The sequence below is a fragment of the Pogoniulus pusillus genome, chromosome 1, assembly GCF_015220805.1.
Source record: "Pogoniulus pusillus isolate bPogPus1 chromosome 1, bPogPus1.pri, whole genome shotgun sequence".
NCBI lineage: Eukaryota > Metazoa > Chordata > Aves > Piciformes > Lybiidae > Pogoniulus > Pogoniulus pusillus.
In genome coordinates, this window is record NC_087264.1 from 53,278,913 (window position 1) to 53,394,448 (window position 115,536).

Consider the following 115,536-nt stretch of genomic DNA (forward strand, 5'->3'; position numbering starts at 1 on the left):
TGTTAGGGCCTGGAAGGGGCCCAAGGAGATCATCGAGTCCAACCCTCCTGCCAGAGCAGGACAATGCTATCTAACACAAAGCACAGAGGAACACATCCAGACAGGCCTTGAAAGGCTCCAGAGAAGGAGACCCCACAATCTCTCTGGGATACAAGTGCTCTATGACTCTTACAGTAAAGAAGGTCCCCCTTGTGTTGAGGCAGAACCTCTTTTGCTGCAATTTACACTTCTAGAAGTTACTTCTTAACAGTTTGGATCTTTTTTGGTAACCTGATTATGAGTTTGAAAGGTGATTCACTTCTGGTGAGATTTGATTGTTGGCATCAGGCTCGCTTTCATCAAGTCTGATGTGACAAAGTTTAGGCACTTCTGCAAAGTCTCTTTTAAGAACATTATAAATACACTTGTAAAATAATATCCTCAAGCCTTTGTTCTTTTGGGGGTGGAAAGGGGAATGAAGTTCACACTGTGCAGAGTTTAAAACACTTTCTTCTGCTATTCTGCTATGATTCAAATGCAGCTTCTCCATACAGGTCAAACACCAACCATGGGCATCTAAAGAACGTGTGCTTCACTTTGGACTTCGGGCTAAACCTCTCCAGATTGGCAGGGTGATGTGCAGGACACTAGGCTGCTTCTACTGTCTCTTGGAATCAACTCACTAAGGGAGCAAAGCCAAGATTCATTGTTAGGTGTTTTTTGTTAAACCAAGAAGAAAAACTCCAGTCATAACTCGGTGAAAATTAAACCTGCAACTGGGATAGGTTTTTTTTAGCCAATACAACTTAATTGTTGCTGAGCTTGAAAGATTCATGAACACTGGATCTCAAGAGACTAAACTTAACTGGACCATTTCCCTTAGGTATAGTTATGGAGAAAAGACAGAGGGACTTCTGACAAGGGCTGGGACTGCCAGGACAAGGGACAGTGGCTTTAAGCTGGGAGAGGGGAGATCGAGGCTGGAGATCAGGAAGAAATTCTTTAGACTGAGGGTAGGGAGACACTGGAACAGGCTGACCAGGGAGGCTGTGGATGCCCCCTCCCTGGAGATGTTCTTCACAGAGAGAGTGATTGGCATTGGAATGGGCTGCCCAGGGAGGTGGTGGAGTCACCGTCCCTGGAGGTGTTGAAGCAAAGCCTGGATGAGGCACTTAGTGCCATGGTCTGGTTGACTGGCTAGGGCTGGGTGCTAGGTTGGACTGGATGAGCTTGGAGCTGTCTTCCAACCTGCTAGATTCTATGATGCTATGAAATCTTCATCATCAAGGCTTATCAGTTTTACTTGTGTTTAATTTACTTCTTACAAGCTAAGGGACAGCTGGAGCTACACTGCTGTGGTCTTGCTAAGGACTAGAGATCGATCTGGGCATTCATTTATTGATTACCTGCTTTACTGCCAAATAATCTTCCCTGATGGCTTTTTTTTCATCTACTTTAGAGTCAGGAAGCAGCCTGGAAATTCCACACACTGTCCATTTCCTTAATGGGAAGCACTGATGCGCTAATTGTCCAGGAGGTGGTCAGAAAACCTGGCAGTGCCAAAATCACCTTGCTGTTAAACATGCTCTCTGTGATTACTTTTCTGAAATCATTATCTGAAGACATTGACACTTTGGGTGATGAATAAAACTCACATCCCAGAAACAGAACCCTTTGGGGAACTCAAAAAACCCTGCAGACACAGGTAACAGATCCCTTCAGGACACACCAGCTCAGGAGGTCAGGAATAAAACTATGACCTGAGGGGGTGAAGGGATGAGGAGCTTGCAAACAAGAACACTCTCTGGCTTTGTAGCTAGACAGCTGTAGCCAAACAGCTGCCTGACAACATCTGTAAATGTGTGAGAGAGGAAGGTTGACATTTTTTCCAAAGTGCTTTTATTTTGCAACTGAGTGTGCTCCAGTGACCCCCTGCCACTGGGCGCTCTGATCACAGAACCACAGAGTGGTTTGCCTTGGAAGGCACCTCCAAAGGCCACCCAGGCCAACTCCTGGCACTCAGCAGGGACATCTGAGTTTTCAAGTGGAAAGGGAACTGTTTCCCCTCCAGCCACAGTGACAAAGCATGCACAGAGCACAGCTGCAGAAAAGACAACTTCAACAAGCCTTGAGGTGAAGGCTCCCCAGGTTGGGTTACAGTCAGCCAGTTTTCTGCCCCGCAGTACTGAAAACATGACAAGCCACAGCCCAGCCTTTAGACCAGTTAGGCCTTCACACCTCTGAGTATTTTGGAGGTCACTGTTCATCATGGAATGGATTGGGCTGGAAGGGCCCTCCAGAGGTCATCCACTCCAACCCCCCTGCACCCAGCAGGGACATCCTCCACTGCAGCAGCTTGCTCACAGCCTTGGCCAGCCTCACTCTGAACACCTCCAGGCATGGGGCCTCAACCACCTCCCTGGGCAGCCTGTTGCAGTGTCCCAGCACCCTCCTGGTGCAGAACTTGTTCCTCACATTCAATCTCAATCTGCTCTGCCCTCATTTCAAACCATTGCCCTTGTCCTGTCCCTGCAGGCCTTTGCAAACAGCCCCTTCAGGTCCTGGCAGGCTGCTCTTGGGTGTGTCTGGAGCCTTCACTTCTCCAGGCTGAACAGTCCCATCTAGAATGATTTTTTTCCAGAGCTCTACCTGCAGATGGAAGCCAGCACATTTAGATTGCAGCTACAGGCATTACTGCATTTTCCTCTTTTGCTTCAAACCAGTGTGAACTCCCTTAAAATGTCAACCTCTAGGTTGTAAGAATGACTGTGAAATTAAACAAGTTTTATACTAAGTTGGTTAGAAACCAGAAATGAACAATGTGAGCTTCACTTTCCAATGTTATGAGCACTGGCACCTCCTGGAGAGGTCAGATTGTCCTGGGGATGCAGAACCTTTGCAATGTACTTGAGAGTAGAATAATAGAATCATAGAATCATAGAATCAAGGTTGGAAGAGACCTCCAACATCATCCAGTCCAACCTAGCACCCAGCCCTAGCCAATCAAACAGACCATGGCACTAAGTGCCTCAGCCAGTCTTCTCTTGAACACCTCCAGGGATGGGGACTCCACCACCTCCCTGGGCAGCCCATTCCAATGCCAATCACTCTCTCTGCCAGCAACTTCCTCTTAACATCCACCCTAGACCTCCTCTGGCACAACTTGAGACCCTGTCCCCTTCTTCTGTTGCTGCTTGCCTGGGAGAAGAGCCCAACCCCATCTGGCTACAGCCTCCCTTCAGGTATTTGTAGACAGCAATGAGGTCACCCCTGAGCCTCAGTAGTCCTTGTCCCCAGAATAAGAACCAACAGATCACAGAATCACAGAATCAGTCACAGTTGGAAGGGACCACAAGGATCATCCAGTTCCAACTCCACTACCATAGGCAGAGACACCCTACCCTAGATCAGGCTGCCCAAAGCCTCATCCAGCTTGGCCTTAAACACCTCCAGGGATGGGGCCTCAACCACCTCCCTGGGCAACCCATTCCAGGGTCTCACCACACCCATGGTGAAGAACTTCCTCCATGGTGAAGAACTCCTGCTCTTCCAGTATGAGTTGAAGACATTCTGTCATGCACAATAACCAAAAGCAGCACTCTTTAGGTTAGTAATTGGCAGGGATTCATTTCAGTTAACAGCTGGAGAACTGTTTTCACAAGAACCCCTTTATGTCATTGCTTGTCTTTCACCTGGGCATCTCTAAAGAAGAGGTAATCAGGAAGGGGGTAAATCCCACCCTCCTGTTAGGCCTGCATCACAAAGATTAAACCTGCCCCTTGGCAGCACAGTGATATGGAGGACAAACTTAAGGGTCCCTTCCAACCTAAAGACAGATAACTCAGATGTATGCCCCTGTACTCAGCACTGGTGAGGCCACACCTAGGTTCAGTGTTGGGGCCTTCACTCTGGGAAGGACATTGAGAGGCTGGAGCATGTCCAGAGAAGAGCAAGAAAGCTGGGGAAGGGTCTGGAGAACAAAACCACGGAGGAACAGCTGAGGGGCCTGGGATTGTTTAGTCTGGAGAAGAGGAGGCTGACAGGAGACCTCGTTGCTCTCTACAGCTCCCTGAGAGGAGGCTGGAGCCAGGCAAGAGTTGGTCTCTTCTCCCAAGGAACAAGTAATAGGACAAGAAGAAATGGCCTCAAGCTGCAGCAGGGGAGGTTTATGCTGCACAACAGAAGAAAATTCTTAATGGAAAGGGTTCTTGAGCACAGGCACAGGCTGCCCAGGGAGGTGGTTGAATCTCCATCCCCGGAGGTGTTTCACAGAGGCAGAGATGTGGTGCTGAGGGCCATGGGCTAGCACTGCCAGGGCAGAATCAGATAACAGTTGGACTTGATGGTTCTAAATGCCTTTTCCAACCCAAATGATCCATGATCAAAGGATTCTCACATTTACTCTTCTACTGTCATCAGACACTCAAACTTTGTTTGCTGAAAAGGAACTTGTGAGCAGGACAGACTACAGCTGTGCATGGAAGTAAAGACTGCATCTCTTACACCTAATGTGGCACCCACACCTGACATTGCTCACACAGAGCATCCTCAACCTCTTTAGTACTTCCATGACATTCGTCTCTACTTCAGCTCCCTTGAAGCCATCTGCAACCTGCCCACGAAGAGGGCACCTAGGTGACCTGTGTGTGCACTGAGGTGACATGCAGTCCTGTTAAACACCGCCTGACATCAGGAGCTGGGGATGGTCATAAATCAGAGGACTCCATTTCAGGACAGGGCAGAAGGTGAAGCTGCATTTGGAAATTAAAGCCCAGCAGAAAAATCTCACAGCTTTTAGAGCAGTGAAGGCAATGCCAGCAGCTCTGGCTGGCAGCAGCTGTGCTGATACAAATGAGCCCTCTCTGACACGCTTGGCTCTGAAGGAAATTCTGCTTTTGTAGCCCTCAGCCACGGTGCACAAAGCTACAATAAGTGGCTTCCTCCTGACGGGTCCTGCCAAGACCACAGGCCAAGCACAGCTCCTCCTTACTCCAGCATAATTTACTATGAAGCAAATAGAAGCGAGAAAATAATCTCTGTAAGAGTACATTCTTTGTTCTGATCATCAGCTGGTACCCTGCCTGGCCTGGGAACCACTCAGGGTTTAGCAACCTGAAGTGACTGATCTATGCTCACAGTACCTTGGTGGTGGCAGACAGCCTGTGATTTCCCCAGGTGTCAGAGCACAGGTTGACAAGAGTGACCTGCTTGAGGCCACACAAAGACTGCGGAGGAGCTGGGGTCACATCTTGCTTCCAGGGACAGTAGAAATTCCCCTGGTGACACACAGGTCCCACGGGGGTGAAGTGAACAGGAGCATAGATTGCTGACCCGAGGTCAGCTGGCTGCTGCTGCTGCCAAACCCAGCCTGAAGGCTGTGAGTGCTCACACATGCACCAGCAGCAGCAGAGCCACCAACTGACTTCACCAGAATGTAAGACAAGGCTGTGCTGACCAAACCTGGCATTCATCCAGGACCTGAAGGGGGCCTAATAAGAAAGCTGGGAAGGGGTTGTTAACAGGGACTTATAGTGATAGGAGGGGGAATGGGCTGGAGCTTGAGGAGGGCAGATTGAGACTGGAGATTAGGAAGAAATTCTTCCTTCCTAAAGTGGTGAGACACTGGAGGCTGTGGATGTCCTCTCCCTGGAGGTGCTGAAGGCCAGGCTGGATGAGGCCTTCAGCAACATGGGATAGTGACAGGTGTCCCTGCCCATAGCAGGAAGGTTGGAACTGAGTGATCTTTAGGGTCCCTTCCAACCTAAACCATTCTATGAATCTCCTTTTCCTTTTATTTTGCTGTATTTTTTCCCCTTGATTCGCCTCAACCCTTTCCCCCTCCTGCTTCTCTGGCCCTAAACCCTACATAGCAAGTCTTGCACATCCCCAGGATGCCATCTCTGCTGCATCCCTTCACCTGTCCTATAGCATAGGCAATAGCAACCTTTAGTTTGCAAGGCAGCTTGATGGGCTTCACACCAGGTGAAAAGGGCTAATTAGTCTTCTTTGGTGTGGCTAGAATCAGTCAGTAGTTGTACTTAATGATCTGGAAGGTCTTCGCCTACCTAAATGGCTGTATGAGTCTATAAATGTGGTGTGCTTCACTCTCCCTGATGGGGTTACTGAGGCTTCTTTGCTGGCATCTCTGTGCTTACAGGGGTTGCACTGTCAGTCACATAACCCAGCACCCACAGCGTAATGAGGAGTCACCCTGCACCCTTTAACCTGTGCTGCCTGAGAAACTGAGGTGAAGAAAATGCTTTTACAGCCTGTTGGTGAACGAGAAGCTCTGGCCTTTCGAGAGCCACCTTGCTTTGCCTCTCAGCCCGTTGCTGAGTGCAGCCTGCCACAGCTGGTGAGATGGGTGGTGCTAGGTCGGCACACTGGAAATGCAGGCAGGAAGGGCAGTGGCTGGGGATCTGAGTCCTGGCAGGCAGAGGAAATCCCCAAAGCTACATCCCTCAGAAACCACTCCTCAAGCCCCCCAGCTGGAAACTGATTCCCAGGCTGGCTTCCACGTGGGAATTAGCTGTCAGGGGTTAAAACACCCTAAAGAACTAAGAGGAGCTCACTAGATATTCAGAGAGAAGTCTTACTTCAAGTAAAAAGTTCAGCTCATCCTTCCAAATGGTGTGAAATGCTTACGGAGCAATCTTCTCCAGCTCCTCTGTCTGTATGAAATGTGAGTGGTTAGAACTCTGCTGGGAACACTGGTTTTGTGTAGGTTAGCTGAGCATGCTTTTAGAAAGTCATTCAGCAGCCTTTCTTACTCTTATAAACTGGCTTTAATCCTTAGCTAGAACAGCTCCTGCACCAAGCCTTCCTCTCCACCTATTTAATATATGCTGTGAGCTTTTTAGGGAGTTAAACTTTCTGTTCTAGAGCCATGCAGATCTACTCGACTGTGCCGTTTTGAGGCTAAGTGGAACACTTTGATGAGAAAAGGTAGATGATAGACTGTGAAAACAATGGTGATGCCTGCTTCACTCGTAGGTTTGCTGAGACGTATAAAAACAAAGACACATAGATAAGACAGTCTGTAAGAGTCTGTGTCTGTGTCTCTCCCTGGCTTCTGCCATGTTAACTGCTTCTGCTTGGATCTGTGTCACCCACCTAATCATTCTGCTTCTAACCTTCTTTGCCAATACTTCCAACTCACCTTGCACGTAAGGCAGGCTCTGGGATAAGAGAGGGGGCTGAAGAGAAGGTGGAAAGGTGGTTGGGAGCCCCTCCTGGGCACTCTGATTTCTGGGAGGGGTGTTTCTGTATTAACTCATATATTCCTCTATATAGCTGTAAGCAGTTGTAACGCATTGGAAACATCTGCTTGTACATTGTGCTAAGCTGTGACTGGAAAGCTTCATTCTTTAACTTTTAGCTGCCTGAGTCTAGTACAGGTGAGTTCTTCCTTTCTGGGGGGGTGTAACTCCCAAACCATCACATGGACACACACAGGGGAGTAATTTGCAGTCAAAGGGATTGACTGGCTGTGACGAAAACACCTCATGGCTTCCAGTCAGGGCAAGATGTGAGGGGCCTGTACCAAAAGGAAGGGGAAGTTTTTGGGGCGCAGAATGCCCTTGCCTTGTTGCAGAACTGCTTTGATTGGAAGATCACCCAGTCCAACCATCCTCTAACTTTACTGAGGCTGACCCATGGCCCTCAGCACCACATCTCTGCCGCTCTGCAACACCTCCAGGGTTCGACCACCTCCCCAGGCAGCCTGTGCCAGGCCTTTGAGAACCTTGCAGTGAAGAATTGTCTTCTGATGTCGACCTCAAAATTGCCTTGGTTGAGAAGGGGCAGAGCTGGCATTTACATGCCTCGTGAAGGCATAGCTTGGCCACAGGACTGCAGCTCTGACCCGGACTCTTCAGCTATTGCCAAGGGCCCAGGCCTGCTGCTGAAGGGCAAGCGGAGGGTTTGTTGTCCGACAGCATACGCTTAATGCCAGCGTGACCACCCACGCGTCTCACGGCTGGCTCTGGGTGTCCGATGGGCAGCACGCTGGAGAAAGACGAGACGGTTTCAGCGGTCAGGCCCAGTGCCGCGATGAGCTGCGGACAGCCCGCCCGACGCCACCAGCCAGGCCGGCACAGAAGGACCGGCGACAGCCCTGAGGCGAGAAGCCCTGTGCCAGGCAGAGCCTGCGGACGGCGGTGCTCGGCCGCAGCCCGAGCCGCGCTGCCCGCCTTCCCGGCAGGAGCTAGGGCCGAGTCTGCGGCTCGGGCTGCCACCAACGCCCCGTCCTCCGGAGATCCCGGCTGGAGTGCCCAGAGGGCGAGGGACAGCTTCCAGATCCACGAGCCCGCACCCCCCACCATGCTTCTCGGCTCACGCCCAGGGGCGCCTCAGGAGAGCGGCGGCAGCGGCGGCGGCCCGGGCGCGCCGGAGCGGCGGACAGGCGAGGGAGCAGGGCGGGGCGGAGCGGAGCGCACCGCCTCCAGCCCCTTCCCTCCGCCCGCCCCTCCCTCCGCCCCCGCCGCAGGCTCCGTCGGGGCTGGAGCGGCGGAGCAGCGCGGAAAGTTTGCGGAGCGGCCGGCGCCGAGGCCATGTGGCTGCTGTGGCTGTTGCTGGGCTCGGCGGGTGAGTGCGGGCGGTGGCGGCGCGGGGCTTTGCCCAGGAGCGAGGTGGGCGTGCTCCGCTCGGCGGAGGAGAGCACCGGGGCCTCCCGCTTCCCCCCGCCTCCCCACGGCGGCTTGGTGCGGGCTGGGCCGGGGGCCGTCGCCAGCCTCGCCTCCTCTCCCCTCCCCCTGGTGGGCCCTGTTCCGGGGCACCGCCTGCCCCGCCGCTTGCTGGGCGGGCCGTGCCGAGCCGTGCCGTGCCGGGCCGCTAGCGGCGGAGGCGAACTCGCTCTCTGTTCCCCTCTCCCCCTCCCTTCAGGGCGTGTTCAGGGTGGGCGCGGCGCCCGGGGTGTGTGCGGCCGGCGTGAGACGAGACCCCGGGGGGCTTGGCGGGACCGGAACTTGCGGGAAGGCGCCAGGGTGGCTGTTGGGGTCGGTCGTCCCTGGGCGTCGAAATCACCGCCGGGTCGAAGGGACCATGGCGCCGCTGGTGCAGCCCGGGCCTGGCCCACCCGCGCCCCTTTCTCCCTGCCGAGGCCTTGCCGGAGCGGAGCAGGCAGGGGTCCGAGCCCTGCATGGCTTCCCCTGAGGTGCTGAGGGGGCGTCTCCTGCTCTTGATTCACACTCCTCGGTGTGGAAAGCCCTCCCGCCGTCGGCAGAGCCGGCGAGCCGCTGCCGTTCGTGCAGCTCTGCGGCAGGTGTGAATTACTCCTGCGAGGCGGTCGTGCCGGGCGCCGCTGCAGGCAGTGTGCGGAGCCCGCTGCGGTGCCCCCCGAGCCGCTGAGGTGGTGCCACGCAGTGGGTACGGCGCCGGTTATCAAAGCACCTGCTTTTTCTCAAAGAGGACTTGTCGAAGAAGAACTGATAAGTTTCACAGCTTCCATGATGAAAGTTTGTGTCAGTGGGTAGGAAGGTGAAGAGCAGTAGGATTTGAAGTGCTGTGAAACTGCCTGAGTGCAAACTTCAGCTGCCACAGCCGTGAGTCTTGTGTAGGTTTGGATGCCTTTGCAAAACTATTTTAAGAGCTCCTTTTTTTTCTGGAACGCTTCAAGCAAAGCTCAGGTTAATTATCACTTGTGTTGACTTCTTCCTTATTCATTTCCATTTTACTGCAGTAACGTTGCCCAGGTTCTACCTGGTTATTCAGAGCAAGGTGTACGTTTCCATGTGCTGAATGTGTTTGTTTGCAGTACCACTCTCAGATGAAACACGGAGGGTTCCGTGCTGCAGGATACTCATCTTGACACAGAAAGGTTTCCCAGGCTCCCACGGCCTCTGCTTCTGCTCCACCCTGGCCTGGCAGCAGTGACCAGCAAGTGCTGTTTCTCCTGGGGACCTTAGTGCTTGGGCTGGCTGACTGCACACTGCCCTGCTTGCAGAAGGGCTGCCCTGTGGTTATTTAGCCAGAGGTTCTGTGTTTGGGGCAGATCCAAAGAGTGTTCTGTGACACTACTTTCAGATGTGTCTGCTCTTCTCAGGTATGGGGTCTTTGGGAATTTGGTTTTTTAATGTTTCCTCTTGAGTATTTTGGCACCCTGCAAACTTCCCGCAGGGAGAATTAGTTTGTCTCTCTCTGGCCTTTGCTCTGTTTTGAATTTGAGTTCTGCTAACTCCTGCAAGCACTTGTTTTCTTCTTGAGTCTTTTTTGGGTACAGATGGGAAACTCTGAAACTCTGAGGATCAGTTTCAGTGAACAGAAGATAAACACTGTGTAGCATCTCTGTCTAAACAGTTGTTCTGTCAGCCTGCAGAGGTAACTGTTGCCTTCGATTGTGTCTGAAGATTTGCAAGGCAAAGTTTGATGTTTTGTTTGCATCTTTATTCGTAACATTTAGAGTTGGATCAAATAGTGGGTTTGATCCTGAAAGGCCTTAACTGCATGGGAAAGGTTTTATCTGCGTCTGAGTTGGGCCAAACCCAGGCACAAATTCAGGCTGAGTACAGAGTGGGTTGAGAGCAGCCCTGAAGAAAGAGACTTGGGGGTGTTGGGTGCTGAGCAGCTCCCCAGGGGCCAGCAGTGCCCTCATGCAGCCCAGAAGACAACTGTGTGCTGGGCTGCAGCCAGAGGAGTGTGGGCAGCAGGGCAAGAGAGGGGATTGCACCCCTTGGCTCTGCTCTGATCAGACCTCATCTCTAGTCCTGCCTCCAGGTCTGGTGTCCCCAGAAGAAGGACACATTGCTGCTGGAGAGAGTCCAGAGGAGGCCATAAAGATGGTCCAAGGGCTGGAGCAGCTCTGCTGTGAGGACAGGCTAAGGGAGCTGGGGGTGTTCAGCCTGGAGAAGAGAATGCTCCAGGGGGACCTCAGAGCAGCCTTCCAGTACCTGAAGAGATCCTGCAGGAAGGCTGCAGAGGGACTTTCCCTGAGGGTATCTAGAGACAGGACAAAGGGGAATGGTTTGAAGCTTATACAGAGCAGGGTTAGACTGGAGATGTGGAAGTTCTTCAGTAGGAGGGTGGAGAGACTGGCACAGGCTGCCCAGGGAGGCTGTGGCTGTCTCCTGCCTGGGGGTGTTGAAGGCCAGGGTGGATGAGGCCTTGAGCAGCTGAGTCTTGTTGAGAGCTGTCCCTGCCCATGGCAAGAGGTTGGAGCAGATGAGCTCTGAGGTCCCTTCCAGCCTGAGCCATGCTGTGATCTTGTGACAGACAGTGTGAACTTAACACTAGACTGGCTTGATTTCACTCTACCATTGAAGCTGAGAGTGGATCAATAAGGAACTGTGGCTCTGAACTGTTAACCTGTGTTCCCTGCACAGGAGCTCCCTGCTTCCCTGAAGGCTTCCCTTTTGCAGTCCCCACCTCATTTCAAGTCTCATCAGGCTCTGGGGTGCGTGCACACACATGCACACTTGGTCTCTTTCATCTCTCACTGCTCTTGGCAATGTAAGCAGGTTGTGCTTGCCTCTAATCCAGTGCTGCTGCCCTGTTTGTGGTGGGCTCTGACCCAGTTCCCAGTGCTTTACTCTGGCCGTCCAGCAGTTTCTGGATGTGAGTTAGGTTCTGCAAGGATTCCAGTTAGCAGCTGAGGCTGTAGTAACGTGATGGAGTTATGCTGATGTGGAAGAAGGTTTGTCAGTTAGAAAAGGGGGCTGAATGTTTATCTGCTTCCACAGTTTGTTGTACTTGAGCAATGCAAGATGAGCTGTGCACTGCTGCAGGGCATTGAGGCAAGGATTGCTTCAGAGCTCTGCAGACACCTGAAGCACTGAAATGTCAACAGGCTCTGAAAGGAAAAGAAGCTCTCTGTCATCCTGACGACTGTGCTGTCTCTTTGAGACAAAATGGTGGGTTTTTTATTGAAAGAAACCTAAATCTAATGAATATGTTTTGAACAGGTTAGAGAGAAGGTGAGAAATGATGGCAGGACTCACAAATACTTAGCTAAACAAACTGCTTTTTAAAAGCATGATTACAGAGAGCAGAGAAGGGGGATTGCTTTTTTCCCCTGACAGCAACAAACCCTTCCCATTCCAGCTGTGAAATAGATTTTCAGATTGTCAGTCGTTGACTGTCTGGAGAGTTGAAATGTGGTGCCCAGCTGGAATTCCAGAGTCTGGTCCCTGTGATGTCACAGTTCAATGTGAGGACCTTTCAGATGTGTAAACCAAATACTGACTGTACATGACAGATCTCTTAAAATATACAAAGAGAACCACAGAATTGTTCCATGTGGAAAAGACCTTTAGGATCACCAAGACCAATTGTCATCTAACTCTGTCAAGTCTGGTGCTGACCCATGGCCCTCAGCACCACATCTCTGCCTCTTTGAAACACCTCTGGGGATGGGGATTCAACCACCTCTATGGGCAGCTTGTGCCAGGCTTAGAGAACCCTTTCAGTGAAGAAGTTTCTTGTGATGTTCAACTTAAACTTTCCCTGGGGTAACCTAAGGCCATTTCCTCCTGTCACTTGTTCCTTTGGAGAAGAGACCGACCCTTGCCTGGCTCCATCTTCCTTGGAGGGAGTTGTAGAGATTGGGAAGGTCTCCTTTCAACTTTATTTTCTCCAGACTAAACATCCCCATCTCCCTCAGCTGCTTCTCGCCAGCCCAGTTCTCCAGACCCCTTCCAAGCTTTGTTGCCCTTCTCTGGACATGCTCCAGCCCCTTGATGTCACAGAATCATAGAATTGTGAGGGCTGGAAGGGACCTCAAGGATCATTTATCTCCAGTCCCCCTGAGGGCTGGTCAGGGGCAAGGACAGGCTCTGCTCACTTGCTCCCTGTGACAGGACAAGGAGCAATGGATGTAAGCTTCAGCACAGGAGGTTCCACCTCAGCACAAGGGAGAACTACTTTACTGTAAGGATCACAGAGCACTGGAACAGGCTCCTGAGAGACGTTGTGGAGTCTCCTTCCCTGGAGAATTTCAAGGCCTGTCTGGATGCCTTCCTTTGTGACTTGAGCTAGGTTATGGTCCTGCTCTGGTAGGGAGGTTGGACTAGATGGTCTCTTTGGATCCCTTACAACCTCTGACATCCTGTGATCCTGGTACACAGGGATGTGAACAGCTGTGAGTGCCAATAGGAGAAACAGAGTCCTTAGGCATAGACTCACTGAATGGCTTGGACTGGAAGGCGCCCTTCAGGGTCATCAAGTGCAACATCCCTGCAGTCAGCAGGAACAGAAAGTCACAGTAAGAGTGAGACAGCTCCTTCCTAGTTGAACTCGTAGCTTTGCCTCTGAGGTACGTAAGGGCAGTTCAAGGTTGGTAAATGGGTGATTACTCTGAATCTTTGTCAATCTAAGCTGTAGCTGGCTTTCCTCCAGAAGAGCTGACCTTACTTTGAGTGTGTGTGGATAGAGTTGAGTTGTGAGTGCACTCTTGCAGCCCACAGTCAGCCCTGTCCTCGCAGAACACAAGCCCGGATGCCGCTGGCTTCCGTGATGCTGGTGTTGGTCACATCTCGTAATGGAGTGCTGGCTGAATTTCAGATGCCTGACTGTGAGGGCAGTGTGAGCCTGGGTGGAGCTACAGGCAGGACTGTACAAACCCCAGCTGCTGTCAGCTTCTACATGGGCTGTTCCCATTGCATCGAGCCGAGGTGCTGCGTGTTCAGCTTGCTCTTCGTGAAGTGACATGGAGTGGGAGGAAGGAGAGATTTGGAGTGCCCCACAACACCCATCTGCAGCACTGTGGCCAATCCTGGTGCCCCCAGCACAAGAAGGACCTGGAGCTGCTGGAGAGGGTCCAAGGAGGTCAAGAAGATGATCAGAGGGCTGGAGAACTTCCCTTGTGGGGACAGGCTGAGAGAGTTGGGGCTGTTCAGCCTGGAGAAAAGAAGGGTCCAAGGAGACCTTGGAGCAGCATTTCAGTACCTGATGGGGCTCCGGGAGAGCTGGGAAGGGACTTGAGACAAGGGCTGGGAGTGTCAAAACAAGGATCAATGGCTTTGAGCTGGGAGAGGGGAGACTGAGACTTGAGACAAGGGAGAAACTCTTTAGAGTGAGGCTGGGAAGACATTGGCACAGGTTGTCCAGGGAGGTTGTCCCCTCCCTCCCTGGAGGTTGGCAGGCCAGGTTGGATGAGGCTTTGAACAAGCTGAGATGGTGGGAGGTGTCCTTGCCCATGGCAGGAGGTTGGAACTGGATGGTCTTGAAGGTCTCTTCCAACCCAGTGCATTCGGTGAATCTCTGAATAGCTTCAGTGACCTTATTCCATCTTTCAGTTAATGACTGTGGTTCACTTGTATGTCCCTTGAGGCTAAGAGCACAAGAGCCCTTTGCCTTCCTCCTTCCAGTTTCCATGAAGTGTAGAAGCAATGCTTTGCACCACAGTTTCCTGTCTGCACTGCAGATGGAGGTGCTTTTGTGATGTCTGTCCTTTGGAACAACTGGGATACTGGTAGGCATTCCGTGGAGAACGCTTGATTCACAGTTTTTGGACGTGGGCTCTTCTAAGGTAATGCCTGAAATGTTTGTCGCTTAGCTCCCTTGAGAACCCACCCAAAGGCAGCAAGTCCTTGGTGACATTGGTTTGCACCTCTTCATCACTCTCCCTTTTCAGATCCAGGCTAGAAAGCTTTTACTATTCTTATGCAAAACTGCTGGTCAGTGAGAGCAAAACTGCCCCAGCTTCTCCTCCTGCAGCAGTACTGATAACTTTCAAGCTTTCAAAGTGAAAGGCTCTCTACTTACTAATGGCTTCTACATGAGTTAGAGTTCAGTGTCTAATGAGATTGGGTACCCTTAAAACTTCTAATGGGATCTTTGAACATCTGCCAATGGCTATAGAGGTTTTCTGATGAATTGTTTTAATGGAGCTTTGCCTTGCTATTTGGTTAAGGGTCCTCAGGGTAGCCTCAGGCTGCTTACTTTCCAATTTGCCTGTGTTATCTGTAGATAAATGTCCACCTTATTGGAGCCTAATGGCCAATTAGCTGAGTCAAATGAAACCTGAAAATACAAAAAGCAGTTCTGAGCACTGGCAGGGTATTCTTGCCCTAAGGGAGGCTGAATCCAGCGCTGCTGGCGACCACTGCTCCTTTCCTTGGCCAGTGAGGCACAGCTGAGCCGGATCTTTCCTGCACTCCTGCTGCTTCCTTTGACTGCTCAACAAGAGGGGCAAAACGATGCAGCCTACTTCTGCAAACACTTCCCCATTCAAGAAGCCATCAATGTAGCTTCCTTTGGGGCTGTATGAAAGAGAGCCCTGTCAGCTGTGTCACATGCAGGCCACCTGACTTAGACCTCTCCAACACTTGGTGCTTCTTTCTGCCTTGGACAGAAGCGTGTCTGCTGTGAGGGACCTCGCAGCCACTCATGGCACCTTTCCCAGGCAGGCCCTTGGTGGTGGTGGGATGAGTTGGGGTGTTAGCAAACATGACCCTTCTGAGCTGCTTCCCATGTCCTGTGAGGAAATAGTGGGCTGCATCCAAAGCAGTGTGGTCAGAGATGGAGAGTGGGGAGGGATCCTGCCCCTCTGCTCTGCTGAGACATCACCTGCAGGGCTGTGTCCAGCTCTCGAGCCCTCCACACAGGAAGGACATGGAGAAGGCCACAAAGATGATCAGAAGGCTGGAGCAGCTCTGCTAGGAGGAGAAGCTGAGGCAGTTGGGGGTGTTCAGTCTGGAGGAGAGAAGGCTCCAGGCAGACCTAAGAGCAGCCTGCCAGGGCCTGAAGGGGCTACAAGAAGGCTGCAGAGGGACTGTTTGCAAAGGCCTGCAGGGACAGGACAAGGGCAATGGTTTGAGATGAGAGCAGAGCAGATTGAGATTGGATGTGAGGAACAAGTTCTGCACCAGGAGGGTGCTGGGACACTGCAACAGGTTGTCTAGGGAGAAAGTTGAGGCCCCATGCCTGGAGGTGTTCAGGGTGAGGCTGCCCAAGGCTGTGAGGAAGCTGCTGTAGTGGAGGATGTTCCTGCTGGGTGCAAGGGGGGGTTGGACTGGATGCCCTTTGGAGGTCCCTTCCAGCCCAAACCATTCTATGACTATGAAAATAAACTTGGCATAGATTTAGTAAACATTCCAGTGCTGTTTACTTTAGTTTGGAAGGACTCTGGCCTGTTGTTATGGAAAAAGCTGTGCTATCCAAGGGCTGGAACAACTGTTTTGGTTAGTGAAAAGTTGGAGCTCAGCTGTCAGAACTAAACCCTAGCATTAGCAGCTGTCCCCAGAGCTGCTCGTTGCATGTTTTCGGGCCTACCTTGAAGTACACAAATTCACCATCTGCTTTTAAAGAAGCTTCCTGAATTGTTCAGTAGAAAGGTGGTGAGACTCTGGCACAGGCTGCCCAGGGAGGCTGTGGCTGCCTCCTGCTTGGGAGTGTTGAAGGCCAGGCTGGGTGATGCCTTGAGCAGCTGAGTCTAGTTGAGAGGTGTCCCTGCCCATGGCAAGAGGTTGAAGCAGAGGAGCTCTGAGGTGTCTTCCAAGCTGAGCCCTTCTAGGAAAGGAGAGGCAGTTAATCTGTGTACCCCTATGCCCCTTGTGTCTCTAGGCTCAGGGAGTCCCTTATCTCTATAAAGTCTGTGTGAACTGGGTCCAGGTGGTGGCTGAGCAGGCTGCCATTTGGGAAACTGGAGTTTTGTCTGTTCCAGGGCAGCCCTACCTGTGTTTGAATTGGAGTGACTCAATTTTGGTGCTGAGCTGCGCACCTGCTCAGAAGGATTTTTGGTTGTAGCTTTGCCTGTTTACTGTCGAGGAATTAATGGTTCCAGATCCATTTGCAGGCTTTCATATTCATACTTGGCATTTGTTGTGCTGCTGCTTAAAAAGCAGCTGCTATACTTGTAAGAGTCCTGATCAGTTGTAGATCTTCAGGTAGCCATCTCAATAGCGTCTGAGCAGCAGAGCAACATAACTTAGGGATGCTGCAGCACTCTCCTGGGATAGGAGAGCACTAGTCATCAGCAGCAGAGAAGGGAACCCAAAGCCAAGGAACGCAGTGAGACATCTGTGGCAGGGCTGAATACTGTTTCAGGTCTTCTCCAGTGCCCCCAGAAGGCTGCCCTCTCCCGAGGGATGCTGCCGCGGGCTGGGCTGTGGCTCTTGCTGCTCCCAGTGCCCACGGAGCAGATGGCATGCCAGTGCTGAACCAGGCTGCTCTGTGACGTGAGGGCCTGCTGGGTCCTTCCAGTTGGCTGACACAGGGCTGCCAGTTCAGAGAGCTGAATCTGTTCCTGCCTTAGCTCTAGCAGCTGCTGTCGGGACGGAAGCTCTGGGAGTGTGAGATGGATGTTAGAATCTCAGTGGTCTTTTCCAACCTCAATGCCTCTCTGATCATCAAGTCCAGTTGTCAAACTAGAATTGTGGCCACTGAACCCCAAGTGCCATGTCTGCTCAGTTCTTTAACTCCTCCAGGGGTGGGGACTCTGCCTTTCTTTGGGCAAGACACAAGAGCATAAGCACCTGTGGGTACCTGTTTATCACTTTGGGAGGGACATAATGGCTCAAGCCTTTGATTTCCCCCACCAGCAGAAGGGTGGGGCAAGCCAGGACACGTTTTAGGCCTATGAGCCTTCCAGGACAGATGGGATTGCTGCAATCAGTGAATTCTGCACAGGGACTGTGCCTCTCTGCAGTGGGAATGTGTTACATGTGAGTAGAGCAGGACACAAATCAAGGGGATATCTGATGGTGCGCAAATAGCGCTCGGATAACCTCCTGGAGATAGCAGTGACCCTTGACAGTGCCCAACAGCAGACAGATCATCTGCTCTCTGCTTTGTGCCTCACTTCAAGTGGAAGTGCTGCTTGCCCACCCCGAATTTGGCAGATGCTGGGGAGTGCTGGGTTCCCACAGTGGCTGGTGATACTCATCCACTCTCTGCTCACTGCTGCAGCTGATTGCTGACTGCTTGGGTAAGTAGGATGCGGTAAGTAGGATGCCAAGAAATGGAAGGTTTCCACTGCCAGTGGCCCCTGCACTACTTTGCCAGTATTCCATGGCTGAGTTGTCCACATGCCTTTTTTTCTTCATCCGAGGCTGCTCTGTCCTAGGGCTGCACTGAACCTGGTGGAGTTTACAGACAGGCTGGGCCAAATGGTGTCTAATGGGGCTGTACCTTTTGTTCTGCATCAGCAGCGTGTCTGAGGGACAGGCTGGGGATGGAAGGCTCAGCCCTGCATGTGATTGCCTGTGCCTTCTGTTTCTCTTGCTTGCTCAAAGAGACTTCTCCTGGGCTTAGAGATGGCTGAGATCCTAAAGAGGCCACAAGAAGGCTGCAGAGGGACTGTTTGCAAAGGCCTGCAGGGAGTGGAACATGGCCTTATGAGGAGAGACTGGGGGACCTGGAGCTTTTTAGTTTGGAGAAGAGAAGACTGAGGGAGGATTTAATAAATGTTTATCAATATCTGAGGGCTGGGGGTCAGGAGTGAGGGACAGGCTCTGCTCACTGCTCCCTGGGATAGGACAAAGAGCAGTGGATGTAAGCTGCAGTACAGGAGGTTGCAGCTCAACACAAGGGGGAACTTCTGTACTGTAAGGGTCACAGAGCACTGGCACAGACTCCCCAGAGAGGTTGTGGAGTCCCCTTCCCTGGAGACTTTCCAGGCCTGTCTGGATGTATTCCTCTGTGACCTGAGCTGGGGTATGGTCCTGCTCTGGTAGGGAGATTGGACCTGATGATCCCTTTGGGTCCCTTCCATCCTCTGATATCTTGTGATCCTGTGACAAGTTGAGGGCAATGGTTTGAGATGAGAGCAGAGCAGATTGAAATTCAATGTGAGGAACAAATTCTGCATCTGGAGGGTGCTGGAACCCTGCACCAGGTTGCCCAATTTGGTAGTTGATGCCTCATGCCTGGATGTGTTCAAGGTGAGACTGGCCAAGGCCTTGAGCAACCTGTTGTAGTGGAGGATGTCCCTGCTGAGTGCAGGGGGGTTGGACTGGATGCCCTTTGGAGGTCCCCTCCAAGTCAAACCATTCTGTGGGTCTGTGCTGTGATTCCTTCTTGCTGCTGCCCAAATAGCTTAAAGGTCTGCTGCTGCTGGCTGTGAGCTGGCTGAGAAGGCTGTTCCAGCTGTCCCTTTTGTATGGCTACCTTGAGTTGTGTGAGCTCTTGCTGATGGTTCTCCCCCAGAATGGGAATAGTCACTTGTGGAGTGGCTGGCAGTTGGAAATCTGTTTTGCTTTCCTTATGTCTGGAATGTGCTTTAAGTGGTACCATCAGGTGTGAGGACTTGGAGTGCTGCAGGGTCTCCTGCTGATGTTCCCTGGTTGCAAAAACAAGTGCCCCCAGGCTCCTTGAGTGGAGCCAGCCAGCAGGTTGAACACCAGAGAGGAAACTGTACAGTAGATGTCCTGGGAAATACGTGGTGCTTGTTTCTCTTAGCCACAGGGCAGCCTCTGCTCTGTGGGAGATGGGGACTGAAATCCAAATGAGGTGGCAGGACAGTGCCACAAGCCTGGCACAGTGGGCATGGAGAAGCCAGGAAGGACTTTAATCTATCCCCTAGGGCTTTCAGCCATGTCACTGGATGGAGATCTAAAGGGCCAGTAGAGCTGCAAGCATAGTATTTGCTAAGCACTTCTGTGGAGGTGAGGACATTGTCTTCACCCTGCAGAATGCAAACTGCTGAACACTTCTGCAGGGTTTGGCTGTGTGAAGGGTTTTGAGAGGCTGTGCCACATCCCCCCCAGTCAGCACATGGAGAACCACAGAAACATTGAGATTGGAAAAGGCCTTTATGGTTTTTGAGTCCCACCAGAACCCCACTACCATGGCCACTAAGCTATGTCCTAAAGCTCCACATCTACAGCTTCCTGAACAGCTCCGGGGTGAGGACTCCACCACCTGCCTGAGCAGCCTGTTCCAGGCCCTCAAGACTTTTGCCAAAGAAGATTTTTCCTGATGTCCAACCCAACCCTCCCCTGGCACAGTTTCAACCCATTGCATGTTGTCTTGCTGCTGGGTACTTGGGAGAAGAGGCCAACCCCAGCCTCACTCCAGCCTCCTCTCAGAGAGCTGTAGGGAGCAATGAAGTCTCCCCTCAGCCTTCTCCAGAGTAAACAACCCCAGCACCAAGTCCATTGGAGGGTGTCCTTCATCTGAGTCTGTTCCACCATGGAGACATTTCAGCAGCCATGTGATGTTTTTGGGTGCAGTGGGTTTTTGTTGTGTGTTTTTTGGTTGGGTTTGGGTTTTTTTGGAGGGGAGCTTTTTTTGGATTTGATTATTTTGAGTTTGGTTTGTTTTTTTTTCCTTCCTTTCTATTTTTTCTGTAAACATCCATAGTTCCTAAAAGGATTCAGTTCTATCCTAAACAGATCAACAAGAATTTTAGTACTATTTTAATACATTCTTGAAACTGTGTCCAGATTCTTCTTTTCTGTTAGTGAATTTATCCTAGAGTGCTTTGTGTTGGAAGGGACCTCCAAAGGGCATCCTGTCCAACGCCCCTGCACTCAGCAGGAACATCCTCCACTAGAGCAGCTTCCTCACAGCCATGGCCAGCCTCACCTTGAACAGCTCCAGGCATGGGGCCTCAGCCACCTCCCTGGGCAGCCTGTTGCAGAGTTCCAGCACCCTCCTGGTGCAGAACTTGTTCCTCACATCCAATCTCAATCTGCTCTGCTCTCATTTCAAACCAAATCACTTGTCCTGTCCCTGGAGGCCTCTGCAAACAGTCTCTCTGCAGCCTTCTTGTAGCCCCTTCAGGTCCTGGCAGGCTGCTCTTAGCTCTGCCTGAAGCCTTCTCTGCTCCAGGCTGAACACCCCCAGCTCCCTCAGCCTGTCCTCTTAGCAGAGCTGCTCCAACCCCTGATCATCTTTGTGGCCTCCTCTGGACTCTCTCCATCAGGTTCATGTCCTTTTTGTGTTGAGGGCTCCAGAGCTGAACACAGCCCTGCAGGTGATGTCTCAGCAGAGCAGAGAGGTAGGATCCCCTTTCTCCATCTCTGGTCATGCTGCTTTGGATGCAGCCCATGCTGCCACTTGCCTTCTGTGCTGCAAGCTCACACTCTCTGCTCCTGTCTGGCTTCTCCCCCACCAGCATCTCCAGGTCCTTTTCTGCAGAGCTGCTCCAGGCTGCTTTCATCAGACATCAGAAGTTTTTCTCCTTTAAGATATCTCTTCCTCTGTGTTTTTTCCCATGGTCTTCATTCTTCATCTGACCATGCAGCTTGTGTTAAGGTTCCACCTGCCTGGGGCCCCGTCTGTGCACACAGCACTGCTCTGGACTGGTACAATGAGGACGAGAAGCAGGTGAGGTGACACTGACCTGCTGTGCAAGAGCCAGGCTGTGGCTGCAGCATCATCCCTGCCATGGCTCTTCCAGCAGCCTGTTTCCTATTGACAAAATGCAAATGCCAGTTGTTGTTCTGGTCTTGAATTGCCTGCAGAAAGCAGCAGCAGTGGCAGCCATGCAGCACTCCCTGAGTCACTTCATCCTCTGTACCTAGTTCTATTATTACTGTGTAAAGCACATCAGAGGGCTGGGGTTGAATGGAAGCTATAAGCAGGCTGTAGGCAGGTGGCTGTAAAAGCTGTTATTTTTCACTTGAAGTGATTATTTTCTAGAGCTCTGGTAGTGATGCTGAAAGTTGCTGACTTCAGATGAACAGCGAGCTGTATACATCTGTCATTCTTAAGCCCCATCCTCTGCCCTTGCCTACCTCTCTTTCAGACTTGTCTCATGGTGGTTGTATGAGCAGAGCCACAGGAGAAGGGCAAGTTCACACAGTCTTTTAGAGGAGAAGCCTCTCAGATCTCAAGTAATAGCACAATGTCTTCAAACACACCCAGGGTGTGACGTTTCATGAGGTTTGTGTCCTGTGATGTCTCACCACTGAGTTGGACCTGTCTGTATCGCACCTTGGGCTGCGTCCGTAGCAGCGTGGGCAGACGTGGAGAGAGGGGATTCTGCTCCTCTGCTCTGCTGATAAGAGAGGGGGACAGGAAAGGTACTCATGGCCAACATCCACCCAGCAATGAGATTTCCAAGTGGGATCTTATCTACTTTCTTCAACAGGAAGAAGTCTGAGCACTGCTGTCACAGTGTTTTTGTGCAAGAGCACGACAGACTGTGATTGTCTTTCTTTACTCTTCTCCTAAGGAAAAAGAGCAGTGATATAGTAAGGCTCTCACTGAATTGGAAGTGAAAATACAGAAAGGTTGTATTTAAAGGTGTGCAGGAAAAGATACAGGATACCTGAATCCTTAACACCTAATACAGGTACAGGATACGTTGAGAATTACCCCAAAACCTTCCCTCCAAGCAAACCAAAGCCACCAAAACCCAAAAAACCCAATGCTCACTTTCTTCCATCCCCCATTGTCTCCCATCAGGCCCAAGCAGGCCAGATTGACTGCAGCCCATGGCTTTTAAGGCCACAGCCTACAAGGTGTGCTTGCATAGTTACTCAGATAGGGATCTCTCTGGAGAGGTAGGGAGAAAAGAGAACAACTTGACCTTGCTGGTGACTTTTAATGTGTTTGCAGGATGATGGGATAGTATAACAAAACTGCAGTATCCAGGGGTGACCAGTTCATCCCCTGGCATGGATCTTGGTCTCTGTAGGGTTTTTTTTAGGGAGTCTGGGAACCCCTCGAGCCATGGCCTGTTGGTGGGGAGGGAAGAAAAGAATACAGCTTGCCTTTAGCTCTGCAGCCCGCAGCACAGGAAGGACATGGACCTGATGGAGAAGGTCCAGAGGAGGCCGCAAGGATGATCAGGGGGCTGGAGCAGCTCTGCTAGGAGGACAGGCTGAAGGAGCTGGGGGTGTTCAGTCTGGAGAAGAGAAGGCTCCAGGCAGACCTAAGAGCAGCCTGCTGGGACCCAAAGGGGCTACAAGAAGGCTGCAGAGGGACTGTTTGCAAAGGCCTGCAGGGACAGGACAAGGGCAATGGTTTGAGATGAGAGCAGAGCAGATTGAGATTGGATGTGAGGAACAAGTTCTGCACCAGGAGGGTGCTGGGACACTGCAACAGGTTGTCCAGGGAGAAAGTTGAGGCCCCATGCCTGGAGGTGTTCAGGGTGAGGCTGCCCAAGGCTGTGAGGAAGCTGCTCTAGTGGAGGATGTCCCTGCTGGGTGCAGAGGGGTTGGACTGGATGCCCTTTGGAGGTCCCTTCCAGCCCAATGTAGTCTATGATTATTCAACGAGATAAGCTAAAGCCTGGACACTGCTGCCAGCTTCACCCCCAGCAGACATCACTTCGTCTGCCTAAGCTGCTTGTCTGTAGTTCCTTCCTCAAGCAGCAAAGCAAAGTTTGCATGAGCAGCGATTGTCTTGGCACTGCTCTCGCTTGTCCCTAGCAGCAGAAGCCGCAGAGCCAGCCGTGTCATTCTGTGGCCCAGCCCGCGTGGAGGTGGTGAGGGCTGATGAAGGCTGCTGTCCCGCAGGGATGCCTTGGCCCTGCCTGCCCGCTGGCAGGGGGTGCCAGAGACGAGGCGCAGGGCTCTGGCAGCGTGCGGCAGCGGGGCACAGACAGCAGAACAGGAGGAGCTAACAAAACCCTTCTGAGGAGATCAGGAGAGTTAAGATCTGCACCTGGAGCCTACTGCCTGTGTGGGTACAGCACATCGGAAGGGGAGAGCAAGCTGTGGTGTTGGTAACAAGGGGACAGCCTGGGCTCTGTGCCTGCATGAAAAGGCCACACCTCGGAAGGAGCCAGCAAAACACAGCTGGAACGCGAGGCTCTGCAGAGGGACCAAGTCCAAGAAGGGCCAGGATGCAGGTTAAAGGAACAAAGCAAAACAGCAACAATGTCCTGAACAATAAAGAAAAACCTGCTAACCTCTCGCTCCACAGCTCTGAGCTGATTCCCAAGTGTGAGGAGATTGCTGACAGATAACCATGATTTTAATCTGGACAGAACCAGGCATGTCTGCAGACTTCCCTACCCTGGGAAGGCAGCTCTGCTCCTGCTTTGAAGTCTTGCCCTAGGAAGAGAAAACAAGACCTCTCTCCTGAGACTGCTAAAAAAAAGCCTGGAAGAGGAACAGGAATGTTTTTCCAAACAATACACTGCAGCAACAGTTAAAATTAGGAGACGAATTAGCAGAAGACAATCAGAGTCTGGGGTGGGCAACAGTTCAGGAGGATCAGAGCAGCTGTGCTGGTGGTAGTGAAAGCACACAGGCAGTGGAGGTGGGATCCTGCTCAGCAGAAGCACTGCCTGGAAATGATAACAGTCTCCTCAAACTGGAAGGCAAACCCAAAGAAGAGGTCAGAGTGAGGCTGCAGGGCAGACAGACCCGAAGAGCCCCTGAGCTGGGTGGTGAAACATGCTGCAGAGCAGACTCTGAACACCTCTGAGTTTTCAAGTGGAAAGGGAACTGGTTCCCCTCCAGCCACAGTGACAGAGCATGCACAGAGCACAGCTGCAGAAAAGACAACTTCAACAAGCCTTGAGGTGAAGGCTCCCCAGGTTGGGTTACAGTCAGCCAGTTTTCTGCCCCGCAGTACTGAAAACATGACAAGCCACAGCCCAGCCTTTAGACCAGTTAGGCCTTCACACCTCTGAGTATTTTGGAGGTCACTGTTCATCATGGAATGGATTGGGCTGGAAGGGCCCTCCAGAGGTCATCCACTCCAACCCCCCTGCACCCAGCAGGGACATCCTCCACTGCAGCAGCTTGCTCACAGCCTTGGCCAGCCTCACTCTGAACACCTCCAGGCATGGGGCCTCAACCACCTCCCTGGGCAGCCTGTTACAGTGTCCCAGCACCCTCCTGGTTCAGAACTTGTTCCTCACATCCAATCTCAATCTGCTCTGCTCTCATTTCAAACCATTGCCCTTGTCCTGTCCCTGCAGGCCTTTGCAAACAGTCCCTCTGCAGCCTTCTTGTAGCCCCTTCAGGTCCTAGCAGGCTGCTCTTAGGTCTGCCTGGAGCCTTCTCTTCTCCAGACTGAACACTCCCAGCTCCTTCAGCCTGTCCTCCTAGCAGAGCTGCTCCAGCCCCCTAATCATCTTTGTGGCCTCTGCACCCTCTTCATCAGGTCCATGTCCTTGCTGTGCTGAGGGCTCCAGAGCTGGAGGAAAGCTGTATTTCTTTTCTTCCTTCACTGTCAATGGGCCATGCAAAATAGTGCTCAGACTTCTTCCAACTGAATAAGGTAGATAAGATTCCACTTGGGAATCTTATTGCTGAGTGGATGTTAGCCATGAGTACATTTCTTTCCCCTCTCTTATCAGCAGAATAAGCAGTGAGATGAGGCTGGTGGAGGAAGGGTTTCAGCCCTAGGAGCTGTTGTAGCCAGAGGACTGTGAACATGTCCCTGACTGTGACTGGTGTAGTTTAACTTTCCAGTCAGCTCCCAGATGAAAGATGCTTTGGTTCCTGCAGTGGGTCAAGACCAGCAGCCAGAGCTGCTGTTGCAGCCCTCAGCAGTCCTGTTTGTTAGGCAGCATTCCAGGTGTCTTTGGTGTGAGTCAGCTGCCGTGTAAGAGCTGTGCAAATCAAGTGCTTTTCATCTTCCAGAATGATGGCAGGGAGAAATTTGAACAGGAGGGCTGCAAATCCAAGATCTTCTGCAGTCACACGTGGATGAGAGTTTGATAGAAGGGTTTGATTGTGATGATAGCTTGGGACGTGAGGAACAAGCCTGAGATTGTTTCCTTTCTCATTACTCTCTTTGCCTCTGTGCCCTGTGGAGAGTGATTCCAGCTGAATTTTCAGGTGCCTGGTATGAAGTGACAGTGTGACAGTTTCAGGCTGTGCTCAGGTTGGTGGGATGCAGCAGTGCTGTCCAGGGGAGAAAAGTTGGTGCTGTATGGACCATGACTTTATCAAATCAAAGTTAGGCCTTCTTTCCTCTTTTAAAATCCAAGCTTTTAAGGCATAACTGTCAGCTACTCTGAGGCTCTTCACTCTGTGAGGGCCTTGTGCCTTTGGTTGGCACCAGTTATGGTGTAACTTGGTTTGCTGTCTCTTCAAAGTGTGGTCTGAATCTGTCCAAGAGGAGGATAATTCACCTAACTTAACATAAGGGTGCTGCAGAGAAATTCCACAGAGGCAGCAAAACCTGGAGAGATCAAATACTCTTCTGAGATGCTAAAACCAGTTCTCTTTTCTGTCCTCTGTAGATGTCTGCAGTTTGTAAGCTGACCTGTGAAGTGACTTACTGATGTCCTATGCTGTACTGGGCTGTAGTGATGTCTCACATACATGAGTCATGAAGAACCACAGAATGGTTTGGGTTGGAAGGGACCTCCAGAGGCTATGCAGTCCCAAGCCCCCTTCACTAAGCAGGGACATCCTCCACTAGAGCAGCTTCCTCACAGCTTTGTCCAGCTTCACCCTGAACACCTCCAGGCATGGGGCCTCAGCTTTCTCCCTGTTGCAGTGTCCAGCACCCTCCTGGTGCAGAACTTGTTCCTCACATCCAGTCTCAATCTGCTCTGCTCTCATTTCAAACCGTTGCCTTCGTCCTGTCCCTGCAGGCCTTTGCAAACAGTCCCTCTGCAGCCTTCTTGTAGCCCCTTTGGGTCCCAGCAGGCTGCTCTTAGGTCTGCCTCGAGCCTTCTCTTCTCCAGACTGAACACCCCCAGCTCCTTCAGGCTGTCCTCCTAGCAGAGCTGCTCCAGCCCCCTGATCATCCTTGTGGCCTCCTCTGGACCTTCTCCATCAGGTCCATGTCCTTGCTGTGTTGAGGGCTCCAGAGCAGGACACAACTCTGCTGGTGAGGTCTCAGCAGAGCAAAGTGGCAGAAGGAATTGGATTCTTTTCTAGAGTTGGGTTCTTGTCTACATACATGGGCTCTTTATTGTATTTAGAAGCATGTTGGCAGTTGCTGAGTCCAGAGGGTGTTAAATCAACAGGATTCACTTCGCTTTTAGGCCACATTAATCCAGCTTTGGGTCCTTTCTGGCTGTATTTGCTGCTGCCCCTATCAAGATGCTCAGCTGCATTTCTTGATGTCTTTTTCTTGCTTCTCATTCTGCCACCAATGCTCTGATGTTCTTCCATCAAATTGTGCCCTGAAGTGAAATTCCAAAAGTATGCATTTCTAGTTGGGGTACATCTGGAGGAGGATTAACCATCAGACACAACCTGGTCCTGGTCCAAGCAGAGCACTTCTCCTTGGGAGCAGTGCTGTGCTGCTCTGTGGTGGTCAAAGCCAAACTGGAGGCACTGGGTTGAACAGGAGGGCCAGTTCCATTTCAGGACTTGGTAGGTCTGTCTCAGAGCCTGTGAAGATGCTGAAGCTGAATCTGTCTGCACATGGGATGGTGCTGTCAGAAGCAGTGCCTTCTCCTAAGGCACGGAAATGCCCTGAGGCCTCTTCACATGCTGGTGTCTGGAGTAGAGCTGATAAATAACTAGGAGTGATTTCAGGGGAGGAATGCCACTGCCCTGTGACACAAAGCTTTGTGCTAAAGGAGACGTGTTCTGAGGACTGAGCCACAGGTTGATGTCACTGTCTGACTGCTGTTTGAAAGCCTTTGTGCTCTGTAAATAACTCTGCTTGCTGCCATGCTAAAATCTCTGCTGGCAGCTTCTCTTGGTGCACCTGAAACTGAAAGAATGCCCCAGAGTCTGCTGCTCTTAGCTTTTCACTTCTCTTTGCTAGCTATGAATAGGCAGTGGCTTGAAATGAGAGCAGAGCAAATCGAGATTGGATGTGAGGAACAAGTTCTGCACCAGGAGGGTGCTGGGACACTGCAACAGGTTTTCCAGGGAGGGAGCTGATGTCCCATGCCTAGAGGTGTTCAAGGTGAGGCTGGCCAAGGCTGTGAGCAAGCTGCTGTAGTGGAGGATGTCCCTGCTGAGTGCAGGGGGATTAGACTGGAAGACCTCTGGAGGTCCCTTTCAACCCATTCTGTGAACCTGAGCCAAACAACCATGCAGCAGCCCTGTCACTTTCTCTCCTCATCCTGCTTACTGAGACTCACAAAGGTGTTCCTGACTTGTAGCTGCACAGAAGCTAAGGTGGTGAAGAATCTGAGTGTAGAGCTGATGTGCAGACAGTAACTGGGCAGGTTTTCTCTGTAGTATCTCAAGGGGCTGAGGGGGGTGGTGCTGAGGGGACTGCCTGCTTTGTTGAGTCACATTTCTGTGGATTCTGGGGCTTGTGTGTTTGTGTTGGTGTCTTCTGCTCCTTTGGAAGAGAGCCACTGGGTCAGACAAAATGATTAGAGCAGTTACTGCTCAGTAACCTGCCACTGACAGCTGTGGGATGTGGTGTTTGTATTTCAGATTTTCATTCTGGGCTGCATTAACTTTTTATTGGAGCACACGAGGGTAAGAGCTGAGCTCTTCTGAGAGTGAGGAACATGCATCAGGGAGAATGTTTCCATCCCAGGGGCTGTTACTAACTGGTAGCTCTGCAGTCCGAGCACAGCAATGCTCTCCATGCTTCCCTTAGACCCACTGAGAGAACAAAACACTTTTGCTTTTGGAGTCCCATTCTTGCTGGAGGGGTTGAGTGAATGAGTCAGCCTGAGTTGGTCTTCTGCTAGAAGTGATCCTGGAGGGGTGAGGGCAAGCAGGAGGGGAAGGCTGTTGTTGAAGTTGACCGCTGACAGATGTGGCCATTCCAGTGAAAAGGAAGAGGTTGGGAGTCATGTGCTGGTTCCTTTAGCCATGAGTCTTCCAGGAATGGCCACTAACCAAAACTAGGGGATGACTCCACTGCCCTGTTAAGGATCCTAGAACATCACTGTCTGCGGGGCAGGAGGGGCTGAGCAGCATCTGGAGCAGCACATGCCCTTCTGGAGCCAGCTGCCTACGTCCCTAAGGGAAGGAATCAGCCTCCCTCCTCTTACTGTTGCAGTTCAGGCATGAGCTCTGCCTTCTCCAGTTAACGTCAGCTTGGCCTGCTCAGGAGGCTGCAGCAGTGTGGCAAGATGCAGGAGTTTATCTCCTCCTTCTCCCCTACCCACAGGTAATTTCTTGTTAAGTACAGCTGCTGATGGCAAGGAGTTGCAGGGATGTTCACAGAGTCCATTTGGCTGCAGAAGAACATCCAGTCCAAGCATTCTCTGGCTATGCACAGGCTGGTGCTAGCCCGTGGCCCTCAGCATGACATCTCTGCCTCTTGGAAACACCTCCAGGGATGGGGATTCAGAAAGGCTTTGAGAACCCTTTCAATCCAGGAGTTTCTTCTGATGTCCAACCTGAACTTCCTCTGGGGCAACTTGAGGCCATTTTCTCTCCTGTCACTTGTTCCTGCAGAAGAGACCAAGCCTCATATGGCTCCAACCTCTACAGCTTCCTTTCAGGGAGCTGTATCACAGAATCAACCAGGTTGGAAAAGATCTCTAGGATCATCAAGTCCACCCTATCACCTGACCCTTCTAATTAACTAAACCATGGCACTAAGTGCCTCATCCAGCCTCCTTTTAAACCCCTCCAGGGATGGGGACTCCATCGCCTCTCTGGGCAGCCCATTCCAATGCCAATCATAGAATCAAACAGGTTGAAAGAGACTTACAAGCTCATCCAGTCCAACCTATCACCCAGCCCTATCCAGTCAACCAGACCATGGCACTCTTTCTGTGAAGAACTTCTTCCTAATGTCCGGCCTAAACCTGCCCTGGCACAGCTTGAGGCTGTGTCCTCTTGTTCTGTGCCTGGGAGAAGAGCCCAACCCCACCTGGCTACAGCCTCCTTTCAGGTAGTTGTAGAGAGCAGTGAAGACTGCACAGAGCCTCCTCTTCTGCAGGCTGCACACCCCCAGCTCCCTCAGCCTCTCCTCACAGGGCTGTACTCCAGGCCTCTCCCCAGCCTTGCTGCCCTTCTCTGGACATGTTCCAGTATCTCAACATCTTTCTTAAATTGAGTGGCACAGAACTGGACACAGGACTCAAGCTGTGGCCTAACCAGTGCTGAGTACAGGGCAGAAGGACTTCTCTGTTCCTGCTGGCCACACTGTTCCTGATGCAGGCCAGGATGCCATTGGCCTTCTTGGCCACCTGGGCACACTGCTGGCTCATGTTCAGCTGCTGTCGACCAGTGCCCCAGGTCTCTCTCTGCCTGGCTGCTCTCAGCCACTCTGCCCCCAGCCTGTAGCACTGCTTGGGGCTGTTGTGGCCAAAGCACAGAACCTGGCACTTGGCCTTGTTAAAACTCCTGGCATTGGACTGTGCCCATCTCTCAGCCTCTCCAGGTCCCTCTGCAGAGCCCTCCTGCCCTCTAACAGATGGACACATGCTCCCAGCTTGGTGTCATGCATTGTAGAGAACAGTAAGGTCTCCCTCAGCCTCCTCTTCTCCACATGAAACAACCTCAGTTCCCTCAGCTCAGCTGCTCCTCCCCAGCCCTGTTCTCCAGACCCTTCACCATGCCACTCAATATTCTCTGTGGAGTGAGGGCCCCAAAACTGAACACAGGACTCAAGCTGTGGCCTCACCAGTGCTGAGTGTGGGGGCACAATCCCTGCCCTGGCCACACCATTGCTGATCCAAGCCAGGATGCTGGTGGCCTTCTTGGCCACCTGGTCACACCCTGGTTCGTCTTCATCTGGCTATTGACTAACATCCTTGGGTCTTTCTCTGCTGAGTAGTTTGCAGTTCCTCTGCCCTAAGCCTTCATGGGGTGGTTATGACTGAAGTTGGAGACCCAGCAGAGCCTGGGATCATGAAATCTCTCTTCTGTCCCAAGATCTCTTGCAGCTCTTTGGCACCACTGAGGATAATCCCTTCAGTCTTTTATTTTTGTGAATCACAGATAATTCCTTCAGACTTCTATTTTTGTGAAGCCAAAAATAAAGCTGTCCTCAGTGTGTTGTGGCAGCAATGCATCCCTCAGTTAGGAAGGATGAGATATATTTATCTCTGCTGCTTCTGCAAGGAAGGGATCTTCTTGGATGGCTCTAGTTTGGGAAAGAGTAGTGTGTCATCTCCACTTGCCCATGCTGGGGAAGGCTTCTCTCCCAGGGTGCACCCAGCTTGGTAATCTAAGTAATTACTTCCTCCTCCTCTCTGCTGTTTGCATTTGTGCTAGCTTAGAGAGTGAGGAGGGCTCCACTCTTGATGGTCCAGAGCCTGTTTCTCTTCCCCTCCGCTAACTGTGCTGAAAGCCTGCAGACTTAGGAGATGTATTTTTGGTGTGTGCTCAAGCAGCTGCTCTGGAGATGAGCAAATGTGGGGGCTTTAGTGAATTGCCCAGACCCCCAGATATAGGCTGCAGCCAGGATGGCTCTGGGATTAAAGAGAGCCAGTGCCTCGCTGGCCTGGTGCATGTGGTGGGTGCTGGGGTGATGGAAGGCATTAGCTTTAATTCAGGCTCTTGCATAGCTAGGTGCAAAATGCATAGTTAGGGTGTCTAGGAAGAAGGGAGGATAACAGGATAAGAACAGGAGATAGAGAGCAGAGCAGGGGATTTAGGAGAAGAGATTCTGTTCCTGTGATATTATTTATAGACTCACAGAATCATTCAGGCTGAGAAAGACCCCAGAGATAATCAGGATCACTAACCCTAAGCCAGATTGCTAAGCACCACAGCTAAAGGACCTTTAAACACCTCCAGGGGTGGTGACTCCACCACCTCCCTGGGCAGCCTGTTCCAGTGCTTCACCACTCCTGCAGGGGAAAGGTTTTCCTAATGTCCAGCCTAAACCTCCTCTGCTGCAGCCTGAGGCTGTTGCCTCTGGTTCTGTCACTAATGACCTGTGAGAAGAGACCAGCATCAGTCTGTGCTCTCAGGTAGCTGCAGAGGGTGATAAGGTCTGCATCAGCCTCCTCTTCCTCACACTAGCCAGTCCCAGTGCCCTCAGCTGCTCCTCATCAGGCTCCTTCTCCAGGCCCTTCACCAGCTTACTTGCTCTTCCCTGCAGCCTCTCCAGCCCCTCAGTGTCTTTCTTGTGCTGAGGTGCCCCAAGCTGAACCCAGCACTCGAGCTGTGGCCTCACCAGTGCCCAGCACAGGGAGACCATCCCTGCCCTGCTCCTGCTGGTCACACCATTGCTGATGCAGGCCAGGATGCCATTGGCTTCCTGTGCCACCTGGGCACTCTGCTGGCTCACATTAGCTGCTTGCCCCCTAGAACCTCCAGGTCACTTCTGTTGGAAAACTTTCCAGCCACTCTGCCCCAAGCCTGCAGCATTTCAGAGGCTGTTGTGGCTCAAGTGCAGGACTCAGCACTTGGCCTGGTTGAGGCACATCTCACTGACCTTGGTGCACTAAGTCACTGCAGAGGAGATCAACACTCCCACCTCACTTGGTCTTGTTGCCCCTTGTCCTATCCCCACAGGCCTTTATAAGCAAGGTGTTGAATGTATCAGATTGTATTGCTCACAGGTGGGGAAGTGAAGAAGCTGGAGTGAAACCTGAATAGTGAGCAGCTCCTGGAGTCCAGGCTGGCTTGCCTGCTGTGTCAGTGAAGAAGCTCTTTGAGCACGTGCACTGTAGTGGGGCTGTCAGTCTGCCCATACCAATGACCCTCAGAATTCCTCATGTTGCTGGAGCAATGCACTCATCAGGCAGTCTAAATGAAGACAGGGGATGATGGGGATTAAAACTGTTGAAGGGGATTTAAGTTGTCACATATCCCTGGCAGGTGTCCTTAACTTGTGACAGATGGCTTAGGTGTTGTCAGAGACAGCTTTGTTTTATTCTCTGCTGCCCAAAGCCAGCCTGAATGTGTACTGGAGAATGCTCTTCCTCTCTGCTGGCATGCACTGGAATCACAGAATTGTTTGGCTTGGAAAGGTGCTCTAACATCATCCAGTCCAACCATCAGCCCAACACCAGCACGGCCACGCGTTTCACCAGGGCTGGGGCCTGCACCTCCTCCCTGGGCAGCCTGTGCCAGTCCCTGACCACTCTCGCACTGACCTTTGCTAATCTCCACCTTGAACCTCCCCTGGTGCAACCTGAGGCTGTTTCCTCTCATTCCATCACCTGATACTAGACAGAAGAAACCAACCCCCACTGTCTCCAGCCTGCTTTCAGAGAGCTGTAGAGAGCGATGAGGTCTCCTCTCAGTCTCCTTCTCTTCAGACCAAACACCCCCAAGTTCCTCAGCTGCTCCTCACCAGCCATGTTCTCCACACCCTTTGCCAGCTTGGCTGCCCTTGTCTGGATGTACTCCAGCCCCTCAATGTCCTTGCATTGAGGGCCCCAAAACTTAACCCAGGGCTCAGTGTATGACCTTAAGATACTGAGTCCAGGGGGACAATTCCTGCCCTGTTGCTGTTCCAGGCCAGGGCTGCAGTGCTGCACAGGAAAGCAAAGCGAGCTGGGGAGCAGCATTGATGGGGATTTGAGATCTCTGCTGAACATGCAGCTGCAAACAAGGTATTGGGTGATGGCAGAGCTCTTTATTTAAGAGAGGGAAAGTAACCTATCCCCAGTGGCACAGGCCTGCCTGTTTGGTGCTGTCATGCTCTGCATCCAGGAATTCCTCTTCAGAACTAGTGCCTCGTGTTGTTTTGCAAATGAGAAGATGTCGTGAAGAGCTCAAGGGAGTTTGTTGGCACAGACTCTGGGTGGCTGCAGGATGCTGATGTCCTCTCATAACCATAAATGGTCTCTGCCTCGTGTTTCAGTGCTGTGGGTGTTAAGCCAAGTGTACTGAATTCTGCTGTGACCTTACTTACTGCATCCTCCTGTGGGCCAGGGAAGCTGCTGCATGCACTCCTTAAGCTGAAGTTTACAGGCTAAGAATAATGAGGTTCAGTAATGCAGTGTGCAGGGTCCTGTGCCTAGGTTAGGGCAATCCTGGGTCTCAAGCCAGGCTGGGGGATGAATGATATTGAGAGCAGCCCTGCAGAGAAGGACCTGGGGGTGCTGGTGGGGGAGAAGCTGAACAGGAGCCAGCAATGGGCATTGGCAGCCCAGAAGGCCAATGGCAGCTTGGGCTGCAGCCAAAGCAGTGTGGCCAGAGATGGAGAGGGGGATCCTGCCCCTCTGCTGAGACCTCACCTGCAGGGCTGTGTCCCTCTCTGGAGTCCTCAACACTTCATCCTCTCTGCAGATTGACTGGAGGTCCTGGCATCACGCTCATCAGGGTGAGGAGCACACACAGGGCCTGTCCTTCTTGATCCAGACCTCCTTGGGCAGGGTCACTGCCTGCTCTCAGTGCTTCCATGTTGTGGTGAGGAGGCAGCAATGTTACAAGGGGATCTGCTCCATGGCCTGCAGTTCTCTGGCATGCTTTCAGGGGCTTTGTGACAGAGATCCTTGGCTTGCTTTGCTCAGTGCTGCGTGGAGTGCTCAGGATGACCTCTCCTTTGTTTGATTTTCCCCAGTGAGTATTAAATATTCAGAGGCTGACATTTTTGGAAGTGTCTGCTCCAGCAGATTGACTTTCCTTGTTTAGTCCCCTTTGGAATGAAACACAAGTCCCCTTTTTTTATGCAGCCCAGATGCTCTGCTGCTTCGAGTGAGCAAAGTGTGGCAGTGGGAAGGGACCATTTCCTTCCCCTCCTCGCCTTTCTCCTGTGTTTAACTGAGCACATCCCCGTGGCTCTTCTTTGGGCTGGATTCAGCGGGGGTCAAAGAGCCTGCAGGGTAAACATGTCAGCTCCTGGGAAGCCATCTCTGCTGCTCTGAAAGGCTTGCTGGTCCTGCCAGCAGGCAGCGTTGCAGGCTGGCTGCAGAAAACCTGACATCTGTGTGGACCTTATTAGCTAAACAGGCAGGGTGAGGTAATCTGGTGCTTTCCATGGCTGTCTTGTGCATGTCCATAATGCTGCTTCTTCTCATGTGTGTGCCTGGGGCCCCCTTAGTCGTGCAGCAAGCTGCTGCTACCGAGGGGCAGCAGCATCCCATTCCTGGGTGCTGGCAGCTAAGTCAGTCACAGCCACCCCATGGAGGCTGCAGGCCTGGGGCAGAGTCGGTGGAGACTGCCCGGCAGAGAAAGACCTGGGGCTGCTGGTGAAGTGTCTGGAACAGGGCTGGGGAGGAGCAGCTGAGGGAACTGGGAGTGTTTAGTCTGGAGAAGAGGAGGCGGAGGGGAGGTCTCATTGCTCTCTACAGCTCCCTGAAGGAAGACTGGAGCCAGTGGGGGTTGATCTTCCTGATGACAAATGATAGGAGGAGAGGAGATGTCCTCAAGTTGCTCCAGGGGAGGTTCAGGTTTGACAACAGAAGAAACTTCTTCACTGGAAGGGTTCTCAAAGACTGACACAGGCTGCCCCGGGAGGCAGCTGAGTCTGGAAGTGTTTCAGAGAGGGAGATGCAGTGCTGAAGGCCGTGGGTTAGCACAGGGCTTGTCCAACCCAAGCAGCTGTGTTCTGTGTTTCTTTGGCTGCACTGAGGGTTGCTCACCTGCCATAGGGACTTGGCAAGGGGAGGAAATGCTGCTGGATTTGAAGCAGCTCCATATGTGTAATTTCTTGACAGTGTTTTATCCATCAGTGGCATTTTTGCAGATGGAGTAACTCACCTCACCGAGGTTTCTGGACATCCTGATTGTGACTCTCAGCTTGTGTCTGTACCCTGCAACTCTTCTAGGAGCTGCTGCAGGTGGAGTTTGAAGAGCAATTAATGTTGCTTTGAAATTAGGTTGTGTCAGAGTTCTGTGTTCCCTGCTGCAGCCAAGCTTCCACGGGGCTGCCAGCAGGGAACGTGATCAGCCACTGCGTTTGGTTTCCTCTTTGGTGATGAGCTGAAGGAGATGTGCTTGTCTTAGAGGAATGTTGAGGAGAGATTCATTCTATGGCAAAGGAAATCCTATAAACAAACAGCTGTCTTTATAAATAAAATTTGGGATCTGTTTGGGGTCTCAATCCAGGCTGGAGATGTGAGCTCATTAGGGCAAGGTGCAAGGTGCTGCACATAGGTCAGGGCAACTCTAGAGACCAATCCAGGCTGGGGGTGATAAGACTGAGAACAGTCCTGCAGAGGAAAAGGACTTAGGGTGCTGGTGGGGGAGTAGTTGGACATGAGCCAGCAATGAGCACTGGCAGCCCAGAAGGCCAAGGGCTGCATCCAAAGCAGCATGGCCAGAGATGGAGAGAGGGGATCCTGCCCCTTGCTCTGCAGAGACTTCACCTGCAAGGCTAAGTCCAGCTCAGCACAGGAAGGTCGTGGACCTGATGGAGAAGGTTCAGAGGAGGCCATGAAGATGATCAGGGGCTGAAGCGCTCTGCTAGGGGGACAGGCTGAGGGAGATGGGGGTGTTCAGCCTGGAAAAGAGAAGGCTTCAGGCAGACCTAAGAGCAGCCTGCTGGGACCCAAAGGGGCTACAAGAAGGCTGCAGAGGGCCTGTGTCCTGGTTTAAGCTTCCTAGGGGTCCCAAGCCTAACAGAACAGTATCTATATAGGATGCCTCCCCCTCTCCCTGCTTTGGTAGAAAAGAAGTAGAGAGTGGAAAGGTGTAAAACACCCAAAGAATAGTCTTGCTCTGATTTGGAAGTTAAAAGTAAAACGTTAACAATAAATAAAAGGTATTTAAGGTAAGGGGAGTTACAAAAAGGTATAGGGAAGGGAAACAACTGCAGAATATATACAAAACCCAATGGATGGAGGTAGACTCAGGAGGTGATTGGTCCACCACATGGCTTGCTGACAAGGTGGCAAAGCAGGAGCAACTGGAACAGGGTGGTGGAGTCAGGCAAATCAGGGCAGAGAGAGAGAAACATGAAGTTCCTCTGCTTTCATAGGGGTTCCAAACAAGATTGGGGGGGCGGCGCTAACCATTGCACGCCGGGAGGGGTTAACCCTTAGCAGACTGTTTGCAAAGGCCTGCAGGGACAGGATGAGATGAGAGCAGAGCAGATTGAGATTGGATGTGAGGAACAAGTTCTGCACCAGGAGGGTGCTGGAACACTGCCACAGGCTGCCCAGGGAGGTGGTTGATGCCCCATATGTGGAGGTGGTCTAGGTGAGGCTGGCCAAGACTGTGAGCAAGCTGCTGTAGTGGAGGATGTCCCTGCTGAGTGCAGAGGCTTTGACTGGATGGCCTTTGGAGGTCCCTTCCATCCCAACCCAGTCTGTGATTGCTGGAATGTTGCTTCTGTTCAGCAGGGTAGAAGTGGAGCCTTTAAGGGAGTTGTTCAAAGCAGCAGAGGCTTGGTGGCTGCTGAGGGGCTGGGGTGGGTTGTTTCTTGGCTTGTGATGTTTTTGTTTCTGGAGCTCTCAAATTTGCTGACATGATTTGTCTTGGTCAATTTTAGAAAAGTATTTTTTCTTCCAGAAATGTGCAGGCCATGGCCAAAGCTCTTCACCCAAGGTGGCAGCAGCAGGTGTGACAGGAGCTGAGTCGTGGCTGTTCTGCACAGGAGATGGTGCAGTGCTTGAAGTACTTCCCCTGAGGATGGCTCCTCAGAAACACAGGAATGCTGCGGGGGAAGCAGAGAGTTGTGGAGATTGTGCAGGTAGCTGTGAGGTCTGGTGGCAGTTTTTATCTGGCAACTTGCCCAAATCTACAACAGGTCTGACTTTGGTGCTGACAACAGCATTTCTCCTTCTGGCTGGGTGCAGCTGGCATGTGGAAGTGGAGCAGTTTGAATCAGAGATGAAGGTGTGAGTTGGAGAAGTTATCTCAGAGGAATAGCGATCTGAGAATGGTGCCTTTGTGCTGCTGCTGCCTAAAGGGGTGCTTAGGTACTGAGAGAGCAAAGGCCTTGGTAACTCCTCCTTGTCCTGTCAAACTCAGAATTAACTCCTTTTGACACCAGAGCTTTAGTCTAGGCCAGGACATTTGTGTCACATCTGAGAACCTGTCAGTTCTCTCTAAGAGCAGGAACAGCAGCTCCCAGAAAAGCTTCCAATGCTGCCTTGCTGACCTGAAAGCTGCTTTTTGGGGCAAGTGTAGAGAAAGGAGTCAGGACCTGCTGCTTTCTAGCAAAGCTGAGAAGATGACACTGGCTGTGCCCTGCCATGGCAGTGGATGCCCAGGGACCTCATCTCCTTCACCCTGGCCTGATGCTGCCCTTGTGCAACCCTGATGGAGCTTCTCTCCAGCTGCAGGCAGAGGTGCTGCTGGCATACTGGGAGTTGTTTGCTAACAGGAGATTGTGTAATGCTGGCAGCTTCACCCTCTAGAGCTGCTGGAGAGAGGTGACTTGGGTTTGGGGATCACTTACCAGCTACAGGTCTGAATGTGCTCAGTCACTGGCTTCAGAAAAGAGAGCACAGCCAACCAAACCCAAACACCTGCTGGTGGAACATAGCACAATGTACTGATGTGAGTTGGAAGAGACCTCCAAAGGGCACCCAGTCCAACCCTCTACACTCAACAGGGACATCCTCCACTGCAGCTGCTTACTCACAGCCTTGGCCAGCCTCATCTTAAACACCTCCAGGCATGGGGCCTCAACCACCTCCCTGGGCAACCTGTTGCAGGGTTCCAGCACCCTCCTGGTGCAGAACTTGTTCCTCACATCCAATCTCAATCTGCTCTGCTCTCATCTCAAACCATTGCCCTCACCTTGTCCCTGTAGGCCTTCACAAACAGTCCCTCAGCAGCCTTCTTGTAGCCTCCTTCAGGTCCTGGCAGGCTGCTCTTAGGTCTGCCTGGAGCCTTCTCTCCTGCAGGCTGAAGAGAAGGCTCCAGGCATACCTTCAGCTCCAGGCAGACTCCCAGGTCCTTCACCCTGTCCTCCTAGAAGAGCTGCTCCAGCCCTCCTGATCATCTTCACGACCTTCCTTTGCTCCCTTTCCATCAGGTCCATGTCCTTGCTGTGTTGAGGGCTCCATAGGTGGCCACATCCCTGCAGGTGAGGTCTCAGCAGAGGGGCAGGATCCAATCTCTCCCCTGAATGGGAAAGAAGTAAAAGAATGCCTCAGGAAAGCTGAAGTGCTGCCAGGCCCCGTGCTTGGCACACTGGCAGCCTGCTGACAAAGCAACCTGGCTCAGCGCTCCTTTGTCTCGTCTCCATCTCGCCGCTGGCCACCAGCTTGCTCAGTGGCTGCTGGTGCTGCCCTTTCCTGCGATCCCCTGTCAACTTCCCTCTCCATTTCTGTCTGTCACAGAGAGCCAGCTGCTGCCTGGGAACAACTTCACAAACGAATGCAACATTCCTGGGAACTTCATGTGCAGCAATGGGCGCTGCATCCCGGGTGCCTGGCAGTGTGATGGGCTGCCCGACTGCTTCGACGACAGCGACGAGAGAGAGTGCCGTAAGTCATCACTGCCACCTCCCGCACGGGCCGGGGGCAGCTTGGGCCACCAGGGCCGCTGCTGCCTCCTGTCATGAGTTCTGGGTAAGGAGCAGAGCTGTTGCCAGCTGCTTAATTCAGCCGTTGGTAGAAACCCTTTAACGTTCCCCTGACTGGCCAGTTTTAATGGAGCACCTGGGAACAGGTGTCCAGAGCCATGTGCAGGGCCGGAAGAGTGATTGGGGGCTGGCAGCCCTGCCCTGTGAGGAGAGGCTGAGACAGCTGGGCTTGTTCAGCCTGGGGAAGAGAAGGCTCAGGGCAGACCTTACTGGCATGGGCCAGGACATAAATGGTGGCTACCAGGAGGATGGAGACAGCCTTATTCCAAGGAGACCTTTGGCAAAGACAAGGGGTGATGGGGACAAGTTACTGCTGGGCAGGTTCCCATGGGACTGCAGAAGAAAATACTTCCCCATGAGCACAGCTGGACACTGGAATCATCTCCCTTGAGAAGCAGTGGAGTTTCCTCCACTGGACAGTTTGAAACTCAGCTTGAACAGGGTGCTGGGCCAGCTCAGTTCAGCTGCACTACCACCTAGAAAAATGATCCTTGGGGGTCCCTTCCAGTGTGGCACTCTGTGGTTCTACTGTTAAGCAATGAGTATTTTACAGTCTGTGTCAGCAAAAGGCAGCTTTAACTGAGCAGGGTATAGTTCTTAAAAGGAGTGAGGAGAGATGAAGGCACCCTCAGCAGGGTGACACCAAGCTAAGTAGTGGTGTTGTTAAGTCTGAAGGACAGTATCCGTGCAGAAGGAACTGTCTGGGCTGGAGAGGTGGGCTGAGGAGAATCTGGTTCTGTGCCTCTGGCTGTCTGCAGTCTTCCTCTCTTGGATTGCCTTCTGTTGAATGTGGATGTCCTGCAGCGTCTGATCAGTCCTGTGGCTGTCACTCCCACTTCAGTCAGAGGAGCTTACAGCTCGTGGCCTGCTTTTTGCTTTCTGTGGGCAGTGAATGAGAAGTGCTGCTCTGGGGGTGAGGAGGAAATAAGATGCCAAACAGATTACCTGCTGCTTGTCCGTTCAAGTCTTGCCTTTTCCCCTCTTTATTTTGTCCCTTTCCTATCTGCTCTTTGCAAGCCCATCTCATTTAACCATCTCCCTTTGCTTGAGGGCTTTCCCTTCCTCTCCCAAGCTTGCAGCATCCGTACCATCTGTCACTGAGCTGCTCCCTCGGTGCTCTGGCCTGTGAGCACCTCGGCACTCCACCCTGGGTGCTGCTCAGTGCACTGAAGTTTCTCCTGCTCATGCCTGCTGGCTTGGCAATGCGATGGCAGAGGAGCTCTACCCGATTTTATCTGAAGAGGAAGGTTGATGGAGGGAAGAAGCTAACCCAGTGACTTCTGCTTGCTGTAATAAGAACTGTTTCTTCTCAGAACATCCCTTGGGTTTTCCTCCAAGCCAGTAAGTGAACCTGAAGGAAAAAATGCCCATAGCAGTGCTTCTGGCTTGTATTTGCAGCTCTCTCTAGCTTGAGTAATCTGCTGTTGTCATTGACTCTCCCAGCATGGAGAAGCCTTCTGTAGTTGAGTCCTGCTGGCTCTGCTGGCTCTCACCTGCCGGATTGCGCAGCAGCCTGTGTAGCCCAGTGCCTGTCAGGCAGGCTGCTTCTGCGTGTGAGTGGCCTTTGAACTCCTAGCACTGGTCTTTAGCAGGTGGTTTGTGATGCTGTGGTGCCGGGGGACAGGATTTAGCATCAGACTTAGTAGATTTAGGGCTGGGCTTAAAGGTCTTGTCCAACCTAAAACCACTCTGTGATTCTAATGGATTACATATTTACCATGAGGACTTTCTGAGGCCTCTGAATCCAGCTCTGGTTGTACACCAGACATGCCTGAGGTCAGTGCTTGAGCTGGTCAGGGTGGGAGCTGCATGCTGTCAGCCACTCTCTTCTCTGTTGTCACATGGCCAATGTGATTCCCATACACAAGAAGGGTCGTAAGGAGGAGCCAGAAAACTACAGACCTGTGAGCCTGACCTCAGTGCCAGGCAAGGTCATGGAACAGGTCATCTTGGGTGCCATCACAAAGCACCTACAGGATAGCCAAGGGATCAGGCCCAGCCAGCATGGGTTTAGGAAGGGCAAGTCCTGCCTCACCAACCTGATCTCCTTTTATGATCAGGTTACCCGCCTGGTGAATGTGGGGCAGGCTGTGGATGGAGTCTACTTGGACTTCAGCAAAGTCTTTGACACTGTCTGCCACAAGAAGCTCCTTGCCAAGCTGGCAGCTCATGGTTTGGACAGATTCACTCTGTGCTGGATCAAGAACTGGCTGGATGGGAGAGCTCAGAGAGTGGTGGTGAATGGTGCCACATCCAGTTGGCAGCCAGTCACAAGTGGTGTTCCCCAAGGATCAGTGCTGGGCCCAGTCCTGTTCAATATCTTTATTGATGATCTGGACGAGGGCATTGAGTCCAGCATCAGTAAGTTTGCAGATGACACCAAGCTAGGAGCAGGTGTTGATCTGTTGGAAGGTAGGAGAGCCCTGCAGAGGGACCTGGACAGGCTGGATGGGTGGGCAGAGGCCAATGGGATGAGATTTAACAAGGCCAAGTGCAGGGTTCTGCACTTCGGCCACAATAACCCCAAGCAGCACTACAGGCTGGGGACTGAGTGGCTGGAGAGCAGCCAGGAGGAAAGGGACCTGGGGGTACTGATAGATAGTAAGCTGAAGCTGAGCCAGCAGTGTGCCCAGGTGGCCAAGAGAGCCAATGGCATCCTGGCCTGCATCAGGAACAGTGTGGCCAGTAGGACAAGGGAGGTTATTCTGCCCCTGTGCTCAGCACTGCTCAGGCCACACCTTGAGTGCTGTGTCCAGTTCCGGGCCCCTCAATTCAAGAAAGATGTTGAGGTGCTGGAACATGTCCAGAGAAGGGCAACGAAGCTGGTGAGGGGCCTGGAGCACAAATCCTATGAGGAGAGGCTGAGGGAGCTGGGCCTGTTTAGCCTGGAGAAGAGGAGGCTCAGGGGTGATCTTATTACTGTCTACAACTACCTGAAGGGGCATTGTAGCCAGGTGGGGGTTGGGCTCTTCTCCCAGGCAACCAGCAATAGAACAAGGGGACACAGTCTCAAGTTGTGCCAGGGTAGGTATAGGCTGGATGTTAGGAAGAAGTTCTTCACAGAGAGAGTGATTTCCCATTGGAATGGGCTGCCCAGGGAGGTGGTGGAGGCACCGTCCCTGGGGGTCTTCAAGCAAAGCCTGGATGAGGCACTTAGTGCCATGGTCTGGTTGACTGGATAGGGCTGGGTGATAGGTTGGGCTCGATGATCTTGGAGGTCTCTTCCAACCTGGTTGATTCTATGATTCTATGGGAGAGATCCAAAGTGGTACAAAATAGGAGAGTCTGAATGGAAAGAGCCCAGAAATGTGTGCTTGCATGTTCAAAGCCACCGAGGTAATGGCTTGCCTTTGGTGCTGACCTCTAATACCTACCTGCCAAGGTAGTCCTTGGGGCCAAGACCCATGTCTGCAGGACCCTTCTGTCAGGGTGCTCTCCTCGAGACTGAAGAGTACACTGGTGGTGTTCTTAGCTAAGCTCAGTGTTCACTCTGTCATCTTTGCTTGCTCTTTTCTTTGCTCTTTCTATTAGAAAGAGCATCTTTCTATTAGATTACTCCAGAAGGAGCAGTGTGAGGGCTGAAGATGGCTTTTGTCAGCTAATGAGCCACAGCCAGTAGGGAGATGGCATGTTGCTGCCTTTGTCAGGTAATGAGCAGCAGATGGAGCAGATTGAGAGCATGGCACATCATCCCTGCTAAGTGCCTGGCGTGACAGCAGCCAGAAGCAGAGATACCAAATACTCAGAGCTCTGCATTGCCCTTTCTGGTTTGTCTGAGAGCTGTTTCTTCCACGCCACGCTTGTGTGTCCAGCTATGAGCACCTGATGGCACCCAGCAAAGCAGCTGTGCCCATCTAAAGCTGAGGGCTAGGAAAAATCCCATGCAAGGATGGCCTTGGGGTGCTGTGTTTTTCTTTTAAGATCTTCTGCCTCTCACGTGTTCGTGTTCCCACCTGAGCTGCTGTTGCTCATTCAAGAAAAACAAGAAGGTAAAGCTGTTTTTTGAGTCAGTGCCAAGTGCTGTGTGATTGCAGAGTGTAGAGCTGAGCAAGGGGGCATCAGCTCCATCTGCAGTAATGTGCTGCCAACCTCCTGCTGCACCGGCTAGTACGGGCTGGCCTCTGCAGGAACAGCTGGGACTCAGGCAGTGGAAAGATCATTTCATCATCTTCTCCCTACTATCACTGGGTTCAAGAAGAAGAAGACAGCCACCCAAGTTCAAGAGAAACTCCCTTGGTGGTTCAACATAGACTCTATAATCACAGAAAGCTTTGGGTTGGAAGGGACCTCCAAAGGGCATCCTGTCCAACCCCCCTGCACTCAGCAGGGACATCCTCTACTACAGCAGCTTGCTCACAGCCTTGTCCAGCCTCACCTTGAACAGCTTCAGGCATGGGGCCTCAACCACCTCCCTGGACAGCCTGTTGTAGCCTCGCAGCAGCCTCCTGGTGCAGAACTTGTTCCTCGTCCAATCTCAATCTGCTCTGCTCTCATTGCAAACTATTGCACTTGTCCTGTCCCTGCAGGCCTTTGCCAACAGTCTCTCTGCAGCCTTCTTGTAGCTCCTTGAGGTCCTGGCAGGCTGCTCTCGGGTCTGCCTGGAGCCTTCTCTCCTCCAGGGTGAACACCCCCAGCTCCCTCAGCCTATCCTCCTAGCAGAGCTGCTCCAGCCCCTGATCATCTTTGTGGCCTCTTCTGGAGCCTCTCCATCAGGTCCATGTCCTTCCCGTGTTGAGGGCTCTAGAGCTGGATACAGCCCTGCAGGTGAGGTCCTGGCAGAGCAGAGGAGCAGGATCCCCTCTCTGCATCTCTGCCATGCTGCTTTGGATGCAATCCGGGCTTCCATTTGCCTTCTGGGTTGCCAGTGCACGTTTGCTGGCTCCTGTCCAGCTTCTCTTCCACCAGCACCCCAAGTCCTTTTCTGTGGGGCTATTTTCGATCTTATCATCGCGTTGTTCCCTGTCCCAGTTCAGAACTACCCACCCGAATGTTTCCTGCTCCCTCTGGTGTTCACTTGCAGCAGTTTTTACTCCGTGCTCTCGGGGGTGGAGGATTTGTGGGAGAGCCTGTGGGAAATCTCGTTTCTGTAAGAAGCACTTAGATGGAGTTGTGGCTGAGATTTAAAGAGGCTGTTCAGAAGCTGCTAAATGAAACCCACACTCTGCAATTAGCAGCCTGACTTTCCTCAATGACCTGAAGAATCTTTTCCTGTGCTGTAAAACCTTTCATCTGAGAAACTGAAACTCTTGCAGAACAAAGGTAGGCTGGTTAGGTTTTCATTTGCAGACTGATGCTTCAGGTGCATTCAGGCTGATTTAATTACATCCAGCTTCCTCAGAAGAGATGACTTTGGAACAACTGTGTGTATTAAAAGCTCCCAAACCCACTGAAAGTTGTTGCAGTTGATCTGCCATGGGAGAAGCTCTTGTGAGTGAGAGCTGTGCAATGCCCTACAGCCTGCATGAGGAAGGAGGATTACACTGAGGACTGCACCACCTTCAAACTAATGTCACATGCTTGAAAACCTCGGATGAGGACTTGCAGACTACCTTGTCCTGCCCTCTCTGATGTGAGGCAGATTTCAGAAGGCAGCCTTTAGATTTGCTGCTGTTCACTGCTTCGGGAAAAAAACAACTGTCCTGGAGTTTGCCCCCGTGCAGGAGCTGAGCCTGCTACACAGGAAGCTCAGGAGCTGCAAGTGCAGTAAGAGACCTTTTGGAACCATATTTCCCCCTTGGTAAGTCCCTCGGTTAAAATGGACAGGATTGACTGATAAATCACAAATGCTAGGGGCTGGAGGGGACCTCAGTCCAACCCCCCTGCTAAGGAAGGGTTACCCAGAGCAGGCTGCAGAGGAACATGTCCAGGTTTGGATAGTCTCCAGAGAAGGAGACTCTACAGAGGAACATGTCCAGGTTTGGATAGTCTCCAGAGAAGGAGACTCTACAGAGGAACATGTCCAGGTTTGGATAGTCTCCAGAGAAGGAGACTCTACAGAGGAACATGTCCAGGTTTGGATAGTCTCCAGAGAAGGAGACTCTACAGAGGAACATGTCCAGGTTTGGATAGTCTCCAGAGAAGGAGACTCTACAGCCTCTCTGGGCACCTCACTCCAGGGCTTTAGCACCCTCAAAGATCTTCCTCATGTTTAAGTGAAACTTCCTGGATTCCAGTTTGTGTCCACTGCTCTTTGTCCTGTTACTGCACAGCACTGAGAAGAGCCTGGCCCCATCCTCTTGCTCCCCACAGGCCCTTTAGCTCTTGCTGAGCACTGATCAGATCTCCTGGGAGGGGGCTGCTCTTCTCCAGGCTGAAGAGCCCCAGGGCCATCAACCTTTGAAGAATCCTCCAGGCATATCTGCAGCCTCCACTGGATTCTCTTCAGTAGTTCCCTGTCCCTCTTGAACTGGGGAGCCCAGAACTTAACTCCGTTCTGTTGCAGCCTCACCAGGGCAGAGTAGAGGGGGAGGAGATCCTCCTCTGACCTGCTGCTCACACTCTTCTCTGTGCATCCCAGAAACCATTGACCTTTCTGTTTGTGAGGGCACCTTGCTGCCTCTTGGGGAGCTTGTCTGCAAGCAATCTGACGTCTTTCTCCCCAGAACTGCTCTCCAGTACTGCCCTTTGCTGTCTACCCAACTCATTCTGGTCACAGCCTGAACTGAGGTGTTTGCCCCTACCTTTTCTTGTGTTCTGATGAAAGTGCAGCCCAGTCTCTGCCTTCCACACCCCTGAGAATAAGTAACCAGATCTGGTAGCCACTTAGAGAGGCAGAGAAAAGTCCTGCAGAGACAATGAGCTGCACAGCCTCTCCTTGCTGTTTAGTGACTGTGCAGCTATTGCAGCTGACCGTGCCCTGCTTGGGCAGATTCCATCTCATGAGCAGCTTTCCTGTCCAGGAGCAAACAGCATGGCTCTGGCTGCTGCTCTTTTACCCAAGGAGCTCCAGACTCCAGAAGCAGAGCTGCACGCCCTGAGGCATTTCTCATGCAATGTTTCAGTAAGATGTGGCTGCCCTGTTCAGAAGGGATTGTCTTGACCAGCTGAGATCTCCTAGAAAGACAGAAGTTGACCAAATCCCACTGGTTTGAAAGGAGATTGAGCAAGTTGAGTTTGAATGTGAGGAACAAGTTCTGCACTAGGTGGGTGCTGGAACTCTGCAACAGGTTGCCCAGAGAGGTGATTGAGGCCCCATGCCTAGAGGTGTTCAAGGTGAGGCTGGCCAAGGCTGTGAGCAGCCACCTCTAGTGGAAGGTGTTCCTGCTGAGTGCAGGGGGTTTGAGTGGCTGCCCTTTGGAGGTCCCTTCCAACCCATTCTCTGGTGGTGGTGTACATATGTGTTGGGCATGAGGGTGCTGAAGCCCTGCAGCAAGTGGCCAGCCCCTGGACTTCCAGAGTACTGCCTGAGCAGCTTGCAGAAGGGGAAGGTGTGGTTTTGCTCTGGAAAAAGCACTTGTGCTTTCCAGAGGAGCTTGGTGAGTGATGACTAAACAAGACTCGCTTGAAGAGCTGGGAAGGCTTTGCCAGAGGGCAGGGAGGATGATGTCGGATTGAAAATACAGCAGAATTCCCCAGTGGAGTTCTGTGGAGTCAAGGGGATGTGCCTTGGACTAAGCCATTCCTGCGTTCTCGTTTTCAGCACATTCATGCTCACCACGTGAGAAATGCATTTGTCTGGAATTTGATCTTGGAAAACAGACTCCTGCCTGGGAGTCAGGCCTGGCTCTGGTGGAAAGCCAGAAGTGTGACCAGTGAATCACTGTGGCCTTGGAAATGCACTTTGGTCTTTCTGAGTGTCACTGGGAGTTTGAGCTGGAGTGGGGTCATGCGTAAATCATGGCTGACCCAAGCAGGGAGAGCTGCAGTTGGCTTTTCTTTAGTTTTCCTGGGCAGGCTGAGGCAGCTGGGGGTGTTCAGCCTGGAGGAGAGAAGGCTCCAGGCAGACCTAAGAGCAGCCTGCCAGGGCCTGAAGGGGCTACAAGAAGGCTACAGAGGGACTGTATGCAAAGGCCTGCAGGGACAGAATGAGGGCAGTGGTTTGAGATGAGAGCAGAGCAGACTGAGACTGGATGTGAGGAACAAGTTCTGCACCAGGAGGGTGCTGGAACCCTGCAACAGGTTCCCCAGGGAGGTGGTTGAGGCCCCATGCCTGTAGTTGTTTAAGATGAGGCTGGCCAAGGCTGTGAGCAAGCTGCTGTAGTGGAGGATGTCGCTGCTGGGTGCAGAGGGGTTGGTCTGGATGCCCTTTGGAGATCACTTCCAACCCTTTCTGTGGTTCTACAAAGGCAGCTGGGAGGTGAGGTGAAGTTGTCTGGTCTCTTGTTCAGTGCTGGCCTGTGGTTACCAGCTTGTGTCCTTTTATGAGGAGTTAATCCAAACCAGAATCTTCTTCCCTGGCAACTCTTCCAGCAGGAGGAGGAGGAAATAGGAGAAGGTGTAGGGAGAAACTGGTACAAGCAGAGCCAGAAGTTGCACATCTTTATGGTGAGGTGACCATCCTGCAGCAGGCTGCCCAGAGAGACTGTGGAGTCTTCTTCTCTGGGGACACTCAACCCCCCCCAGATGTGTTCCTGTGTGATCTGCTCTAGCTGCTCCTGCTCTGGCAGGGGGGTTGGACTGGACGATTTCTTGTGGTCCCTTCCAATCCCTAACACCCTATGAGGCTGTGAAGTGCTGACAGGCCCTGCCTGTTTCCGTGATGGTCTGAAGTGTTCTGCTGCCTTTGTTTGAGCCCTGACTGTAAGGCACTGCCTCAGACCTTGTGGCTGTTGGTTTAGCGGAGATGAACCTGCACACAGATGTTGCTCTTTGAAGTTTTCTTCAGGGTGGCTGTCTTGGCTGAGGGCTTCACCTTGCTGGTAGTGTTCAGCTGCTTCAGTGTAATTTATCAGCTGCTTGTCTTCAGAGTAAGGGTTCCCTTCTTTCCCCTACATGGACTTTGGGTGCTCTTCAGAAGAAGTGGTGTCTGGGCATGTGAAGCTCTGTGGTACATCCTGTGTCACACCTCAGAGCTCTAATCGTGGTGTAAGGAATGAAAACATACTGAGGTGCTAGAATGAGTCCAGAGAAGGGCAACAAGGCTGGGGAGGTGCCTGGAACACAAATCCTGTGAGGAGAGGCTGAGGGAGCTGGGGGTGTGCAGCCTGCAGAAGAGGAGGCTGAGGGCAGAGCTCATTGCTGTCTACAACTACCTGAAGGGAGGCTGTAGCCAGGTGGGGTTGGGCTCTTCTGCCAGGCAACCAGCAACAGAACAAGGGGACACAGTCTCAAGATGTACCAGGGGAGGTCTAGGCTGGATGTTAGGAGGAAGTTGTTGTCAGAGAGAGTGATTGGCATTGGAATGGGCTGCCCAGGGAGGTGGTGGAGTCTCTGTGCCTGGAGGTGTTGAAGCCAAGCCTGGCTGAGGCACTTAGTGCCATGGTCTGGTTGATTGGACAGGGCTGGGTGCTAGGTTGGACTGGATGATGTTGGAGGTCAACCTGGTTGATTCTGTGGAAGAGAGGTGCCAAGGGAGTCTGCTTCTGGAGGACATTCAATCGAGTGCTGTAGTTCCAAACAGTTCACAGGCATCCTGCTGAGGGGTGGAAGAGGACTTTGCTACAGCTGCACTTAGTGTGTAACCCTGTGTGCTGGTTTGAGGCTAAATGGTGTATTTTGATGACAGAAATTAGATCATTGCTTGTGAAAAGAAAATAATCATAGAAGCAATCAGGGTTGGAAGGGACCACAAGGATCATCTAGTTCCACCCCCCGTGCCATGGGCAGGGACACCAACTCTCCCAGCCTGTCCCCACAGGGGAGGTTCTCCAGAACTCTGATCATTTTGGTGGCCTCCTCTGGATCCTCTCCAGCAGCTCCAGGTCCTCCTTGTGCTGGGGCCCCAGAACTGGAGGCAGTGCTGCAGGTGGGGTCTCAGCAGAGCAGAGGGGCAGAATCCCCTCCCTCTGCTGCTGCTCTCCCTGCTCTGGCTGCAGCCAGCACACAGCTGGCTCTGGGCTGCCAGTGACCAGTGCTGGCTCCTGGAGAGTTTGTCATCATCTGACAGCCCCAAGGCCTTCTCCTCCAGGCTGCTCTCAGCCACTCCCAAGTTTGCCTCCAGATCCCAAGTTCTCTAAACTTACTGGTGTTCATTATCTCTGTATTTGGCTCTTAACTGTCTGGCTTCTCTGGGCAAGGAGGAAGCATTGGGGTGTGCAGAATCTTAACCTTTGCTGCCTTTTAGTGTGTGTGGCCTCAGCATGACATAGAGCTACAGGTTGAGGGTGAGCTATGATGTCTCCAGCTACACCTTTGCCTCTGAGAGTTGTCTGCTGCTCCAGGGCTTGCTTAGGTGTCTGCCTCCTGGACTTCTGCCTGGGGCAGTGGTGTTTGGAAAGTCTTCTGTGCCAAGAAGGGACAGTCACTCTCATGTTTCATGGAGTATGACCCTCTGGTTTAATGTTTTTCCTCCACCGCTTGTAAGTTGGTCAAATTCAGGTGGACCTGTGAGGGACAGTTAAAAGGAATTGCTTGTCAAGTGTACAGACAAGTTCCTAGTGTGTGGAAGACAACTTCTTATCCCAGCTCTTATGTGAGCCTACTTGGGGGGCAGCCCTGCTTGACCTGCTGCTCACAAACAGAGAGGGGCTGGTTGGGGATGTGGTGGTTGGAGGCTGCCTGGGGTCCAGTGACCACGAGATTATAGAGTGTTCAGTATATGGAGAAACCAGGAGGGGCAGCAACAGAACCTCCACACTGGACTGCCCAAGGGCAGACTGCAGCCTATTTAAGGAACTAACTCAGACAATTCCTTGGGAAACAGCCCTTGAAAACAAAGGGGCCCAGGAAGGTTGGACCTGCTTCAAGAGAGAACTCCTGCAGGCACAGGAGCAGCTGTGCCACTGTACCAGAAGACAATCTGACGAGTCACTGTGCCTGGAGGTGTTCAAGCAAAGCCTGGCTGGGGCACTTAGTGCCATGGTCTGGTTGACTGGCTAGGGCTGGGTGCTAGGTTGGACTGGATGAGCTTGGAGGTCTCTTCCAACCTGGTTGATTCTGTGATTCTATGACTTGTATGCCAAAGCACTGAGCAATTTCATTCCATTTTGAGAGGTGATCTGACTCGTTTGGAGTTCAAATGTTTCAGTCGCTCTGGAAATCCTACAAAATAGGGAAAACTGTAGCCCAGGCAAGCAAAAGCTCACAGAAAGCTGAAAGCAGGAGCTTGAAAGGCCCCCACCGTTGGTGCCACCAGCCTGTCCTGCTAGAGAAGCATCTCTGACGTTGGCTTCTCTCATGTTTGCCCTCTTCTGTTTTCCTCTCCTCCCAGCAAAGGCCAAGTCCAGGTGTGGTGCCACGTTCTTCCCCTGCGCCAGCGGCATCCACTGCATCATCGGCCGCTTCCGCTGCAACGGCTTCGAGGACTGTCCCGACGGCAGCGACGAGGAGAACTGCAGTGAGTGCCTGCTGCGCCCCTGGCGGCCTTGCTCTGGGCTGCCGCTGCCCTTGGCTCCTTAGCCTTTAGTCTGCCGGCCACATCCCCTCCCCTTGGGTCACTGCCCAGCTGACCTCTGTACTTCTCAGCCTGAGGGGGAGGCTGCTGGGGTTGCTGAGGTGCAGCTTAGCCTCGCTCTCTGCGTAATGCCTGTTAGGTGCTTTAAGCCCCTTTGCAACTCTGAGAGGAGATTGAGGCTGCATGGGTGCCTTGCACAGCTTCTTTGTTGTCAAACCTCCACCCCCCTGAAAGGAGGTCATACTGAGGTGGGTGTTGGTCTCTTCTCCCAGGTAACAAGTGATAGGTTGAGGCTGGATATTAGAAGAGATTTTGCTGCAAGAGTTGTGAGGCACTGGAACAGGCTGCCCAGGCAGCTGGCAGAGTCAGCATCCCTGGAGGTGTTCCAGAAACATGTAAAGGTCACACGTTGGGCTGTGGCTTAGTGGGCAGGGTGGTGTTGGGTCACTGGCTGGACTTGATCTTCAAGGTCTCTTCTGACCTTTAACAACTCTATGAAATGTTTATCTCACATGGGGCAAATATTAAATATTACTTTAAAGAGTTTAGGTTTTATGGCCTGTTCCTTGTCACTGAAGAATATGATTGGAGCCCTCAAGAGGGAGGACAAGGACCTGCTGGGGAGGTTCCAAAGGAGGCCACAGAGATGATCAGGGGGCTGGAGCAGCTCTGCTAGCAGGGCAAGCTGAGGGAGCTGGGGGTGTTCAGCCTGGAGAAGAGGAGGCTGGCAAGGATGTCTCCCACAGTAGGCAAAGGTCATCTTCCATCCAGCAGCACTGCTGCCCTCAGCAGCAGCTGGTCAAAGCATGGTGCTGGAGGCAGAAGCTTGCAGCAAATCCTTGCTCATTCTCTTGGAGCAGGCTGAATTTTTCCTTTTAGTGACATTCTAAAGGTCAAGAAAACAACAGCTTTCAGATATAACAGAAGGGTGATCTTTACAGTAATCTATCTCCAGCTGCTTCTGGGAGGACTTCTTTGCTTGTTGGTATGCTTTTGCCTGCAGCATCCTGCCCTAGATCAGCAGTAGTGCGGCCAGCAGGGGCAGGGCAGTGATTGTCCCCCTGTACTCATGACTGCTGAAGCCACACTTTGAGTCCTGGGTTTAGTTTTGAGGCTCTCAGAGGTCTTCATGAAGGACACTGAGGTGCTGAAGAGGGGCAGTGAGGCTGGTGAATGGGTCTGGAGAATAGGGCTGGTGAGGAGCAGCTGAGGGAACTGCAGGTTGTTTAGCATGAGATAAAAGAAGGCTGAGGGGAGACCTTCTGTCTCTCCACAACTCCCTGAAAGGAGGCCAGAGGGAGCTTGGGCTTAGTCTTTTCCCATCACTTGTTCCTAGGGAGGAGAGGAAGTGGCCTCAAGTTGCTCCAGAGGTGGTTTAGGTTGGACTCTAGAGGAAGCTTCTTCCCTGAAAGGGTTCTCAAAGCCTGGCAGAGGCTGCCCAGGGAGGTGGCTGAATCCCCATCCCTGGAGGTGTTTCAGAGAGACAGAGAGGTGGTGCTGAGGGCCATGGGTTAACACCAGCCTGGGCAGAGTTAGACTCAATGATCTAAAAAGGCTTTTTCAACCAAAACCATTCCATGATTCTGTGAACAACTTTTGGCCTGGAGAGTCTGGTTTGGCCCTTGGGAGCACCATGGCAAGGAGGCAGCACCTCTGTGGACCAAGTGAGGCTAGAGAAAGACGATTGAAGGCTAAGGGAATTCATTTGGGTTATACTTCAACAAGTGGACTGGAAGGAACTTTTGACAGAAGTGCTTTAAACATCCTTGAGATGGTGGCCTGAGAAGTGGCAAGGCTCAGCTGCAAATGCTCATGAAGCTGGTTAGAAATGACATGATTTCCCACAAGCTTGTAATGTGGAGCTGCAGGAGGACATTACAGCTCCTGCTACCTTCCTGCCCGTTTCTCTCAGGGTTTTCTGGCGTGTCCAAGTGTTGTGCTTATGCAGAGGAACTCTAGATATCAAAGTGACCTGCAGAATCAATGTGCAGTGCTACAGGGCAGAAGTATGAGCCCAAAGGAGATTCATCAAGTTCATGATAAACATAATTCTGGAGGAACTGGGAGTGTTTGTCACATATACTGCAGCTTGTGTGTTTTAAAGGTTGATGGTGTGTTTTAAAGGATCCTTAAAGGCAGATCTTCCTTTAAAGAATGAAATATAGGCAGCCAGTTGGTGTGTGGGGACTGTAATCCCTTTGTTACTGTGGCAGAGAAGCACTTTGAAGCAGACAAGGCATCTCAGCAGCTTCTTTTGCAGGTTCTCAGTTGGAAAGCTTCATTCTGGTTCAGTTGCCTCATTCCTGAGCCTGGCAGGAGTTAAGAGCAGAGTGCTAACAGTGATCAAGGGACAAAGAAACTGATTTGTGAGGAGATACTAGAAACTGCTAAATTATGCATCTCTCAAGTGAGCAATGACTGTGCTGGAAGATGTGGTGGATATGGAGGGTGCAGACACTGCTCCGGGAGGAATTACCCAAAGTAGCATGGCCAGAGATGGAGAGAGGGGATCCTGCCCCCTGGTTCTGCTGACACCTCACCTGCAGGGCTGTGTCCAGCTGTGGGGCCCTCAGCACAGGAAAGACATGCACCTGTTGGAAACGGTCCAGAGGAGGCCACAGAGATGAGCAGGGGGCTGGAGCAGCTCTGCTAGCAGGGCAGGCTGAGGGAGCTGGGGGTGTTCAGAGAAGAGAAGGCTCCAGAGAGACCTAAGAGCAGCCTGCCAGAATCTGAAGGATCTTCAGGAAGGCTGCAGGGGGACTGTTTGCAATGGCCAGCAGGGACAGGATGAGGGTGGGAGGGATGGTTTGAGGACAGAGGAGAGCAGATTGAGATTGGATATGAGGAACAAGTTCTGCACCAGGAGGATGCTGGAACACTGCGACAGGTTGTCCAGGGAGGTGGTTTGGTCCCCGTGCCTGGAGGTGTTCAAGGTGAGGCTGGCCAAGGCTGTGAGCAAGCTGCTGTAGCGGAGGAGGTCCCTGCTGAGTGCAGAGGGGTTGGGCTGGGTGGCTTTTGGAGGTCCCTTCCGGCCCAAGCAATTCTAGGGTTCTACAGTCTTCCAGCATATTTACTACTGGGTTCAGTGTGGGTGAGAAGACTGCACCAGCTCAGTGAGCCTGCTGAAGAGCTGTTCTGCTTTTGCTCTGTGTGCACTGCTGGGCCTTACCTGCAAGGATTTTTCTGGGTGCATGCAGTGTCCACTTGTGTGGGCATTTTACCCTTAAAAAGGAGTTAAGTGCAAACACTAAGAAGCTGAGAAATGTCAACACAGCCATTGTATCAGTTCAACATAGTGAGTGGGATGCAGAAGGGGGAAGAAAGAGAAGCAGAGGTGAAATAAAGCACTGCCTGGCAGTTCCAAACTGAGGTTGTTGGCTTAGGATGGAAAACTTCATCTAAATTGAGTTTCCTGTCGTGAGGAGCAGCAGGCAGCGTCGGTGGTAGGCTGCCCTCCCTGTGCCTCCAACGTCAGCAACTGCTAAGCACCCCACAGTCATCCTTGCAGGGACTCATGGAAGTGAGCAGAAGGCTTTTCACAGCTGTGGGTGGACTGCCTCCCTGCTGATGGTGATGGATCTTCATCCCTCTCTCTTTAGAGAGACAGGGCTGGTGTGGTTGCCAGGTAGACTCGGCCGCTGAGCAGCTGATGAGTTGTGACCTGTCGTTGGCTGCCTAAGGGCTGTTCCCTGCCTGGGTAAGAGAAGCGCTGCTGAAAGCTCCCTCTCACTTCCTGTCTCCTTGCAGCAGCAAACCCCTTGCTGTGCTCCACTGCCCGGTTCCACTGCAGGAATGGTCTCTGCATTGACAAAAGCTTCGTGTGTGACAGCCAGAACAACTGCCAGGACAACAGCGACGAGGAGAGCTGCGACAGCCCCCAAGGTAGGCACCGGGGGGTTCTAGCAGCCAGCAGGCTCAGGAGGAAGTGTGATTGATTGTGGTGACTTGCTAGGTGCTGGCTGGAGCTGTGCTGTCCTCGGTCTGCAGGCAAGGAGGGGGGAGTGGAGGTCTGTTGCCCTCTGTGCTCAGTAGACAGGGAAAATGCCCTTGTCCAGAGAGTGCTTCTGATCTGTGAGCCACTGCTCACAGACTGCCTTCCACAAGAGATGGATTGGACCTGCAGGGGCAGTAATAAATCTGCTTCAGTAGTCTCTCTGTTTTCCAGATGAGTAAATCTCTGTGGAGCAAAGGATGAGGACAAGAAGAACCTTTTTTGTTTGACAGTTGCTCTTCGTTGAGTCTTGTGGAAGATCTCAAAACACAGTCCCTGACATTTTTCTCTTGCTAACTCCTGCTCTAAGTCTGCATGCAGTGCTCCTCAGCCTGCTTCCCTGTTCTGAGTGTCATGGTGTTGTATAAACCCTCGACCACCTGAGCTTAGCCAGTTCTTTGTGGTGGGCACCAGCTGCCAGACGTGCCTGAGAGACTTCTGAGAGGCAAAAGCTTGAGGTGGGGGCTGTGTGCAGGGGAGATGCCATGTGCTTGGGCCTGCCAGGGGAAGCTGCTGAAGAAGAGTAGCAGAATGTTCTAGGTGCTGGAGAAGAACAGGCTAGACACTAGGAAGAAGCTCTTGATAGAGGGCTGGGGGACAATGGAACAGGCTGCCCAGGGAGGTCATAGGTGGCCCCTCCCTGGAGGTACTCAAGGCCAGGTTGGATGAGGCCTTGAGCAGCCTGGTCTAGAGGGAGGTCTGTTTGTCAGTCACCACCTTTGCTCCCCTATCTTTGGAATCTCACATGACTCAGAGAGAGAGTTTCTTGTCAGTTCCGTGCAAGCTGGCTGAGACTTCAGCATCTCAAGGAGTCTTAATAGCTTTCCAGACCTGACTTGTCCAAAGTGCTGTTCAGACATGACCTGCTTAATCCTCCCAACGTTTCACTAAAGTATTTAGCATATAGAAGTAATGTTTCAGAGTTGAACAAGTAACTCATAACACTTCAGTTATTGCCAGCTGAACATTTCTGCAAATGGCTTTGAGCTGGAAGGGGGCAGACTGAGACTGGAGAGGAGGAAGAAACTTTAGAGCGAGGGTGGGGAGACACTGGAACAGGCTGCAGATGTCCCCTCCTTGGAAGTGCTCAAGGCCAGGTTGGATAAGGCTTTGAGCAACCTGGGCTGGTGGGAGATGTCCCTGCCCATGGCAGGGGGTTGAAGCTGGATGGTCTTTAAGGTCCCTTCCAACCCAGTTCATTGTATGAAGAGAAAGAAGGCAGGGTATGAAGGAGGAGGAAGACAGGGAGGCTGAAAGAGGACAACTTTAATGTATAGCTGCAGCCATGATTTGGTCGTTTTATGGAAGAGAAATAATGCTGAGCTTAGCAGGATGAGAAATGTTCTTCACAGCTCTGAGGGGGAGAGGGGAAGCACACAGCAGCAATGCCACCAGAGCAGAGCTGTTAGCACCCTCTGTCATTCTGCTAACCAAGCCCATGGTGCTTTGGCTCCATAGGAGAGGGCTACAGGGGTCACCCTGCTGCCTTGCCTCGGATCAGAGCCTTGAGACTAAGTCTGCCTGCCCCTACCCTCTGGGCAGTGCTGGGGCTGCCCCGTGGGCTGCCCCAGTCCGGTGCCTTCCAATGACAGGCCCGAGGCAGCCCAGCGTGGGTGGGTTGTTGGTAGTGCCTGCTTTTCAGGAGTTCAGCTCCCAGAGCTTACAGCAGCAGCAGCAGCAGCAGCAGCAGCATGGTCCTGCAGGCCTGGGCTGAGCGCTTCCTGTGCAGCTGGCCTCTAGGCGGCTGCCAGGCTGGTGGTTGTCATGGCAATCTGCTTTCCAGGAGAAAAGGGCTGGGCTTGGCAAGGTGTCACTCCTGGCTTTGTCCTTGCTCCTTCTGGGAGAGTCAGATGGGTAGGAGGGTTAAGCAAAGGGATTCTGGCTAGCTCTGCCCAGGGAAGAGCCCCAGCCAAGGCAGAAGGAACACTCTTGTTAGGATTGGTTTCTGGGCTTCTTGATGAAAAACAAGAGACATGAGTGCAAGTAGAGGGTTGGGAATGAGGAGTCCCCAGAGGAAATGCAGCTGTGGGCAGCACATCTACTTCTCCCTTTGGCAGCAGAGTCCTGCTGCTGCCTGCCAGTGGGCGCTGCTGGTGTACCTGAGAGAGAGAGGATTAAGCAGCTTTATGTGCTCAGCTTCCCCACCGAAGGTGCATAACCATTCCCCCTGGAGTTTGCAGTGCTGGGGCTGTCTGCCCTGGCTTCCAAACACACTGGCCTCTCTGTTCCTGAAGCAGTAGAGGCTGCCATGGACAGTCTTTCACTCCTCGTACTCCTTTCTACAGCAGATCTAACTACTGTAATGAAAATGAGCTTTGTGTTACTGCAGTAATCGTGGATCAGCATAGGGCAGAGACTGATCTATTGGAGAGCAGCCTTGGGGAGAGGGAGTGGTGATCCTGGTGGATAACAGGATGCCCATGAACCAAGAGTGTGTCCTTACAGCCAAGAAGGCCGAAGACATCCTGGGGTAGATTAGAAGGGCTGTGGTGAGTGGCCACATCGGCAATATTGTGTCCAGTTCTGGGCCCCTCAGTTCAAGAAGGACCTCAGGGAACTGCCTGAGGGAGCCCAGCCCAGAGCCACCAAGCTGCTGCAGGCAGTGGAACATCTCCTGTGAGCCCAGGCTGAGGGAGCTGGGGCTGGGAGCTTGGAGTAGAGGAGCCTGAGGGCTGCCCTCATTGCTGCTGCTAAAGATGTGCAGGGACACAGCCAGGCTGTGCTCAGGGATGTCCAGTGACAGGACAGGGGGCACTGGGTGCCAGCTGGAGCAGAGGAGGTGCCAGGGGAACAGGAGGGAAAACTTCGTCACTGTGGAGTTGTGGAGTCTCCTTCTCTGGGGACATTCCAATCCCACCTGGATGTGTTCTGTGTGCCCTGCCCTAGGTGCCCCTGCTCTGGCAGGGGTGTTGGACTGGATGATCTCTGGAGGTCCCTTCCAACCCCTGCCATTCTGTGAGTCTGTGATTAATTAGAACTGTGTCTAGTTAGGGACAGAGCAGAGCACCTCTGCAGGGCATTAGCAAATCAAGATAGAGGTTTTCTCCCCCCCCAGGATGTGTTCCCACCCAGTGTGGTAGCTATGCTCAGTGTATTCCAGTGCAGTCTGATTGCCATTTGTACTATTTTCATACCTAAATCTGATTTAGCAATCACTCAGCTCGAGAAGCACTCTGTGATAGTGTCATTATGTCTGTTTAAGAGATGGGGAATAAGGGTCATTGACTGGCTAAATAAGGTGCTCCCAGAATGGTGACATCCTGACTAGCAGGAGTAGAGCTTCATCTGTGCTTGTCTGCTTCAGTGAGATGTCCTGCAACTTAGTGCTTGTTTTGAGATGCTTTGGAACATTGAAATGGAAGTGTGAATTACTAATTGCTGTTTTGCTCTCCTTCTGCTCTTGGCTACGCACTGACAAGCTTTTTCAATGAACTCCTCTTCCTGCTCCTCCAGGAACTTCAAAGGCTCCCTTTATCCTGCTGTCCTTACTGGAAAGCTCCAGTAGCTTTTCAGTTCATGTTGTGTCAGACACTCTGTGCATAAAGGTCCTCTCCTTCAAGAGGAGTCTCTCTGTGGCCTAGGAAGAGAATCACAGATTCACAGAATGCTTTGGGTTGGAAGGCACCTCCAAAGGCCATCCAGCCCAGACCCCCTGCACTCAGCAGGGACATCCTCCACTAGAGCAGATTGCTCACAGACTTGTCCAGCCTCACCTTGAACACCTTCAGGCATGGGGCGTCAACCAGCTCCCTGGGCAACCTGTTGTAGTGTCACAGCAGCCTCCTGGTGCAGAACTTGTTCCTCACATTCAATCTCAATCTGCTCTGCTCTCATTGCAAACTATTTAGGAGTCTCACACCCATCCCCCGACCCCGATCACTAATTTTAATGATAACCAAGTTCTCTTGCAGTGGTCCTGGAAACATTATACAGAGGAATAGTGCTGCATCTAGAAATAACTAGCAAAGATGCAAACATTAAACTCAGATGAGCTGGAAGAGAAGGTTCCTGCAGTCAGTACACTGCTTGCAGTTAATTGTGTTGCTTGCCCACTAGATGGACTCAAGATGCTCCTTCCTGCTTACGGCAGAAGGCAGTTAGTGAATGAGAAGGGTTTCCAGAGTGTTGCTAAGAGGCTTTGAGTATTCCCTGACAGAAACTATCTCCTGACTCGCAGGGCTAGCTACAGCTTCAGGCAGCACCCAAAATGCTCTCTGGGAATTCTGTTGGTGTCATGTCAGTCTCTGAGGCTTCTGATTCTTCCCAGACTTCCCAGGGTGCTGGGGAAAGGAGGCAGATGATCTCTGACCTTCTCCTGGCTCCTCTGGATGATCTGTGTACCTCCAGGACTTCCCATCTTGGCAGGAGAACTTTCAGGTGCAGGCAGGATGTCTTGCAGTGTGCAGTCTCAGCACGAGGTCACACTGGCTCTGCAGGTCAGGTGTGTGGAGGCATTTAGAGCCTGTTCCTGGTAAACTCAAAGCAGGCAGTTTCCAGGCAGTTCAGCAGAGCTAGCTCACAGCTTAGCAAAGCACAGTGCTGCAGCAGGCAACGGCAGAGTCACTGCCAGAAACAGAGAGCAGCAGGCATCAGCAGGGCACATTGCTCATCTCTTTCATCAATACAGCCCAAGGCTAATGAGCCTTTGGACACAGAATAGCCAATCAGAATGGCAGGTATCCAGGCTTGAAGGGGGGCAGTGATTTGAGATGAGAGCAAAGCAGACTGAGCTTGGATTTCAGGGACAAGTTCTGCACCAGGAGGGTGCTGGGACACTGCAACAGGTTGCCTAAGGAGGGAGTTGAGGCCTTGTGCCTGGAGCTGTTCAAGCTGAGGCTGGCCAAGGCTGTGAGCAACCTGCTGTAGTGCAGGATGTCCCTGCTGAGTGCAAGGGGGTTGGACTAGATGACCTTTGGAGGTCCTTTCCTACCCAAACCATTCCATGGCTCTATGACTCCATATAAAATCAAACTTTCTGTAAGGCAGAGTTAAGTTGTAGCTGTGGCAGCACAGTGGAACCACCGAAGAGCCAAACCACATTGCTCTAAGCAAGGATTTCTTGCAAGAGACACAAACTGGCCAGATCTCTCAAAGCCCTAGACAGAGGGGGTCACCTACATTGCTGCTGTAGGCAGCTCTGTGTTCCTGGCTGCTCCCCTTCCTAGGAGCCAAGTGCACTGCACCAGCAAAGCCTCCAGCCACAGACACCTGGCTGACCTGCAGTCGCTGCAGTCACTCTTGCTGAGCAGATGGCAGTAAAGCTTTTCAGCAGGCTTTGGTAGCCCTGCTCCAGGGAAATGTCTGCCCTGAATACATGCAGCTTTAGGTCCATTACATAATTGATTCTGATTGAACTGCTACAGCATCTGAACAGGGACACCTGCGTACCTGCTCATGTTGGCTTTGCATCTGAGTAACAACACAGACACAGGCTTTGACAGAGCTCACACCACAAATTATTCCCATACAGAACCAGATTTCCAACATCTGCTGAACTGCTTCAGCTGGGGATGGAGCTGCAGCCTGATATCTTCCACCCTATACTGCTGGCAGCTGCAGGTGGAAAAAAAACAAAAGGACATAAAAAAAGCTTCTCCCGGATTGGAACAGGCAGGAAGATAGGATCTTTTTCTCCCACTCTAGCAGCAAAAACGGTCTTCATTTCCACTGCTGCACAAAAAGAATGTCGCAGCTGCTAAAGAAATGAAAGCTTTTGTGCTCACTGTGCTACAAAACTTATTCCTCACATCCAACCTCAATCTGCTCTGCCCTCATCTCAAACCATTGCCCTCATCCTGTCCCTGCAGGCCTTTGCAAACAGTCCCTCTGCAGCCTGCTTGTAGCCCCTTCAGGTCCTGGCAGGCTGCAATTAGGTCTGCCTGGAGCCTTCTCTTCTCCAGGCTGAACACCCCCAGCCTGTCCTCCTAGCAGAGCTGCTCCAGACCCCTGACAGTTGTCATGTCAGTGACTACTTAACGAACAGGACACAGAAGTGGACTTCTCCATCCAAAACATCTTGCTCACCAGGTTGCTGTCTTCCTTAACTCCCTGTGCTTACTTTGACACCAGAACTGAATTTGAAGGCACTGAAGCCCCTTTGTAGCCCTGTGCCATCTGCACTCCTCCCCCTTGCTCTTCAGGTTTTGCTGTTTGCACAGACTCTACCTTACAAACAGAAAACAAATTATTCAGCTTCTCCTTCTCCTTGCACGTTGATGTTTATGGAATTGAAAATTCCATAATTACTTTGTTGTCCACATGTGATCCCTCATAAATATGGATTTTTGGCATAATCCTTTGCAGCAAATGAGCAGAGGCTCCTGGTGCTGTGGGAGGGGAGCCCAAGAAGGGGCACACAGTCTGCAGACCGATGCCACAGCTGTCATCATGTCACCACTTGCCAGTTTTCAGCAGGCAGAACAATATCTGTCCTCAGCCTGCCCAGGAAGACTGCTCAGGGCGTAGGAGACAAGCAGGGCTTTATACAAATAAAGTTCTAATGCAAGAGCAGCAGAGAAGAGAGTGCTGGAATCCAGCAGCTTCGTCCTTCCCATGTTTGCAGGGACTGAAACGCTTGGCTGTGGATGAGGCTCAGCTTTGCCTGGAGCCTGCTGAGAAGCTCTTGTTTGGGGTAATCCACTTGCTCACTATGGTCTCCTGGCGAGGTTCAGATCAGGCAATCTGAGACACCTTTCTTCTGAAGCCTGGCTGCCAGCTTCTTTGGGTGTTAAAAAGCCCCCCAGAGCAGCCCGTGCTGCACAGGGAGTCCAGCACTCAGGTGTGAGCTGCAAGAAAGAAACAACTGCCACTGGCTTCAGCTGCACAGAGCTCACCCTGCCGGTGGCCCAGCTGGGAGGAGTGTTTGGAAGCAGTGGGCGTGACATGACGTCTGGAAGGCACACCAGGGTGTTAGAATCTCACCTCAGCTGCCCAGTGTCTCCTCCACAGTTCAGTTCCCCACACTCTTAGTTCTCTGGTGAGATGACTGAGTGCACCTCAGCAGGTCTGCAGGTGTCCCCAGGCTGAGTGATGTTGGTAAGCCTGAAGGAGAGGATGGGTGCATCCAGAGTGAGTGGTGCCTGACACCTTTGCAAGCCATGCAGCCTGTCTGAGGCAGAGACCAAGCAGTGTGGAAAACCTCTGTGAAATGAATTCACATCTTAGTAATGAATTCCCAGGAAGGACCAGGAATGCTTTTGGTCTGTGCCTTTTGTGCCTCCACCTCTGTAACCTGGGCAGCCTCGTGTGCAGCAGGGGGAACACTGAGCCTGTTCCTCTGCTCTGCCATTCAGCATTCCACCCTCACCATCTCCTCTCCTCTCTTCTTCTAGCAGTTTTATTAAGTTTTTTGTTTGTAAAGCACTTAAGTAAAATTTGTACTTACCACAGAATGGTTCAGGCTGGAAGGGGCTTCACAGCACAACTCCTCCAATCTCCTGCCATGGGCAGAAACACTTCTCAACTAGATTCAACTGCTCAAGGCCTCATCCAGCCTGGCCTTCAACACCCCCAGGGAGAAGGAAGCCACAGCCTCTCTGGGCAGCCTGTTCCAGAGTCTCAGGGGTTCCTCAGGTGCTGCTGGCAGCTCCTCTCAGGTGGTTTGCTAGGTGGGAGCAATCTCCTGATGCCTTTGACACGAGGTGTGTGTGCACTGGCCACAGCACCTTCCCCTTGCACACCAGAACCAAGTCCTTGCACTGCAAGGGGGGAAAGCTCTTGGATGCTGCTGCTGCAGGAAATATCTGCTAGAGGAGGATATTTCCATAGGCCCTGGACTGATGGTCCCCTTCTGCAGCATAAGCTGGGAGCAAACATTTGGGCAGCCCCCAGCAGGCACAGCTGGGGTGCAGGGAAAGCCCTGACTGGAGCTGGCCCCTGGAGTGGCAGGGGGCAGAAGAAGGCCCTGAGCTGAGTGAAGTGCAAACTGCTGCCAGCAGCTGTCTGGAAGCCTTCTGGCAGAGCCCTGAGCAGTGCCTCGAAGAACAATCTCCCCTGGGCTTTGGAATGCTTTTCAGTCACAGGTTTTTTCATTTGCAGCAGGGTGGAGTGCTCTGCAGTGCTCTCTGCCAAACTTCAGCTGTGGGAGCTGAGCCAGGAGAAAGGGGAGGGGGGGGAAAGTAGAAACCAGGCTCTCAGTAGGTTCCTTTGCAGGGGTTGCAGAACTGCCTCTCCAGCAGGATTGCCTTACCCTCACAGCACCCTCCTGTAACTGCAGTCACAGCAGGTCCTGTCTCTTTTGCTAGCTAGAAGGGCTTCTTTAGCTGCTGCTTTTTGTCTCTCTCTTTCCCATACCCCTTGCCCTTCTGCTTTTACAGCACAGTGAGAGAGTGCCAGGGAAATGAAGAGGGTGCTGCACACCTTTGCCCTTCCCCCACAGAGGAGTGTGTCTGTCTTGTGTCTGCTGGGGCTGTGTCCCCACAACTGAGCCAAAAACTGCAACGGAGGATTTCTTCCCAAAGGGTCTGTTTAGGTGCGCAAGTAAAGGTCACTTTTTAGTTCGTTCTGTGCTCTTGGGCATGTTAGAAAAGTTTTATGGAAAATCAGTGGTTTATCTTGCTTTTCAGGGAGGTAATTGATGAATCACCAAAGGATCACAGAGTGCCACGTTGGAAGGGACCCCGAGGGTCATCTGCTCCAAGCTTTCCAGGTGTAGGCGCAGCTGAACTGAGCTGGCCTAGAACCCTGTTCAAGCTGAGTTTCAAACTGTCCAATGAAGGAGACTCCACTGCTTCCCTTGGGAGATGATTCCAGTGTCCAGCTGTGCTCACAGGGAAGCATTTTGCTCTGCAGTCCCATGGGAACCTGCCCAGCAGTAACTTGTCCCCATCATCCCTTGTCTTTGCTGAAGGTCTCCTTGGATAAAGGCAGTCTCCATCCTCCTGGTAGCCACCATTTATGTCCTGGCCCATGGTAAAGAAAACTTAATGCAAGTGAAACTTAACCCAGCTTGCCAGAGCCTTGGCTTGGGCAGATAGCAGAGACTTCATTCTCACTTCCCTCCTTGTTAGAGGCTTCAAATAGGATGTCCACTGTTTGGCAATTCCCTTGGCCCTGTGCAGCACCACTCAGTTGTGCTTTGTTCAGTGCAAGCTTCAAGGCCTCAGGCTGTGATGATTTCATGGGCAGTTACTGTACCTGCAGTTCTCCCAAGCTCTCTTCTTCTAGTTTCACCTCTGCTCTAAGGCCAAGAGCAGAGGCCCAAGGATGATCCAAAGGCAGGAACACTTCTGCTATGTGGACAGGCTGAGGGAGCTGGGTTTGTTCAGCCTGGAAATGTAGGGCCCTTGGAGCTGCCTTCAAATACCTGAGGGGATCCCATGAACTCTTTGTTGCCTCCCTGGTTTCTTTAAGCTAATCGGGCAAGTGCAGGGTGACTCTAACCTTGCCCTTTCCCTCTTTTCCACCTGCAGAACCAGCTCTCTGCTTCTATCATTTCCCAGGCAGGGGAGCAGATGCACCTCAGTTGCTGGGCTGCCTTTGCCTGCTGTGTGCCTGTGCTCTGCGCTCATGTAAGCATCGCTTCATCCCATCCGCTTCTTCATGGCAATCTCATGGACCACTTGTTGCTGAGTCTTGCTGAATAACTCACATGCAAGAAGGTTCTACTTGCTCTGAAGCAGGATCCTGTAGTACTGAGCTTGTCTTCCAGCTTGTTACTTTACCATTTGTTGGCTCGTGCTGACTTCAGGCCCATCCTGTCACTAGGACCTTGTTAAACTAAGTGCCCTGTGGTTTGGTCTTGAAGCCCTGCCCTTGCTGTTGGTATCAAGAGTAGTTCAGCCTGTCCTCATCCCTTTCATCTGTGCTGTATCTGTTGCACACTTTTTACCCCCCCTGAAGCCACATGTGTTTTCATAGGTGCATGACTGCAGAGTGGCACAGGAGGGGTGCAGCTGCTATGACTTCATCTGTTATTATTTGTTATCCTGTTTGTCTCTTTTTGATCTCTGGAACTCAAAACAATGATCAAATAAGGATTCTCTTTCACTGCTCTTGGCACTGGTGTCTCTGGTGGATGAAAGTGGCTGAGGTTGGTTCTCAGTAGTTCACATGAATCCATCTTCAGTCCAGCTGAGTCTATCACCCGTTTCTGGTTTTGCTGAACCTAAGATTTCCTTCTGCCTTGCATTGTTTACTTTGGTGTTTCAGGCTCAAGTGTGCTTCATGGGCTGGGAGGGGGAAAGCTTCGGCATTTCCCCCTTCCCGTTTTGCATGTCCCTTGAGCAGGATCTGGTTCAGAGGGGATAATGTGGAGATGCCTTGAGGAACAGGGAGGGGAACAAGGTCCAGACCTCGTCCAGGCACCTCTGTGCCTGCTGTCCATCTGCTGTGGGTGGAAGGCAACTCTGCTGCAGCCTTAGCAAGTGTTCCACAGCATCAGGGAACCTGATGAGTCCTGTTCCTCAGGGGTGGGTACTGAGACTAGTACTGTTTGACATCTTTGTCAGTGGCATTGAGCCACCCTCAGCAAGTCTGGGAATGACACCAAGCTGTGTGGTCCAGCTGACATGATGGAGGGAGGGGATCCATCTAGAGGGACCTGGACAGAAGAGACAGTTAGGGCAATGCCAGCCTCATGAAATTCAGAAAGGAGGTTATGCTCTGCTGAGACCTCACCTGCAGTGCTGGGTCCAGGTCTGGACCCCCCAGACAAGGACATGGACCTGTTGGAGTGAGTCCAGAGGAGGCCATAAAGGTGATCAGAGGGCTGGAGAACCTCCCCTGTGGGGACAGGCTGGGAGAGTTGGGGCTGTTCAGCCTGGAGAGGAGAAGGCTCCAGGGAGACCTTAGGGCAGCCTGCCGGGACCTGAAGGGGGTCAAGGAATACTGGGGAGGGACTTCTGACAAGGCTGGGAGTGCCAAGACAAAGAGTGGCTTCAAACTGGAAGAAGCTGGGTTTAGATTTAGCCAAATTAGGAAGAAGCTGGGGTGGTGAGACACTGGAACAGGTTGCCCAAGGAAGTGTTCAAGGCCAGGTGGGATGAGGCCTTGAGCAACGTGGGCTAGTAGGAGATGTCCCTGCCCGTGGCAGAGATGGTGTTTAAGGTCCATTCCAACCCAAACCGTTCTAGGATTCTCCGATCTCTCTCATAAGGCACTTTTAAGATGCCTAAAAATGATGTCAGGAAGCAGAAACATCTTTCCTTTGCCAAGTGTTGTGTGAAATATCCAGGAGGACACCTTCAGGAGGAGACCTTCCTTGGCAGGGTAGAAGGGGAAGAGGAAGATACCAGTTGTGCCTTTTTCACAGCTTTGAAGCAGCATCTCTTGAAGTGTACTACATCCTTAGCCCTGTCTGCTGCCTGCCTTTGTTTCCATGTCAAACCTGAGGGTAATTATCACACTTCATAAACTTGAGGGTATGCAAAAAAGGTGCTGCTACTGGAGGCACCTCATGCTGCAGACTGTTCTGGATGCTGCTTTCTGTGGCAGTTCCTTCTACAGAGCAGTTTATGTGCAGCTTCAAAGCAGTCACCCTGCTTAAAGTGTTCAGAGTCCTAATTACCTTGGAAAAATTCTGGGCTTCTTTTCCTTTTGTGCTTTAACACATTTTAAAGATGCTTCCTGTGGCCAGACTTCAGAGTGGCATTTCTACAACTGCTTTGGCTATGCAAGTGAAGCTGTCACAGCATCACAGGGCTGGAAGGGCCCTCAAGGGTCATCCAGTTCCAACTTCCCTGCCATGGGCAGGGACACCTCACACTAGATCAGCTTGCCCAGAGCTACTTCCATCCTGGCCTCAAAAACCTCCAGGGATGAGGCTTCCACTACCTCCCTGGGCAACCTGTGCCAGTCTCTCACCACCCTCATGCTGAAGGACTTTTTCCTAACATCCAGTCTCAATCTACCTTCCTCTAACCTGATCTATTCCCTTCAGTCCTATCACTACCTGACACCCTAAAAAGTCCCTCCCCAGCTTTCTCACAGCCACCTTCAGATACTGGAACGCCATGAGAAGGTCTCCTTGCAGCCTTCTCTTCTCCAGACTGAACAATCCCAACTCTCTCAGCCTGTCCACACAGCAGAGCAGCTCCAGCCCTCTGATCATTCTTGTGGCCCTTCTCTGGACACCTTCCAGCACCTCCAGATGTTTTTTGTCACAGAGGCTCCAGAACTGGACACAGTGCTCCAGGTGGGGTCTAAGCAGAGCAGTGCAGAGGGGCAGGATCCCCTCTGCCCACACTGCTCTGGATACAGCCCAGGCTCTGCTTGGCTCTCTGGGATGCAGGTGCACACTGCTGGCTCATGTGGAGCTTCTCATCCACCATGTCATGTCCTCCAGAGCTGTGTGAGCTACCTGCTGAGAGATTTTTGAGTGTTGTGCTTTAAGGACATCTCAGCTGATGAGCTGAGTTTTTTTGCAGATAGGTCCAAGAGCCAAATTGAAGGTGTTGAGAAGAGTTGGTGCCACACCACCAAGCCTTCTATAGGAAGAGGGAAGCCACAGGTGTGTGTGCTTCACTCCTGTAGCACACCTTGGTGTGCTACATAGCTTATGAAAGCAGAGTCCTAGAATGGCTTGGGTTGAAAGAGAGCTCAGAGCTCATCTGCTCCAACCCCCTGCCACGGGCAGGGACACCTCTCAACTAGACTCAGCTGCTCAAGGCCTCATCCAGCCTGGCCTTGAGCACCCCCAGGCAGCAGGCAGCCACAGCCTCCCTGGGCAACCTGTCCTAGAGACTGGAGTGGATGAGCTGTGAGGTCCCTTCCAACCTAAGCCATGCTAGAAGGCTGTGATTTTAGCAGCCTGTAATGAGAGCTCTGTAGCCACTGGCCTGTACTTGGCCTATGGGGAGGATGAGCCTGTTTGCTATTAAAAACGAGTCTCCAAAACATAGGTTTTGGTCTGGAGCTCAGCAGCAAGGCTGAGCCAAGGAAGCCCAGTTCGAAGCAGTGGCTCTGTAGCTTGCCAAGGGGAGCTGTGTCTGTGTCACTTGGATTTCTTGTATTGACCAGGAGAGATTAGGAGGCTGACTTGCTTTCCTGAACTGATCACTTGTGGCAAGGATTGCTGCTGACCCAGGATATTTTGAGAGGTTGTTGATGATGCAGGAAACATCCTGTCAAATATTTTCTTTTCAGCCTTTTTGTGCCTTTTAGCCCTTTTGTTTTGGCACCACAGCAGGTTAACATTCAGCATGCTGTGTCTGCATCCTTTGCCTCTAGGGATTCTTGGCATGCTTGGGGATGACTCTGTCCAAATGCTGTGGCTCTGATTAGTTCTGCACTCCCTTTTGCTTCTGTTCTGTGATGGAAAGGGATAATCCTGCCTCTGAACTAGAGGACAGATTCTGCAAGCACTCAGAAGTCCTAAAAATGAAAAGAAAAAAACAGTCCAGCCCTAAACCTCCAGACAAACCTGCTGGTTTTGGACCCCAGAGAGGCTGTAAGCTGAAATCCAAAGCAGCTGGATCATGTTATGCAAACTCCCAGCTGAGATAAGAAATTGATTGAAGATAAGCAACTGCTGCAGCTGAAGATGTGGTGCTGGACAGGCCTCATTTTTGGAATCACGTGCCCAGATGACCAAGAAGGCCACCAGCATCCTGGCCTGCATCAGCAATAGTGTGGCCAGCAGGACCAGGGCAGGTCGGGGTTGGCCTCTTCTCCCGAAGTAACAAATGGTAGGATGAGAGGAAATGGCCTCAAGTTGCTCCAGGGTAGGTTTAGATTGGAGATGAGAAAAAAACTTCTTTTGTGCAAGAGTAGTCAGGGTGGAGTCTCCATCCCTGGGGATGTTCAAGAAGCATAGATTTGGGCAGTGTTAGAAGAGTGGTTGGATGCACTATTGAAGTTCTTTTTTATAGAATCATAGAATCAACCAGGTTGGAAGAGAGCTCCAAGCTCAGCCAGTCCAACCTAGCACCCAGCCCTGGCCAATCAACCAGACCATGGCACTAAGTGCCTCAGCCAGGCTTTGCTTGAACACCTCCAGGGATGGTGACTCCACCACCTCCCTGGGCAGCCCATTCCAATGCCAATCACTCTCTCTGACAACAACTTCCTCCTAACAGCCAGCCTAGACCTCCCCTGGCACAACATGAGACTGTGTCCCCTTGTTCTATTGTTGGTTGCCTGGGAGAAGAGCCCAACCCCACCTGGCTACAGCCTCCCTTCAGGTAGTTTTCCATCTTGATTCCATAAATCTGTTGCTGTCCTTATTTGGAACAGATCTTCTCACCTAAAAGCAGAAACACTTTTAATCTGCAGAAAGATAAGGAAGCCTGTCCTCCTAGCACAGCTGCTTCAGCCTCCTGATCATCCTCATGACCTGCTCTGGACCCTCTCCATCAGGTCCATGTCCTTCCTGTGGTGAGGCCTCCAGAGCTTGCCCCAGCCCTGCAGATGAGGTCTAAGCAAAGTGGTGCAGAGCAGAGGGGCAGGATCCCCTCTCTCTGTCTCTGGCCACACTGCTCTGGATGCAGCCCAGGCTGCCATTGGCCTTCTGGGCTGCCAGTGCCCATTGCTGGCTTCTGTCTAGCTTCCCCCCCACCAGCACCCCCAGGTCCTGCTCTATAGGGCTGCTCTCAATCTCATCACCCCCAGCCTGGACTGATCTTTAGGGCTGCCCCAACCAATGTGCAGGACCACCTCTCCAGGCTGTCCAGATCCCCCTGTATGCACCCATCCCATCCTCCCCTCCCTCCAGTCATTGCTGAGGGTGCCTCAGTCTCACTCTCTATAGCATTCCAAGACTTCCAAAACCTGCCCTGACCCAGCAGACTTTAGCAACAGCTCAAGTTATTCTTCTCTACTTCTGGAAACTTAGTTACTGGACCATGTCTGCAGAAGGACAGGGAAGCTGGGGAAGGGTCTGGAGAACAGGGGTGGGGAGGAGCAGCTGAGGGAGCTGGGGGTGTTTAGTCTGCAGAAGAGGAGGCTCAGGGGAGACCTTATTGCTCTCTACAGCTCCCTGAAAGGAGGCTGGAACCAGGTGGGGGTTGGGCTCTTCTCCCTAGTAACAACTGACAGGAGGAGAGGAAATTTCCTTGCACTGGGGGAGGTTTAGGTTGGACATTAGCAGAAACCTCTTCACTGAAAGGGTTCTCAAAGCCTGGCACAGGCTGCCCAGGGAGAGGGTTGAACCCCCATCACTGGGGAGGTTTCAGAGAGGCAGAGATGTGGTGCTGAGGGACATGGTTTAGCACCAGCCTGGCCAAAGTTAGAGAACGTTTGGACTCAATGATCTGAAAGGGCTTTTCCAAGCAAAAGTGTGCTGTGACTCTCTGAGTTAACCTTCCCAAGGGTACAGCCAAAGGAGGGCTGGACTCCCAGCTTCTTGCTGAGAATGCTGCAGTAAGCACGAGGCAGTGTGCTTCTCTCCTGCTGACAGAGCAGACACCAGGGCTCAGATGGTTTGTCCAGCACAGGTAATCTGCAGACCATGCTGAAGCCCTCTGGTATAATCCCATTCATACCTAACAACAAGGGATTACCTCCTTCACTTCTCTCTCGTTGTTGGCCACGTTCTGGAGTCTTGCTCAGTTTAGGGAGCAATTTTGTGCCTTGTAGCTTCTGCAGATAACATAAAGGGCCCTGCTATGGGAGACAAGTATCAGCTGCCAGCAAGCAGCTTAAGCTGCTGCCAGCTCTGGATTCTGCACTAAGGTGGAAACAGCATTACCTAAACAGCATGACCTTTACCTCTTCATCACAGATTTGCCAGACTCCTGACAAGCAAGCTTTGGATGTGGTTTGGCTTTTCTGTTGGTGTTTTGTTTTGTTGGTTGGTTGTTTTTTGGGGGGATGTGTGTTTATTTGTTTTCTTGCTGTGTTTTTTTCTGTAATTAAATGAAAGCAGAGTTACTCTGTCAAGCTTAACACCTGAGCTCTGCTGAGACCTCACCTGCAGAGCTGCAGCCAGCTCTGGAGCCTTCACCACAGGACCTGATGAAGAGGGTCCAGAGGAGGCTACAAAGATGAACAGGAGGCTGGAGGACTGGCTGAGGAAGTTGGAGTTGTTCAGCCTGGAGAACAGAATGCTCCAGGCAGACCTAAGAGCAGCCTGCCAGGACCCGAAGGGGCTACAAGAAGGCTGCAGAGGGACTGTTTGCAAAGGACTTCAGGGACAGGATGAGGGCAATGGCTTGAGATGAGAGCAGAGCAGATTGAGATTGGATGTGAGGAACAAGTTCTGCACCAGGAGGGTGCTGGGGACCTGCAACAGATTGCCCAGAGAGGTGGTTGAGGCTTATCCCTGGAGATACTCAAGTCTGTGAGCAGGCTGCTCTAGTGGAGGATGTCCCTGCTGAATGCAGGGGCTGAACTGAATGGCCTTTGGATGTCCCTTCCAACCCAAACCATTCTGTGGTTCTTTGAATATAGAAAGAGGAATTTTAGGCTGTATCTCACTGCTGAGGGCCAAAGCAGGCAGCCAGGCTCAGACACAGCACTGAGCTTTTCTCATGTGGGTTCATTACAGAGGTGGAGGACAGCCCCAGTGGTATGAAGAGCTGGGGGAAACAGCTGCTGCTGTACCGAGGGGTTGCCTTCTGTGTTGGTGTCTTCCTAACAGTGGTGCTGACACAGGCTGTGTGCATGCCAGCCTCGCTTCCCCTGCAGGGACAGTAGACAAGGCCCTCAGAGCCTGGGAGGTGATACAAATCCTGGGCAGAGTGCAGGGATAAGAGACTCCTGGCTGCTTGATTTGGTGATGGTCTGCAGCCTGTGCAGTAATGGAGATGCTCCTGTGCCCCCTCAGCCCTTGTTCGCTGCTCCTTTCTGACATGCAGCTGAGAAGCCAGCTTGGCATCTCCACAACTTGTCTGTGTGCTTGGAGCACAACAACCCCAGGCAGCCTTCAGGATTGGATTGGGGCAGAATGGCTGTACACTACCCAGCACAGAGAGACCTGGGATGCTGATCAGCAAGCAGCTGGCTTAAATATGAGCTAGTGAGTGCCCATCTGGCCAAGGCCATCAGCATCCTGGCCTGGATCAGCAACGGTGTGGCTGGCAGGAGGAGGACAGGGATTGTCCCTGTGAACTCAGCACTGGTGAAGATAGACCTGGAATACTGTGTCCAGTTCTGAGCTCCTCAAGAGAGGCAGGGAGAGAGTCCAGTGGAGAGCTGTGCTGATGAGTGGGGGACTGGAACATCTCTGCTGTGAAGAAAGGCAAAGAGCCCTGGGGCTGTTTAGTGTGGAAGGGAGAAGGCTGAGAGGGGATCTGATCAATGTCTGTAAATATTTGAGGGATGGGGGTCAGGATGAAGGTGCCAGGCTCTGTTTGGTGGTGCCCAGTGACAGGACAAGGAACAACAGGTACAAGAACCTAGGAGGTGCCACCTCAGCACAAGGAGACACTTCTGTATGGTGAGGGTGCTGGAGCCCTGGAGCAGGCTGCCCAGGGAGGTTGTGGAGTCTTTCCAAACCTACCTGGATGTGTTCCTGGGTGACCTACCCTGGGTGACCCTGCTCTGGCGGGGAGGTTAGACTGGATGATCTCTGGTGGTCCCTTCCAACCTCTGAGGTTCCGTGAGTCTGTGACACTGGCACATCAAGCTGTCACCGAGTACTGCTCAGTGTGACAGTATTTGTTAGGAGAACTTGTCAGCAGCCCTGAGATATTTTTGCTGTTGACAGAAAGCAAACCCAAGGAGAAGCAGAAGGGAATGCCTGAGCAGCTGGAATTGCTTTGTGGATGTTTCTGAGATGCCTTCTCCAGACTGGCTGCCCTAGGGGAATCAGGGCTGTCAGAAGGTGAAGGACTTGCTCTCAGTGTAATATATTCTGTTTGCAGTGGAGAGTAAGTCATCTGCTACTGCGGTAATTAAGATAGTGTGAACGAGATTAAAATCAACATCAGATTAGTGGCTAATTGGAGGCGTCTGATTGGTGGGGGGATGTCTTCAGGGGCTGGAGAGAAATTCCCGTGGCCTTTTCTGCTGTGCAAACGTTTCCCTTTGTTCTTCCCCACGTTTCCTCCAAGCCTGCGTGCAAGCTCTGCTGCTGCAGAGCACCGAGCGGTAGAACTGAAGAGCTCTCCCTAGGGGAGAAAGCTTCATCATTGTCTGCTGATCTCTGCAAGGAAAGATGGACTTGAAACCTGAGCAGGTGTTGATAATCTGTGTTTGTTGAGAAGTAGATGTGGCACAACTTGGATTTTCCTGCTAATATTGGTGGAGTTGAGTTATATTCATAGGATGGTTTAAAGCTCATCCAGTTCCAGCTCCCTGCCCTGAGCAGGGACACCTCCCACTCGCCCAAGTTGCTAAGGCCTCGTCCAACCTGGCCTTGAACACCTGCAGGGAGGGAGCAGCCACAGCTTCCCTGGAAAACCTGTGCCAGTGTCTCCTCACTCTCAGGAAATTTCTCACTCTCAGTCTCAGTCTCCCCCCTCTCAGCTCAAAGCTGTTGTTCCTCATCCTGGCACTCCCAGACCTTGTCAGAAGTCCCTCCCCTGCTCTCCTGGAGCCCTTCAGGTTGAGCACAGCCCTATGAGGAGAGGCTGAGGGAGCTGGGATTGGTTAGCCTGGAGAAGAGGAGGCTCAGGGGTGACCTTATTGCTGTCTACAACTACCTGAGGGGTGGTTGTGGCCAGGAGGAGGTTGCTCTCTTCTCTCAGGTGGCCAGCACCAGAACGAGAGGACACAGCCTCAAGCTGTGCCAGGGGAGATTTAGGCTTGAGGTGAGGAGAAAGTTCTTCACTGAGAGAGTCATTGGACACTGGAATGGGCTGCCTGGGGAGGTGGTGGAATCACCGTCCCTGGGGCACTTCAAGGCAAGGTTGGACGTGGTACTTGGTGCCATGGTCTGGCCTTGAGCTCTGTGGTAAAGGGTTGGACTTGATGATCTGTGAGGTCTCTTCCAACCCTGATGAAACTGAAACTGTGAAACTGTACTGGCAGGCTGCTCTGAGGTCTCCCTGGAGCCTTCTGCAGGCTGAATAGCCCCAACTCTTTCAGCCTGTCCCCATAGGGTAGGTTCTCCAGCCCTCTGATCCTTCTGGTGGCTTCCTCTGGAGCCTCTCCAGCAGCTCCATGTCTCCCTTATGCTGGAGCCCCCAGGACTGGAGGCAATGCTGCAGGTGGATTCTCAGCAGAACAGGGGCAGGATCCCCTCCCTGTGCTGCTGCTCTCCCTGCTCTGGACACAGCCCAGGATGCATTTTTGTACATGTTGCAAAACTCACACTCTCCTGCTTAGTGTGAGTACAGCTGACTTATTTTCTCCCTGCTCTTGGTGAAGTCCCCTCTCTGTTGGGTTTTCTCCCAGGCTTGCTCTGCTGCTCTGTGCTGCTTGAGCCGGGGCTGCAGTGCAGCTGGCTGCAGATGAGGGGAATTGCATTTGCTGTTCTTTGAACTAACCATGGTAATTAAGATGCCTCCCACTGGGTTTGCAGTTTGCTGTGAGCAGCACATATCATTAGCTTTTAAAACCAACAGCATCCTAAACTCCAGATTCAATTTAATTTCAGCTTAAATGCTGCATGTGTTAAGATGCCCAATGTAACCCTGAGGCAGAGCAGCAAACCTGGACACACAAAGCTGGGTGGCCCACAGAAGGATGTGGGCTTTGGTTGGTGGAAAGGAAGGAGGAGAAAGTTAATTTCTTTTAATTGCCAAAGCAGGTTAATGGTTTGGCCAGAGCAATCAAACATGAAAACTAATGAAGTTGTGTCAGATAGGAGCTTTTTATCTGCCTGTGCATGTAAGACACTGAGAGGCTGGGGCAGATCCAGAGAAGGGCAACCAAGCTGGTGAAGGGTCTGGAGAACAGGGCTGGTGAGGATCAACTGGGGGTGTTTAGTCTGCAGAAGAGGAGGATGAATGGAGACCTCACTGCTCCCTGCAGCTCCCTGAAAGGAGGCTGGAGCCAGGTGGGTCTCCAAACCCTAGTAACAACTGACAGAAGGAGAGAAATGTCTTCAAGTTACATCAGGAGAGGTTCAGGTTGGCTATTAGAGGAAACCTCTTTACTGGAAGGGTTCTCAGAGACTGGCATGGGCTGCCCATGGAGGTAGCTGAAGCCCCTTCCCTGGAGGTGTTTCTAAGAGGCAGAGATGTGGCGCTGAGGGCCATAGGTCAGCACCAGCCTGGGTAAAGCTGGAGGGAGGACACAGAGAGTGTCATGTGTGATGAGTTCTCTGAGTCCTCTGTACAGACAGGACCTTAGAGCAGGCAGTAAGGATGCTGGGGAACATCTGCAGTGTCTTCATGCAAGAGAACTCTGTTATAAAGTGTGGTCTCAGCTGGCCATTGCCTTTGAATGCTGATGTCTTTGGAATGCATCCAAGTGGCTGCACTTGCTTCTTGCTAAATAGCTTTGGCCTCTGCTCAGCTACTCAGGTGTCACTAAGCAAACAATTTCACTGCCTGAATCAGAACCACTGTCCCCTTATGACTTGTAGCATGTTGAGCTTCTTGGTCCAGAATCTTAGTGTAGGAAAAATGAAGATGAAATGATGGACTGGTTTGGGTTGGAAGGGACCTCCAGAGGGCATCCAGTCCAAACTCTCTGCACCCAGCAGGGACATCCTCCACCAGAGCAGATGCTCACAGCCTTGGCCAGCCTCACCTTGAGCAAGTTCTGCACCTGGATGGTGCTGGAACCCTGCAACAGGTTGTCCAGGGAGGGAATTGAGGCCCCATCCCTGGGAGTCTTCAAAGTGAGGCTGGCCAAGGCTGTGAGCAATCTGCTGTAGTGGAGGATGTCCCTACAGACTTTGGGGAGTTGGGTTGTATGGCCTTTGGAGGTCCCTTACACCTCAACCCATGCTGTGATTCTCTGAATCATCCAATCAGTCAGGGTTGGAGGGGAACACAAGGATCATCTAGTTCTAACCCCCCTGCCATGGGCAGGGACACCTCACACTCAGATTGCTCACAGACATATCCAGCCTGGCCTTTAGCGCCTCCAGGAGTGGGGCTTAGACCACCCCCCTGGTCAACTCATTTCAGGGTTACCTTCATGGTAAAGAACTTCATCCTAACATCCAGTCTGCATCTACCCATCTCTAGCTTTGTTCCATTCCCCCCAGTCCTATCACTGCTTGGTAGCCTAAAAAGTCCCTCTCCAGGTATCTCGTAGGTCCCCTTAAGATACTGAAAGGCCACAATAAGGTTACCTCAGAGCCTTCTCTCCAGACTGAACAGCTCCAACTGCTTCAGTCTGTCCTCACAAGAGAGGTGCTCCTATCACCCTTGTGGCCCTTCTCTGGACACCTTCCACCACATCCATATCCCTCTTGTAATAGTGGCTCCAGAGCTGGAGGCAGTACTCTGGTTGCGTTCTGGGCTGCAGGTGCACACTGCTGGCTCAGGGTGAGCTTCTTGTCCACCAGCACCCCTAAGGCTCTCTCCTCAGGGCTGCTCTCGGCCCTGCCTGGATTGGTGCTTGGAATTGCCTCGACCCAGATGCAGGACCTTGCACTTGATCTTGTTGAACCTCATGAGGTTGGCTTGTGCCCACCTCTCCAGCCTGTCAAGGCCTCTCGGGATGGATCCCTTCTCTCCAGCTGTCAGCTGCAGAACACAGCTTGGTGTCATCAGCAAACTTGCTGAGGGTGCACTCAGTGCCTCTGTCCATGGCACCAACAAAGATGTTAAACAAGACTGGTCCCAGGACTGGTCCCTGAGGGACTCCACTTGTCACTGGCCTCCACTGGGACAGGGAGCCATTGACAGCCACTCTTTGGGTGCAGCCATCAAGCCAGTTCTGTATCCATCTAGTGGTCCACCCATCAAACCCATTTGTTTGGAGATCAGGATGTTGTGTGGGACAGTGAAATACACACCTGGAGTTTTCTTTGCAGATGTTTTCCAAGTGTGGAGTAAAAGCCCTGAATTGCACCAGAGGAAAGGTGCAGTCTGGCAAAACATGGAGCATTCCACAGAAAGCACTCACTGTGGTTCCTGTACCTCGGCAATGCCGTGGCCAGGCAATGGCAAAATGAAGAGGAAGGTCCTGGGTTAAAAGTCTTCTGGCCCTGCTGACAAAGAGCTTTACAACCCTGTGTGCTCAGCTGTGTTCTACTGCAGTCAGGCTGTGAAAGCAGGAGCAGAATTCGTGGTTTGCCACACTCTGCAGTGCAGGTGGGAAAGAAGCAGGGATTCCTTTTCCCCTTGCTGGGTAGAACAGCAGTCCTTGCTCTCTGCCTGTGCCAGTGGGGTTGAATCGGAACCCCCTGGACAGCAGCACCCAGGTGGCTCACAGACTGTGCAGCTCTCAGCCAGCCAGGACTGAGCAGAGGCTGTGTTGGTTTGCTGTGCTGTGCAGGCAGCACTCACTGTGGGGCTGTGCCACTCAAAGTGCTGCTTTGGCATTCCTGGGCACTTGGCTGCCAGTGCTTATAATTGCCTTTTTAATTACTTCACATCCACCCTGGGAACTCACTGTTGGCTCTTCACTCGAGTCCTGAAATGAGTTCCTCTTGGCTCTGAAGTTTCCATCTTCCTGACAGGAGCTGCTCTGGTGATTGTGATGTGCATCCCTTTTTGCTTGGTGGGAGTCTCTTTCTGTCCCTTGCTGTAGAGGTGCTCCAAGACAGCTTTCACCTTGTACCTTGTCCTGAAGCTTTGCATTGCTCAAGCCTTCAGAGAAGGCTCCAGGCAGACCTAAGAGCAGCCTGCCAGCACCTGAACAGGGCTACAGGAAGGCTGCAGAGGGTGCTGAGGGAGTTGACAGATGTGCTTGCCAAGGCACTTTCCACTGTTTACCACAAGTCCTGTCTAACTGGGGAGGTGCCAGTGGACTGGAGGGCAGCACATCTGACACCTGTCTACAAGAGGGGCAGAAAGGAAGATTCAGGAAGCTACAGACCTGTCAGTCTGACCTCGGCAGCCTGACCCCAGGCAACAGAATAGGAGCCAGCAGTGTGCCCAGGCAGCTGAATAGGAGCCAGCAGTGTGCCCAGGCAGCTGAATAGGAGCCAGCTGTGTGCCCAGGAAGCCAAACAGGAGCCAGCAGTGTGCCCAGGCAGCTGAATAGGAGCCAGCTGTGTGCCCAGGAAGCCAAACAGGAGCCAGCAGTGTGCCCAGGCAGCCGAACAGGAGCCAGCAGTGTGCCCAGGCAGCTGAACAGGAGCCAGCAGTGTGCCCAGGCAGCTGAATGGGAGCCAGCTGTGTGCCCAGGAAGCCAAACAGGAGCCAGCAGTGTGCCCAGGCAGCCGAACAGGAGCCAGCAGTGTGCCCAGGCAGCCGAACAGGAGCCAGCAGTGTGCCCAGGCAGCTGAATGGGAGCCAGCTGTGTGCCCAGGCAGCTGAATGGGAGCCAGCTGTGTGCCCAGGCAGCTGAATAGGAGCCAGCAGTGTGCCCAGGCAGCTGAGTGGAAGCCAGCAGTGTGCCCAGGCAGCCAAGAAGGCCAATGGCATCCTGGCTTGTATTAAAAATGCTGTGGCCAGCAGCAGCAGGGAGGTGACTGTGCCCTTGTACTGGGCTCCAGTGAGGCCACACCTCGAGTGTTGTGTTCAGTTTTGGGCACCACAATATGAGATGTGGAGGTGCTGGAGTGGCTCCGGAGGAGGGCAAGGAAGCTGTGCAGGACCTGGAGACTAAATCTGATGAGGAGTGACTGAGGCAGCTGGGGATGGTTAGTGTGAAACAGAGGAGGCTGGGGGCAGACTTCACTGCTGTCTACAACTACCTGAAGGAACACTGTGGAGAGGCTGCTGCTGGGCTCTGCTCACAGGTGATTGGAGACAGAACAAGGGGGAATGGCCTCAAGCTGAGACTGGGGAGGTTTAGATGGGATATTAGGGAAAAAGTTTTTCAGGGAGAGAGTGGTCAGGCACTGGAATGAGCTGCCCAGGGAGGTGGAGTCACCCACACTGCATGTGTTTAAGGGTTGTTTGGATGTGGTGCTTAGGGATATAGTTTAAGGTGAATCTTGTAGAGTAAGGTTCTAGGTTGGGCTTGGTGATCCTGAGGGGCTTTGCCAGCCTGGATGTTTCTGTGATCCTGTGATATATTTTGTGATACACTGTTTGCAAAGGGCTGAAGGGACAGGATGAGGGAGGGCAGTGGTTTGAGATGAGAGCAGAGCAGATTGAGATTGGATGTGAGGAACAAGTTCTGCACCAGGAGGGTGCTGGAATGCTGCAACAGGCTGCCCAGGCAGGTGGTTGAGGCCCCATGCCTGGAGGTGTTCAAGGTGAGGCTGGATGAGGCTGTGAGCAGCCTGCTGCAGTGGAGGATGTCCCTGCTGAGTGCAGGAGGTTGGGCTGGATGCCCTTTGGAGGTCCCTTCCAGCTCCAAGAGTTCTGTGACTGTATGACTTGGGCTGGAGAATTCACATTTTCAATGAAGTCTGAAAGGACAAAGTGCAACATTAACTAACTGGCAATTAATTTCAGTGCTAATTATGTAAAAAAAATTAACCCCCCCCAAGCTTATGGAGGATGCAGAGTGTGGCATAATTAGTTGTGGAGGTTTCTACTGCTGTAATTACAGTGATGAATATGCATGAAGCTGCTTGGGGAAGGGAAGTGTGACAAGCAGTTGTATTTAATTAAACTTTCAGCTGAGTTGGTTGTGGAGGCTCTTCTTTGTGTTAGTCCTTTCAAAACTACTGTGAAACTCCTACTCCATGGAAAGGACACTCTGGAGTGTGAGAAGGATGTTGTAGGATCTCTTTTTCTTATGCAGAGGTCTCTCAGGTCATTTGTCACTTGATGAGTCGTAGGCAAGCTTCATGTTTCAGCTTCCCAGCTTTTCAGACTGCTGGCTAGGGCCCGGCAAGAGCGAATTGCATCGTTTATTGTTTAGGTGTTTAAAGTGACAAAGAGAAAGATGAGAGGCTGCAGAGGTGAGCATGAGGTGGAGAAGCCATCCTGATCTTCAGCAGCCTGAAGCAAGAGAGGGCGATCAGTCAGGTCCTTAGCCGTCAATCTCAGCTGATCAAGCATTGGAACAGGCTGCCCATGGAAGTGGTAGAGTCACCGTCCCTGGAGGGGATGTCAGAATGGCAAGTCAGGGTGTGATTTAGTGGCCATGACGGTGTTGGGATGGCATTTGGACTTAATGGTTAGACTGAGATTGTTCACACCTAAGAGCAGCCTGCCAGGACCTGAAGGGGGCTACAAGAAGGCTGCAGAGGGACTGTTTGCAGAGGCCTCCAGGGACAGGACAAGGGACAATAGTTTGAGATGAGAGCAGAGCAGGTTGAGATTGGATGTGAGGAACAAGTTCTGCACCAGGTGGGTGCTGGAACACTGCATCAGGCTGGTCAGGGAGGTGGTTGAGGCCCCATGCCTGGAACCCTGCCAACCCGTTCTGTGGTCCTGGATGGTCGTTTCTAGCCCTGCAGCTGTCAGTAGATCTCTGTGCTAAGTGGAACCTTTTCTTTAGGTAAGGAGCTCTCTGGCTGACTTACTGCAGTGTTCCTGTGGTGTGGTTGTTATGACTTGAAGGAAGAGAACTGTAAGAGCTGTGGTATGGTTTGTTAGGTGTATCTGTACTGTAAAGGAGCAGGAGTAAATGGTTTTGCTTCTTCCTGCCTGGAATTAAGGTAAACTCTGGCCTTTTTTTCTTCTAAAAAATACTGTAGCAGTTGCTGCAGCTGCTCCTGTTTGTGTGCATGGAAACATGGCTCAGCACTCACAAAAGCTGCTTTTGCTAGCAGCTGTGGGTACTCCCCAGCAGACTCAGTATGCTCACCCAGCTTTTGTTTAAATATGGAGTTATGGAATGGTGTGGGTTGGAAGGGACCTCCTAAGGGCATCCAGTCCAACCCCCTCACTCAGCAGGGACATCCTCCACTGCAGCAGCTTGCTCACAGCCTTGGCCAGCCTCACCTTGAGTAGTTTCAGGCATAGGGCCTCAGCCACCTCCCTGGGCAGCCTGCTGCAGGGTTCCAGCACTCTCTTGCCTCTTAAAACAAACTGCAAAATGTGTTTTCCTTGCCTTATCCCCCTCCATTTCCTATCAAGAACTCTGCCTTCCAGTGTGACTCCTTCAGACATGCAACCAGGGTCAAAGGCAGAAGAAATGTTCCCACAGGTGGTTTGGCCCTGGCTGTGGGCTGGCTGCCCACCAAAGCCACTCTGTCACTGCCCTCCGTAGATGAGAGAGGGAAATGTGACAGCAGCCACTGATAAGATGAGAGCAATTTAATAGTAGTGCTAAGCACAAGTGATAGACTGTGCAGAAGTGAAAGCAGGGGCAGATGCCCATCAGCAGGTGGTGGTGGGGCTCAGGAAGCTTCCCCTGGAGGATAGAGGCCATGGACTGTGAGCAGTGCACTCACTCTAACACTTAAATACAAAAGGTGTGTTACAAAATAAAGGCAAAGAGTGCTGGGTGCATGGCAGAATTGGTAGCAGCACAGAGCAGATAACAGTGCTTATCTAGGCCATTCTGTTAGCTTTAGACATACTCATGAGTATACTTTTACATTTCCCAAGTGCTACCCCCTGCCCCCTTGCTTCGTTTGATCACATTAACTGCTGGGTTTCTTCATGAGGTGATCACAGAATCACAGAATCAACCAGGTTGGAAGAGACCTCCAAGCTCATCCAGTCCAACCTAGCACCCAGCCCTGGCCAGGCAACCAGACCATGGCACTAAGTGCCTCATCCAGGCTTGGCTTCAACACCTCCAGGGACGGTGACTCCACCACCTCCCTGGGCAGCCCATTCCAATGCCAATCACTCTCTCTGACAACAACTTCCTCCTAACATCCAGCCTAGACCTCCCCTGCCACAACTTGAGACTGTGTCCCCTTTGTTCTGTTGCTGGTTGCCTGATAGAAGAGCCCAACCCCACCTGGCTACAGCCTCCCTTCAGGTAGTTGTAGACAGCAGTGAGCTCTGCCCTGAGCCTCCTCCAGGCTGCACACCCCCAGCTCCCTCAGCCTCTCCTCACAGGGTTTGTGTTCCAGGCCTCTCACCAGCTTTGGTCTTGACCCCATTGTATTTTCTTGGAATGTCAGTCAAAGCCTCCTGGATCCTTCCAGCACTCACTCCTGCTTTCTCCTGGCACACAACTGTACCCTCTGCTCTTACAGATGAACTCTTAGGAGAGCCTTATTGTGCAAAAGCCAAATGCTCCTATGCTGCAGGACCAATCTCTCCACTCTGCCTTCTTTCACTTAGTTCTTGTATCTGAGATGATGCCATGTGGCATGGGACAGCCCTTTGGCCGGTCTGAACCAGCTGGCTGGGCTGTGTCCCCTCGGACTCTTGGGAAGGGCATGTGCTGGAAGAGCACAGCCTGGGTGCTGGGCTCAGCAGTAGCCAAACCCCTGCTTTGTGATCAGCACTCAGCTACAGCACTGCAGAGCACAGCACTAGGCAGATGCTTTGAGGAGAATTAACTCCAGCTCAGCCCAAACCCAATACAGAAAGAAAAAGCAAGGCTGCATCTTTAGAGGCCAGTGACAAGTGGCATCCCTCAGGGGTCTGTACTGCTGTTTAACATCTTTGTCAGCAAGATGGGCAGCAGGACTGAGACACCCTCAGAAGGTTTGAGGGTGATGCCAGGCTGTGTGGAGTAGTTGCTGGCTTGGAGGGAAAGGATTCATTCAAAGGGACCTGGATGGGCTGCGGAGGTGTGCCCAAGACAACCTCATGAAGTTCAACAGGGCCAAGAGCAAGGTCCTGCAGCTGAGGCAGGGCAATCCCAAGCACAAATCCAAGCTGGACAAAGAGTGGCTGTGAACAGTCTGGAGGAGAAGGCCTTGGGGGTGTCGGTTGCTGACAAACTCCCCAGGGGCCAGCACTGGTCGCAGGCAGCCCAGCAGGCATCTGTGTGCTGGCTGCAGCCAGAGCAGGGAGAGCAGCAGCACAGGGCAGGGATTCTGCCCCTCTGCTCTGCTGAGACCTGAGCTGGAGTACTGCCTCTAGTTCTGTGGGCCCTAGCACAAGAAGGACCTGGAGCTGCTGGAGAGGCTCCTGAGGAGGCCACCAAGATGATCAGAGGGCTGGAGAAGCTCTGCTGTGGGGACAGGCTGGGAGAGTTGGGGCTATTCAGCCTGCAGAAGAGAAGGCTCCAGGGAGACCTCAGAGCAGCCTGCCAGTACCTGAAGGGGCTCCAGAAGAGCTGGGGAGGGACTTTTGACAAGGTTTGGGAGTGCCAGGACACAGGCTTTGAACTGGGAGAGGGAAATAGAGACTGGAGAGTGAGACAAAGTTCCTGAGAGTGAGGGTGGGGAGACACTGGCGCAGGTTTCCCAGGGAGGTTGTGGCTGCTCCCTCCCTGGAGGTGTCCAAGGCCAGGCTGGATGAGGCTTTGAGCAAACTGGGCTGGTGGGAGGTGTCCCTGTCCGTGGCAGGAGGTTGGAACTGGCTGAGCTTTAAGACCCCTTCCAGCCCAGCCCATTGCATGACCTCTGTGCATTCAGTGAGAAGCCAGCCTGGCACTCTCCCATGCCTTAGGCTGTCTGGCACTGCTCACAAACAGCCTCTCCTCAAGTGCTGCGAGTTTCTGCCTGCTCTAATTAAAGATTTGGTTTGCTTAATTTATTTATATGAAAACTTGCTGAAGTGAGACCAAAATTTGTATAATGCATCTTTCAGAAGGAGGAACGCTGGTGCTGGATGAAGTCCCAGGTTCTGCAGCACCTTCATTTACTGTCTGAGATGTTAGGCTGAGTCCGCCCACAGAGGGAAGCTTGCCAACTTTCCCCTCTGCGTTCCGGGAGGAGATGAGCTCCTTCCTCTAGGAGTGCCTGGCTAGGTTCTTAGGCTTGCAGAGTTGATAGATTTCTCAGTAGAGCAGGAAATGCTGCTGCACCTGGCAGTGGGATGGGGTCATGCAGCAAGGGAGAGAAAGTTCTTCAGAAGAGAGGATCCATCCCTGTGGTTAGGAGCTGTTTCTGTCTGGTTTCTGTCTGTCTGAAGACTGGCTTGCTGAAATCACTGCAGATTTGTCAGCTTACTTGGAGAAACAACCCAAATTTGGGATTCCTGCAGTGTTTGGGAGGGATTTGATTGGAGGGGTGGAGGTTTGGGTTGTTTGGTTGGTTTGGGTTTGTTTGCCTTGTTTATTTCTTTGTTGTATATGGACTCTAGGCCAACTTATACAGTCAGGACTCTCTGAGGTGTCAAGGCATGTCCAGGCCATTGTTAGCTTGAGGCCATCTATTCCAGAGTCTCCTTACCCTTGCCAATTAACAGAGCTCCCATCTGACACCAGAGCTGCACAGCTTGTGTGGGAAGCCAAGAGCAAAGTGATATGGTGCTTTGCTTTGGAGGGTAAGTTCAGAGAGTCATGGAATGGATAGGGCTGGAAGAGACCTCCAGAGGGCATCCAGCTCACCCCCTCTGCACTCAGCAGGGACATCCTCCACTACAGCAGCTTGCTCACAGCCTTGGCCAGCCTCACCTTGAACATGTCTAGGCATGGGGCCTCAACCACCTCCCTGGGCAACCTGTTGCAGTGTCCCAGCACCCTCCTGGTGCAGAACCTGATCCTCACGTCCAGTGCTCTGCTCTCATTTCAAAGTTGTTCAGATTCAGCTTGGCTTGGAGTTGCTTTCAGTGTGTTGAGAATGTTTTATATTCTGCAGAATCCCCTTGGGAAGCTCTCCTGAGGATGTGAAGTCCTGCAATAAACCCATCAGAGCAGTTGGGTTAGCTGGAGATCTGAAGGCTGGAGGTGTGCTGCTGTGTCACTCACAAAAGCAGCAACTCTCCTGAGAGATATCTGGGACACTTCCCTGCAGCATTTGAAGGCACTGTTAGAGCAGGCACAGGTTGGATCCTCTTACATTTCAAACTTGTGTATTTAGAGGTACTAGCAGCTTCCTTGCCATGTTTTCTTCCAGCTGATTAATCAGTCTTACAACTTCTCTTCATGGTTAGAATCTCAGCATGGTGGGGGTTGGAACTGGTCTCCAGAGATCATCCAGTCCAGCCTCCCCTGCAACCTCTTAGACCGCTCTGCTGAGACCTTACCTCCAATCTTACCTCCAGTTCTGGTGTCCTCATCAGGAGGAGGATACAGAGCTGCTGGAGTGAGTCCAGAGTGGGCTACAAAGGGCTGGAGCAGCTCTGCTGTGAGGACAGGCTGAGGGAGCTGGGGGTGTTCAGCCTGCAGAAGAGAAGGCTCCGGGGGACCTCAGAACTGCCTTCCAGAAGCTGAAGGGGTCCTGCAGGAAGGCTTTTCCTGAGGGTGTCTAGAGACAGGACAAGGAGGAATGGTTTGAAGCTGAGGCAAAGCAGGATTGAACTGGAGCTGAGGAAGAAGTTCTTCAGTAGGAGGGTGCTGAGACTCTGAAACAGGCTCCCTAGGGAGGCTGTGGATGCCTCTTCCCAGGAGATGTTCAGGCCCAGGCTGGATGAGGCCTTGAGCATCTGAGTCTAGTTGAGAGCTGTTCCTGCCCATGGCAGGGAAAGTTAGAGTGAGTGAGCTCTGAGGTCCCTTCCAACCTTGGCCATTCTCTGATTCTAAAGCAGAAGCAGCCACAGCAGCTTGCCCAGGATCACAGTGTCCAGGTGGGTTTGGAGTCTTTCCAGAGAAGCAGACTCCACAGCCTCTCTGGCAGCCTGCACCAGGGCTCCAGCACCTCCATACCAAACAAGTTTCTCCTCCTGCTCAGATGGAACCTCCTCAGTTCTGGTCTGTTCTTGTTGGCTCTTGTCTTGTCACTGGACACCACCGAGAAGAGTCTGGCTCCATCCTGCTGACACTCAGCCTTTAGTTGTTGATCAGCATTCAACAGTCTGTGACTGTGAGCAGGGAAGGCCAAAGCAGGGCTGCCTGATGGCTGCTCCCACAGCCAGGTCTTGTCTCTGTGTTCTTTACTTTATTTCTTGCTGGATTTTTGACCCCTGCTCTTTAGGTATTGATGAACATTGATAAGAAGCCCCTTCAGTTAGTGTTCTGGGTACCTGACAGTCCCTGTTGTACTCCACCAAGCTCTGCTTCACCTCTGCTGATTTTCAAGTGTGACATCCTGAGCTGCATAAGTTCTCCAGCAGACATCTTGTTCGGGCTGGGTGCTGTTTGGATTGGAATTTTTCACTGCCCTGATGACACCTGGCTAGAGGTGATCCTGACCACCTCTGCAACTCTCCTCTGCTCTGGGCTGTGGCTCTTGGCCAGCAGGCTGCCTCTGCTGCTGACAGAAGGCTGAAGGAACAGCTTTCTCCTTTGTCATTCAGGTATCTGTTGACCGATGTCACTTCAGAGCAGTGGGGCTTGCAAAGCTTTCCTGATGACTTCCCCTCTCCAGACAGCTCCATGCCCCTCCCTCTGCACAGGGCTTTTCTGATCAACTGAGCTTCTCAGCAGAGCATGTAAAGCCCAGGTTTACCTTACTGTAGAGGTGCTCCAAGGCAGCTTTCACTTTATACCTTGTCCTACAGCTTTGCATTGCTCAAGCCTTCAGAGAAGGCTTCAGGCAGACCTAAGAGCAGACTGGCAGGACCTGAAGGGGCTACAAGAAGGCTGCAGAGGGACTGTTTGCAAAGGCTGCAGAGGGACAGAACAAGGGCAATTGTTTGAAATGAGAGCAGAGCAGATTGAGATTGGATGTGAGGAACAAGTTCTGCACCAGGAGGGTGCTGGAACACTTCAACAGGTTGCGCAGAGAGGTGGTTGAGGCCCCATGCCTGGAACTTTTCAAGCTGAGGCTGGCCAAGGCTGTGAGCAGCCTGCTGTAGTGGAGGATGTCCCTGCTGAGTGCAGGGGGGGTTGGACTGGATGCCCTCTGGAAGTCCCTTCCAACCCATTCTGTGAAATGACAATGACCTCTTAACCTTTTCCAGCTGCAGCCCTCTGCTCTTGGAAAATTAGTGACAGAATGAGGAAAGCTGTTCAGAAATGATGACAACTCTCCTATTTGTCCCCTTCGTAGAGGACTCTGGGGGACTTCTGCCACAACTCATTTCTGGGAAGCCAATGATGCTGAGCACCTTCCAACCCAAACCATTGTATGATTCCATGCTGCTAGACTGGCCTAGGGTGCTGCTAATTCTCACTGGTCTTGGCAAGAGCACCAAAGGCATGCTTACACAAGGAAGACAAGACAAGGATTCTGTCTTTGAGGAATGTTCTTGCTTGAATTTCCAAGCTTGGTCCCTCAAAGAGGCTTTTAGTGGTGCTGCTGTTTTCATTATCGTAGTCGCTAGGAAGAGGACAATAGCGGTTGAGGTCCCTGGAGCTTGCACTGCTTCAGGCTCTTGATGAGTGCTCATTACACGTTCTGGAAGTGTACAGGAACTAACTTCCTGGTGGTGACCTTCCTCCTTCAGAGGAGAAAGAGAAGACAAACAGAAGGAACGAAGCCTCGCTGTGTAGAGTAGCAAGCTTTGTTAGGATGAACTTAATCCCTTTTGTGTCCTGCCCCTGCTTTTGGACATCATTTCTGTTCTGATGGTGTATTCATCCAATTTTATCACTAGCCCTTCAGGCTCCCATGTGCTCAGAGCAGTGTTGGAGTGATCCTGAAGTGCAGCTGACTAGTACTTTAATTTCCTCCTTGGCCTCCACCCAGCTGCCAAGCCTGGACCTTTTTGTTTCCCTACTTGATGGCAGATTTGGGCTCTGCAGGTTTTTACATTGCTGCCAAGTTAATATTTGAAGTTCAGTTGCCATGGCTACTGCCAACTCTTTCTTAGTTCTCTACTGATTTGCTCAGTTTGCTGCTTTCATTGGTGGTTTGGTGGTGGGTTTTGCAAGTGTTTTAACCCAGGACATGTGAAGTGCATGCGGTAATTGCCCTACCCTGCACAACATGAAAAGGAGGGCATGTGAGATGCCAGGCTCTTGATCAGCATCCTGATGACCTGGATGCTCTTCCAGCAGTGCACTGGTGACACATGGTCGGGGCAAGGGAAGGAAGGCACAGGCGAGGCACTCAGTGAGATATACTGCTGGCTCCACAGTGTCTGGAGGTCTCTCTGTGTCGTGCTGGCCAGGCAGATTGACTTGTAACTGCCCGTGGTTGTGAGTCAGAGTCACAAGGAAAAGCCCTTAAAAGCTGGTGCTGACCCATGGCCCTCAGCACCACAACTCTGCCTCTTTCAAACACCTCCAGGGATGCAGATTCAGCCACCTCTATGGGCAGCCTGTGCCAGTGCTTGAGAATCCTTTCAGTAAAAAAGTTCCTTCTAATGTCCAACCTAAACCTCCCCTGGTGCAGCTTGAGGCCGTTTCCTCTCTTCCTTTCACTTGTTACTAGGAAGAAGAGACGAAGCCCCACCTGGCTCCAGCCTCCTTTCAGGGAGTTGTAAAGAGCCAGAAGGTCTCTATTCAGCCTCCTCTTCTCCAGAGTGAACAGATCCCGGGTCCTTCAGCTGCTTCTCCCCAGCCCTGTTCTCCAGACCTTTTCCCAGCTTTGTTGCCCTTCTCTGGACCTGCTCCAGCCCCGCAATGTTCTCTTGGAGTGAGTGCCCCAAAACTGAGGCCAGCACTCAAGCTATGGCCTCACCAGAGCTGAGTGCATGGTAACAATCCCTGCCCTGTTCCTGCTGGCTGCAGCATTGCTGATCCAAGCCAGGATGCCAGTGGCCTTCTTGGCCACCTGGGCGCTCACTCAAGCTCATCTTCAAGCAGCTTTTCATAAACAACCTCAGGTTGGGCAGTTTCCAGCCACTTTGCCCCGAGCCTGGGGGTCCCCTCCAGCCCAAACCATTCTGTGAAACTCCACACAGTCAAGGTGCTGCTGTCTGGGCTAGATCTGGTTTGTAGCTTACAGAAGGGTAGCATGGCAAAGCAGAAGGCTGGGTTAGAAGTGAGACCGCCAGAATAAAGAGCGTTCTGGAAGCCCAGTGCACAAAACTTGCCTAACATTTGTTTTAGTGGGACATAAAATCATCACAGATGAGAAACAGAAATGCTTTTTGAGACGTAGCTGGATGCCCTGGACCTCCTAGCACAACAAATAAGTGATGTGCAGAGGCTCTGCTTGCCGGCACTTGGGTTTTGTCATCCTTAGCCTTCCAGGCTGCAGCTCTGCTCTTTAACCAGTTGGAATTTCAATGTGTGGCTACAGTGCAGCCTCTGTTGGAGATGGAGCGTGCCTCGTGCTCATTAAGGCTACAGCTGTCTGCTTGGATTAAGGATTTCAAAGGCTTCTTCTCTGATAAGCTGTGAAAAGCCAGGCTGAAGCAGAGGATGAGGAGAGATCAAACAATAGCCGCTCGGCCCCGGACCTGGCAGCCTGAACACAGCTGCCCTCACAGCTCCTGAAAAACGGGCAGACAGCAAATTGGTTCACAGTTGCTAGGAGAGCCCTCTGAGCACAGCCCCTTCGCTTGCCTTTGTCAGGCTTGCCCTAAATTATTCAGGAAGCTTTTTTCACTCCCAAAGCCTGCAATCTGCCAGCTCAGCGTTTCCCAGACGATCAGGTTTAATAGCCGCAAGTGGCGCTGGTAACCTCTGCCTGCGAGGCGCCATGAGGAAGCACAGATCTTCCTGGGGCGATGGGAAAGGCATGGCAGAAGCAGCACCCCATGAACTGAAGTTCCCTTAGTTTGCCCCCTCACCTGTTTTGTGACTTTGCATTTAGCAGCAGAGCAGAGAGCAGTTTTTAAAGCTGCTCGGATGTTACCAGCTGCTTCTGGGAGAGGAGGAGGAGTGAATTACCAACAGGTCCGGCCCAGGGCCTGCTGTGCTGAGGGTTACTAGAGCAGAAGTAACATGGAACGGTCAGAGAGCAGCTAGTCCAGCCCCTCTGCAGCCAGCAGCGTGAGGACGGTTAGTCCAGCTGGAAGTTTGCTCACAAGGGAGAGAGGAGTGCTGTAAAACTCCATTCAGATAAAGGCAGAGCCCAGGGGACAGACCTCTGTGGTGTCTCTCCAGTTGCTGCAAGGCACAGCTTCCCTTTTGTCCTAAATTCCCGGGTGCAGAGTTCCCTATCCCTTTCCCCACTGGCTGAAGTACTCAGGATTCACAGTCGTCCCAATACGCCTCCTGCATGTTCCCTGCTGTGGTGCCAGGCCTGATGGGGCAAACGTGGGCTTAGCCATGCCCATACGTGTTTGCCTGCCCCCCTCCTCCTGTGCTGGGGAAGCAGCTTTGGGAGGGGAGGGCAAAAGCCCTGGCTTTGGCTAGCATGGTGAGGCCTGGCACAGTGCCATTCCCGTTGGCTGATCGATGTCCCATGCCCCACCAGTCGTGGGCTGGATGTTGATAGAAGGGATGAGCAGGCAGCACCAAGCTGCTGCCTCCTCATTTTGCATCCCGAATTTGCCTGGAGAGCTGACCAGGAACAGGCTCCAAATGCCTGCACACAGTCACCTCACATAGCCCCCAGCGCGACACTGTGCTGAGACCCTGCACACCTCAAGGCATCCTGCCTGCCCCAAAAGTCTTCCTGCTAAGACTACAAGTCCTGGAGATGCACAGATCGTCCAGAGGAGGTGGGGGTGAGGTTAGAGATTGTCTGCCTCCTTTCCAGAAGGCTGGGAGAAATCAAGCCTCAGCGGCCAGTTGGGCAGAGTTCCACCTGCCTTTGGTACTGCCTGATTTATAATGGTGTGAGCAAATACTTAAAAGCCTCTTCCAGTATAATATTTGCATTTGCCACTGGAAGAAATAAGTGATCTGGTTCTGCCTGTGCCCTGCCTGTAGAAATTTCCAACCTGTGTGGGTTTTTTTGAACCTGTGAATAAGCTTCTGGTGAGTTTTAATGTCAGCAGTTTTCATAGCTCCTAACTATCATCACCTGGATAGCAAAATTAATGCAGATCGTTAATTTTGCCTAATCCTTCACACCCCCTTTACATGTAACCCCCCTGCATCATACATCCTATCTTCATTCATAGAACCATAGAATCACCCAGGTTGGAAGAGACCTCCAAGCTCACCCAGCCCAACCTAGCACCCAGCCCTGGCCAATCAACCAGACCATGGCATTAAGTGCCTCATCCAGGCTTTGCTTCAACACCTCCAGGGATGGCAACTCTACCACCTCCCTGGGCAGCCCATTCCAATGCCAATCACTCTCTCTGACAACAACTTCCTGCTAACATCCAGCCTAGACCTCTCCTGGCACAGCTTGAGGCTGTGTCCTCTTGTTCTGTTGCTGGTTGCCTGGCAGAAGAGACCAACCCCCACCTGGCTACAGCCTCCCTTCAGGTAGCTGTAGACAGCAATGAGGTCCCCCCTGAGCTTCCTCTTCTCCAGGCTAAACAACCCCAGTTCCATCTCTGGCCACGCTGCTGCGTGGCTTGATGTTTACCCATGGAAGTGGAGTACCAAAATCACCTGAAGCACCTTAATGCAGAACAAGGGATGCTGAAAATCTCTTCTGTGGTACCTAGCAGTCGATACAGATTTCGTTATTTTGGCCCTGGAAGCATTTGTCAGTGTCTCAGCTGCAGGTCTCAGTGACCAGAAAGCAGTTTTAGTTGACAGGTGAGAGAAAGGAAAATTGTGTTTAAGATTTACTGTCCCAGCCTTCTGTAGCAGGAGATGAAGGATTTGTAGTTGTGTGGATTTTGGAGGTCAAGTGTTTCTTCTGTTTTTTTTCCTCAGCCTCTCCTTCTTCTGGAGGTGGAGGAGTGCCTTGTATCTGAGGAGTCTTGTTCTTGTTGAGGCCATGAGGAGTTACAGCCTGCCGAGGGACAGAAATTCTCCCCAGACAGAAAACACAGCCCTTGAGAGCTGCATGGCTCTCTGAGCAGGGAGCTGAAATGGAGCTGGGGACATATCACCCTGTGGTGCTGACACCAGCCCTAAGTGCAGCAGAGTTTTATCAGTGTGTTTGAAGTGGATTTGCTTCTCTGAGCCTCTTTCCTCCTTTCCTGGGTTTGCCTTGTGTCGTGTTTTCTCCCAAAATCTGCATGCAGTTCAGATGCCTTCCAAAGTCATTAATCTGTTTTTGCTTCTGCAGCCCCAGAGTCTGGGCAGAAATTTCTTCTGTATTATGGCTGAACAAATCCAACTGTAACTCCTCCTTGTCACTCAATTATTGTTTTCAAACATTGCTTTCACCATTTCCACCTCAGATTGAAGCTCTTTCATGACCTTAGCCCAGTGCATGTTTTTCTTCTCCTCATGTTGTTCAAGACAGCATCAACTGTCTGATCCTTTAAACACTCCATTTTACATGTAGGTATTTCAGTAAGAAGGGATGAGATGGGAAAGAATGATGGTACCAGAGCGAAGGGAAGATGATCACAGATGATCACAGAATGTTAGGGGTTGGAAGGGACCACCAGAGATCATCCAGTCTAACCTCCCCGCCAGAGCAGGGTCACCCAGGGCAGGTCACCCAGGAACACATCCAGGTAGGTTTGGAAAGTCTCCAGAGAAGGAGGCTCCATAACCTCTCTGGGCAGCCTGCTCCAGGGCTCCAGCACCCTCACCATACAGAAGTGTCTCCTTGTGCTGAGGTGGCACCTCCTAGGTTCTTGTACCTGTTGTTCCTTGTCCTGTCACTGGGCACCACCAAACAGAGCCTGGCACCTTCATCCTGACCCTCACCCCTCAGATATTTACAGACATTGATCAGATCCCCTCTCAGCCTTCTCCCTTCCACACTAAACAGCCCCAGGGCTCTTTGCCTTTCTTCGCAGCAGAGATGTTCCAGTCCCCCACTCATCGTCATAGCTCTCTGCTGGACTCTCTCCAGCAGGTCCCTGTCTCTCTTGAAGTGGGGAGCCCAGAACTGGACACAGTATTCCAGTATTCCAGGTGTGGTCTTAGCAGGGCATAATAGAGGGGGAAGAGGACCTCTCTGTGTTCCCTGCCCAAGGTGGCCCTGCTGTGGCAGGGAGGTTGGACTGGATGATCTCTGGAGGTCCCTTCCAAGCCATCCCGTTGTGTGCTGCTGTGATTTGGCAGGCAGTAGTCAGTGACAGTCTCTGCTGTCAAGCCAGAGCACAGGACAGAACTCTGTCCTCACTCAGCGCCCCAGTGGAAGCCATGTAGCTGTTCAGAGCAGTTGTCTGCACTGAGATGCACCTCAGGCCTTGTTTTCCCCTTGTCTTGCAGAGGCAGGCAGCGGCCAGGACTACGTCAGCTCGGAGACTCAGCTGCTCTACTACCCCAGCATCACCTACGCCATCATCGGCAGCTCCATCATCTTCGTGCTGGTGGTGGCCTTCTTGGCCTTGGTCCTGCACCACCAGCGGAAGCGCAACAACCTGATGGCGCTGCCAGTGCAGCGGCTGCAGCACCCAGTGCTGCTGTCCCGCCTGGTGGTGCTCGACCACCCGCACCACTGCAGCGTCACCTACAACGTCAGCAGCGGCCTCCAGTGCGTGCCCGCCCAGCCCTACCCCAGCCCGCCCGACCTCAGCTCCCCACCCTCCTATTCCGAGGCCGTGCTCGACCAGAGGTATGGACAGCAGCGGGGCTGTGCCCGCGCAAGGAGCTTGCAGCTCTCTTGGGCTGTGCTCCCGCTCTTTGCTTGTGACAGGAGCACAGCTTGGCAGCTCTGTCATGGGCACAGGGCCGTGCCTGAGCTCCTGCCTGTGCCACGGCCGCTGTTGGACCCAGTGGTCCTTGCAGTCCGCAGGCGGTTCCGGAGTCTGTGGTGCTCAGGTCTCCTTACTGTTACTGGCGTTAAAGGGATTTAAGACAAACTCGAGTCAGGCTCTCTTGGCACAGGCCCTTAGCAGTAGGGCTTTTGAGGACAGCAAAGGAATGTGTCACCTGCCTAGCTGTGGTGTCCTCCCTCAAAAACGCCTAGGCTGTAAGTCACACTGTTAGGAAGCATAGTAGTTACCCTGGGCTTACACAGAGGCCTAGGGCTGCTGGTTTCTCCAGGGGCCAGTGCTGGGAGCAGTGGCTGCCCCCGCCTCAGGCTGTGCTGCCGTTCAGCCAGACCTGGCCAGCTTGGAGAGTGGGGCAGGGAGAACCTCATGAAGTTCAAGGGCAAGTGCAGGGTCCTGCCTCTGGGGGAGGAACAGCCCCTGCACCAGGGCTGGTGAGGGGTGACCTGTTGGAGAGCAGCTCTGTGGGCATGGGTGGGGATGCTGGGAGGCAAGTTCCTTGTGAGCCAGCAGTGTGCCCTTGTGGCCAAGAAGGCCAGCGAGATGCTGGGGTGGCCAGCGGGCTGAGGGAAGCTCTCCTGCCCACTACTCTGCTATGAGGCAACCTGGAGCAGGCTGCCCAAAGAGGTTGTGAAATACCCTTCCCTGGAGGCATTCAAATCCCACCTGGATGTGTTTCTGTGTGAATTCCTCTGGGTGCCCCTGTTCTGGAGTCAGTGCTCTCCAGAGGTTCCTTCCAGCCTCTTCCATTCTGTGATTCTGTGACAAGTGTATAAAGGTGAGGAGAGATCTTCACTCTTGCATAAAGGAATGGTGTGGTCCCTCAGCTGAGCACTGCCTGCCCTTCACTACAGAAGGAGAGACCAGAGCTCTGAACTACTCTCATGCCCTAGCTGGGAGTGCTTTGAAGCTCTGTGGGTGGCTGTGCTTTGCCTTGCCATGTGTTTGTAGCTATGGTACTGCTGTTATTTGTAGCTCCCTAACTTTCATTTAACCTCTGTAATTCTTTCCAAACAAAGCTGCCAGGCTGGAACCTCTGAAGGTGGAAAGGAAAGACTGGGAGCTGCAAGGATACAGATTATTCCCTGTCATCCTGCTGGGATTGTTCAGTAGCAAGACTGGGATCTGAGCACGGGAGCCTGATCATTCACATTGCTTGGCTGTGCTGCTGTGGCAGCGGCTCCCTGCATGTTAGCTTTCATCATAAAGAGAACTGAGCTGCTGGCCAGGTGGTCATCTGCACCCAGCTCTGGAGCCCTCAGCACAGCAAGGACTTGGACCTGATGAAGAGGGCCACGAAAATAATTGGGGCTGGAGCAGCTCTGCTAGGACAAGCTGAGGGAGCTGGGGGTTTTCAGCCTGGAGAAGAGAAGGCTCCAGGCAGAGCTAAGAGCAGCCTGCCAGGGCCTGAAGGGGCTACAAGAAGGCTGCAGAGGGACTGTTTGCAAAGGCCTGCAGGGACAGGACAAGGGCAGTGGTTTGAAATGAGAGCAGAGCAGATTTGGATTGGATGTGAGGAACAAGTTCTGCAGCAGGAGGGTGCTGGGACACTGCAACAGGTTGTCCAGGGAGGTGCTTGAGGCCCCATGCCTGGAGGTATTCAAGGTGAGCCTGGCCAAGGCTGTGAGCAAGCTGCTGTAGTAGAGGATGTCCCTGCTGAGTGCAGGTGGGATTGGACTGAATGGCCTTTGGAGGTCCCTTCCAACCCAAACCAGTCTATGGTTCTATGGTCCTTACCTGGGCTAATACCAGGTGCAGAGCTGATTGCTCTCAGTACCTGCTGAATCCTTTAGTTCTTTGCTATCAGGACCAAAAGCTGAACCCTGACCTCACCTTATCTGTGCCCACTGAGCAGCAGTTCTGCATGTGGTAGCATGGCAGCAATCCTGACTTGTCCCATGAAGAATTCAGGTGGTTACTCATTGGTAGGCCACAAGCCATTAATCTCTGTCACCTGATGGAGGTTTCCTCAGAGCTTTCTTGTGTTCACATCATTATCTACAGGGGTAAATCCACTGCTCCCCTTATATCCTTTCATGAGTCTTTCTCAAGCTTTGTAGATGTTGCACAAGGAAATGTCTGTCCTCTTGCAGCTATCTTTGAGGGTAAATTGAGGCATTTTTGGAAGTGCATGTCCATTAAAACCAGAGAGTAGGGTGTTAAGCAGGATGTAATTAGCTATAGAGTCATAGAATGGTTTAGGTTGGAGGGGACCTTAAAGATCATCTAGTTCCAACTCCTCTGCCATGGGCATGGACACCTTCCACTAGACCAGGTCACTCATCCAGCCTGGCGTTGAACACCTCCAGGGAGGGGGCGTCCACAGCCTCCCTGGGCAACCTGTTCCAGTGTCTCCCCACCCTCACTGTACAGAATTTCTCGGGTTACTCAAAGGCCCACCCAACCTGGCCTTGAGCAGTGCCAGGAGGGGAGCATCCACAACTCCATCCACCCTCAGAGTAAAGACTTTCTTCCTAACAACTGATCTGAACCCATCCTCTTTTACTCTAAAACCATTACCCTCACCCTGTCACTGTTGTCCCTGGTAGAGGCCCTCCCTATCTTTCCTTTAAGTGCTGGCAGGCTGCTTTTAGGTCTGCTCGGAGCCTTCTCTTCTCCAGGCTGAACACTCCCAGCTCCCTCAGCTTGCCTTCACAAGGAAGGTTCTCCTCTAGTCCCATTTGAGCAGGTCTGTGTCTTTCTTACACTGGGGGCCCCAGAGCTGCTTGGTGCCCAATGCTGATGTGGATGCTTTGGGGCAACTTGGGTAGTGTAGGCAGGTCTGCTTGGGCACTGATAGGTGTCATTGTGGAAAAGCCAAGGAATGTTGTTTGGATTTGTCATTAATTGTACTTTCTGCCGTGCCTCTGTTCTCAGTAACCTCTTACTCTGTTGTGTGTCTTACAGCCGACCACCTTGGTTTGACCTTCCTCCGCCACCCTACTGCTCCGAGCTTGAATCCTCTCATCAGCCAGATCTTCCTCCTTACCAATCTCTGACAGGCAGCCTGGTGAGCACAGACACCCCCAGGGCAGGCAGCCTGGTGAGCACTGACACCCCCAGGGCAGACAGCCCTCTGGGCACAGCTGGCACTTGGACCAGAGACATCCATAGCAGCGTGGATGGCCACAGAACTCTTCTTGAGAGGACAGCAGATCAAAGTGACTCTCTGGTCAGCCACACTGCTGAAAGAGAAGTGTAACTGCTGCAGTGTCTGGAATGGACAGAAGGCCTTCACTTTGTCAGGTCTGCTGTGGCCAGTAGGCTCAGGGGGACCTGTGCCTCAGGGATGACTTGATGCAAATCTATGCTAAGTTAATGTTTGAAGTCAGCATTTTGGGCTCATCAAAGACACAGATGGGAGAGCTGAATCTGGAGTCACAGGATCTCTCCACAGCATTTCTGTGGCCAAGCTGCAGGTCAGACTAGCAGGAGGAACATCAGTGTCATCTCAGAGAACTGGTGCCACAGGGCTCTTCCCTCTACAGAGTCTGCACACACAGCCATGCCAGAGGGGCTCTCGTTCTCAGACTGCTTCCTGGCCTCTCAGCACCTCAGCTCTTTCGTCTCACTGCCCGCTGCCAGCTGGTGGTCACTGAAGCAGGAGAGGAGGTCTGGTGCCCAGTGCTAGCCCACTGGCAGTGCTCAAACTGCAGAAGACTTCCTACCTGACCCTTGTCTTCGTGGCCTGGAACATTCTCATTCTGAGTGTAATTTTGCAAGTTTAAGCTCATGAGGATGCAGCAGCTGAGCAAACAAGGAGGGGTCTGTCCCAGAGGCTGATACCTAGGCCAAGCCTGCCTGGGTTTTCTCAGGAACACCACCGAGGTTGTCTTATCTGTGAGATTTCAAAGCTGAGCACAGAGGCTCTGAAGCCTCTCACAAACCAGTGCAATGCTTCTTTTGAAGCGTGGTAAAACATTACTCTGTGTTTCTTCTTCCTAAAGACAAACACACAACATAACAACACTCCTCAACCAGAAAACATAACCCAAATAACAACCCAGAATGTCTCAGCTCAGTCTTGAACATCAAAGCCAGCCTGAGGAGAACACCATCCTGGAAGGCTTTAGTGTGACTCTCTGGGTAGGTGTTTGTTGCATCCCTGAAGGGAGGTCTTACAGTGCAGCCTGTGAGGCCAGTCAGCCCTGCCTGCAGCCAGTGTCCACCCCAGTGTGAGGACATGGAGCTGAAGCACGTGCACAGATGTGCCTGCAGGGTTACATGGCTTTGTAGGTTCATTGAATGGTTTAGGTTGGAAGGGACCTCGAAGTGCATCCAGTTCCAACCGCCCTGCCATGGCCAGGGACACCTCCCACTAGCCCAGGTGGCTTAAGGCCTCATCCAGCTGGCCTTGAACACCTCCAAGGAGGGCTGTCTTGGTCTGGAGGACAGAGACAAAAAATGTCTAGGTCCAGAGGAGAGATTCGTTTTATACATTCCCGTGTTGTGAAATTAAGGCACAAGCAGATATCAAAGGTAAGGCTACTTAGGAAAGAGTAAAGTGAGTGGAACAGAGAAAGAGAGAGCGGGGCGGGGAGAGAGAAACAAATGGGTAAAGAGAAGAGGAGGAAAGCAGCTATATTACCAACTTCCACACACTCCCCTCAAGATGCTGTCTTTGGCCAGAGAAGGTCTGAGGAAGGCTGCTGCTGCTCTGGCTTGGAGGATGTGTCCCCAGGTTCATCCTTGTCGACTTTTGCTGTCCTTGGCCAGAGGAGGAGGAGGAGAGAGCATCCCTGATGGTTCTCCCTTCTCTGAGCAGCCTCCAGTGTGTACTGCTTCTCTGGAGTTCTCTCTTCTCCAGGAGCTCTTCTTTTCTTCTTACAGCAGGCAAAACTTAGGGCACAGCATGGGGAGGGGTGGTGGTGGAGAGAGGGTTTCTGAGCTGCTGTTTTCAGCCTGGATTTCCACGGTGATGTTTTCTCCCACACACTCACTAAAGCTGGTGTAGGCTCGGTGGTTTTTATTCAGCTAGTCGCAGCCCCCCTGGCCCACAGCCTGTCCCATTAGCACATAAGTGAGTGCCAGGTGTGCTAGCAGGGGGCAGAGCTGGCCCATCGCCAGAGTTGTTTACAGCCATCTTGTCTTCGTTGCCATTTCTGGAGTCCTTGTGCCTGCAGGGGCCCTGTGCTGACAGAGGGCTCTCACCCCTCAACCCTATACCTCTCCTCCAATACACACCCCTGAGCATTAGAGGTCTTACCAGGCAGACCACCCAGGATGTGCTTGCACCACACCTCTGAGCAGCTGCCATCTGGGGGAGCAAAGAGTTTATCTTTGTTGATTTACATGTAGGAGAGAGGCAAGATTTAGTCTCTCACAAGGGGGCAACACAACCTCCCTGGGCAACCTGTTCCAGTGTCTCCCCATCCTCACTCAGTCTCAGTCTGCCCTCCTCAAGCTCAAACCCATCCCCTCTCACCCCACTGTGGGCTGCTGGGCTGCTGCTGCCAGGGTGGTGAGCTGCAATACAGACCCAGAGGCAGCTCTCTGAGAGGTGACCCCTGCCACAGCGGGCAGAGAGCCCCGACCCATGGGATGAGTGCCTGTGTGCTGGGAGGTGCTTGCATGCTTTACTGTCCTTCCCACAGTCTGCCAGCCTCTAGAGCCACTGCTTGCACTCTCACTAGCAGCTGGCCCTTCCCAGCCTGTGCCCCAGCACTGCGCCATTCTGGTATCGCCATCCTCACATCTGCTCCCACGTGGATCCAAAGGTCATCAAAGCATCTCATTATCTACCAACCATGGGCTCCCACACTCCAGCACCTCAAGCCCTTGTCCTTTCTTGGACCATAGCCCTAAGCACCACATCCAAACAGCCCTTAAGCACATCCAGGGTGGGTGACTCTTCCACCTCCCCAGGCAGCTCATTCCAGTCCCTGACCACTCTCTCCCTGAATTTTTTCTTCACTGCTGGCTCCTGTTCAGCTGCCTGGGCACACTGCTGGCTCCTGTTCAGCTGCCTGGGCACACTGCTGGCTCCTGTTCAGCTGCCTGGGCACACTGCTGGCTCCTGTTCAGCTGCCTGAGCACACTGCTGCCTCCTGTTCAGCTGCCTGGGCACACAGCTGGCTCCTATTCAGCTGCCTGGGCACACTGCTGGCTCCTGTTCAGCTGCCTGAGCACACTGCTGGCTCCTATTCAGCTGCCTGGGCACACTGCTGGCTCCTATTCAGCTGCTGTCTGTTACAAACCCCAGCTCCCTTTCTGCAGGCAGCTCTCCAGCCACACTGCCCCAAGCCTGTAGCCTTGCTTGGGGTTGTTGTGACCCAAGTGCAGGAGCTGGCATTTGGCGCTGTTGAAACTCATCTCATTAATGTTGGCTCTTTGATCTAAGCCTACCCAAGTCCCTCCGAAGAGCCTCTCTACCCTCACTCAAATCAACGCTGCCACCTAACTTGGTGTCATCTGCAAACTCACTGCTGACACTCTCTATGCCTGAGTCAAGGTCATCAATAAAGATGTTAAATAGAAGTGGTCCAAACACAGATCCCTGAGGAACACCACTGCTGCCCAGCTGCGAACTGGATTTGACTCCTTTGACCATCACTCCCTGGGCCCTCCTGTCCAGGCAGTGCTTTATCCAGGAGACAGTGTCTCATCCAAGCCATGAGTAGCCACTGTGCCTACAAGACTTCTGTGGGGAAGAGTACCAAAGGCTTTTCAAGAGCCCAGGAATACCACATGGAGAGCCTTTCCCTCATCTAGCAGCCAGGGGATCTTGTCACAGAAGATGAGGTTGGTCAGGCAGGCCCTGCCCCTCATGAGTCCCTGCTGCCTTGGCCTGGTGCCCTGGCTGTTGCCCTGCTCCATGACCTACCCTAGTACCGAGGTCAGACTGACAGGTCTGTAGCTTCCTGAATCTTCCTTTCTACCCCTCTTGTAGACAGGTGTCAGATGTGCTGCCCTCCAGTCCACTGGCACCTCCCCAGTTAGACAGGACTTGTGGTAAACAACGGAAGGTGGCTGCCAACTCTCTGAGCACCTTTGGGTGCAGCCCACTCAGCCCCACAGCCTTGTGTACTTCTAAGTGATGCAGCAGGTCAGTGACCACTTCATTTGTTGTGATGTCCTCGTTCTGATTCCCCTCCCTCACTCCTACTTCACGAGGGTGGGTACCCAGGGCACTGCTGGATCCAGTGCTAGAGACCAAGGCAAAGTAAGCATTGAGGACCTCGGCCCTCTCCTCATCCTTAGCCACCAGGTTTCCCTCTGCATTCAGTAGGGGATGGAGATTTTCTCTGGTCCTCCTTTTGCTGCTAATAGATTTATGGAAACAACTCTCTTTAACAGCTGTAGCTGGGTTAAGTTCTAGTTGTGCTTTGTCTCTCCTCACTTTCTCCCTGCATAGTCTTGCTACACCTCTGTAGTCCTCATCCCCTCTTCCAAAGGCCATAGACTCTCCTTGTGTTCCTGAGGTCCAGCCAAAGGTCCCTACTTAGCCTATTTAGTGTCTTTGAGACACAGGCACAGCCTGCTCCTGTGCCTTTAGGACTTCTCTCTTGAAGTGAGTCCAACCCTCCTGGGCTCCTAAACTCTTCAGGGTAGCTTCCCGAGGGACTTTGTCCATCAGCCTCCTAGACAGGCCAAAGTTTGCCCTCCAGAAGGTCAAGGTGGCAGTGTTACTAACCCCTCGTTTCCCAAGGGTAGAGAACTCAAACATCTCATGATCACTGAGCCCCAGATGGTCTCCAGCCTTTACTTCCCCACAAGTTCTTTGTTCCCAAGAAGCAGATCCAGGAGGGCACCTTCCCTGGTTGGGTCTCTCAGCAGTTGTGTCCCCACACTGCAGGAACCTCTGGGACTGTTCTCTCCCTGTTGTATTGCATTTCCAGCAGACATCCAGAAAGTTGAAGTCTGCCACAAGAACAAGGAGTTGTGGTCTTGAGACCTCTCTCAACTGCTTATAAAAGAATTAGTCTACTTCTTCAGCCTGATGGGGTGGTCTGTAGCATGTTCCCATCCCAGTATCACCCCTGCTGTCCTTCCTCCTGGTGCTCTCACTCGCTTGTGTGGCTTCCTATGCTTCGCCAGTACAGAGGGCACCTCCCCCATCTGTTGTACCTTGCCTGTCCCTTCTGAACAGTTGGTACCCTTCGACTGCAGCACTCCAGTGCTGGGAGTGATCCCCCCAGGTTTCTCTGATGCTTGCTATATCCTGGTTACCCTGTAGCACAGTGGCCTCCAGCTCCTGCTGTTGATTGCCCATGCTGTGTGCATTGGTGTATGAACGTTTCAGGGAGGGAGTTGAGTACGGGGGGAAGCCCTTCTGGGTGTCTAAGATGCAACACACTGATCCTCGAGTGGTGGACTGCTACACCCAGGCTTCTCAGCAAGGCCAGCTACATTCCCATCCCCCTTCCAAGCTAGTTTAAAGCCCTGTCAACAAGCCCAGTCAACTGGTGCATAGGGATTCTTGTTCCCTCATGGGACAGATGAACTCCATCTGTTGCCAAGAACAATTAATCTGTGCTCAAAAACCTCAAAGTTCCACTGATCCTCTGATCCATTAATCACATGGATCTTCCCTTTCCCTTCAATATCACCTGCTGTTACTGGAGGGATTGAGATCACCACCTGATCCCTCAAGTGGTCTCCCTAGGGCCCTGAAATCTTTTCTGATTGCTTTTGAACTCATATACATTGCTTCATCACTCTCAATCTGCATAACCAGCAGTGGATAATAGTTGATATAATGAGACTGGGGAGCCTCTTAGAAACATCCCTAACCCATGCCCCAGGCAGGCAGCAGACCTCCCTGGGAGATGGATCAGGCCTGCAAACAGGGCTCTCAGTTCCCCTGAGAAGGGAATCCACTACTACTATCTCCTTCCTTCCTTTCTTCCTTTCTTCCTCTTTCTTTATTTCTTCCCCTTCCTTCCTTCCTTCCTTCCTTCCTTCCTTCCTTCCTTCCTTCCTTCCTTCCTTCCTTCCTTCCTTCCTTCCTTCCTTCCTTCCTTCCTTCCTTCCTTCCTTCCTTCCTCTAGTCCTAAGTCTCGAGACTGGCTGGCAAGTCCTGGGTAGCTGAGTGCATGCAGATTCTCCATCCTCATTCATCTGTCCCTCTGTTTCAAGGGCACTGTACCTGTTGTGTAACAGGAGATGGAACCCCTCTGGGGGAACATGGCCTTTGGGAGCTTTCCTGGGCTTCCTTATGCATCAATTGTCTAGAGAGCTAGAAAGAGACATAGATCTTGTCTGCCTCTTTGCTCTTACTCTGGGGACAGCTGAACTCTGTTCAGGCCAGAGAAGGGAGGGCTCTGTGGGGAACTGAACTGCATTTCGGTATCTGAAGGGGTCTACAGGAAGGCTGTGGCAGGCGATGGCACTGTTTAGAAGGGCTGGAGTGATAGGATGAAGCATAATGGTTTGAAACTGGTGCAGGGCAGATTTAGTTTGGGCATCAGGAGGAATTTGTGCACAATGAGGGTGCTAAAATACTGTAACTAGATCAGGCTGCCCAGAGATGTGGCTGGGGCCTGGTCCCTGAAGACATTCAAGATCAGACTTGCTGGCCCTGGGCAGCCTGATGTAGTTGCAGGTGTCCCTTCTGAGTGCAGGGGTGTTGGACAAAGTGAGCCTTTTGGGTGTCTTCCAGCTTGATGCAATCTGTGAAGCTGTGTACTCAGAGGTGTGCATAAGTACCATACTGAAACCTGAAGGGTTTCATGGTGGTGCAGTTGGCTGGTCTGCAGAAGAGCTTTGCCAGCTGGTGCCTTTGGGAGCTGGTGCTGAGGTATTTCTGCAAGCAGTGTTGGAGCAGGGCTGTGCTGCAGTGTTCAGTGGGGCAGCCAGTGAGCTGCAGTAGCAGCAGCCAGGCTGAAGGGGTTACATACTGCACTGAGCACCCAGCAGCTCGGCAGGCTGCACTCAGGTGTTTGTGAAGCACCACCTGGTAGAAGCTCTGTTTGGTAACATTGGAATTCATCCTTCTCTTGTTTGGGCTTGCCCTTAACCCTTTGAGATTAGTGCTCCAGGAGCTTTACCTCAAACTTCATGTTTAACCAAATGAGTCTTGTTTTACAGAATGGTTTGGGTTGAAAGGGACCTCCAAAGGCCACCCAGCCCAACCCCCTGCACTCAGCAAGGACATCCTCCACTACAGCAGCTTGCTCACAGCCTTGGCCAGCCTCACCTTGAATACCTCCCTCCTTGGGCAGCCTGTTGCAGCATTCCAGCACCCTCCTGGTGCAGAACTTGTCCCTGAAATCCAATCTAACTCTGCTCTGCTCTCATTTCAAACCATTGCCCCTCAGATTCAGTTCACCTGTTCTAACCAGTGACACCTGTGCTTACCAAATTAAAGCTCTTAGGTGTCTTCTTCCATAGCCATGTCCTGATCCACAGTTGTGCTGAGCAGTGGCTGCTGGAAGCAGCAGCTCTCCTCAGTGCTGCTGCTAGATGTGAGTGACTCCAGCAAATCAACCTGAAGGAACAGCTGCTAGAGGTCAACAGAGGAGTGTGGGTGAGCCTCTTGGGGATACAGCTTTGGTATCAGTTGCCCTACAAGGGCAGGCTGAGGAAGCTAGGGGTTTTCAGCATGGAGGAGAGAAGGCTCCAAGCAGACCTAAGAGCAGCCTGCCAGGGCCTGAAGGGGCTACAAGAAGGCTGCAGAGGGACTGTTTGCAGAAGCCTGCAGGGATGGGGCTAACGGTTTGAGACGAGAGCAGAGCAGATCGAGCTTGGATCTCAGGCAGAAGTTCTGCACCAGGAAGGTGCTGGGACACTGCAACAGGTTGCTGAAGGAGGAAGCTGAGGCCACGTGCCTGGAAGTACTCAAGGCAAGGCTGCCCAAGCTTGTGAGCAAGATGCTCTAGTGGAGGATGTCCCTGCTGAGTGCAGGAGAGTTGGACTGGATGCCCTCTGCAGGTAGGTCCCATCCAACCCAAACCAGTCTATGATTCTATGGATGTGGGTGAGCCTTTTGGCAGTGCAGTTTGGGTTCTTCAAAAACAAATGGATGTGTTTCGTGGGGGTTGAGTGCAGCCTGAGTGCTGTGTGTTTGCAGTGAGGCCCTTGGTGAACCCAGCTGCTGCTCACCTGCAGTCCCTTGCCAGCAGGCTGCAGCTGAGCTCTCCGCAGCCATGCTGCCAGAGAAGTGGCTGCAGGGCTTTCAGAGGAGAGCGGCTGGGCTGGTGGCTGCGGTGGCACACACGGCAACGCCGACTGCACTGCCACGCGTGGGCTCTGCTGTCAGCTCGGCTCGGCTGTTCCTCCACTTCACTTTGATGCGGCTAAGGGGCCCTGGTGGCAGAGCAAGGAGCTGGGTGGAGGGGGGGGATGGCGACTCTGGTTTTAATTAACGCTGCCACTTGTTAATCTTCTGCGCTTTACTTCTTAGACATCTTGGGAGAGACAAATGGCTTTAGCAGATAAGAAGAACTATTAGTGATGAGGAGGATAGAGGGCTGCCAAGGCTGAACTTAATTTGTAATGAATAATTAAAGCTGTATGAATGAGGGGGGATCTAGTACTGTGCTTCTGAGGCGGCACTCCGATGGCAAGTGCTGGGTGTTGCTGCTGCCCCTCGTCAGGAGCTGCAGTGCTGATTCGAGTGCTCTTCCACTTCTGCCTGGGGCTGAAATGCTCTTTATTAATGTAGAGCTGTGCTGCACCCCTGAAGTGCAGAAAGACCTTCACTGCCACGCTGGGTTCTGCCTGAACCCCAGCGCAGGGCTGTGGCCTTCGTTTGCCCTGGTTTTATCGGCTTTTGTCAGCTCGAAATGGAGATGTTGCAGAAGAGCTCTAGGGGAGGTTTGGTGTTGAAACGCAGCCTTGTCTTAAACGTTTGTAAACTGGAAACCTGTACTGTGTATTGCTGAATAAAGCTGGTGGTTTAATACTGCTGCAGCTGAGCATGTCCTCTGTCTCATGAAGACACAGCTGTTTCACAGCCTCCTACATGAGGCTCCTTCCACCTTCTTTCGTGCTCAGCTTTAAGTGTTGTTGAGTCTTTGTGGCCTTTAAACCTGCTTTTCCTGGGAAGCAAGATGCCCATCTGTGTGTAGGGATATCTTGATACTTTTGTCTCTATATTTATACAAATGAAAATTGCTTCATCTCCTGATGACTCCCTTTGCTGCTTGCTTTGTGCTGTCAAAGACGTGGTCATTTCTTCACAGAATGGCAAGAGCTGGAAGGAACCTCCAGAGATCATTCACACACACACCCCCACACCCCCCCCCCCACCAGAGCAGCATCAGCCAGGGCAGGTCTCATAGGAACACATCCAAGTGGGTATGGAAAGTCTCCAGAGAAGGAGACTCCACAACCCTTCCCATACAGAAGTGTCTCCTGGTGTTGAGGTGGCACCTCCTGGGTCCCAGCTTGTACCTGTTGTTCCTTGTCCTAGCACTGAGCACCGCCAAAGAAGGCCTGGCACCTCCATCCTGACACCCACCCCTCAGGTATTTATAGACATGGATAAGGTCCCCTTTAAGCTCATCTAGTGCAACCATTCCCTAACTCTCCCAGGGCAGGTGCTAGTTCATGGCCCTCAGCACCGCATCTCTGACTCCTTGAAACGCCTCCAGGGATGCAGATCCAGCTGCCTTGCTGGGCAGCCTGTGCCAGGCTCTGAGAACCCTGTCAGAGAAGAAGTTCCTTCTAAAGTCCAACCTAAACATCCCCTTATGCAACATGAGGCCATTTTCTCTCTTCCTATCAGTTGTTACTAGGAAGAGACCAAGCCCATCTGGCTCCAGCCTCCTTTCAGGGAGTTGTAGGGAGCAATGATGTCTCCCCTCAGCCTTCTCTTTTCCAGGCTAAACAACCCCAGGTCTCTCAGCTGCTCCTCCCCAGCCTGTTCTCCAGGCTCTTCCCCAGCTTTGTTGCCATTCCCTGGACCTGCTTCAGCACCAAAATGTCCTTCTGGGAGTGAGAGCCCCAAAACTGAACTCATTACACAAGCTGTGGCCTCACCAGAGCTGAGTACAGGGAGACTATTCCTGCCCTGCTCCTGCTGGCCACAGCACTGCTGATACAGACCAGAATGCTGGTGGCCTTGGCCGCCTGGGCATACCCTGGTTCATCTTCTGCCTTCTGTCAATCCCAAGCCCTTTAGGTAGCCCACAGTGACACAGCAATCTGTAGAGAGGAGAGCAACCTGGCTGCCTTTGGTGCTGAAGAGTGAGTTGAAGGAGTGCTTTGAAGGGTGGCTTGGTAATCCTGTTTAGAAAGGAACAAATCATTAATATTCCTACTTTAGTTATTCAAGAATGAGATTCTAATGTGTGGGGAGAGAGGGGTTTGCTATGAGTTGGGACAGGCTGGGGCTTTTTATTCTGCCTTTGAAAATGTAGGGGAAGTTAATTATGGAGTGGCAGCAGTCTCTGTTCTGAAGAGACTGCTTTCATCTCACCTGCTTTTTAAAGAGCTCTGCTCTTGTCTCTGCCTTGAGAGTGGGACAGGGGGAACAGCACCCCAGTGCTTCCTCAGCCTGATGACTGCCTTCTGAGATCCCAGGCTGGCAAAGAGTGAGAGGGGCTGCAGGGGAGAATGTCCCATGGTGATGATGTCCAGAGGAAAGGGTAGAAAAGCAAGAACTGTGATCTGCAAAAGACTATCAAGAATTAATGAGCCAGATTACTGTTACAGTGTTCCAAAGATGTTCTCCTTGCAGGGAAGTGGAAGCATGGAGAGCCTGAGAATGTGATGGGTGCTTCCTTTAATGCACACTGGCAGGCTCTGACTTTGACCCATCCCTTCCTTAACCATGCCTGAGTTGTGACCATTGATTAGGATTGAGAGCTGTGCTGATGGTGTTTGGGAGATGAAGCTGACAGTCAGCAGTGGAGCCCTGTTCCCAGCAGGGAAACCCACCTGGATGCCTTCCTGTGTGACTTCCCCTGGAGGACCCTGCTCTGGCAGGGGGATTGAACTGGAGGATCTCTGGAGATCCCTTCCGGCCCCTAACAGCCTGCGGTTCTGAGAAGCATTTGGCTGTGCATGGCAAGGTGGGCTCTGGGCTGTCAGGGCAAGATGTGACCTGGCAGAGGAGCAGCAAGGTGGGCTCTGGGCTGTCAGGGCAAGATGTGACCTGGCAGAGGAGCAGCAAGGTGGGCTCTGGGCTGTCAGGGCAAGGTGTGACCTGGCAGAGGAGCAGCAAGGTGGGCTCTGGGCTGTCAGGGCAAGGTGTGACCTGGCAGAGGAGCAGCAAGGTGGGCTCTGGGCTGTCAGGGCAAGGTGTGACCTGGCAGAGGAGCAGCAAGGTGGGCTCTGGGCTGTCAGGCAAGGTGTGACCTGGCAGGGGAGCAGCAAGGTGGGCTCTGGGCTGTCAGGGCAAGGTGTGACCTGGCAGAGGAGCAGCAAGGTGGGCTCTGGGCTGTCGGGGCAAGGTGTGACCTGGCAGGGGAGCAGCAAGGTGGGCTCTGGGCTGTCAGGGCAAGGTGTGACCTGGCAGGGGAGCAGCAAGGTGGGCTCTGGGCTGTCAGGGCAAGGTGTGACCTGGCAGAGGAGCAGCTGCAACATCCCAGGAGGGAGGCAAGGAGCTGGGAGCGGAGTCGCTGCCGGTGGATCGCATGGCAGCAGAAGTGCCTTTCAGCCCGGGGCTTTCTCTGTGTGTGGTGTGGTGAGAGCCCTGCTGGCAGGAGAGCTGCAGCCACACAGCTGTGTCAGGGTGGGCCCCAGTCACTGAGTGCTGGGCAAGGAGGCCTGCAGCCTGGGGAGGGGTCCGTGCTGCTGGGTAGCAGCAGTGTTAGTGCTCAGGGACCCAGAAGGTGTCGGCAGGGGCATGCCTGGGAGCTCCACCTGCTTTTGAAGAAGCAGGGAGTTATGTAGGTGGAGGCAGAGTCTGATCTGAGCTCTTGTCCCGTTGAGCAGGCTTGCAGTGGTGGCTGCCCCACCTCTGAAGTGAGAGAGCCCTTAAGGAGCGAGTCACTCGAGGAGGTCACTGTTCGGGGCGCTGGGGCCAGCTATGCCCAGCAGCAGCCCTGCATTGCCAGGTACGCTCCAGATGAGGGCTTTGGGCTGAAGATGGCAGTTGAGCCTGCGTGGCAGCCCCGGGAGGAGGTCTGTCTGGAAGCCCCTGCAGCAGGCTGGGGGAGCCAAGCACTCCTGCAGACAGCAGCCTGGCTGACCTCTGTCGGATAGGCTGTGGCAGACCCAAAGGCAAGGGCTGGGAGAGAGTGACTGGAAATGGGATCTAGAAACAAGCTTGTGCTGTGCTCTTTGCAGTACTGATCTCATATTGCCAGCCAAGCAGAGCCTTCAAGTGATCCCTGAGGCCATGGGACAGCTTTCCCCCACCGTTCTTGGCTGCTAGGAGAGCACCACTGCCCTCATCTCAGTGCAGCCTGAGAGCTCACAATGCCCTGAAGAGCTGCTCCTTTCTGCCTGTGGTTAGATCTCTTCTGTCAGCTTCATGCTAGGTGTCCCCTTGCTGCTTCTGTGCATGTTCAGCCTTGGGCACTGCCTCCTGCCCTTGCTTGCTCTTCAGCTCACAGGACTGCTTTAGGTTGTCCTGCTGGTGGAAGGGAATTCAAACTATTCAGAGGCCATCTCTGAGCTTTTCTGGGGTGTTTACATAGTCCAACATCTGCCAGTGGTTCCTGTTGAGATCTGAGGCTATCTGGTAAGGGCTTTGTGCCTCCTTGTTTGATGGGTCTGGGAATCATAGAATCATTTAAGTTGCAAAAGACCTTTTAAAATCATCAAATGCAACTATAAATGTAACAACACCAAGTCCACCCATGTCCCTAAGCATAGCCTCTACATAGCTCTGAAACCCCTCTGGGGATGAGGAATCTGCCACTGCCCTGGGCAACATATTTCAGGGCTTGACAACTCTTCTAGGGAAGAAATTTCTCCTAATATCCAACCCTAACCTCCCCTATGGCAACTTAAGGCCCTTTCCTCTTGACCTGGCACTTGTTCTTTAGCAGCAGAGCCTGACCCCCACTGGCTCCAGTCTCCTTGCAGGGAGCTGTAGAGAGCAGTGAGGTCTCCCCTCAAGTCTACTTTTTCTCCAAACTAAACACCTCCAGCTCCCTCAGCTGCTTCTCCCCAGCCCTGTTCTCCAGATCCTTTGCTGGCTTTGTTGCTCTTCTCTGGACCTGCTCCAGCCCCTCAATGTCCTGCCTGCAGTGGGGGCCCCAAAGATGAACCCAGTATTGGAGATGTGGTGCTCCACTTAGAGCAGAGGATGTGCTTCATCTTGATTTCAGTACAGCATTTGACACTGTCCACCCCAGCATCCTTCTGGCTAAACTGAGGCAGTGTGGTCTGGATGATCAGGTAGTGAGGTGTATTGGGAACTGGTTGAAGGGAAGAAGTCAGAGAGTTGTGATCAATGGGATGGAGTCCAGTTGGAGGCCTGTGACTAGCAGGGTCCCTCAGGGGTCAGTACTGGGACCAGTTCTGTTCAATGTATTCATCAATGGCCTGGATGAGAGCACAGAGTGCACTGCCAGCAAGTTTGCTGCTGACACCGAGCTGGGTGGAGTGGCTGCCACACCAGAAGGCTGTGCTGCCATTCAGCCAGACTTGGACAGGCTGAGGGCTGAGCAGGGAGAAATGGAGTGAAATTCAACAAGGGCAAGTGTAGAGAGTGTGGCACCTGGGAAAGAACAGCCCCAGGGATCAGTATAGGCTGGGGACTGATCTGTTGGAAGGCAGCAAAGGGGAAAAGGGCCTGAGGGTCCTAGTGGGATGGGAGGTTGACCATGAGCCAGCAGTGTGCTCAATATGACCATGAGGGCCAGTGCCATTATGGGGTGGATTAGCAAGGTACCTACACCAAGCTAGGAGCAGGTGTTGATCTGTTGGAAGGTAGGAGAGCCCTGCAGAGGGACCTGGACAGGCTGGATGGGTGGGCAGAGGCCAATGGGATGAGATTGAACAAGGCCAAGTGCAGGGTTCTGCACTTCGGCCACAATAACCCCAAGCAGCACTACAGGCTGGGGACTGAGTGGCTGAGAGCAGCCAGGAGGAAAGGGACCTGGGGGTACTGATAGAGAGTAAGCTGAAGATGAGCCAGCAGTGTGCCCAGGTGGCCAAGAGAGCCAATGGCATCCTGGCCTGCATCAGGAGCAGTGTGGCCAGTAGGACAAGGGAGGTTATTCTTCCCCTGTACTCAGCACTGGTCAGGCCACACCTTGAGTCTATGTCCAGTTCTGGGCTCCTCGATTCAAGAAAGATGTTGAGGTGCTGGAACGTGTCCAGAGAAGGGCAACAAAGCTGGTGAGGGGCCTGGAACACAAACCCTATGAGGAGAGGTTGAGGGAGCTGGGCCTGTTTAGCCTGGAGAAGAGGAGGCTCAGGGGTGATCTTATTACTGTCTACAACTACCTGAAGGGGCATTGTAGCCAGGTGGGGGTTGGCCTCTTCTCCCAGGCACACAGCAATAGAACAAGGGGACACAGTCTCAAGTTGTGCCAGGGTAGGTATAGGCTGGATGTTAGGAAGAAGTTCTTCCCAGAGAGAGTGATTGGCATTGGAATGGGCTGCCCAGGGAGGTGGTGGAGGCACCGTCCCTGGGGGTGTTCAAGAAAAGACTGGATGAGGCACTTAGTGCCATGGTCTGGTTGACTGGCTAGGGCTGGGTGCTAGGTTGGACTTGATGATCTTGGAGGTCTCTTCCAACCTGGTTGATTCTATGATTCTATGATTCTAAGGCTGTGGTGAGAGGATTGAGAGAGGTTCTCCTGTCCCCTCTACTCTGCCCTGCTGAGGCCACATCTGGAGTACTGGGCCATTCAGTTTAAGGACATAGAGTCCAGTGCAGAGCCACAAAGATGGTTAAGAGAATGGAAAATCTCTGTTATGAGGAGAGACCGAGGAGCTGAGGGTCTTTATCTTGGAGAGGAGGCGCCTGAGAGGTGACCTCATTTGTGTTGATCAGGATGTGCAGGTGAGTGGCCAGAGGCTGGAGCCAGGCTGTGCTGGTGATGCCCGGTGACAGCACAAGGGGCAGTGGTGGAAGCTGAGGCACAGGAGTTCCATGGAAACAGGAGGGTTTTTTTCCCTGTGATGGTGACAGGCTGCCCAGGGAGGGGTTGTGGAGTCTTCTTCTCTGGAGATGTTCAACCCCCACCTGGATGTGTTCCTCTGTGCTCTAGGTGATCCTACTCTGGCAGGGGTGTTGGACTGGATGAGCTTTGGAGGTCCCTTACAGCTCCTGACATTCTGTGACTCTGTGATACCTCCCTGTGATTAAAACGACTGGCACAGAGCAGAGAACTCCAGCTCTGCCAGCTTTCACAGGACCACAGGGTGTCAGGGGTTGGAAGGGGCCCAAGGAGATCATCCAGTCCAACCCCTGCCAGAGCAGGACAATCCTATCTAACACAGAGCACAGAGGAACACATCCAGACAGGCCTGGAAAAGCTCCAGAGAAGGAGACTCTGCAGCCTCTCTGGGCAGCCTGTGCCAGTGCTCTGGGACCCTTACAGCAAAGCAGTTCCCCCTTGTGCTGAGCTGGAACCTCCTGTGCTGCAGGTTACACCCACTGCTGCTTGTCCTGTCCCAGGGAGCAGTGAGCAGAGCCTGTCCCCCTCCTGGCAGCCCTCAGATACTTACAGACATTCATGGTAGCTGCCAGGAGGCTGCCAGGAGGCCGCCGCTCGGCCGTCCCAGCGCACACCCGTGTTAGCGGGCGAGAGCCCTGCTGCCCAGCTCCCCTCTCTGCTGCTGCAGCGACGGATTCCACCCCAGAGCTCCCAGGGTTGCAGAGAAGTCTTTTGCCTCCTGGTGAGGGACTGGAGAGGGAATACGAACGGGAGACCAAGCTCGCCATCTCCTGGAGACACAGGCACTGCCTGCCCGCAGAGCTCCTGCCTTCCTTCCCTTCGTTTCCACTCCTGTGCCTTCGTGGAAGACCAAAGTTCATGGACTCACAGAATGGACCGGTTGGAATGGAGCCTGCAAGAGAGCTGGGGAGGGACTGTTTACAAGGGCATGTAGCAGTAGGGCAAGGGGCAATGAGTTGAACTAGAGCAGGTTGAGATGGAGTGTGAGGATCAGGTTCTGCAGCAGGAGGGTGCTGGGACACTGCAACAGGTTCCAGAGGAGGTGGTTGAGGCCCCATGCCTGGAGCTGTTCAAGGTGAGGCTGGCCAAGGCTGTGAGCAACCTGCTCTAATGGAGGGGAGTTGGACTGGATGGCCTCTGGAGGTCCCTCCCAACTGTCTTGGGTTCAAATGCAGGTTCCCAGAGACTCTTATAAATTTAGTAGACCCAATGACAATTTATAGAATTTATAGAGTGCCCTCCCCTCTTCCCCCTCCTTTCCCCAAAAGACAGGGAGAGAGATAAAGGTAGGGACACCCAAATAAATCAATCTCACTCGATTTGGAAGTTAAAAAGGAAAAGTTTAACAATAACTTAGAAAAGGGTATTGGAGGTAGGGGAGTTTACAAAGGATAAGGAAGGGAAAACAGCAAAATACAAAACAGGGATGGATACAACCCGAGTAGTGTGATGGTGTCTCTGCCTCGTGGCTGCCACGTGTTGTGCTGGTATGCAGTATGGGTGTGTGGTCATGAGTGAACGCAGGAAAAAGAGAGAGTGAGACAGGGAGGTCCTGTCTCTTTTATACCACAGGAAGTGGGGGGAGTGGGCTAACCATCACCTGGAGTGTGGCCCACCCCTGGGGAGGGGCCAAGACCCCTAGGGTCAGGTTCAGGGTCACTCCCCCAGGAGTGTTAACCCTATACACCAACTCAAACCTGTCTGTGATTCTCTGTCCCTGCACTGCACAAGGAGCTGCATTAGTCACTGACCAGTCCTTACCAGCCAGCACATTGGAACCAGACAATTTCTGCATCTGCTCACCACTTGATACCCCTCCGGGGTCATTCATAGGTACAAGTCCTGGCACTGGGGCTGAGGTGCATGTGAAGGATAAAACAAAGCCACCAGGTATCACAACTGACTGCTGGTGACTGGGTTGGTGCTTCCACCATCCCCATGGTGCAGAATGTGGGATTACCACTTGGTAATCGGCGTAGCTGAAGGGGGAGTCTGTTCCTCAAATGCCAGAACATGGAGGTTTTCAGCTCCACTTCACCATGAAGGCTTCTGGTTACCAGGGAGGAGAGGTTCACATGCTAGGACTGCTCTAATTTTTGTTCCTGCCCTGTTTATTACTTTTCTCCTCCAGAAGCCAACACTTCTGCTCAGCCCATTAAAGGGAAATGCAAACTGGAAGTGAAGAATGGCCACAACCATGCTGAAAGGCACAGAAGACAGAGTTCAGCCTTCAAAAGTGGAGAGGGCTTTCAGTGCTTCACAAGGGTGAAATGAAAAAGTCAGAGAGGACCAGCACAGGTTGGAGAGCAGCTCTGGATAAAGGGAACCTGGGAGTCCTGGCGGACAGAAGGATGCACATGAGTCAGCAATGGGCAGCTGTGCCCAGGAAGGGCTGTGCTAAGCAGGTTGGGAGAGGTTCTCCTGCCCCTCTACACTGCCCTGCTGAGGCCACATCTGCAATACTGTGTCCAGTTCTGGGCCCCTCAGCTCAAGAAGGACTTCAGGGAACTGTTTGAGAGAGCCCAGCCCAGAGCCACCAAGCTGCTGCAGGCAGTGGAACATCTCCTGAGAGGCCAGGCTGAGGGAGCTGGGGCTGGGAGCCTGGAGCAGAGGAGCCTGAGGGCTGCCCTCATTGCTGCTGCTAAAGGTGTGCAGGGCAGTGTGGGGAGGATGCAGCCAGGCTCTGCTCAGGGGTGTCCAATGACAGGACAAGAGGCACTGGGTGCCAGCTGAAGCAGAGGAGGTGCCATGGGAACAGAAGGGAAAACTTTGTCACTGTGAGGGTGCTGGAGGCCTGGAGCAGGCTGCCCAGAGAGGTTGTGAAGTCTCCTTCTCTGGGGACTTTCCAAACCCACCTGGATGTGTTCCTGTGTGCCCTGCCCTAAGTGCTCTGGCAGTGGGATTGGACTGGATGGTCTCTGGAGGTGCCTTCCATCCCCTAACATTCTGTGAGTCTGTGAGAGCAGCAAGCTAAAGAGCAACGTGCTGGCAGAGGAACGAGGTGCTGATAAGGTAGTGTGGCAGGCAGTATGTGGAGGGAGGATAAAACCCAATTGCTTCAAGAAAGCAATCATTTGGTGAAAAGGATCCCATCTGATTGCCTGCAGGAGCAGGTGCATTTCTCTCTCTGTGGAGCAGGCTGTGAAACTAGGACTTGAATATGGAGGGCTCTTGCTGGTCAGGTACTGACAGTCCTGCCCAGCCTCTCTTGTTCTATACACTGTTGGCTGAGCAGTCCCAGCTCTTCTAGCAGCACTGATGTGAGCCAAGAAAACAATGGAATAGTTTGGGTTGGAATGGACCTCCAAAGGCTATCCAGTCCAACCCCCTGCACACAGCAGGGACATCCTCCACTGCAGCAGCTTGCTCACAGCCTTGGCCAGCCTCACCTTGAACATCTCCAGGCATGAGGCCGCAGCTCCCTCCTGGGCAGCCTCCTAGTGCAGAACTTGTTCCTCACATCCAATCTCAATCTGCTCTGCTCTCATCTCAAACCACTGTTCCTCATCCTGTCCCTGCAGGCCTTTGCAAACAGTCCCTCTGCAGCCTTCTTGTAGCCCCTTCAGGTCCTGGCAGACTGCTCTTAGGTCTGCCTGGAGCCTTCTCTTCTCCAGGCTGAACACCCCCAGCTCCTCCACCCTGCCCTGCTAGCAGAGCTGCTCCAGCTCCATGATCATCTTTGTAGCCTCCTCTGGAGCCTTTCCATCAGGTCCATGTCCTTCCTGTGTTGGGGGCTCCAGAGCTGGGCACAGGTGAGCAGAGGAGCAGGATCCCCTCTCTCCATCTCTGGCCATGCTGCTTTGGATGCAGCCCAAAAGGCTAAGGCTCACAAGGCTACAAGCTCACACTGTTTTGGCTCATCACAGGATCTAAGGATGTGAGGAATTGGAGGGACCTCTGGAGATCTTCCAGTCCAAACCCCTGCCAGAGCAGGACCAGAGAATCCAGCACAGGTGGCACAGGAACACATCCAGACAGGGCTGGAAAGGCTCCAGAGGAGACTCCACAACCTCTCTGGGCAGCCTGTGCCACTGCTGTCACCCTTACAGTGAAGAAGTTCTTCCTTGTGTCGAGGTGGAACTTCCTGCGCTGCAGTTTCCATCCCTTGCCCCTTGTCCTGTGGCAGGGTACAACTGAGCAGAGGCTGTCCCTGTGCCTTCCTTCCAGACCCCCAGACCTCAGCTACTTAGACATAGCTCAGCTCCCCTCTCAGCCTTCTCCTCTGCAGACTGAACAGCCCCAGGGCTCTCAGCCTCTCTTCCTAAGACAGTGCTCCAGTCCCTCCAGCATCCTTGTAGGCCTCCCTTGGACTCTCTCCAGTAGATCCCTGTCCCTCTTGAGCTGAGACCCATAACTAGATGCAGTATTCCAAGTGAGGTCTCACCAGGGCTGGCCACACTCTTCTTAATGCACTCCAGGACCCCATTTGCCTTCTTGCCCACCAGGGCACATTGCTGTCCCATGCAGAACTTGGTGCCCACCAGCACTCCCAGGTCCTTCTCCACAGGGCTGCTCTCCAGCAGATGACCTCCCAGCCTGTACTGGTGCAGTTTATTGTTCCTTCCCAGGTGCAGGACTCTGCATTTATTCTTGCTGAACCTTATTAGGTTCCTCTCTGCCCATCTCTCAGTCTGTCCATGCCTCACTGAAGTGCCCAATATGGGGCACAAACCTACTTGTGTCCAGCTTCTCCCCCACCAGCACCCCATGTCCTTCTCTGCAGAG

The 115,536-nt window shown here is 52.5% G+C and overlaps 1 protein-coding gene across 2 annotated transcripts; it reads left to right on the forward strand.

Moving 5' to 3' along the window:
• The first annotated feature begins 8,470 nt into the window (after nt 1-8,470).
• On the forward strand, nt 8,471-96,766 carry LDLRAD3 (low density lipoprotein receptor class A domain containing 3). Of its 2 annotated transcripts, none has more exons than XM_064152347.1 (6): nt 8,471-8,565; nt 38,789-38,935; nt 50,342-50,467; nt 54,272-54,406; nt 92,340-92,685; nt 95,750-96,766. In XM_064152347.1, the coding sequence occupies exons 1-6, from the start codon at nt 8,532-8,534 to the stop codon at nt 96,042-96,044; spliced, it is 1,083 nt and encodes a 360-aa protein (XP_064008417.1). In that variant the 5' UTR covers nt 8,471-8,531; the 3' UTR covers nt 96,045-96,766. The 2 variants fall into 2 exon arrangements, with proteins under 2 accessions (XP_064008417.1, XP_064008425.1); XM_064152355.1 differs by having other exon boundaries at nt 54,275-54,406.
• Nucleotides 96,767-115,536: the final 18,770 nt, after the last annotated feature.

Excerpts from the sequence above, each read along its gene's own strand:
- LDLRAD3 (XM_064152347.1), top strand. The coding sequence starts at position 8,532 with ATGTGGCTGCTGTGGCTGTTGCTGGGCTCGGCGG. Across the intron at positions 38,936-50,341 it reads CAGCGACGAGAGAGAGTGCC|CAAAGGCCAAGTCCAGGTGT; the intron begins GTAAGTCATCAC and ends CTCTCCTCCCAG. Across the intron at positions 92,686-95,749 it reads GAGGCCGTGCTCGACCAGAG|CCGACCACCTTGGTTTGACC; the intron begins GTATGGACAGCA and ends TGTGTCTTACAG.